Source organism: Saccostrea echinata, unplaced genomic scaffold (genome assembly GCF_033153115.1).
Source record: "Saccostrea echinata isolate AGI-Se365-2 ecotype Australia unplaced genomic scaffold, CSIRO_AGI_Sech_v1 ptg000016l, whole genome shotgun sequence".
Lineage (NCBI taxonomy): Eukaryota > Metazoa > Mollusca > Bivalvia > Ostreida > Ostreidae > Saccostrea > Saccostrea echinata.
Window position 1 is genome coordinate 19,561,274 of NW_026889765.1, and position 118,691 is coordinate 19,679,964.

Here is a 118,691-nt window from a genome sequence, read left to right on the forward strand (position 1 = left end):
GTTCCTTCGCCAAACGCTCTGCAATTTGGAGTGAAATTGTGGGTCTTTTGGATGAGACCTTAAAAACCGATGCCCCGTGTCACGGTAGGCATTGGCATGATAAAGAAACCTCACTGATCAATGACCTTGATTGCCGAGTAAAGGTTTATATTTGAAGGCCTTCACTGGTATATGGTGACGTCTCTAAATGAGTGAAAAATTCCCCATTGGAGGTTAAACAGCACTACATTGTTAAAAATCCTGTACTTATTCAGGCATACAAAAGCAAGAATTTTCAGGGTACAGTTCTATTTCATTTTCTGCAGATTTGTCTTATCGTCTTCGTAACTGTGTGGATTTTATGGTGGACCTGGATCACTTGGTGAATTGGTCACTATTGACTGCCCACCCTCTACCACTGGACGCTACGTCAAAATCTCTTTGGTCACCGCTGTATTGACTCTTTGTGATGTTGACGTATTTGTTGTTCCAGAGTAAAAGAAGACTGGATGAATGTTGTGAATTACACAATTTAAGAAAAATGTTTTCTTCTTTGATTTATTCTTAAAATCAGTAGATATGTGGTCTCATAAAAAAATCATTGTTGTCTATTTGTTCTTTGTTTCTGTCAAAACCAAGAAAATGAGAATATTTCAATTACCATTCCCCTTTTATATTTACTAAATTGCAATACATCTGCTTGTATTTACATTTGCAAATTTTTGTAGGTGATGAAACTATTGAAAAGCAAACATGTTCATTTCTGAGTATTTTTAGTGGCCAGTGGTCACCTCTAAAATGTCTCTGTGAAATTGATGTTCTTGTTGGCTCAATATGTATGGTAATGTAAGAGATATTTTAAATTACAAAATAAAAAAAGATACCTTTTTTTTCATTTGTTTGTGTCAATTACAGTAAAACACACAATATAGCAAGTACCAGGGACATTTTTCACTCGATGTTATTTCCTCAATCAACATCTTTAGTGTGACATTACGCTTTAGTAGAGTTCCTTGTGACATCATGACATAACATAAGTAGTGGGGTGTGTGAAAAATCTTACAATCAAAGCTGAAATATTTATTTTTGCGATTCCTTTTCCTTATAATTCTTCACAAATAGACAACAGTTCATTTTCTCATGAACAACTATGGGTAATAAATTTCTTTATTGTTACGCCATAATACCGTACTTGACAACTATAGTCCAAACTGTTTTTTTTTTTAAAAATGACAGTTTTATAGCATAAAAACATAATTTGCGGCAACTCATCATGTCAATGATGTACATATTAGATATGAATTTAATTTTTCACGCCGGCATATTTATTATAAAGCAATAACATCAGTGCTTCGTGAAACGTGCCGGCGTGAAGCGTCGTAGTTCTTGTTCTCATGAATTTTCAAAAATTTAATTCACTTCTTGTAAATTTGGAAATTCATTGTTTTAGAAAACGGACCGTCGAGCTGACAAATTTAATAAAGTGCATTATAAAGTACATTAAAAAAAATTGCCAGGAAATCGGTTCGAGTATGACACAATGAATGTCAAAATTTAACGATTCACTGCTTATTTTTACATCAAATAGTTTCACAGTAGATATTCAATATATCGCTCCCTAGAGTACAGTGGTCCCCAGTTTTATCGACAACATTTGTTCCTCGGCAATTTTGGCCAATAACAGGGATGTCATTATAAGAGGGAATTGTGGAAGTGCAATTAAGCACTTGAAAACAAGAAAACGCAGCTTGCTGTTATTAAATCTATGATGATTTATTTATACATTGATGTAATAAAATACTTATTTAATACAGCAAAAAACGCATATAGTGAACACCAGGGACGGGCAACTTTGCCTCGCTATAAACGTAATTGGATAAGTTTACAATACTATAATCGTAAATTTATTATGATAAGCGTGTTCGCTATAAGCGTGTTTTACTTTTCTGATTGTATTGTGATTTTTTTTAACCCCCGTAATCGAAGATTCGGGGGCATATAGTTTTTGATCTGTCTGTCTGTTTGCCTGCAAGACTTTTTCCTTGCCCATAACTTTTAATTCGTTGGAGCTATGGATTTCGTATTTCACATTTGTATTCCTTTTAATAAGACCTCTCTTGGGTACGGACATAATTGACGTCTTGACCTTGGAGTCTGACCCACTTTTGCAAAATTTTATCAAACTTTATCCTTGTCATAACTTTTAAGCGGTCGATGATAAGACTTCTATACTTCATGTGATACGACTTTCATCATAACATACAAATGGCTGCTGCTTGGGATTCGATCTTTTCCCTTGACTTGTAGTTTGACCTACTTTTGAAAAATTCAACTTTGGTTATACGTTCTGAATGGTTGGTGCTAGGGATTTCATATTTCAATGGTGTATTCCTTGTGACAAGACCTATCTTCCGGTACAAACATTTTTGATTTCTTGACCATGACCTTTGATTTTGACTTGCATTTGAGAAACTTTTGCCATGAGCTGCCCTATTGGGACATCATTGCTTCACAAAAGCATAATGTTTGGTTTTTGTTGTTAAACAATAACAAAAAGTTAGTGTTATTTTCTTGTGTATTGTCTTAGGACTCAGTTTTATAGCTGGCTTTTGTGTATTTAAAATCAGAGTTATAAATAACATTTATGTCTCTGATAAAATACATTATGAGCTTGGATCTATCTTGGACCCTCCACACTTGCTACAATAAACAAAAATGATGTATATAAACACATGTTATATTTGCACTCCTAGTAAATCTACCGGTAGACCCTAAGTAGAAACCCTAATTACTGCTTGCAAACACTGTGTGACTTCGATTATCTCGTAAATTTCACGCCCAGTAGTACACAACTGATTAGTTCAGCTCCATTTCATTGGTAAAAGTAGCAAAAATATTTAACATTTTTCCTTTACTTTATTGTCTGTGTGGTACATGCTTGAGAAAATTTGCATTGAAAATTGCGCGAGTTTTATTTAAGATAATTAAAAATGCTTTCTTTATGGGTGTTAAGTCAAAGATGTTTGGATGGCCCGAGTTGGTTTTCAGATGATTGATTAATAAACATAGGTATCCAAAGAAGAGATCTAGAACATTGTTTTTTTTTTTTCTTTTTTTTTAAATAATAGATGTTAAATGTTTACATAGACTACAATCTATCATATGGAGGTATATTCATGAGCTCCTTAGTTCTGAGATTGTTTAAGAGTGTGTCAAACATGGCATGTTAATATCGAATCTCGCTCAAAATATTGGGTAAAAAGACGTTGTATAAAAATCACAAAGATGACATTCACAGGAGAATAGTGGATGGTATTAAAGAATTTGCTGGCATTCCTAAGAAGGCTAAATCGTCGTATTTACTTAAAAAACAAAATAATTGTATATCTATTTATTATTTCAAAGTATAAGTTGAAGCAATAAAAAAAAATACATAACATGAATGGAATTTTTTTTTTTTTTTTTTTTTTTTTTTTTTTTTTTTTTTTTTTTGCTTTTGAATATTTTACAATTGGATCTCACAGAGTTATGTCATATGTACAGTCCCTGAAACGTTCTACTTTCCCATTTTTCCGTTCGCTCACCGTTCGTTCACCGTTCGTTCAGCGTGCGTTCACCGTTCGTTCACCGTGCGTTCACCGTTTACTCTCCGTTCACAGTTTTGCGTTCACCGTTCACCGTGCGCTCGCGTTCACCGTTCACAAAGCCTTCAGCGTTCGCTCTTCGTTCCGTTCACTTTGCGTTCACCTTGCATTCAGCGTTCACCTATCGTTCAGTTTTCATTGCCATTCGGAACTCCGAAGTGAAAGGACTTATCTTTTTTGTAGTTAAGGAGTTACAGGTTTTTTATAATTTATTAACTAACATATCGTGTTTGAAGAATCATTATTTCATGAGGAAAAATATCTACGATATATATTTTTATTATTTTAACTTAGCTGTTAGGTTATTTATTAAATTACTCTGGAAAATAAATGTTGTTAAAAGCACATTCTTTACCTATGTAGAACGATGCAGAAATATTAAATTTAACTAAGGGCAATGTGCAAATACTTCAAGCACTGCAACATTTTGTTGTTTTGTTAAAGACGACAAATCATTAATGGAGATATAATTATTTAAGTCAAATAATTACGCAGCAAAATTACGAAAATATTTATTTCTAATACGTTTTTTTTTCAATTACTACAGAAAATATAATAGAACTAGTGCTAGTTCTGAGAGTTATACATAGTACTGCGGATATCCTGTTAATTTATTATCTTTAGAACGAATTGATAGTGTGGTTAAAGGAAATATTTATTTAAAATGTAATGCACTACAGAATTTCTCTACTGTAATATGTAAAGTCTATAGTTATAGAGAAAAAAAAACTTTCTTCACCGTAACTTTATATGTTTGCTAATCGATATGATTAATACCCCCCCCCCCTTTCCCCCTAAATCGGTGACTTAGTCAGTACCGTATATCCAGAATGTTTTAATTAACATTTTAAAAAAAGCTACGGTCTTTTGTAGAACAAAATTTCAGTCTCAAAACAAACATGCATCTAAAAAAGTCACAAAACAATAGTAGATCAAAATGTACACGTGTCGGCGGTGGTATTTGAAATTGGCAGAGAGTATGTTTCACATTCAAGTGTTAATGCCTACTGTATTTTACTAATTTATTATTCAAATGTTGGAATCAAATCTAGAAATGATGAAAATAAATGTTATAACTTGTTGGAAATACTCGCACTTCGTCTTCGATGTGACGAAACTTTCACACCTGCACAGTGTCGAATGATTTTGATTGACAGGACAAGCACGTGGACTTTGTGTGAACTTGAAGCAGGACAATAAAAAAAACGAGTATGACTGTGAAACAAATGGATATGATTTGTTGATAAAAAAAAAAAAAGTTACTTTCACTGTCTGATATATTTAGAAAAAAAATTCAGAGTTTTTGTTTGATATAGGTATACAAACATTTGGTGAAGCCTGAAAAGGGGGGGGGGGCTAAAACTGAATATTACTCTCTCTCTCTCTCTCTCTCTCTCTCTCTCTCTCTCATTTGTCTGTTGTTTAATAAAAACTATAACACTATAACACCATATTAATTAAATATCAAGTTCTGAAAATTGAATTTATAACAAATAATATGAATATGTATCTTTGTTTCATCATGATCTTGTCCGAGTATAATCACGGCCATCTAGAGATGCATGTAGACGTCTGCTTAATAAATCATAATGAAAAAATAGAAATGACACATAATATATTATTGTTTTAAATATTTAAAATACGAACATATAAATGTAATTAATTTTTTTTTCATTACTTTACACGAAATCGCCTTGACACGGAGATATATATATACATATGAATATAAGTTACAACCGCTTTAATTCATTCTATAAATCATAAGATTTCTCTGATTTGTTATCAAATAAGGATAAACATTTTTATTTTCCAACTAAAACAATATCTTTTATACTTCAGCGTTTGGCAACAATTGCAATGTTTTAATGCGATAAAAATCGTGTGATTAAAAACTTAATGTACATGCATCGTCTTTCTGAGGACAATTTCGGAGAATTTATTTTATTGACTTAATTATTCATTCATTTATTTGTTTACTTATTTATTATTATTATTATTATTATATTTTTTTTTTTGGCACCTGACATTATAATACAATAAAATAGTTTCAATGCAAGGAAAAGATCAGAGGCATTCCGAACATATCGTTCATCTTGCGTACACCGTTCGTTCACCGTTCACTTTGCGTTCGCGTTTGCGCTCCGTTCGCGTTCTGCGTTCGCTCACCGTTCACCGTTCACACATCGTTCACCAAGTTGCGTTCAGCGTTCACACATCGTTCACTCACCGTTCGCTCTGCGTTCGTTCAGCGTTCGTTCAGCGTTCGCTCACCGTTCAAGTGGGAAAGTAGAACGTTTCAGGGACTGTAATCTTCCTAAAATCATTAATATCAACACGATGTCAGATGAATTAGTCATTGACGAAGATTTTATTTGCATGGATTGCAGTATCTCTCCCAGCATTTTGACTTTTTTATGAGAACAAATTGATTTAAATTATCTAGTCTCCTTTCATTTTTTAAAACTTTTTTTCTCCGGTTCGGATCTTTTCTACCAATTTTTACACGTTTGTATTTTCCTTAATAATGCGTTATTTTGATGTTTTATACCTTGTCGAAGCGTTAAAAATGTTTAAAAATAATGCATAGTAAATTAGACATCAAATTTTTGTTCAGTTAACATGATCAGAAATTCAATTTCCCTACTCTTTACATCTAGCCATAAGAACATTTCGAAAATAGTTTTCTCTTCACAAATTATCCATTTGAAATAGAAACAAAGCTAATGTTCATGATATACGTCTCGTACAAAACATAATACTATTTCTTTGAGCAAAAGTAAAAAAAAAAACTGACTAAACATCAAATTCACTTTACTAATCTCATAAAAGATTGCTTATAACTCTTCCAAGGACCAATTGTCTACTTTATCTTTTGCATATTACATTTATCATCTTTATCATGTTTGGGAACATAATTTGGAGCAGAGCAACCAAGGACCTCTAAAGCATCAAAGGTGGGATAAGGTGCCATGGAGGAGTATGCATTCCCTGTCGACCGGCTACACCGGTCACACCGATCGGACAAACTGAAAAAATCTGTAGAAAATTCAGTGAGAATAATGGCCTAACAATTTGTATGAAAGTCAACATTTGCCTAAATGATAGATACATTTGCTGACGAGGTCATTGACTTTTAACGAGACTAAAGACATTCTTGTTTCATCAATTTATTTGTACTTAGCTTGTATCGTTTTAGAAATTGTTAGCATGCTCTTGCGTATCGAATTATTAGAAGCTTATAAAATATCCAAATATATATGCAACATATGTGTCAGACTCTGTGAGATCTTTTCTGTCGAAGTAAAAGGAATAAATTGAATCAAGTGAACGTACATTGTAAGAATGAAAATGAATATTGTTAATTGATAAAACGTCGTCGATATATGTTATTATTATATAGCTAATAAATAGTCTACAAATATCAGCTTTTCAAAAAGCTTGCCTGACTAAATCAAGCAATATCTATGGAATGTATAAGCAAAAGAAATGCTAAACGTTCAGTCATCTAGGATGATACTTCATTACACAAAATGTACAATTGACGTCCTCAAATGTCATAACAAATATTACAGATTATCGAATATCTGAGGCATGCCACTGTATGGTCATTTATTAGTTAGCACACGAGCTGACTAGTTACGTTGGGATGAAACTGCAAGTGCGCTTACGTAGATTGAAATTCTTGGGAAAATAGTTAGATGAGTCATTCTAAAGTAAATTATATTACTCTGCCACCAGATGGCACACTTCTTCATGCTCACTCAGTAATAGATTGATGAGACGGCCTCTATTTATAAACCAATACAGATCATGAATTCTTCTTCATTTTGCGATTCTTTACTTAGGACCTTACGAAAGTGAATCCCATTCCTCTACGGGTACTGGCCCACACTCTTGCCGCTGTTTTAAGGTAGATCGCGGGTTTTACTGTCTGTCTGAAAACATACGCTAAAAACTTGTCAGCAAAAATCCATTCGAATTAAAACTTTCTTTCTAAATTTTTTTTAAATATTGTAATCGTATTTCAAATGCACTAAAGTTGATGAAAACAAGTGATCCTATTTCAATGAAATATATAGTAAAATACGCATTTCAAAACCATGTTCATAATATTAAATTGAAGCAAATGAATTTTATTTTACCTAACGCAATGAATATGAAGTAAATTTAGATCTATTAAAAAAAAATATATGTGTTCTAGCTCAATTTCGTGCAAAAAAAAAAAATTGAAATTATGCAATTTTCCAACAAACGTATTCTGTTTTCATCACGACGTTTTATTACTTTGGGGCGACGTCATTATTTTTGGTTTGCGTGTGCGACCAGAAAAAAAATATGAATTAACAACTCAATCAAAATAAAGCATGTAACCCGTACATTCAATTTTTATTGATTGGTGATAATGTTCATGTAAAAATTGCCAGAGATTGCCTTCAATAAACTCAAGCAATGCGGAAAAATTAGAACAAATCTACAAGTATATAACAAATAAACACCTATAATCGGATTTGATTGCATTTGCAAACTTATTTCAAATTATTGTTATCTATAACAAAATGTGCCAGATATTAAATCGTAAATGTTACAATTAATTTAAAGTATATGGGTACAGTCCACTAATTGTTTTCCCATAGGCGGCAATGTTAACGTTTCTTCACATAGCAATGCCCCTAATTTTCGTTCAGCAGTGAGTGACCCCTCAAATCAAAGCACATCAAGTTGTCTTTCCTTGGTTAAAATCTCTGCGCTACTTTCTTCCCCTACCGATTCTAAAAATAATTAAGGTATGTACCCAATATGAAAAAGTATTTTCTGGATTTTACAACATTTTACATCATAAGTCATGCTACAGTCTATGTAGTGACACTATGCCAAATTTCAGGAAAATTCAATCATTAATAAAGATTTTACAGCATGCACAGTTCTATATGCAAAATCCTTTTAAAATGCTTCCATCTAGCCACAACTGCACCCACATTTTAAGTCATCGGTTAGCCTATTAATGTACTTATACCACTTTTATTCTCTTTCATGACTTTAAATACATCAAGCAAAATTACAATCAAGCACTCATATGGGTCCATTTCTCTTATTTCAAAAAATCACTGCATTTTTGCACAAAATTTGATCATCCCTCACCCTTGAATTCATTGTCTCTTCATGATAGACAAAAGAATTAAGTTTACAAATACCCCAGAAGTAGTAACAATAGAAAGTACTGATTATTTCCTGTCCATTGATGTATCATTCAAGAAAATTGGTGTAGGAATAAAAAAGTTATAAGCCTATATATTCTTGTGTACATTCATCTGTTTCAAAGCAATTTTTACGCCAATGCAAGTTCACTCATCTATGACATCATAATGACATCATAATAATGGATTGCTTATTACATATGTAGTGTTACTTTTCCCGTACTTTTAATTAAAGATGAAATTAGAACTAATAAAATATTCATTATAACTATAAGATAATAAAAATACTAGCACGAGCAGATCAAATAAATAGTCTACAGAAAATGTTTTCTTTCCATGGTAACCATTTTGTAATTTGTAGAAAAATGAAAGAGAACTTTGAAAATTTTGAATTTCCTTACAAGTCGCTTTTTTTGACTGACAAATATTAAAGAAATTTTAACTCTTATATTTTTTAATCTTAATATTTTATCATACACAACACTATGAATGTTAAATATTGTTTTGAAATTCTTTTCAAATTATATTAGCTGTAAAATATATAGCATACATGTACAGATTAGTTTGATGGTCACTTTCATAGCTCAAATATTCATTTAAAATCTACATTTTCTAAGCTTTAACACCACCTCCCTCCCCTCCAACCCCCCCCCCCCCCCACCACCACACACACACACACACAAAGAAGCTTTAGAAAATTCAACTTACATATTGAAAGTACTGCCATCATTTTACATGTGAAGACTCAAGATGTGTTCAAATGAGTTTGTTTTTACTGACCATCTGCATGAACCTCGAAGTTGTCCTGTATCACCATGAACCTAAAGAAAAATCAATTTAAAAAATGGTGCAATAATTTATCAGCATCAAAAGCACCTAAAACATTCACAGACAGACACCAAACACACACAATCCTACCACATTCATTTTATGCCCATAATCTAATATCAGTTGAAAGTTATGAATTTGCACTGATTAGTCTCAACATTGTTAAATTACATGTAAATTAATAATACAGGTAAAAAGCATGTTTACTGACAATATTTATACATTAGACAAATACATGTAATGCAGTTAATACATGTAAAATATAAAAAAAAAATGTTAGTGTGCATGTTCACGCACACACTGCTTAACTTCCACAGTGCTGTAGCCTGACCAACTTCTTTGAAAGAATGCACATGTATACTATGTCCTCATTCATGTAATTCTATTCCATGAAAATAAAAGTTTTCATTTACAAATATTGTAATAAGACATGGAAACCTTTTTTTATCTTTACCTCTTTCATAAAATGACAAGTGCATATCACCTACATACTGCAAGACTCTGCACTAGGTAGCACTAAGCAGTTTCGATAACTCACTTTGACCTTGAACTTCACTGAATACTGATTCCGACCTCATTTGTGAATTTTTGTGTATTGAAAATAAAAAATAGTGGTGGATGTACTTCTAAAATAACTGTTCTCTTTCTAAATATCTATTAATGGCTCTGGATTAATAAATTGTATAAAATCGATACATTTAATTTACATGCTACATGTACATGTATACACAATGGAAGATATGAGCATAAGCTGTCTGTTCGTAAGGGGGGGGGGGGGGGGGGCTATTAACAAATCAATTTGTTTCAAAATATGTATAAACAAATTAAAATGTGCTTCCTTCATAAATCTAAACAATTGGAAATGATAGTAAACACCGAGTTCAAAACAAAATAAAGATCTATGAGAATTTTCTCTTACCAATAGGCTCCACATATTGGGTACAGTCCACTAATTGTTTTCGTATAGGCGGCAATGTTAACGTTTCTTCACATAGCAATGTCCCTAATTTTCGTTCAGCAGTGAGTGACCCCTCAAATCAAAGCACATCAAGTTGTCTTTCCTTGGTTAAAATCTCGAGGTGGCATGTCAGATTCGTTTTCCGGCAAAATGCGTCTGTCTGCGTTAACCTCTGAAAATGAAAGTGAAAGTAGGGGAATTCCAGACTTCTCACTGGTGTTATAATACATAAAATAATTCTGCTGATCTTATTGATAAATTACATCTGCCAAGCTTTTTTGCAAGGGAACATACTCCTTATCAACAAGTATGAGGCTCTGTTTAATACATTATCACAGTTTTTTTTATTCAGGTCTGCAAATTAAGGAACTTGTAATTTTTTCTGCACTACTTTCTACCCCTACCGATTCTAAAAATAATTAGAGGTATGTACCCATATATGAAGCTCCACTGATATGATTAAAGGTAGCATTATACACTTATACTCCATGGAATGAAAAGACTTCGTCTATCACTGAATTAACAGACTTCAACTTTCCCTTTGAAACGTTCCAAAAACAGTCTCTTCCACATCTCTGAAGCGCCAATGGTTTGCCTTTAACCATGTGCTGTTAAAGTAGGACTTTGTCCATATGTCAGCACTTTTGAAGTCCAGATCATTAAAACTTCCTATATTTTTGTTGTTATTTAATAGTTTTTTTGTTGTTCATGATGACATAAGTAGAGAAGACGTACTGACTCGCTAAGTGATTATTGACCCATCCTTTATTTTTAAGAGCCATTCTCTGTAACGACTTGAACTTTTATATAGGAGCTGTGGCACACATAGTCTCCGAATTTCTCCAAACTCTCTATGATAAAAGTCTTTGATACTGTAAACTCAAATCAGGCAGAAAATGGTTGCTACGTGTCATGGTTACCATGGCAACATGTCCTAAAGTTTGAAAAATGGCATTTTTCAACATGTTCAGAGTCCCACATTTAACGTTTGCAGCAACGCAAACAAGTGGCAATGATTGTTTCTGAAAGTTGAAGGCCTGGTGTCTTAAATGCGCGATAAACATGTTTGGTAAATCAACTATTACATTCGTTACTATGGAAACAAAGTATTCAAAAGTAATAATTTTGCCCGTTTAATTTTATAAAATCATACATTTAAGAATAAAAAAAATTATAGGTTGAAATGCAAGCAAATAATAGACAAAAGATCCTTGTAACATATACCAAGGAAGAAATATGATATTTCTTATAGGATGGCAATGGTTGCCATGGTTTTAATACCAAGAAGGGATTTTAAATTTACTCTCTTAGTGTTTAAATCTTATCCTATCTTTTTAAAAAGCATATTTTTATATAGGGTGAGTTAACCATGCATCGGACACATACCTTGCTTCGGACAACTTCAAGCAATAAACTTTCATTGAACCTGAGTCTCCCCGTGTTTTTACTTGTTTCTGTCTTAAAGATGAAGAATTAAACTTTTTAATGATGTCGATTTTTATTTTCATGTTGTGATAAAAATACCACAAGAATGGCCTTGAAATTACGTCATATTTTGCATCATCAAAGGGGAGTAACCAGAATTTTAAGATTTTGCAATTTTTAGAGTTGTCGTTCTTTTAAATAGACGTCAACGGAACGGGTGGGACCTTGGTCAAATTTGCCAGTGATTGATAATATTACAGAAATTTTTCAAAAAATTTTACTTCAATGTTTGTATAATATATTTTAGAGTTTTTTTTAACTAGTATGTTTATTTCACCGTACATCGGACACAAATTAACCATGCATCGGACACTTTTCGATGCAAGGGTAATCACTTCCATTTTCATGTTAAACCCAAATGACAGCTGTTTTTTACGGAAATAGAAAATAGAAACTCTAAATTTTCAGTGAAAATACAAATTATCGATATATGACGACTAGAAGTGGACTCAATTTATTTGTTTAAACTAGATAATTATAACCCACGAGACAAAGGCGCGAGTTGCCATATTACTAGCATTGTAAACCCTTTCTAAGGCGATGTGATGCAACTAAAATCTCTTCATATTTGAGGATCGAAATAGTCATTCAAATTTAATTAGACGGTTAATTTTTAAATAAAAGATAAAAATGTTTGGATATCACTGATTTCAAAGCACCAAGATCAAGGTATGATATTTTTCTGGTTTAAATATCGTATGTCCGATGCATGGTGAATGTTGTCCGATCCATGGTAAATTCTGACTTATTTCGAAAAAATCGGTTTTTAATGATATTATCTCAATAAATAGGGCGCGATTGTGTCAAAAATTTATATTTTAACCACATACTACATGTTAAGTTCCATTTTGATAATATTCGGTCGGTAGCGATATCACTAGAACTTGTTGAGGTGCAAGGGTGTCCGATGCATGGTGAATTCACCCTAACTGATGATCAATTTTTAAAGACATTCATGTGACCCTAATTTTCACATTTCAAAAAATTCAAATTCAATTCTTTAAATAGTGCGTTGCTATGGAAATAAGCCGAAAAAATATGCATAAAAATCTGAAAAATATTTTGTTCCCTTGGATACGTACCCTTATATGTAGATTCCCAAAACTTTTATGATTGATAATTATGAACAACTAACCTGACTTTCAATTTTGACTGCCACCCAATCTCTAACTGGATGCAAAAAGCTGGCACATAGGGTTTCATATTGATATAAAATTAACAAAATCGAACATTTTCCCTTCTCGGTTACCATAGCAACAGTGTTGTATTTTTCAACAAACGTTATCAATATATGATATTCAACTTTAGTTTTTCCAGATAAGTACTATTCAAGGTGAGTCAAATAATATGTTTCTTGAATAAAAAGTAAGTAAATTCCTAAGGCAGCAAAAAAATATCACTTTAAACAACTGGTACATTGTTTCCATGGTTACACTGCAGAGTAACAATTAATCCCAATTTTTCTTATGTTGCAGGTGTTGCAAGGTCCTAAGGATGTACATGTGCCAGTCATGAATTTTATTGTTTTTCCTGAAGATAGTAGCATTAACCCAATCTTAGCAACATATTTTGCATGGTTACACTGTGTTACCATGGCAACCATGAAAGTTATTTTTAGAATAATATTGCCAATACCTAATTACTTAAGGTCAAATATTTTTATTGTTTTTTCTTAGGTTGTTGATTGAGTTTGATCATTTAACACCTATTATTAGTGAATATTGAGCGTTTTTCTGCATTTTTCAGCATCTAAAATGTATTCCAAATGTACCCATGGTTACAACTTACCTAGAGATAAATTCTAAATAGTTTCTTTACAGCATAAGTGGCAACAAGGTGTCGGGTTTTTGTGAGAATGGTTTGTTTGTTTTTCTTAGTCTTTATTAAGGCTTAATAAAGATTCAAAGTAGCTGAAAATCTCAATTTTTCCAATTTTTCTGGCTGTTACCATGGCAACCAAGACGCATAGCAACAAAATTTTATTTGATATATGTTTCTGGTGTCAAGTTGTAATAATGGGCAAAGTTTCATCAAAATCGGTGACCATGCGTGGCATAGAAGTTTAAGTGGTTACAGAGAATCGCTATTAATTCATATATAAATGAATATTTTTACAGACCGCACAAACTTTAATGTAATATGTTTCATTCTATACTGTATACAGCTGAAGATATTTTTTGCTTGTTTGTAGTTTGTAGTACTGTTATCGCGGTTATCTTTCTACGTCGAATCCTATTGTGACGTCAGCAAACCTGTGATCTACCTTAAAAAATGAAACCCTTGTTCCTCACTAAGCATGCAATAATATAACACTGGCTGACTTTCTAAGCATTTTAAAAAGCTTACCTTGTGACGTGCACTATTTTGCAATATCGAAAGAAAAGGGAGAAAACCGACTGAATCAAGTAGGGATGTCCCATTTACCAGGTGAAGGGAGTTTGTGAGCTCTACCTATCAGAGACCAGAAGAGATTTTTCGGTAGTTAGGTGTCCGTTGTTCGTCCGTTTAGCTGTCTGTCTGTCTGTTTTTCTCTCCGTCTGTAAATAATTTTCAAAAACGCTACTCCTCCTACAGTTTTGGTCTGATTTTAATATAACTTGGCACACAGGCCTATAGGCTACACTAAGATACATATTTCTGTATATCAGTTTCTGATTTCAGTGAACGGTGTTGCCATGATCACTAAAATTAGAAATTTCTGTGAAATTCTTTCAAAACCCCACCCACGTACAGTTCTGATCTGATATAACTTGGCACACGAGTAGAATACTAAATTCTTTTCTAGTATATCAGTTTTTGATTTCGAGGAAGGGTGTTGCCATGGTTACTAGAAAATAGAACATTCCTTGAAATACTTTCAGACCTTTTCTACAGTTTTGGTTTTATTTCAATATAATTTGGCACACAAGTAAACTACACTGAGATACATAATTTAGGTCTTCCGTCTTCACGAAAGACCTTATAGTGATTCTACTCTTTCTTATTAAGGTCTTCTATCTTAACGGAAGACCTTATAGTGATTCTATTGTTTCTACTTCTTATTATTATTATTTTGACTTTCTAATTTTGTGCACGCAATTTCTCGAAGAAAATGAAACCCTTGTTCCTCACTAAGCATGCAATAATATAACACTGGCTGACTTTCTAAGCATTTTAAAAAGCTTACCTTGTGACGTGCACTATTTTGCAATATCGAAAGAAAAGGGAGAAAACCGACTGAATCAAGTAGGGATGTCCCATTTACCAGGTGAAGGGAGTTTGTGAGCTCTACCGATCAGAGACCAGAAGAGATTTTTCGGTAGTTAGGTGTCCGTTGTTCGTCCGTTTAGCTGTCTGTCTGTCTGTTTTTCTCTCCGTCTGTAAATAATTTTCAAAAACGCTACTCCTCCTACAGTTTTGGTCTGATTTTAATATAACTTGGCACACAGGCCTATAGGCTACACTAAGATACATATTTCTGTATATCAGTTTCTGATTTCAGTGAACGGTGTTGCCATGATCACTAAAATTAGAAATTTCTGTGAAATTCTTTCAAAACCCCACCCACGTACAGTTCTGATCTGATATAACTTGGCACACGAGTAGAATACTAAATTCTTTACTAGTATATCAGTTTTTGATTTCGAGGAAGGGTGTTGCCATGGTTACTAGAAAATAGAACATTCCTTGAAATACTTTCAGACCTTTTCTACAGTTTTGGTTTTATTTCAATATAATTTGGCACACAAGTAAACTACACTGAGATACATAATTTAGGTCTTCCGTCTTCACGAAAGACCTTATAGTGATTCTACTCTTTCTTATTAAGGTCTTCTATCTTAACGAAAGACCTTATAGTGATTCTATTGTTTCTACTTCTTATTATTATTATTTTGACTTTCTAATTTTGTGCACGCAATTTCTCGAAGACTATTGGACGGATTTACATGAAATTTTCAGGAAAGATGTGTCGTAACATGAATTTGATCTATCTGAGAGAAAAGTTGGAAATTCACTTCCGGTGCCAAGTTACGGACCATTTTCTGAATTTAAAATGACATTTTATCCGCAGATAATCTCAAGAACGATAAAAGATATCAATGTGAAACTTTCAGGGATTATAGATCGCGATAAATACTAGCCGGGAAGAGAACTTTCGTTCGTCGTCAGTACTTACGGTTGTTACCAGATGCAAATTTAAAAAGTTGAATTTTTAAACTTTTTTGATTTTCAAAATTTTTCTTTGATAGTAGTACTGTTAATAGAAGCAGTTCTGAAAATGCTTAATATATAATTTGTTTTCAAATAGATAAATTCGAACTCTAGATATTGGCATTTTAAAATTTGAAGCGGGTCCAAAATGGCAGCTGTCTCCGTACACTCCGACGAGCAGCTGGAGCTCCTCGGTAGGCTTACACCTTGCACACTAACCTCGGACGTCAACGGTGTTCTGCCATGTTGATGATACAAACATGTGATCTTATTTGAAATTCCTCCAAATGTTATACCTTTGAAATCTGAGTTACTTTGTGGTACGCCCAACACTATGTTTTTGCTTTCAAAGACTACTTACATGATGTTGTAATCAAAACAAATATAAAAGGAAGAATTAGACAAGAGAAAAAAACTTTTTGAAGAACTTTATGCAGAACGAAATATGAAATGAGTTATAAGGCAGTTTTTCAGCGGAGAAATGTAATCGATTTGATGCATATTCCTCCACCAAACACATCCGAGGTTTGTAATGGAGGTAGCGGAGTCAGCCGAAGATTGCCGACTAGCAGGTCGGAGTTTACGGAGACAGTCGAGCGTCTTATTGAAGGAAACTATCATAAGGATCAAAGAAATGTGAAGGAATTGTTGTCTTGCAGATTTTGGAAATGGATAATCTGTCTTTGAAAACATAAATACTCTGACTTCCAAGTACAATTAAATAAGTAATTTGTACGGTACATACAATGATATATATGAGAATTGAACCCATTCAATAGAACATACATTTCAAAGAAAAGGCCTAAATATTTACTCGTGACGTTTGATGCGAAATAATGTATCGTGAATCCCCTTTCAAAGTAGAAAAATGGTCTGATGCAGAAGTGCAGAAAAGGATTACGTGGACACGTCTGTATGAAATACATGTATATGGAATTGCATGGAATAAAAAGTTGAATACATAAAGAATAAAGGAAGTCAACAGTATCATCAGTTCATCAGTAATAGATTATTTCTTCTGCTAACAGTTATTGTTTAAACTCAAGTAACGAATTCCGGTGTGAATCTGCTTGCACAAAATTTGGCTAGCTAGGTCTCATTCTATGATTCCACACTATATATATAAAAAAAACTTTAACCTCCCTGACGCTCGTTACTTTATGCAATGATACAAAGTAAACATCGATGATGGCTGGTAAAATTGATTTGGTGAAGGTTTCCTTATTGAATTTTCACGCAGGCGATCTGGGTTCAATCCCGATTATGTGAATTTCCTTTCTCATTTTTTAGCTTAAATTTACGTTTTCATCTTTATAAATGATGTTTGGCGTTTTTTTTTTTTTCTGTGTGAATTCTGTGCTATTTTCATGTTTTTAAATAAATCTTTAAAATCCTTTCATTTTTGAAAGACCCACGATATATTTTTAGGCGTCTTTACTACGAGCATATATAATGTAATTTTACCTGCAAAGAACATCACATATAAGGATGGTTATTCGGACGGAAGACCTCTTGTTGCTCGCAACGAGTATCTAGTTATTATTCTTATTTTTCCTCCCGTATTTTGTGCTGGCGTTTTCTCAAAAATTATTCAGTGGTTTTCAGTGAAGTTTTTAGGGATAATGGAAAATTATATGAACTTTGTGCATCAGAGGTGAAAATTTAAAAATTACCTTTTGGTTCCATGTAATGGCCAATTTTCTGATTTTGAATTGGATTTTTGTCTTCGCATCTCCTCTAGAACGACTAAGGATATAAACTGGAGACATGTCAAAGATGATAGAGCATGACTTATAGTTGTTCTGGCCAATTTTTCGTGCGTCGTCAATGCTTTCGGTCACCAACGGAAGCGAATTTCAAAAATCAATTTTTTCAACTTTTTTGTTTTTCTATTTTTTCTTTGATATCAGTAGGGTTAATAGAGAAACTTCTGAAAATGCTTAATATATAATTTGTTTCGAAATTGATATATAAAAACTCTAGATATTCGCATTTTAAAATTTGAAGCGGGGTTCAAAATGGCGTCTGTCTCCGTAAACACCGACGAACTGGTCAGAGTTTACGGAGACAGCCGAGCGTCTTGTTGAACGAAGCCACTGTAAGGATCAATGAAATTTAGAGGAATTGATGGATCTGGCAGATTTTGGAAATAGATGATCTATCTTTGAAAACATAAATACTCTACCTCCAAATGCAATAAAATTAGTAATTTGTACTGTACATACAATTATATATATGATGATGAAAACCATTCAATAGAACATACATTTCATAGAAAAGGCGCGAAGATTTACATGTACTCGTGATGTTTGGCGCGAAATAATGTATCGTGATCCCCTTTTCATAGTAGACAAATGGTCTAATACAGAAGTGCAGAAAAGGATTACATGGACCGTCCGTATGAAATACATGTATATGGAATTGCATGGAATAAAAAGTTGAATACATAAAGAATAAAGGAAGTCAACAGTATCATCAGTTCATCAGTAATAGATTATTCTGCTAACAGTTATTGTTTAAACTTAATAACGAATTCCAATGTGAATCTGCTTGCACAAAATTTGGCTAGCTAGCTCTCATTCTATAATTCCGCACTATATAAGGAAACTTATAACCTCCCTGACGCTTGTTACTTCAGTCAATGATACAAAGTAAAAATCGATGATGGATGGTAAAATTGCGATGATGTAGTGGTTTCCATAATGAATTTTCACGCAGGCGATCTGGCCCCGAGTTCATGAAACATCTTAAGCTTAAGGTGAAATCTTTATGTTGTACTAAAATATTGTAGTATTAAAGTAGACCAAAACTGAAATATTTTTAATATTGCTTTACATGATCCTGAAGCCTGGGTTTAATCCCATTTATGTCTGAATTTTCTTTCTCATTTTCTAGCTTAAATTTACGTTTTCATCTTTATAAACGATATTTAACGATTTTTTTTCCCTTGTGAATTCTGCGCTATTTTCATTTTTTATACAAATCTTTAAAATCCTTGCATTTTTGAAAGACCCATTTTATATTTTAGGCGTCTTTACTACGAGCATGTATAAAATTATGTAATTTAACATGCAAAGAATATCACATGTAAGGATGATTATTCGGACGGAAGACCTCTCGTTGCTCGCAACAAGTATCTAGTTATCTTTATTATTATTATTATTATTATTTTTTGTTGAATGATGTTTTTATGGTTACTAAAATCAAAATTTCTGTAGAATTCTTATTGAAGGCTACTCCTTCTACAGTTTTAGTCTGATTGCAAAAAATCTTTCAACAAAAAGAGACTAAACGAAGGATTTTTATTTTATTTATTGCTGTTGCAATGTTTCAAGTTCAAGTGCTACTTTTATCTTCCTTAGTTATAAGTACAAACCAACAGAGCTACAGTCTCGTCTAAGACTTCTGGTTTTTTATTGGACTCGTCCACTTATGGGGTAACTGGGAAACAAAATAGTAAGAATAGTTAGCAAATCTATTGCTTTAGTGTTGTCTGCCCATAGAAATAGCGTTGCTTTATTCGATAATAATGTATATTCAGAATCTTTTGATGTATATTCAAAATCCTCTGATGTATATTCAAAATCCTCTGATGTATATTCAAAATCTTGTGATGTATGTTCAAAATCTTGTGATGTATATATTTAAAATCTTGTGATGGATATTCTATAATCTTGTAATGTATATTCAATAACCTTGTGATGTATGTTCAATATATTGTGATATATGTTCAAAATCTTCAGATGTATATTCTGTTATCTTGTGATATATATTAAATAATCTTGTGATGTATATTCAATATCTTGTGATGTATATTCAATATCTTGTGATGTAATATCAAATAATCTTGTGATGCATACTCTATAATCTTGTGATGCTAAAATTGCATTGTGGGTAATATTCGACACAATTTCGATAGGCTTTTAAGAGCTTTTTTTCATTGGTCTCCAAAGTGAAAGTTGGTACCTATTGTCAACAACCGCTTTGAACGTTGAGTCAGGATAAAGGAGATTCGAGGAACTGTTGTTTTTTTTTTTTACACTAATATAGCCGATATCAGAATATTTTGCGCAAATCTTAGAATCCTGTTACCAGTTAACGTCCTAAGTTTTTTTTTACAGGAAACAAATACCCTGCATATCGTCGTCCACGCGTCGATGAGAAGTAAGTCATACAGAGTCGCGGTAGGTAGGTAGGTGTGATTCATGATCAGTGCACTTCAACAAGGAATCATCATGTTGATAAACATTTTTTTTATGAGAAAATGATATGTAAACGTACATATTATCGCATTATAGATTTTTCCTTTTCAATTGCAAATTGACTTTTCCATGACTTTGTTTCTTCTTTACCTTCATTTGACCGGGTAGGGTTCAAGCAGATATTACGTTCAAATTTTAACTATGATTTAGAGTGTATACTTCTTATCTCAGACAACTCTAGAAAATTGTTATGCAGTGTGACTGCCCATCGGGTAACTTCATATTACAGCATTTTACTGTGCCTCTGTTGTATGGGTAATTATAAATGCATGAAGATTTACATGCACAGTACTAATAATTTAAATAAACATCCACTTCTATTGTAAAGTGACATTAATTTGAAAACTTTTTTCTCTCAGTTTAGAGATTAGAATAGAGAAATGTATACAATAACAGTATCAGTTTGTCCTTGCATATTCTTTACTAATTTGTTTTCATTAAATCAAATCGGTTTTTATTTTCATTTTCAGATAAATATGCATGCTGCGTTTTTAAAACAGATGAAAAGTGTGGGTGACTTAAAAATATGAAGACAGCAATAAAAAACGAACACAAATCCGTGGATGCATGAGTAAAATTGTAGATTTATGAACAAAACTTTCTATTTTCAATCAGTCGTCAACAAACCCACACATTATCCTTGCTGATTTTCTCACGTCTGCAAAGCAGAGCGACACTTAGGAATCACTTTACCCGGCGCCTGTCTGTCACACCTTGGATTTGATATATTACACATATATACAGGGCATTATGAATTTTGAAAATAAAAAATGGCTACGGACTTTGAAACCATTGAACGTGAACTTTGGCTAATTTATTTTTAAATCAATACATATAAATTAGTAAATTTTGCAAATAAACTTCGAGACGGGTGCAACAGAGTTCTTACTTACTCCTCTAAGAATACACTAGATACAAGATGATGTCCGTAAACTATATTTAGATTTCACTCGCATAGTAAGTATCGTACGTTAAATTAAAAGTCTACTTTCATTTGCTATAAACAGCCATGAAATCGCAAAAACTGAGTACGGTGGCGTTTCAGGTTGGCAGATCTAAGTTACTGACAATTTGTAATGAAACTGACAACAAGCAATCGTTTATCTATTTTATAAAACGTCATCACTGAATTATTCAATCAAAACTTGATTTAAATAGTATTAAAGAAAAAAATGGTTGTTACCTTCTTATTCAGCTTGGACCAGTATATTATTAATCGTGTAATCTATCTTATTCCTGTTTCGCTTCAGAATTATTAAAGACAGAAGCATAGACGGTTTTCATATTTCCCCTTGATTGCTTAATGTAGGATTTCAAAGTCCAACTGATATTTTTAATCTACGGTATTCTGATAAAGTTTCACTGTCTCTTTTATATTTCGCCCATCATTTTTTGTAATTAAAAGGTTTGGAAGCAATAGTGGATATACATCTGAAAGAAATACAAGGTGTGGATTTCAGCTTGAAAGATGGTGGAACACAAGATTGGACCCTTTTGCAATTAAGAATATTACTGATATTTTCTGTGTCACTTTTGTTGGCAAATTGAAGTTCAAGGAACAAACGGAGTGTTTGAGCAGTATTCGCTTCCGTAAAACGTGGCAGCTTAGAAAAACTACGATTTGCAATATCCATAATCACAGATCCAAGCCTGTATTCTGGTGTTGAAGAATCCAAATATAGACTTTCCTTGACCTTTTCAAATAGACTATTCAAAACTTTCAAAGGGGACAGAGTAAAGTTTGATACGAATTAGATAAAGACCTAACTGTTTATTTACATAAGGCAGTAGTGAATCAAAAGAGATGACTACGCTTCCATCTCTGTGTATTGTTAAAAAGCCTGATCACATTCACATTGCTACACTGTGGACTTGAATGATTCCCAACACTATCGATATTGTCATTCCTACCATATGGAAAGTGCCTATAGCTCCCTAATCCAGGATTCTTCTCATTTTCTACGGAACGGTGTTCTCGATGATGGACTATTTGTATGATGTATATATTTTCTAGAATTCTACATGTAACTTTCATTGACAAAATAGAATGATCAGGTAAATTAAAGTGCTTGTAGAGAAGCTGTTGGTCCTTGTTGTTAATTTGAAATTCATGCACCGATATTTTTTTTATTAAGTGAACCCTTCGTATCTCCAACATAAATAAGCCAACAAATTAAAAATTCTTTTCCCCATAGAAAAGCATAGAAGATTTTCAGATTTTCCCAAGTCTTGATATAGAAGCTTTGTCCATCAAGATTACTAAAAAAAGGAACAGCTTGTAATCAAAACATCACAGGTTTTATAGTTTTGGCAGAACATGGGAAAGTAGATGACATGGCATCGGAAAATGATTCTTCAAATACATCTCTAATAGAAATTTTATATTCCTTCACATTTTTGTAGAGGCTGTTGATCTTATGTCAAAATTGGGAATCTGAAGACTGCATATATGACATATTTTTGATATCCCGGTGGACTATCCGACTGACTCAAATTAAACTCCTTTGAGTCTGTTTCCTTTATAGTCTCAAAGGAATAATGCCATTTTATACTGGGTGACGTGTTTGCCAGTATCATTTTCGTTATACTTTGTACTTGATACATGTTCGTTTAAAATGAAATATGAAGATAACGAACAGTAATCCAAATTTCATTGAAACCATATAAATTTGGAGCAGAGCAAACATAGACCTCTAAAACATCAGAGGTGGGATCAGGTGCCATGGAGTAAGCATGTTGACCGGTCGCACCAGCCGTTTGCTCCGTGTCATGATCGGGAAAACAGAATAATCCGTAGACAATTCAGTAAAAATAATGGCCGAACAATTTGTATGAAAAACTTTAGTCAACATTAGCCTTGAGGTACATTGTATTTGCTGACAAGGTCATTGTATCTATCATAGAAACTGCAAATGTTGACTTTAAATGAGACTGTTGAAATTCTTATTTTACCAACTTTTTGAAAAAGCAGTTGTCTAGATTTTAAAAAGCCTTGATTTTCATTTATTGTTGGGAATGGTTGTATAGTGTTAAAAAGTCGTACGTTTTGATGCTATTGATTTTGGTAAAATTTTGTGATTTTAAATGTTCAGTTTCAGTGCTATTGGAGGCTCGTTATTAAATGTGATTCGTAACCCATAACTTAAAAAAATTTAAAAATAAAAGGAAAAAATGTACAAGTACATTTAAAACCAACTTTCTATTCGCATGCGGGAAAAGTGTTTCAACTTTTTTAACCTTCTGTCGCTAACCTTTATCTATTTTGTATTCATGAAAAGTTTCCTTAGTCGCGACAATCAATTTCCATTAAAAGACTACAACAAATGTCGATTTAGAAGAGTTAGTGCCTATTAAAATTGTATGTATTAGAAACATTGAGAATGAGATAAAGCTTCTTCTGGAAATTATTTAGTGGTAAAAATTGTCAATTTCCTTTAACTGAACTCTCTGAAGATGTGATTTGTGAGCATGTCTTAAATTGATTGTTATAAGCAGAAAGGTATTCATAATTAGTCGAAACATAAAGGCATTTGATAACACCAGAACAGAAGCGTAATATTTTTCTCATTGACTTGAATTATTAAGAGCCGTAACATAATTTATCTAGCTTTATTTGCAGTGATTGACCGGATTTTCAGGCTTACTTTGTCTTGAAAGAGGAATTCATTTCAAAACAGTGAATACTTAAAAGAAAGGCTTTAAAAATTCTATCACAGAAGTGTTTTTCCTTTCGAAAATGCTAGACATAACAAACAGAAATCTGTTTGTCTTTGCTGTGGTTATTGGCTATTGTAATGCTAATCTTATTCAAGAACATTTCATAAAATGGCCCAATTTGTATAAAGTTTTGAAAATGGTTTCTTTCATGGAAGACTATGCCAGTGGTAGAATATCATGTGCAACTAAATGTTCAGAAAAGCGGAAAAAGTGCCTTTCATTCGCTTGGAATAAGCAAACGCTTCAATGTTTGTTATATAACAGAACATTGAAAAACATCTCAACTTATGCACAAAACAACAAAGAGTGGGAATATTATAACGTCAGAGGTATGTAGAAAATTATCCTCATACATCCTTCTATGTATTTTTTTTTTTTTTCATTTTCTCTCATTTTTGCAAATCATTAGCGATCGAATTGACATTTTTCAGAATGTTCTGAAGAACTAGAAAATGGAACGATCAATGTGAATATAAATAAAGCGTTCACGCCTTGGGAATACTTAAGTGGAAGTTGCAATGAGGGATTTATTGCAGTATCTGGACAACTCAACATAACATGCAACGCTGCTTACCAAACTAGGGTATCCGATACATGCCGTAAAGGTAACTAAACGTTAAAGTTACTTATTTGCAATGGAAAAGATGATTTAACATATAACATGTACCTGACTGTTTTTTCGAATCTATCTTTTGTGAACTGTCACTTGCTTTTTAAGTATTAAGTTATTGTCATTGGAGGTACATTGTAAAAAATGAAAAACCCTGAATTATTTTATTTCTATATATTTAGTCCTAAAAGCTATCGCAGTCGGCAAGCCGACCGAACAATCATCAACCTATCTGTGGTATGATTCTGGTTTAGCCGTTGATGGAAATAGAAGTTCGAACATTAACGATAACTCCTGTAGCCATACAGATTTATCTGATAACAAACCGTGGTGGAGGGTTGATCTTCTGAAGGTTTATTACATCATATCTGTTAAGATGGTCAACCGCGGGATGGATCAGTACGGATATGGTACGCATTAGTTTGTTATAATTAATTTTATAATGCTCAAAAGTTATCAATGTATTTATACAACTTTCTATTCAAAGAACCAGATCAACTCTCAGAATATAGAATAAAAAGTGTTGATTTTCTGCATCCACAATATATTCTTGGAATTTGCTTGTGTATTTCTTTTGAAAATTGCTCATTAATTTAGTATTATTTCGTTGTTAAATTATGTACTTATTAAGACATTCAAATGCTAGAATTTTCAAGGTTTTCAAATCTTTTTCTGCAGATGTGTCTGATCGCCTTCGTAACGTTACCATAACAACCGGTGAAAACGTTTCAAATATCTCAACACTGTGTGGTCTCTATGATGGTCCAGGGTCCATTGGTGAGCTGGTCGCTATTGACTGCCCGCCCTCTACCACTGGACGCTACGTCAAAATCTCCTTGGTCACCGCTGCATTGACTCTTTGTGAAGTTGACGTATTTGCTGTTCCAGTATAAAAAAAAGATTGGCTGGATGAATGCTTTGAATTACACAATAAAAAAAGATCTTCTTGGATTTATTCTAAAAGTCAGTAGATATGTAGTCTCACCAATAAAATCATGTTGTCTATTTGATCTTTGTTTCAGTAATAGACTAAGAAAAGGAGAAAATATTTCTATTACCATTCATGTTTTGTATTTATCAATTTGCAATACATATACATGTATTTACATTTGCAAATTTTCGTAAGTGATGAAACTATTGAAAGCAAACATGTTCATTTCTGTGTGGCCAGCAGGCTTGGGGTAATGCTAAATGTAATGGTAATGCATTTCAATGCATTTCGCATGAAACCTTACCAATATTTTTACATTGTGTACATAAGAGCGAAAAATATTCATAAATTAATGTTTACCACACGATTCTAGCAGCATTTTCCAAGTACTGTAGACTACAAGCTTTTGATAGAAACAAAAACTATGTTTCAAAGAATGCGGCTTAGTGTTGAACTTTTGCATCTTTTACGTTACGACTGACAGATGAAAGGCTGATCGGGATTTCATAACATTGCCCCTTTTCATTATAGACCAAAAATATGAAGATAAAACAGTATACCTTGTCCTTTATCTTTAATAAATCATGAATCACACATGATATTTACGGTATATGCATTTAAACTCCCATTTCATATGTATTTGTTTACATGAATTCTCGTTGTTTTATTTTCACTGGGCAAATATTTCATCAATAGTCACGGGTTTGTACGGAAGCCCGTTGAGGCCAATTCAGAGAGATTGATTGATTGTATATTGTTTTACGTCCCATTTGAGAATTTTTCACTCATACAGAGACGTCACCATATACCGGTGAAGGGCTTCAAATTTTGACCTTTACTCGGCACTCAGGGCCATTGAGCAGTGAGGGATCTTTATCGTGCCATACCCGTGACACGGGGCCTCGGTTTTTAAGGTCTCATCCGAAGGACCCGCAACTTTCACTTCAAAGTGCCGAGCGCATGGCGAAGGAACAGTTGCTACCTATTTTTTATCGACTTAGGTCTGTCGCGGCCGAGATTCGAACTCACGACCTCCCGATCACGGAGCGAGCGCTCTACCGACTGAGCTACCGTGAACGGTCCAATTCAGAGAGAGAAATATTTTTTATTGCGTTTAAACGCAAAAACTATTGCGTTAATCGCAAAACATTGCGTTTAATCGCAATAATCATTGCGTTTAAACGCAAAAGATTGCGTTTAATCGCAATGTATATTGCGTTTAAACGCAAAACACTTTGCGTTTAATCGCAAAAGATTGCGATTAAACGCAATCTTTTGCGTTTAAACGCAATACTTTTGAGATTAAACGCAATAATTTTTGCGTTTAATCGCAATGATATTTTTGCGTTTAAACGCAATAATTTTTGCGTTTAAACGCAATACTTTCGCGATTAAACGCAATACTTTTGCGATTAAACGCAATAGTTTTAATTTGCGTTTAATCGCAATAATTTTTGCGTTTAAACGCAATACTTTTGCGTTTAAACGCAATACTTTTTGCGTTTAAACGCAATAATCTTTGAGTTCAATGGCAATAATCTTTGTGTTCAAAGGCAGTCATTTGTATCAAACCTTGCAGAGAACAATGGACCCACGCATACTTATATCTTTTATTTCTTTCTCTTTTTACTTATTAGGAAATTGTGTGTTGTCTTTATAGAATCAGATTTCTCCGAGCAAACACTCTCTGAAAGGTAAATCACTGATAAGAATTTATAGAGGAGAAAAAAAATGTCGGGTTGTAAAAACAAAGGAATCCTAAGAACGAGACATGTCTTAAGCTTATTCTCTACATTTTTAATGAAGTTTCGGTCAGTTGTTCTGCTAAAAAAAACTGTCCCATACGTTGCAATCACAAGTTTAAATCATGTATAAAGGGGTTTTTGGAAAGGACTGAGGAAATGTTGGAATTACGTACAACATGATGAAGTATTTAGACTTCAATGTACATTCATAACCCTTCCTATGGTTGCATACAGTAAACACAAGAACATATGTGATGGATTTATATGAGGTCAAAATCAAAATCAAATGAAAACAGATTGATCGATGTGTACTACATGTATCAAATTGACAAGTACTATTAATACCACTGAAACTTTCTCTATAAGTTGTGATACACGTAAGCAATTGATCAGTGACTTCATTAAAAGTTTTGGGTTCTAATACATTTAAGACATTCAGGTTGTTAGGATGCCATTGTTTTATTACAATTTTCAAAAACTGGAAAATTTTGCAAAAAGACACAGAACAAATCGGATCTTCTTAAAGTTGAAGTGTCGGGTCCTAGTACATGTAATTATAAGCTTTGACTAATTCATGTTTGATTTTGAAACTACAGTATCATTGTGTTTAAATGCAAAACAAATCCTTATAAGGAAGGATTATTGCGTTTAAACGCAAAGATTATTGCGTTTAATCGCAATACTATTGCGTTTAATCGCAAAAATTATTGCAATTAAACGCAAAAATTATTGCGTTTAAACGCAAAAAATATTGCGTTTAACATATAACATGTACCTGACTGTTTTGTTTCGAATCTATCTTTTGTGAACTGTCACTTGCTTTTTAAGTATTAAGTTATTGTCATTGGAGGTACATTGTACAAAATGAAAAACCCTGAATTATTTTATTTCTATATATTTAGTCCTAAAAGCTATCGCAGTCGGCAAGCCGACCGAACAATCATCAACCTATCTGTGGTATGATTCTGGTTTAGCCGTTGATGGAAATAGAAGTTCGAACATTAACGATAACTCCTGTAGCCATACAGATTTATCTGATAACAAACCGTGGTGGAGGGTTGATCTTCTGAAGGTTTATTACATCATATCTGTTAAGATGGTCAACCGCGGGATGGATCAGTACGGATATGGTACGCATTAGTTTGTTATAATTAATTATAATAATATTGCGTTTAAACGCAAAAATATTATTGCGTTTAAACGCAAAAAGTATTGCATTTAATCGCAAAAGTATTGCGTTTAAACGCAAAAGATTACGTTTAATCGCAATCTTTTGCGATTAAACGCAAAGTGTTTTGCGTTTAAACGCAATATACATTGCGATTAATCGCAATCTTTTGCGTTTAAACGCAATAATTATTGCGATTAAACGCAATGTTTTGCGTTTAAACGCAATAATTATTGCGTTTAAACGCAATAAAAAATATTTCTTTCTCTGAACTGGCCTCAACGGGCTTCCGTAGGTTTGGTATTTAACCATCGTTATAAATACATAGCTATTTATACCATCCAAAAACGACAAGATTTCATTTAGATTATATTTTTGTATCTGCTTTTTTATTCATTTCTAGGACCTGAAATATTTTTTAAATATCAATTGTTAAGAAATTGTGTTATCTCTAAAGGTCATATGATATAACTTACTATGACGTCATATTGTATAGGCAAGTAGAATACCTTCGTGTAACCTTAACATACCCGCGCACACAATTATAGATGTTCTATTTATCTAATACGATTTCTGTTTTTGAGATAATATCTGTGAAACTACGAATGATTTCAACCCAAATAGACGACGTGTAATATGATGACGTCACACGTTAACATGCCGAAACAAAGTTATTTCTAGATCATGAATGCATAAGAATATGAAATCTTGGAATCTTTCAAAACCATATATGACAATCTGTTGGAGATTTCGCGGGTATGTTAAGGCTGCACTCAGATATTCTATTTGTCTATACAGTATGACGTCATAGTAAGCTGTATGACGTGAACTTTAGAGATAATGATTTCTTAATATCTATATTTAAAGTTAGTTTCAGGTCCAAGAAGTGGATGCAATCATTCAAAAACATAATATAAACTAAATCTTGTCATTTTTGGGTGGTATAAATAGCTTAGTATTTATCACGGGGGTTAAATACCAAATCCATGACGTCATAACTATTGATCAAATATACGCCGAGTGAAAATTGAACGTGACTTGAATTCATGTAAACAAATATATGAAATGGGAGTTTTAAAGCATATACCGTGAATGTCATGTGTGATTCATAAGGAATTAAAGATTAAGAATCAGGTACGCTGATTTATACTTATCATGTTTTCTTATAATGAACACAGGCAAGTGTTTTGAAATCCCGATCAGCCTTTCCTCTGTCGTTATATAACAACAAAGATGTAAAAGTTCAACACTACGCCGCATACTTTCAAACATAATTCTTGTTTGTATCGAAAGCTTGTATTCTGTAGTACTTGGAAAGTGCTGCTAGAATCGTCTGGTTAGCATGAATTGATGACAATTCCTTGACCATATGTACAAAATGTGAAAATTTTGGTAAGGTTTCATGCGAAACTTTGGAATACTTTTTTTCGGTAGAGTAGGATTCTAGCAGCACTTTTCATGGCCCAGTGATGTTTTAACATAATTATTTTCACAAAAAAAAAAAAAATAAATAAATAAATAAATAAATTATCCCCGGAGTAGTGTTGAACCTTTCACTTTTTCGTTAAGGCAATTTTTCTATTTATAGACGTCACGTGATGACGTCGTAGTGGAGTGCTTCATTTAACCTAAGACTCAATGACGTCTATACAATGGATAATAATAGTAAATGTTCTATCTATGGCTTTTCCGATTTATATATGTTACATTTTACGAAAAAAGTCCAAATTCGCCGAAGAATGATCTGGGTACTGCCTTAATATACCTGCGTTATTTTATAAAACTTTTGACTGGAAATTGTACAGAGTTGTACATTAGGACCAATGAATCATGAATCGTCCTCTGAAATCATTCTGTGTACGGCAGTGCTAAACTACTTGTAGACTACTGATACGTTATATAGATAGTATATCTCAAGAAAGCATTGTTGAATGTAGCTAGACTTTCCTGCATGGTCAAATTAATATTTCATATTCCATCTCCAACTTATCTGCTGGGTGTAACGTGTGTGTGGAAGGGCCGGGGGGGATGATTTCCACTTATATGATTTTAGACAGAATTAGGGTCTTTCTAAAGGGAAACCTTATCATACGTGTAGGTAGGGGACCAGTATTGATCATGCAAACTCTAAAATCTCAAAGTGCAACATATTCACTTCTTAAATTATCAGCATGAATGGGATTTTTTGTCGGTAATCTTTGAAAAGATATGCTTCTGAGGAACATTATTTAATGAATCTCCTTAAATTTACTGGTATCTTTTTAGTAACCATGGGTACATTTGGAAAACATCTCTAAAAGCTGAAAAATTCCGGAAAACGCTCCACACTTACTAATGTTTTTGTTTGTATGTTGTTTAACGTCCCTCTCGAGAATTTTTCACTCATATATGAAGGATCTTTTTCGTGCCAGCACCTACTGAGACACGGGACCTCGGTTTATACCGTCTCATCCGAAGGACCGGTCTCCACGTCGTCCCACAGTGGGATTCGAACCCGCGACGTAAGGATCAACTCCTTACTCTGCGACTCTAGAGCAGACGCTCTTACCACTGCGCCACGAGGGCGACCACTTACTAATAATACATGTAGGTGTTATATGATCAAACTCAATGAACAACTCAAGAAAAACAGCTTATGGCGAAAGTTAAAGTTTCTCAAATGCAATTCAAACTCAAAGGTCAAGAGATCAAAAATGTTACCCAAAAGAAAGGTCCTGTGTCAATGGATACCTGGTAAATATGAAAGTTCAAATTCCAAAGTTATGGTTAAGGTTAATATTTTCTTAAAAGGGGGTCAAACTCCAAGGTCAAGGTAAAGGGATAAACATTAATGGTATGAAGGTGAAAGCCTTTTTCATAAGGAATACACATGCAAAATATAAGTGTCCTAGCACCAACTGTTGTGGCGAAAGTAAACATTTTTCAAAGGTAGGTTAAACTCCAAAGTCAAGGACAAAAGGTAAAAATTAATTACCATGGAAGGTCTTGTCACACGAGATACACCTGTGAAATTTGACAGTCCAAATGTTACATGTTCAAATATTATAACCAAATTTATTTTTTTTCAAAGTGGGTCAAACTCTAAGGTCAAGGTCATAATATTTATATCTGTGGAACGGACTTGTAACAATGAATACACAATGTTCATGTTTCGTAGTTTTTAATTCCTTCAATCATACCTCTTTGATAAAAACAAATTAGATTAAGAGAGGGAACTACTGAAAGATTTAAAGTAAAAGAAAATTTATTTTGATTTTTTAAAACATCTGTTTTAATCATAATCATTCATGTTATTTGTGATATGTAATTAATTATATTTCATGGGGAAAAAATCAATGTTCGTTCTAACCATGTGAATGGAATTTATTGCGGCATACATGTACATCAACTTCACAAAAGTAATTCTTTAGCTGGTTGCATTCTACGTTTTTTATTTCTGTTCTGGTCATAATGAAACATTCACCTTGGCCAAGTTTATAATTGAATCGAAACCCTAACTGCTTCAATGAACCTTCATTAATTGTTGTCTTGCTATGTTGCCATTCAAACATATGTTGACCTTTTATTTTTTTTCAAACCAATCCACGTAATGAAATTACCTGAAGATAAAAAACGTTAGAACATATCTTCTCAGATATTTTTGAAAAGAAGAAAAAAAAACTTACTGTGAAGAGAATCAATAAGAACACACCCTAAATTTATACCCGTACTTAGTACATAGAGGATTTTCAATGTCTTGAAGTCGGATGTGGAATTTATTTCTAAGACAGGATTTTTTAAAAATATTTTTTCACAAGTGCGAAGCAAAGTGAAAAGCATCAAAAATCTTGTCTTACGAGTGAAATAAATTCGGTATCCAACTACAAAATATTGAATTTTCTGTTTATTGCATTTTTTTTAAAATGTCATTTGCCTCTGTCTTTTTCTTTGTTACACAGTATCAGAAGTTGTGACGTCAAAGTTAAAGCGGTAAGGATGTCATAGATAGCATTCTAAGCATTGTTAGAGTTCTAAAGTTTTGCAGTTTTAGTCTCTTTCAGGATGGTTTTATTTACTCTTATGACAGTCAAGGAAGTTTTTTCTACAGCATGCTTTGTGAAGAGAAAGAAAATGGAGAGTTTTGCAGCTCATTTTATATTTTTTCATACTGTGACAGAATATCACCTTATTTGGTATCCTTTCCCACGGACAGAATATCATTTTTATTCAACAAATAAATTACGTATTTCACTGTTGAAAATGTTATGAATGATTTTACCCAGATGTGAATCTTGACATTTTCTTTTGAAAATATATTACAAATTAAATAAGATGTTGTTTTATTGGATTCCAATAGCATTATCATTTATTGAATTGGGTAACAAGGGTTTGGACAGCTTAATGGAAAATTTAGTACGAATTTTATAGACGAGGAAGTAACACCTTTAAGATTATTTAGTTTGATAATATTAGAATCTTTTGTGGGAAAAAAATGTTAAAACAGCATTCGAAAATATTGGGATCAATTGTAGTCTGAACATTATTTAAGCAGAGATTTCACAAAAAATTGTTTTAAAAAAATCACTATAATTTAATGAAAAGAATAACCTATTGGTATATGTACTCGGATATTTTTTGACCAAAAAAAAAAATGCCAACTCTCTCCGTTGTAAGGTTGAATTTTGACCTGGGTTGAAAATTGACCCGGGGGTCATTTTTCAACGTTGAATATTGAGACCTAGTCCGTTGAAAAGTGAGCCGGGTCGTGGAATTTTGATCATGAGATCTGTTCTAAATCCAACAGCATAAAAACACATATTTATGAATATATTCACAACTGTGAATTATTCAATTAAATATACACACTTAATTCAGTTTTATTCTTTAGAATAAAATAATTATATAAATATCTTCAATTTTAAATTTAGTGTAAAATCGCAATATTTCATGTAATATTTATTTAAAAAGAAATATTCCTAAATCTAGAATATTAATATATATAGTCACACAATATACAATTTAGTTCAGAAATATGTTTATTTATATTTGCTATAGGCTAACAATACTGCATTTATTTTGATACTTCTAAAATTCGTAATATGAGTATTTGGGATATTGTGGACGTTTACGCATGATGCACGTATATTTTTATGTATATTCAGTCATGACAATATTAATTACTACATGTACGTCCATCTTGAAAACCGGAATCCTTTAATAAAAGCTTAGTGATCTTTTTCGCCTAGTTACATGTAATCAAACAGTTCAATGAATCCCACAATACCTACTTATTTTGTTAAGTAGAGGATCGAAAGGGGGGATAAGTACCATCCAAGGTAACACAGATCCCTTGTAAATTTTTAAGATTATGCATATATATGAGGAATTTTTTTTTGCATTTGTGACTGTGCTGATTTGTTCATGTATTGTATTGTGTAGTTTTATTTCGTTTTGGAGTTTTTTTTTTGAGGGGGGGGGATGTCTGGCTTAGACACACAAAACCTGACTTTCAGCTTTATTTAATTTTTGTAACAAAGTAGCCAATGATATACCCCCCCCCAACCCACCACCGGGGAAGCACAGGATTATATGTGAGGAGTTTCTGAAGCGGCCCTTCCATCCTCAAGAAACATGGTTTGGTTTTCAACATTGGTTCGTTTCCCCTTTTTATTTGCTAGGTTGTTTGTTTGTTTCATTTATTTATTTTGTTTATGGTTTTTTGTCACAATATTTCAGAGGGTTTTCACACCACAGCTCCGCCTCCGAGAAAAACACCAGGATCCTCTCTCTCTCTCTCTCTCTCTCTCTCTCTCTCTCATCGGTTTCTTTGAAAAGAAATGCGCTTTTAGTTGTTTAGATCAAAGAAGTAGCGTTAACTGCGTTGTTTTAATTGTTGATATCAAAGATGGTGAGAAATGTAGCTTCTAGTCCATCCCAGACTCTAGCTCTAGTTCTGCAGTGAGATCAAAGAAGGACAGTTCTTGACTACTGCATAAAACCCAGTCTGTCACTTAGCTCGAAGCAACGATGGAGAGTAGACGCATCTTACAGATAAAAAAATTACTTAACCAAAGGAATTTATCCAAAGTAGTGAAAAAGTCGGAGACAAGAAAAAGAAATTCCAGAAGAGATTGCAAGAAGTTCCTAGTGAAAGACGGTAACCTTTTCCATATATAGATTTAAAGACAAAGACATCAGAGTTGTGTCCGAAAATGAAAAGACGAACATTCTCAAAAGAAGACATGCTCAAGTACATGGAGGTCACCTTGGAATCAACAGGACGTAAGCATTTAGCAAACCACAATCGCCCTTCAAGAATGCTCTAAACTAAAAGACATTTTCCTACACACACCACAGGTATCGGGGGGGATGGAAACCCCCCCCCCCCCGTTTCCATTTTTTTCTTTTAAAAACTTAGATCGACATACCTTTTTTCCCATTTTTTATATTCTAATGTGCACTACATGTCATTGATAATGTACCCTTTCATCTCTTTAAGCTGTTTTTAAATATATCGTTTTCGACTGAAACATATCAAGAGGCCCATGGGCCAGATCGCTCACCTGAGCACTTTGGCTAGGAAATACCGGAAATCAGTTCAGTATTGAAAAGTTTAAATATAAAAGTGGTTCAGATGGGGTGTTATGATTTGAAAAAAAAACTTGAATCTACACTACCTAAGGATGCATTGGAATTAATATGACACATAATGACTTTGCTGTTCTTAAGAAGATTTTTTTTATTGATATATCCTTTATATTCCTTTGTATAACTCTGACTCCCTGTTATGGCCCCTCTATACTACTATAGGGTTCATGAATTGAACAAATTTGAATCTATATTACCTGAGGATGCTTTTGTATTATTATGATTAATCATGACTTGAGAAGAATCTCAAAGATCTTTCTTATGTATTCCGATGTAAAACTTTGATCGCCCACTGTAGCCCCACCATACCCCGGGGGTCATGATTTGAACAATCTTGAATCTACACGATCTCATGATGATTCCATGTAAGTTTCATATTTTCTAGCACAGTGATTCTTGAGAAAAAGATTTTTAAATGATGTCATTAATATTTCACAAATTCGTAATTATCTCTCTTTGGAAGAAGGCGTGGCCCTTCATTTGAACAAACTTGAATCCTCTTTACCCAAGAAAACTTTGTGGCAAATTTGGTTGAAATTGGTCCAGTTGTTCTTGAGAAGAAGAACATGTGAAAAGTTTACAACGACGACGACGACAGACAACGAACAAATTCCGATCAGAAAAGCTCACGTAAGCCTTCGGCTCAGGTGATATAAAAATCAGTCGAAAACGATTTATTTAAAAACAGCTTAAAAAGACAAAATGGTCACATTATCGATAAATATAGTGCATATTACGATACAGAATTAGGAAAAGTGTGTGTCGATCCCAGATTTTAGGAGGAAAAAATGGCAAGGGGGATCCATTCCCCAATTGCCTGTGACACTCACAGTAAAACTTTTGCATTTAACTGAGTGGGGCCCCGAACGTAATGCATAATTTATGTATTGTTATGTTGGTGGGCCAGATTTTAAAAAAAATATTACAAAGGATTATGTTGAAAATAATGTAAAATAAAGTATTTTTTCGATCTTAGGTGGCAGAAGCTCCGTTCTCGATACTACTGGGTGGGGTCATTTAATGATGTGAAGAAATATGTCATGAAATGCGACACCTTCCAGCGAAAAGAGCATCTGAAGAAAGCAAAGAAACCCTTGCACCCCATAGCAGTATCCGACAAAGCTTTCTCACAGATTGGTCTGGATTTGATCGGGCCATTGAAGGAAACAAAGACAGGTAGTATGATTTTTTTTTCCAGATTTATTGTTCAGAATAATAGAGAAAAATACATCCTGTATCCCTGTATCAGCCCGAGACACCAATATCGGCCAGAGGGCCGAGGGCTGATATTGGTCAAGGGATGATATAGGATATGATATAAAAAAGGGTATGTTTTATTAAGTTTAATACATACTTAGTAACAAAATACAGCAATCATCTATTTGAGCAAATACAAATAAATAATCAAGCTGAGGTACACTATATTGTTATGCTAAATGGAACGGTGTAGTGATTAGTTCAGTTTGTATCATTGGAAGTTTTTAAGAACTCTAATACTAGTAATAAGTTCACGAGCAACTTATGATAAGAGCAAATTGAAAGTTAAAGATTTATCAAATGGCAATTTTCATATTGGAGAGCAGAAGATTTTTGCATGTTTATAAGTACTATCATATCAATCACCTTCCAGAACATAAAAAAAAATCAACAGGTTCAACAATTACATGTTATTGTGGAACAAAGGAAGAAACGTTATGTTCACATTTTCCTCCAGCAATAGTGTAATATTCACCATGTACCGTCAAGCACTAAATTTGATGAATGTTTTAATGTATTTTAATTTTTTTTCTTCAGGAAATCGTTACATAGTAGTTCTAACTGACTACCTGACAAAATGGGTTGAAGCAGAAGGTATTCCTGAAAAAAGTGCGGTATCAGTAATAAACGTTTTCATCAAATTTGTCTGCACCCATGGCGTACCAAATATACTTATTACCGACCAAGGCAGAGAGTTTTGTAACGAAATAAATGATTGCTTCTGCTTCTGTGAACGAATGGGAATAGAGCACAGAGTTGCAATAGCTTACTACCCACAAACTGGTGGTCAAACAGAAAGGTTCAACAGAACTCTTTGCACTATGCTATCCAACGTTGTTAACTCAAAAAGTAATGACTCGGATGAACACATTCCAATGTTACTTTTTGCATACAGACAGCTAAACATGCTACATGTAATTCACGTAAATGGATCCGTTTTCTTTAGTTTATGGACGACAGGCAAATTTGCCTGTAGAACTTGATCTTCCTGTCACTGATAGTTCTAGTAAGCAGGTAGAAGACGAAGACCTTGCATTAAAACGACGTGCTGAAGTGTTCTTCTTCTCAATACAAGAAAAATCAGCAGAAAAGGTGGAAAACTGGAAAAGAATTGGCTAGGACCATACCAGATAACTCATGTGAATGTACAGAAAAACGGCGCATGTGTTTACGCCTTAAAAGGCTTGAAAGGAGCAGTCAACGGAGGCAGATCAAAAAATTTAGATCCCCTGATTCAAATAGTAGGGAAGAGGAGTCTTCAAGTGACAATGATGACACCATCCTTTATTACAAAGACGAAGAAACTCAAGACCACTTTAAAGAAGATGAACAACCAAACCAAGATTTTTCTAATAATGTATCTGACAAGGAGAAAAACCAAGCAATGCAAGACAGCTTCAATGTTTGGACAGATGATGGAGAATTCTCAAGGAGCTTTAAAGATGAAATAGATGAGATAAATGGTGAAGAGGACACAGTGACATGCACAATAGAAGAACCTAATAATTCAAAAAAAAATATTTGTGCGTGTGGATAGCAAATGGCAGATGAAACATGCAAAACATTTCGGTGTTAATGTGAAGAACTTGCATGGAAAATCTAGAATACATGAAATGGCCTATGACGCAAAACCCTTGAAAGTGATTCCTATGAGAGGAGATGGTAATTTTTCATTTCGAGCTCTAACTTACAGTCTCTTTGGCTCACAAACATGTCATGTATAGTACGAGACTATTTTTTGGAATATATGAAACCTCGTAACGCAGAGTTTTCTTCGATCGCTGAGAGGAGAAGTATAAACCAGTATAATGAACAGTCAGAAATGGGAAAAGTTGGCACTTGGGGAACAGAAGTAGAAATATTTGCCTTCGCGACAATGATGGACACTTGTGTATATGTATATTGCCAACAGGGCACTAGCCAAAATTTGCCAAAAATGGGATGGTCTTGCTATTCTCCTGTTGAAAAAGCATCTAACTCGGAGTGTAATGTTTATCTACAGAACGTTTATGCTCATTTTGAACAGGTGTTTGGAGTGGAATGTAGAGAGGATCATGCAATTTTCTGTAAACAACCCTATTTCGCCATCAGAAACTACCTGCCCGAAAAATATCATAAATATTTCACCCAAGACCTGTTGGATGAATCCCTTGTAGATAATTATAGAGATGAAACAATTTTGCAAAACACAGGATCTTACAAAACCATATTCGTCAAACCTTATACAAGCAAAGCATATGACATCCCCAAAATGAGTGCTATTACTTCGGAGATTGATGCAAATATTTTCAACATCTTGTGTGACCATGGCAATTTTGAATTCAAAACCGTTTCTAGTTCAAAGTATAATTGAGAAGTAAATATTAGAAATGATGCCTCAGTATATCGATTTATTTCATGTGAAGTATTTTACCAATTTCAATTTTTTTTTTAATTTTAAAATGTTTGTTTGTATTTTTATTGTTTTATCTCAACAAAATTTTTAGACGTTCGACGACTACGAAAACAAAAAAGATTTTTTTTTTTGTACTTTAGATCTATGAAAAATGATCTTTTTCTAAAAAGTGAAATTACTAAGAAGAAATTATTAAGTATATTTCTTTTACCATAGTCTATTAGTTTAATACTGGATCCATATATTTACACAACAAAATTGTTGGGCCAAAAAAATGGCATTGAAATGTGTAGGTACATGTAAATCAATGCTTAGTATTTAATGCGGCTTCGGTAAGAAATCTGATGTATACAAGATTTATTATGCTAGTTGATTAGAATATTAGTACCAAACAGATATAGGAAAACAGCAAATCTACTGTAGTTATTTTGTTGTATAAATTTGCTGTCCTGTTGCCATATATATATATACAGTGCTTAATTGCAACTATGCCATAACGGTGGCAAAGTTTTGCAACCACTTATCTGTTAATAATAATGTCTAGTCAACTCTTTTTGCTGACTGGATGTCATTGTTGACGTTCTAAAAAATCTACATCTACATGGAAACCTGTCTAAACTACGTTTTTCCCATCAAGTTGACAAAATATCTTTACTACAAGTCTACAATAGGATTTGGCACATTATCTTCAGACAAATCGCCATCAATTTCTAACAAGTCATCATAATTACTGTAGTGGACATAATATTTGACACGTCGAGATCAGTAACTGTTAATTCGTCATTTGCTGGCAAGTCCACATAGCATCTAATTAAGTCGAAGAAATTAAATATTAACTGATGTCGACTAGTCAGAAGACAACTGGTCATTAATTATTTGGTCAGATAAATATGTTGAATTGTTAGAAAATTTTGTCGATTTGCCAGAAAATTATGTTGACCCGTATTTGTTGGACAGGTATATCGATTTGTCATATATTATGAAGACAAGTTTATACAAGTCAAGGGACAACCATTTTCTTCCAAGGTGGGGAAGAGAGGGGCGGGTGGGTTTTTTTTTTTTTTTTTAATATTCCGATCTAGTGCGCTACAGCATACTCTATAGGTGTTGTAAATCAGACGTGGATTCTAAACAATCTCTAAAGAAGTCAGTAAAATCAAAACGTTCGACTTTTGTACACTCTTTTCAAGCATTCCTTACGACAAAAAACTCTACATTTTATCATGGATAACTGCTTCCTCAATAAAAATAGAAGTCGGAAATTTTCGTATCTTGTAATAGGTCATCAACAAAATCACGTTGTTAAAAATCACCCTGATTTTACCTTAAAGTATCCTGAGGTTGATGTTAAAAAGAAGCTGGAGTTCCTAATTGGTACCGTTTTTGTAATCTTCGGAGACCGGGTTTTCCAACAAAATTTTAGAATTTCGATGGGCACTAATTGTGCTCCTTTTTTAGCCAGTCTGTTTTTAAATTTCTATGAAGAAGAATTTATCTAAAAAAAATTACATGAGAAGAAGAAAACACTTCCTTTGCCCTTCAACTCGTCATTTTGATACATCGATGACTTAAGATCAAGTAACAATAGTTAATTTAGTTCATATGTCGACTCGATATATCCCATTGAATTTGAAATTAAAGACACCACTGGATGTGCTACAACTGTTTCATATTTTGAAATTTTACTGACTGTGGACGATGATGAAGGCCAACTGACAACTATATTGTATAAGAAAAGAAATGATTTCATCTTTTCTAAAGTGAACTCTCCTTATTTGTAAAGTGATATTCCTCTATCAACTGTATATGGTATGGCGTGTAAAGCGTTGTATTGTTATAATTTTTTGTTATTCCTATTCAAAATTTTGGTTTTTTTTTTTATTCTAAAAGACTCCTATTCGACAAAATGTGATTCCTATTCGATAAGTTGTTATTCTTATGCGAAAAAAGTTTATTCTACTCGATAATTCATCATTCCTATTCGATAAGTTGTTATTCCAATTCCATAATTAAATGATTTATATTCGATAAACATGTTATTCCTATTGAAAAACATATCACTCCTATTCGAAAACATACAATTCCTATTCGATAATCTTGTCTTATTCGATAAATTGATTATTCCTATGCGACTTTTTTCTTATTCTTATTCAATATTTGCATTCTGGGTAATATGAATGTTCCATTGTAACCACTCTACTCACTGAATAATGAAAACGAAAGAAGGTTTGCTACATATGTCTATAACTGTCAAAGGATTCCCGCCAAGACTTACTTTCACTTTTTAAATCAATATGAATTGAGCATACAAACAGTTCTATTTTTTATCATATTTCTTTCCCATAATGCAGTTATTGAAAAGAATAAGAAAACATCGCATAGGAAAGATAAAATTATGGAATAAGAATTAGAAGATTATCAAATAAGAATCGTATCTTTTCGAATAGAAATGGATATCTTTTCGAATAGGAACAACAATGTTATAACATATAAATCACATAATTTTCGAATAAGAATGACAAAATTATCGAATAGGAATTACAAAATTATCGAATAGGAAACACGTGTTTTCGAATATGAAACACGTGTTTTCGAATATGAATGATATATTTTGGAATAGGAATCATATTATCATATTTTTTTCTAATAGGAATAGCAATTTATTGAATAGAAATGACAAATTATCGAAAAGGAATCACATATTTACGAATAGGAATAACAACTAATGGAATAGAAATCACATTTTATCGAATAGGAATGACATGTTTTAGAATAATAAATTCTTGGAATAAAAATAACAAAAAAGTATAATAATGCAACGTTTTACACGCCATAATATGGTGTTTATATATCCCAACTTATTACATTCTCAAGGTTATGCTCCGAGTACGATTAATTTTTAAGCGAGGCAGGCTACCGACAGATAAGTTTGTTACAGGGAGTACTTATTTGCTATGGTCGCTTTGTTGACCTTTTTTCACAAATATAATATCGCATATTTGAGCTCGTCTCACAATATGCGTCGTTATCAAAGCTCTACCCTGTTATTAATGTCATCATTCGCCTCTTATTTTACGAGAAACTGATGATTGAGTAGTAAAGTCGGAATTTTGTTATCCACCCATACAGTGTCGGTACTTAGTCACTATGTTTCCGGGTTATCTCCCCTTTTCTATGCATCAATCAAGGTGGGTGATGAAAGTATCTGATTTAATTTTTGCATTTTGAAATAGTCTATCAGAATTTGTTTTTTAAAGTTAATTTTCAGTCAAAATAAGTAGCATTAATTATTTTATTGACATTTATTTTGCTCGAAGGCGAATATTTAATTGGATGGAAACAGATCGATTTGCCACACCGTCCTTCCATATTGTACTGGCACATGTTACAAGGGATAACAATGGCAATAACCAATTTCATCAACAGATTTTGAATAAAGAAATGTCATTTAGTTGAATAATCGTAAAAAAAGAGCGTGAAAATGATGATTATTAAACTTCAAATTTATTCGTTACCCTTCTTCAAGGTCAAAAACGTATCTGGATATTTACATGATTTAGATACTTTAGATGTCCCTTTGCCACAATATTTACAGTAATATCCATATTATTCTCAAAGTGGCTTCTGTAACATAAATTTGTTATATATATTTATCAGTTTAATACTTGAAAACATTTAGTGACAAAAGAAAGGTTATTGTACAAGGATAGTGCTACCCTGTACCTTTAAAGCAGTAAATAAATACAGATTGAAAGTTAATTAAAATACAGTAAATCTATTGCAGTGCATCCAAATATTATATAGCTGAATTCACAAAGGGAAGTACTGTAACTATTTTAAAGTGTATATGTAGATAATAGTTTATTTCCAAACAAGCCCCCCCCCCCCCCTCCTCGAGAGGCATGAAAAAGATACATTTGTATACAAATGCAGTAATTAATTGTGATATAGAAACATGTAAAGTAAAATGCATGCAGAGCAAGTCGTTGTGCTTTACAATGTTGCATTACAATAATGCATTATAATATGTATATGAATAAAACATGAAGTAGATGTGTAATTGTACAATATATTTACTATTGTCACATGTAGTGGCAAAACTCTAAGGTAGGTAAAAATGAATGATGACTTAATATATTTGAGACATAGATATCAGTTGGATGGAAGCATTACAATGAGCAATTCAGGCTATTTAAAATGGGGGCATGAGCACCCTAAGTCGAATTGTACATTGTCCAAATCCACAATACAGTCAAATTTCAGCCAGCAGCATCCTCACCTATCAGGATTTCACTTCTCTTATAGGGCTTGGCAAGGAGGACAATTTCGACCTCCACCAGACTGATAATAGAAGGGCATTGCAATTTAAAAAACACAATTGTTCACCAGTTAGGGGAGATAGGATTCCCCATATTTTTAATAATTAACTAAAATTCTATCAAGGCTAGCTACTGTTTTGCTTGTCGCGATATCAAATGGGTTCAGATAAGATTAATTAAGATGGGGTCAAAAACACGTTTCAGATATATATTCTGTGTCTGCTCATTGGTTCAGTTTTAAGATTATAAAGGAAATCAAGGAGGTTCGGGCTATTGGGTCATTTTCAAAACTGTGCCCACCTTACATAATCATAGACTTCTCCAATAGAGCCTGTAATTTAATTGAGTGAAGGTTTACTGATAACATGTTTATTGTCCTCTCTCTCCTGCCCCCTAAGGCCCTTTGGGTATGATATATAAATTTAAAGAGTTGTACGTGTTTTAAAAATTAACAGTTTTGAACCTTCTCAAGTTAACCTCAAAAACTCAAATTAACTTACATTATTATCACATTATATAGAATATTTCTCGTATAGGTTTGGGAAAGAGTTTGATTCTACATTGGGGACTAATTTCATCTTTGGAGTTTTCTTTCAATGTAATAAAAGCTTCTGGTCTTGTTCGATATTTTTAGGCATACAAAGGCCTTTTAGGTTCAAATATAAATATAATTCTACAAATACAAGTCTAAGTTAATAGATAAAAATAAATTAATTAATTAAATAAATTGGTAAAATGAAATGCAGATAATTTTAGCATAGCTTTAGGATAAAAATGTCACAAAAGACATTTTAACATGACAAGATTATTAGGAATATGCGCATTTAATCCATTGAGTTATCTGTCTTATCAGAGGGTTAGTGAAGCTTAAAATATGATTATGCAACTTAAATTTCCTGACCTTTTACAATTTTACTCGAGTATCTTGGTTTTGACAAATGAATAAAATAAAAGGGTTCTTAAATTGTTACACCCATGCAGGCATATCGGGACAGGGCTGTGGATGTATTTTTGTATTTTGGTTGGGAAAGAGCATTGATCAATGGTCAAGCAGTTAGGGAAAAAAGGCTATAATAAAAGATTATGTTAAATTGGGGCCTAATTTTGGTCATTGATGGTTTCTGTTATGTCTCTAATAAGTGGGAAAATAAAATAAAAAGATTTGTAATTTAACTCAAGAAAAAATTGCTTTAGTTCAAATTTTAATTCACGGTTCTTAAACTCACAAAAGGTAATATGTTTGGGAAACTGGTTTTATTCATCATGAAATATAAAACATAAAAAACTAATCATAAGGCAAGATTTACTATTAATCTGCTATGCTAGCAGATGCAAATTCTTGGGGTTGAAGGGGGGAGGGGGGTAAACATATATTGTTCCACAGACATGAATTGAATAGAATCTGATCCATTTCCTGCAATGTTTTGTATGTTGTTCTCAGAAATGAGGCTATGGGTTTGTTAAAGACAGCAATTTTGCAAAAAAACTGCTGACACATATCATGCATATATCTAATGGGCATTTCTCCATTGAAATGTCAGTTCAAACCAAGTTGCTATGAATTACATATATGTCATTGGTGTACACCCCCTTAACTGAGCAGTTAGCATACATGTACTTTATGTTTATATATTAATGTCACAGGTGATTCAGATGCATCGTCAATGCATATATAGTTTACATCCATGTATCACCTACATGTAATGGGTACAAATGCAAATCTGAAGGTGTTAAAGATTCATTTTAGCAAACCTTCCCCAGCATTTTAGGGTATTAAATAAAGGACAGGTTGCCACTGCCTTAGCTCATACTTGGACAATCAATTTGTATGCTGGCCCATGTGGCGAAATCGTCACCTTCAATTCAACCATTGAACTATATTTATATTCTTGACTTGTTGTGGTTGATGTTGATATATGTGATGGTTGATGTTGATATATGTGATGTCGACTTTGAAAATTGTATCTCATATAGAGTAAATCTAAAGCAAAATTATGTAATATAATTGATATAATTAATTATAATTAATGTAATTAAAGATAATTTGTGTTGCAATGTGTCCGTAGCACGATTGAGGTCAACCCAGCGTGCTACTTTTCCCGTCAGGGAGGGCACAATTTAATTGTTGATGTTGGGGGGGAATCCAGTTTGCCGGCTGCCCCACTGTTGTGTAGACCACTGTGGACAATACCTGCCAACTCGAATAAAACATATAAAATAAATAAGGCATTTGTTTTAAATATATTTAGGTCTTTGATAATACCGCAAATTTGAGCTCGTCTCACAATATGCGTCGTTATCAAAGCTCTACCCTGTTATTAATGTCATCATTCGCTTCTTATTTTGCGAGAAACTGATGATTGAGTAAAGTCGGAATTTTGTCATCCACCCATACAGTGTCGGTACTTAGTCACTGTTTCCGGGTTATCTCCCCTTTTCTATGCATCAATCAAAGTGAAAGGTGGGTGATGAAAGTATCTGATATAATTTTTACATTTTGAAATACCCTCCCACCTCAACCCTTGAGCTAGGTGTTTAAGTATACCCTTTGTCCTTTCGTACATCTACATAGTTTTACATAATTGAGCTATACCTATATTTATTGACAGTTATGGAAATGTTATTGAGATTCTTTTCTGCTTTGGGTTTTTTGTTTTTGTCTTTTCAGAAATTAGCGGTGCCGTTGAAGGAGACCAACGATGTTGATCAGGATTTCCTGTTATTTCCGTTTAGGACCTTTTGAATGATTTCGGGCCAAATACAGTATCCTTTCGAGGAGTTCGGGGAAAAACTATACTTCACAGTGGTCAGATTGGCGAAATCGTCACCTTCAGTTTAATCATTGAACTATATTTATATTCTTGACTTGTTGTGGTTGATGTTGATTTATGTAATGGTTGATTTTGATATATGTGATGTTGTATAAAATGGGTTGCCTACGTCACAATGACTTGCGTAAAAAAGTATCGATCCGCCAGACGTTAAATTCAAATTCTGTACAAGTTGAAGTCATTTTTTAAGGACAATCATCTTTTTTTTTCTTACACCAACACGGTTTATAAAGCTTAAACTCCCCCAACCCAGTTTATACCGTATAAAATGAGTAGCTATTAAATTCATTCCTTAAATGTGTATATGTACTGAACATACATGCATTATCTACAAGCTTATCGTTATGAATCAATTAGAGCTATTATATATTAGAAGAGACAGACAGAGAGAGAGAGAGAGATATTACATGTAGGTCTCAAAAATTTAGCATGATTTATGAATTTTACAGTATTTGCTATTAGCGCTTATAAATATGGTATGTCAAGACGTCGCGCACAATATTGGGTGTCTTAATTGCGTAATTTGTAACACTTAAAGAAGAGCACTTATGGTTATTAGTCATTTTTCGCGTTTTGTCTGCACGTATTCTCCCGCCAATTAGCCCATAGCTTCTATGACGTCCTGTGATGATGTCATATAAAATTCATTTCAAAATAACCAAAAAAATGACAGATTCTGGGCGTCCGTAGAAGCGGTAAAATTTCGTAACATGTTGTGATTTAAAGACAAAACAAGACAAAATGGAATATTTGGTAAGGCATTTTGACTATCCATCATTTTTAAAAATAAAATTAAAGTGAAATATGGAATGTGCAAATGTTCAAGTAGACAAATGACTCTTTAAAAAGACATTTGTACATATTTTATGAGATTGGTCAAGTGATTTTGATGTCTAGTCAGTTTTGTTACTTTGCCACAAATTACGTTATTTTGATAGCTTACGAGAATGTACCCCAGAAAAAAGCATTATTTCTTTTTTTAAATAGATAACTTTTAATAGCTACAATCTAATTTTCAAAATGTGCAAGTTGAAAAAAATCTATGATTAAATATTCAAGATAAATAAAATCCGTGCGAAAAAAAAAAGGACCAAAATTTCGATGTCTAGTCTGATTTGTTACGCATTCATTTTTAAACGTTTTTGCGCCTAAAAGCGACGTATAATATAACGTTAAAAATAATATTTTGTGCATTTGCCTTTTCAAGGGAACGAATTCAACCCTGTCATCGGCAGAAAGAATAAAAATTAATAAAGATAAGAAATAACAGAAAAGGAGAGAACAGAAACTTAGGAGTTATAAAAACATCAATACAGAAAGAGCACAAAATCTACCAAAACATATAGTAAGACTTCAAGTGCTATTAAACAGAGAGCATACAATGAGAGAGAAAAACAAGAAATAGCACGAGAAAAAGAAATAAAACGAACGAGAAGAGAATACATGAAAATGTACAGGAAACGAACAAGACTAGACGATGCTCCTAATGACGAAGAACAGTTTTTTTCTAACAGAATGGAAAAGGCCAGGTACAAATACAATACTACATCTCTTAATTTACTCAATTGATATTGTTACCCAGAAGTTAATTTAACGCAAAATTTTAATTTAAAAAATTAAATGATTTAAAAAATTAAAAAAAAAAAACTGAGTATTTTGCAAAGATTTCAAAGATATATACTTGTGTAAACAGTATTATCAATACCTTGGGGGGGGGCAAGCTTCGGTCCCCGCTAGCCCCTTTCCCGCAAGTATCCGCGACTTCAGATATGTATATTTATTTATACGATAATAAAATATTTATTTTGAAAATTTAACCCTACTAAAAGAGATCATACCGAAAATAAAATTAATACATATTAATTATTTCCATTATTGTGGTTTTCTGTTTGCCAATCTGTACCTCATCTATTTTTAGAACAATAAAAAGACTTCGTGAAGCTCTTCCAAAAAATTCAAGCAAACGTGCGGCCGTACTTTCTGCTTATATAGATAAAAAAAAGAGCGACAAAGTCACCTGCTGTTGAGAAATTCCACTTTTCATTCAGTGACAGTCTAGAGAAATCTGCCTTAGAAAATGTGAAAGAAATCATCTCCACCGTAAAACAAAAAAGAAATAAAGATGCAACCGCAAGTTTAAAAATATTGACATCTGCTGTAAATGGGCAAAATTTGTGAAATAAAAAAGGAGCCGTTAAAAATCTAGCAGACAAGCTAGGCGTTAGAACCAAAACAATACTTAAAGGTCAAAGGACAAGAACACAAGTATTACACTCTGAACGTTCGTCGTTTCTTTATACCTCTCGAAAAACAAGGTCTGATTCCTTAACCGAGGAAACCAAAAAAATTGTCTTTAACTTCTGGCTACAGGAAAGTAATAGTAGGCCGACGAATAATAAGAGTTAGACTTGGTCCGAGACTATATTCGTCACACCCGTGCCATATATTAGAGAAGTCTCAGGCTGAAGTTTTCCAAGATTTCCAACACAAATATCCGGAAATTAAGATAGGACAAAGAGCAATTGAAAAATGCAAACCCTACTTCGTACGTACAGCACGTTACAAGTATAAATTAACTTGCTGTTGTCGCCAACATGTTGAAATGCGCTCTTTATTTAAAAACTGTATGCAGTTTCGCAAAAAAGTATTAGCCGGACAAGTTACATGTAATAATCAAGTTAAAGTATACGCATCATTGTCCGAATTAGTAGATGATACTTTATGTCCCAAATCGGCTAATACCCATCAGCATAAAATGTCGTGTTTAAATCGCGAATGCGATGGATGTGGTTTGAAAATTTTTTTTTTTTACCAGAGGAGTTAGGTCATAGTGATACTCAGGTATCGTGGGAAAGATAACTGATAACTGAAAGATAATTGGCCGATGACTGCATCTTTTATCGACCCATTCATAATCAAAATGACTGTGTAATCCTTCAAAAAGATCTCGACTCCTTAGCTAATTGGGAACATGTCTGGGGAATGCAATTTCATCCTCAAAAATGTAGTTCACTCAGTATCACCAGATCTCGCACACCAGTAAAATATAATTATAATTTAAAAGGACACACACTAGAATCTATAAAGACAGCAAAATATTTAGGCATAACATTATCCTACAACATGTCCTGGGAACCACATATCAATAATATAACTTCTAAGGTGAATAAGATATTGGGTTTCTTAAAAAGAAATTTGCAGATAAAAAATGAAGAAACAAAATCTTTGGCATATAAATCAATGGTCAGGTCTAACCTTGAATACTGTTCTTCAGTCTGGGCACCACACACAAAAAAACTCAAAGATAAACTAGAAAATGTACGAAGACGAGCTGCACGACATGTCACACATAAATACCATAATACAAGTAGTGTCTCCAACATGTTACACCATCTAAATTGGCCAGCATTAGATCATAGAGGGAAAATATGTAGACTGGTAATGTTATATAAGATTACACACAAATTAGTGGCTATAGATCAAAACCTGTATCTAGTACCTCAGACAACAACCATCACACGTAATACCAGTCCTCTTCATTTTCAGACCTACAGTACACGTACAGATTATTATAAATTTAGCTTCTTTCCCCATACTGTGACTTTGTGGAATTCTCTTCCACACTCAGTCGTGGCAGCAGCCTCTTTCGACCATTTCAGAACTCTGGTCCAAAGCTATGCTCCATAGCTCTTATATTTATAGAGCTAATTAGAGCACAATGTAAATATATATATAGATATACACCTTTTTCATGCACAATGTAAATTGTTTTCCATAACACTTAGTTTATTTATACTTTCTATGGCACTTAGTTTATTTATACTTTTTAAATTATAATTCAGAGGTCCGTTTGCGCAGGGCCAGCGTATAATCATCAGGTTTGATGGAACGCTGTATTATGTAGATGTAGATGTAGATATGAGTACAAAGATGTGAAAGTAAAAGGAGATAAGATTATTAAAAAACTAGTTCTCGTGAAAAAGTCAACATCACCGGACGAGATGTTTCAATACTTCAAACAAATAATGGAAACATTTCCTGTGCATCAGTACCGTGCATATTGGCAGTCAAAGCAAATGAAATCCTTGATAAATAACTTGCCAATTGGTCACTGTGTCGCTATTCACGACTTTTCAGAAAATTATAGATGCACAGAAAAGTGCGAGATTCAGTCATCCTATTTTCAAAAGCAAGAAGTTTCTATACATGTAACGATTGTTCATTGACATTCTGTTTTGGAATATGACGGAAAAACAGTTCCGAAAACGATCCAAATATTGTCACTGAACATTTTATTGTTATAAGTCCAGACCAAAAGCATGATCATCACTTTACAAATAATGTACAAAAGTTACTTTCGGAGTATTTGCGATCTATATCATGTGATGTGTCTGTGATGCATGAATTCACTGACGGGTGCAGTGCCCAATATAAAAGTCGTCATTGCATGGGAGACATAGCCTATTCATGCTCTGACTTTGGATATTCAAAAGTTATTAGAAATTTCTTCGAAACCTCTCATGCACGTGGGCCCCAAGATGCAGCTGGGGGTTACGTGAAAAAACAAGCAGATTTATCCGTTATTCGCGGATCTCAAGTTATACAAAGTGCGCGTTATTTCTTTGAGTTTGCCCAGAGTAATTTATCTCGCACAACCGATTCATCTAGATGTTCACGTCGCATTTTTAGGTACATCGACTCCGTAGGAAGGAACCGAGATCGGTATTTTCAACCAGTTAAAGACAACAGAAAAATTCACCAAATTTTTTCAATAGAAAACGGTATACTGCAAACTCGAAAATTATCCTGTTATTCTTGCGACCACTGTGTTATTAGTGATTACAATGAGTGCTTGAACAAGGGTCAACTTGGACAGTTTTCAACAATAATAATGAAAAAACAAACAGATCATGAAAATGATGAAAACGAAACCGATGAGATTGATGATTTAGATATTGTCGAATTGATTTCTACTGGTACAATTATTGCTGTGAAAGCAGATGATAAGGATTACCCATATTATGTGTTAAAGGCATCGAAAAAAAACAGTTGTTTTGCGAAAATGTGTAACCGACAAGTGTGGAATGTCGTTTCCGGAAGGAAGCAGAGTAGTACATGGGTACTATTTTGGTGTTAACAATGAAAATCTTTTAGAACAGAAACTTATAAAAAGAATACCAGCTATAGTGCCTGCACAGTCTGTCATATACATATGTTCTGAACTTGAAATTGACAATGATGGCGTTATAAATATTGAAGAATCGCTTAACGAGCGCATTTTAAGGAGTTTGGAAGAACCAATGTGAAGGGAAATTACTTTGCGTCTGCTTCTGTATTTTATACTGATTAATAACAATACGTGTATAAAAGTTATAAAATATATAGCTGAAAAATTTAAACAAAATAAACTGATTTTATTTATTTGTTTTTTGTATATATTAAATTCATAAAACACTAGAGACCTTTACGTCAATGTTTAGCGTTTTTAAATGACGTTATTTTGACGTTACAAAAAAGGCCCCAATATTGTGCGCGACGTCCAAACTTAACATTTCTAACACAACCACAAATAGATCAGCCGCTGCTGCGGCCCATACTTATTTCGTTTCTCAACAAATTTTAATAAAAACTTACAATTTGAAAGCAAATCAAAATATTTAATTGTACTGTGCTTCAAGCTTCTATAAACGATTAAATTTCATGACGATGGTCCATACAGATACCCCTTAACCATTATTCCATAGTTTAGGAAAGCAGATCAAAAGTCTTCAAGTATTACATCTTGTGGTTGTTTTCGACAATCAAAATTAACACAGTGATTATACATGATTATTAAATAAATAATACAAGAGATGTTTTTATAAACACTGATGCCCCAATGGCGATACGGCAGCTTATGGCGAAGGATAAAGTTTCTCAAATGCAAGTCAAGCTCAAAGGTCAAATGGTCAAAATTAATGGTGCTCAAGGAAAGGACTTTTCACATGAAATACATATGTGAAATATGAAAGCCTTAGCAACCACCGTTGAAAAGTTATTGCAAAGGTTTAAGTTTTTTCAAAAGTAAGTCAAACTCTAAGGTCAAAGATAAAACGTCAAAACTGTTGGTACCAAAAGGAAGGCCTTGTCATATGAAATGCACATGTGAAATATGAAAGCTCTAGCACCAACTGTTCAAAAGTTAAGCCCAAGGTTAAAGTTAATTAAAAGTAAGCTAAACTCCAAGGTCAAGGTCAAATGGTCAAAATTGTTCACCAACAGAAAGGTCTTATCACAAGAAATATACCTGTGAAATATGAAAAGCTCTAGTTCTTACCGTTCAAAAGTCATGACAAAGATTAAAGATTTTTAAAAGTTGGTCAAATTTCAAGGTTAAGGTCAAAAGGTAAAAAATATATACCCAAGGAAAGGTCTTTTCACAAGAAATACACATGTGAAGCATGAAAGCCCTAGCACCAACTGTTCTAAAGTTACTGCCAAGGTTAAAGTGTGGTAAAATTTTGCAAAAGTGGGTCAAACTCAAAGGTCAAGGAAAATAGGTCAGATATGTTGGTATCCAAAGAAATTTCTTGTCCAAGAGATACACATGTATATATGAAAGCCAAAGCTCCAACCAATCAAAAGTCATTGACAAGTTTAATGTTTTGCGGATAAACAGCTAGAAAGAAAGACGGAAGGACAGGACAAAAACTACATGCCCCCGAATCCTCGATTACGGAAGCATAAAACATTTGGATTATATTTCTCAAAATCCACAAATATAAATGCCTTAATGCCGTGTATTAATGGTGTATAATGACAACGATTTAATACCATACACTAAAGGTAAATGCAATTGAGTAATATATTGTCATATCTATAAATTTAAAAAAAAAAAAAGAATGATTTGTAAGATAGGTTTTACAACAGCTAGCTGCTGGTATATCACGAACGCGTATTCATTGCAGCTGTTTTCTGTCCTATTTAACTGAAGCCATAAAATAAATAACTTCACATTTCATGACGAAGTCTGTTGTAGGTTTTAATGTTTTTTACTTAAAATATTCTACTACGAAAGCCTAAAAAGCAAAACTAAACAAAAATCTAAATTAAATTCTACAAACTTTTATATGAATCAAGATTTTGTTCTTGATAGATGAATCTTGGTAGATAAGTGACAAGGTTCTCTGTCATCTATCTAGGGGTTTATTGTTAACTTTATTTCATTCTATTTTCTGAGGGTGTAAATCATTTCATGTGTCAATGCTCGCTCGGTGGTAAAACTGTGTCTATGAAAATTGAAATGGTAGTTCAAAATCAATGTACATGATGTACAGTCAAGAGAGTGTATGTAAGTTTTATAATTGTTCAACTTAATCTCATTTTGTTTTAGAGGAGTATTGTATACTTCTTGGAGCTTTATGTTAACTTTCCAAATTCATGAAACCGATGACATGCACCTATTGTCCACACACTATTTGTTGACCAGGTGTGGCCAGATAAAGCTGTGATTGATAAGTAACAATTCCAAAAATACTGGAGTAGCTGCATATATGTATAAAATAAAATTTGCAACGAGAATACAACTCATATATAATAACAAATAAATCACACGATATATTCATTGGACATTCTATATTTATCCCACTTAAAAAGAATTCCTTTAGAATTCAAGTCTACCCTTAGCTCTTTTCTCCTGCATGTAATTTATGACTCGCCCAAAGAACACACATTCAGAGAGTATTCATAAGCAATACTAGTCTCCTTCCTGCAAGTGTAATCTGGTTCATATTGAAAATTTATACCATAAATCCATCTAAAATCATTGAAGCGGAACAATATGCAAACCTGATCATTAAAATAGATTCATATACCAAAATTTAGGTCAAGATCGACAAGTGTGTAGGAAAAAAGTGTGGAAAACCAAGTTGAAAATCTGGTCTCCCTTAAAAGCGGGTTGAAATGCAAATTTGACCTTAACTTATCAAGATACACTCACACACCAAAAAATCAGCTCAATATTTCCGAGCGTTGAGAAAAAAAATGCAGAAAACTAAGTTGGACAGACTGACAGACAGACAGACGGACAAACGAGGAGGAGACCTATAGTCCCCTCTTGTTTTACCGGTACGGGATTAACAAGGACACTCTTGCTATGCACTTGCACTAGTAACATAATTCCTCCTTGTTTTCAAGGTTATATATCAGAGTTTGTCAATGTAGCATGATTCAAAATAATATGAAGAACTTGATGCCTCACGCCTAGCTGGTGATTCCAATGACACAGGACATATCTCAAAGAAAAGCAAGGGTCTTCAAATGAGGTTGTTTACAAACATTTTGTTCGGCCTGATCTTATATGTGTGAAGCCATTTGAATTACTTTACTTTTGCAGTGACTGCAATACATGTAGTCAATGAAGGATATTTCTCAAAATTTAATATAAATCAAAATTTGGCATAATCACTTAAGTAAGAATGCTGATTTGCATTTTAAAAATTAGAGATTGTGCATGCGTAGAGGGAAAACATCGTTTTTTGTCCCTGAAGAGAAAATCATTGAAAAGTGTACATTCAACAGTCGAGGCCTCTGCTCGTGGACTGTTAGTCTCCAGGGGTCTCTACAGCCCAGTAACTTAGTACTTCGGTACTAGTTTGAAAATACGGATATATATTTAATCGCTGTGGTAAAATTTAGAAATTTATTTCAAAATTAAGGGTTATCTCCCTCATGCATTGCTCTGATCCTTCGACGTATTTGGCTCCAGTCTTTGGCACATTTTTTCAGTTCATTCAAATCTTCTTTATTTAAATATTTCGGATTTTTGATCTATAATTACACCTGCACAAATGCCTATAATATAGGAGTGGTTAATTCTCCAGAAGTTCCGAGTACAGGAAGTAATCAAACAATCGTTCCTATTTGGTTACAAACTTCAACAAAATATACCAAAGTGTGTTTATTTACCCCTGTATTGTAGAATATTTGATTTTGCCAACATGCTTTATGTATCATTAAGAGTCAGCACAAAGTAACTGCCTATACCGCGGTGAAATCTTGAGACCAATACTTGCAGATGAATGTCCGAATAACTCTGATTATTTTGTGTATACCATCGAACCGTTTAAGCGATTTATAAACGACTAAAACTATAAAGACCACTTTTGAAAAATTGTCATAATTATCACCTAATGTACCTTAGCTCCTTTAGCAGATTGTGTTCTAACTCCAGGTCCTAAAAAGCCGAATATTAAACATTCTTGTTTTATATGTACTAACTCTAACAAAATATTACTATAGTAGACTATAGTTTACTAAAGATAAAACTATAGTAAAATTTTTGATACTGTAATATGCAGGTCCGTGGTCATTTGTATTTTGTCTACTTTCGTTTTCCAGAGTTGCGTTCTTGTGTAAATTACAAGAATTAAGTAAGTAATATTAGAACGAGTGCAGATTATTGATGATACAATGAACATGAATTATAAAAAGATTGATGACACCTTTGTATGCTGACTAGTATCTACTACGAAGATGACAGTTTATGGATACGTGTTGGTGACATGGGGCAAGGAAAATAAACAATAAAATATCGCATCACTCGTTTTGTGACAAAATATATACCTGCAATTGACCCTTGGTGTTTTCTACTTTGTTCTGATTTATTTATTCTCGCTGGCACTCAGTAGATTAACGTATAACGTATTTTTACATAATCAGTTTTGTTTACTGGATCGCCATTTGGTAAAGCCACACTTCCGGTGCAGAACTCACCAAAGGTATGGCCACAAGTTGGGTACTACGTCATGATTTATATTGGTAACATTGGGGTTCCGGTGAAAATAGTATATTTATACCAAGATTTACCAGTTGGGGTCGGGGGACGAGTGGTAATAACACACGTTGAGAATTGAGAGAAACAAGTAAGAAAATGTAAGTTTGGGCAACAGTTTCTATTAGACACCAAACATAACAACTAGATAACAGTAATAAACAGTCTGTTGGGTGCCAGTCATTTTTTTATCCCCCCCTCCCTTTTTCCTTCCGTTTAATGTCGTCCTGCATAATCATATGGAAATATAACAAACCAACTAAGATTTATTGGTATTAAAATATATTTCATATTGTACCAATCTCTATAATATTCTCTCAAATATTTGAAACTTGCAAAAGTTATTATTTTATTGACAACAGTACTACATTGAAAGTCTCGGGTACGTTACAATACTTTGATTAACTATCTACTGAAACTTAACTCTGAATTTTTTTTAAGATTTCAAAGCTTGGAATCTCTTAAATAAGATAACAGTATGTAAAAGTTGGAAATACTATGTGAATATACAAGTAATTATTCCCATTTGATATAAAATTGTGCATGTATGGAAATATAATAAAAATTTAAAGTTAGGGCAGAGCCGATGAAAATACTGACAATTAATTTTCAAACATTAGGACTAAAAGTGAGGCCTTCTGGTACGTTCTAGAGTCATGTAAACCAGATATCATACTGGGATATGAAACTGGATGAAACCAACTATCACAAACCAGGAAGTCATACCACCTGGGTATGAGGTTTATCGCAAGGACAGGGTAGATAGATATGGTGGGGTACTAGTTGCTGTCAAGTCAACTTACAGTAAGTAGTAAGCAGTCTATTCCAGCTAGAGATCTATGAAAAAATAACATAACGTATATATTTATCAAGGTCTTTGATATTCAAATATGATGCAAACCACGTGCACATGTAATATATCATCACTTCATCTAGAAATTTAAAATAAGGGAAAGAAGTGAATGATCACATCAGAAATATCCAATATTTACATCATTTACCATACTATTTACAAGGTGGTCAACATAAAAGCCCCCCCCCCCCCGTAAATCTGCCTCTCCGAATTAGGGACATAATAACCCAGTTAAGTTGAACTTTTAGATGAACAAGACCCTCTAGGGTTTTAAAAACTCTGCTAATGTATCATGTCAAAACCCAAAGCTTTATCATCGTTTTATGATGATAAATGTATTTATTTACTCAGTTCATTTATTGATATATATTATCATATTCTATTGATGTGGCCATTTTAACTGAAATATGTATAAAATAATTTTGTGGAATTTGTAATGAAAGGTTTTTGGTAATTATAAAATATGTGGGACAAATGAGAAAGTGAAAAATTGAATTTCAAATATACCAGAACACATTTTTTTCATATGTGTCGGTCTTTGCTCTATTTTATTTTGTTTTATTTATTTATTTATTTATTTCTTGACAGTTTATTCTAAAAGTTTACGTAAAAATGTACATTTTTTGACAAAAAACATGGAGCAAGGAAACACTATATCTTAAAAACACACTTTTATATCATAACATTCGTATATTTCCGAGAAATATTGTAAGTCCATTTAGTCAAGGGTCCTATCACAAATATGTTTTAAATGTTAATATTTGTCATGAGTTGTGTAGCGTGGTGGTAAACGTGTTAGTCTCTGAGAAAAAATGATTCTCAGGATTTTTATTACTATGGATCGAACCATAAGAATAACATTTTTTTTAAAATATGAATTAGTTTTTGCTGAAAGAATATTCTGAAGAAAAGTTTTGTTTGTCATAATTTCATAAATTTCAATAATAAGAATTTTACTTTTAGTACTATAATTCAAATTTGAATATCAATTTTTACACATTTGAAGCTATAGGCATTTTTTGCCAAACCCCTTTGAAATAAATAAAATTGATCCGATTATTTTATTGACCTGAAGAGAAAGGCGACTATGACAGAACATAAATCCAGGTTCTTACTTCAAAAGGTCAATTCCAGATGTTATAAGGGTTTGTATGAGGGAGAAAGAATGTAGCCCTTTTCTAAAGAAATAGTTACCAGTAAATAAAGATACTGTAGCAACAAAGAAACAATGAAAAGCATTTTATATTTTACAATAGTCCTGCATGTAGTTGAAAATAATACAGAAACAATGGATTTTGAATTCTTAAGACAAACAGATTAATTTAATCATGCTGAAGCCATAACTTATTCATTATTAAGAAGTACAAGACCTTTGTATTAATTTTTTTTTTTTTTTTTTTTTTTTTTTTTTTTGTTTTTTTTGTTTTCGGGCATTAATTATTTCGATCACAGCTTAAGCTGTCAACAGCATTCTTCAGGTTTAAGGTTATACATAGGTCAAAATTTACTAAATTTACTAACTGATAGATAAAAAAAATGGAATTAAAAAAATAAAATTAAACAACAAAACAAAGAGAAAACAGACGCAAACAACAAAACATGAACAAAAATAAAACAATGGTGAATCACAAAAAAGAGCAAAAAATGGACTTCCAGATATCAAAGTTAAATTTGTGTGATTAATTCGCGTTCAGTTGATTACATTTAACGTAAATAATCAGATTGATGGATTATATGTTGTTTTACGTCCCATTCGAGAATTTATTTTTCACTCATATAGAGACGTCACCATATACCGCTGAAGGGCTTTAAATTTAGACCTTTATTCGGCACTCAGGGCCATTGAACAGTGAGGGTTCTTTATCGTCCCAACGCCTACTGTGACACGGGGCCTTGGTTTTTAAGGTCTCATCCGAAGGATCCGCAATTTTCACTTCAAAGTGCCGAGCGCCTGGCGAAGGAACAGATAACTAACACCATAATCCCCGATTATGATAGTTTCTGAAAAAAGAAACTACATTACTAGTAAATTCAGAAACTTTAGTCTGCAGAGAAAAAAATATCAGTCTATATTGACAAATTAATTCATGTAGCTACATAGCTCATTTAATTATTTCATTCAATTAAATGAAGAAAAAAAATTCAACCCAAAAATTCACGTTGTTTCAAAATTGACCTACAGACTGTGTTGATATTTAGTCGAGATTTTTTGGTATACATTTACTTGACTATTTTTGCTTAACACCATAACTCGAATAAAATTCATTTCCAACAGTACTGAATGTATGTACCATTAAAGCAAACTTGTTTTTATATCTAGGTTTTGTATCAAGATCTACTAGTATTAAGAGAAGTTTAACTAGTAAGTTATTGACAGTTGAAACCAACTAAGGTACATATAAGAAGCTTCGAAACTTGTGTTTAAACCGTTTGTATCATACTTATACAATAAAACTTATACAATATAATAAAATACATGTATGTTCAAATCAAATAAAACCAAAGCAGAATAAATCAACAATAAGCTTCAAAACACGAAATCGACAGTTTGCAAATAGACACCATTTTTAGCTCTACTGGTCAGAGACCAGAAGAGCTTATGCGATAGTAATGTGTCCGTCGTCCGTCCGTCTGTCTGTCTGTTTGTCCGTCCGTCTGTAAACAATTTTTCAAAATGCTACTCCTCCTACAGTTTTGGTCTGATTTCAATATAACTTGGCACACAAGTAGACTAAACTAAGATACATAATTCTGTGTATCGGTTTTTGATTTCGATGAACGGTGTTGCCATCATGGTTACTAAAAATAGAAATCTCTGTGAAAAACATTCAAAATGCTACTCCTCCTACAGTTTTGATCTGATTTCAATATAACTTGGCACACAAGTAGACTATACTAAGATGCATAATTCTGTGTATCGGTTTTTGATTTCGATGAACGGTGTTGCCATGGTTACTAAAAATAGAAATTTCTGTGAAATACTTTCAAAATGCTACTCCTCCTACAATTTTTATCTGATTTCAATATAACTTGGCACACAAGTAGACTACACTAAGATACATAATTCTGTGTATCGGTTTTTGATTTCGATGAACGGTGTTGCCATGGTTACTACATATGTAAAAATAGAAATTTCTGTGAAATACTTTCAAAATGCTACTCCTCCTACAATTTTTATCTGATTTCAATATAACTTGGCACACAAGTAGACTATAATAAGATACATAATTCTGTTTATCGGTTTTTGATTTCAATGAACGATGTTGCCATGGTAACTAAAAATAGAAATTTCTGTGAAATACTTTCAAAATGCTACTCCTCTTACAGTTTTGGTCTGATTTCAGTATAACTTGGCAAACAAGCAGACTACAATAAGATAATAATTCTGTGTATCGGTTTTTGATTTCGATGAACATTGTTGCCATGGTTACTAAAAATAGAAATTTCCTTGAAATACCTTCAAAATGCTACCCCTACAGTTTTGGTCTGATTTTAGTATTACTTAGCATACAAGTAAACTACACTAAGATACATAATTCTCTGTACCAGTTTCGGATTTCGATGAATGGTGTTGCCATGGTTACTAAAAATAGAAATTTTCTTGAAATACTTTCAAAACGCTACTCCTCCTACACTTTTTGTCTGATTTCAGAATAATGTGGCATACAAGTAGACTACAGAAATACATAATTGGTGTTATTGTTTTTTGATTTTGTTGAATGATGTTGCCATGGTTACTTAAATCAAAATTTCAGTAAAATTGTTTTAAAAGGCTACTCCTCCTACAGTTTTAGTCTGATATAATAATAAATCTTGCCAAAAAGAGACTAAACCAAGGATCATTATTCTATTTATTGCTGTTGCAAAGTTTCAAGTCCAAGTGCTATTTTTATCTTCCTTTATAAATACAACCAGTAGAGCTACAGTCTCATCAGAGACTTCTGGTCAAGTACTTGTATCAGTATATAAAGAAACGTTTGTTTGGTTTTGTTAAAAAAAAAAGGTACTTTTTTCATTTTGTAGAGGTATTCCACACCAAAATTTTATTTTAATGGATATTTAAAGTATTTCTTTTGACAAATGGTTTCATCATGAAAGAACAATATAAGCTCTTAATTATTTTATATATTTTTTCAGAGAAAAAGAAAAAAAAATTCGGTTGCAAACATGGTATTTTAGGGTTCAAAGTTGCTGTTAATTAATATGGATACAAATATCTAATAAGACACGTCGAGAAGAGACAGGTAGGCATTTAAAGTTTTTTAAATTAATATTATTCATGAATATGAAAAAATTACTCAAATCTATGGATAAAATCAAGAAAATTTTTACATGTATATATATTTTAAAAAATAATAGGCAATCATATTATAAAATGAAATTGAAATGACATTGTAAGGGAAAAGTTTCAATTATAAAAATCATGTATCAAAAGAGATAAATTAAACATTAATTAAATAACATTCTGGCGTTGCATACCTCCGTAATATCAAGGAAGCGATGTTGACCGATTGTTTTGTTTGTATCATTAGGTAGGTTATATTTTGCTTTCACATTAAATTTGTGTATCTTAAAAGGTGCCTACGTAAGAGAGTCTGTAAATTATAAATCATTAGAAACGTAGAAAGCAATTAATGAAAATATGAACTGAGAAAGGTAAGGTTTTGTTAATTAGACCGTAAAGGTAAACAATAACATCACTATGATTAATTAATACCAGCCTTGCATTTATTTCAATTTCCACGCGTATTGTAGGTTAAATAATGTAGGTTTATTTACCTTCAGAATGGAGTGGATTAATAATAATTTGTTAGTCCGCTGTCATGTTGTTTGTTTATTAAGATAGGTGTACAATTTTAAGTGTCCTTATTTATTTGATACTTTTTGCGTAAAAAAAAAAAATCGTAATTTTGATGTTATAAAAAATTGCAATTGTTTGTTTTTAACAAAAACATAATAAATAGAATAAATTAAAAAAATAATAAAATAGCTGCATCCAAATGGCAAAAGTTACAGACTGTATATGCACACAATAATATGTTATGAACGTCAAGTAGTTTGGTTAAGAATTAGATCATTTTAATTATGTTTATCTTTGTTTTCCTTGTTGTTATGTTCAGAGTACGTATGTAACATGTAACTGTAAAATAGATATATAATGCGTGTATTTTAAATACACGTTCTTTTCAAAAAGGGACGTATTACATGTTTTTTTTATTATGTGTAGCAAAAAATTGCATGTAAGAGCTCCTTTCTTAAAAAGTAAATCACGTACGAACTATGTTACTGTATACTGTTTTTTTTCCCGTCCCGTGTTATTTTCGCCCTTTCACACATCTAATTTTGCCTGTTTTTAATTCGCCCAGACAGACTTGTAATAAATAGATAATGCTGTTTTATTGGATTCGCTCCGTTTTGAATTTGCCTACTTACAACGCGGACGAAAGGAGCGAAAAATTAATGTAAAACGGGGGCGAAAATTTCCCTGAATACAGTATTAAAATGTATTAATAACAATCTATCACAGAACATTTTTTTGTTTTTCGAGATAGCTTCTTATTATCTTTTTTCCGAGTTATTTAAATATATTGGTATCATAAAGACTTTAAAAGAGAGACGACTTAGATATATTGTAATCAGTGCCTGCTGTCCATTCTTATTATGATTATGCATAATAAAATACAATGTATCGTTTAAATTAAATTAAGACTTTGAAAAATGAATAAAAAATTAAATTTCTAGGTACACAAAAAATGAACTTATTCTACACGTAGTGGTACAAAATATATTATAATTTCGTTTTTTTCCTCATCGTTATAAATAAACGTAATTATCTTGACTATATCATCAATATATATACAACACATTTTTGAATGTTTGTTTGTTTTGTTTGCTTTTTGTTTTTGTTTTTTGTTTTTGTTTGTTTGTTTTTATATTTTCTTCCTTTTTAATTTCTAACTCAGAAAAAAATTTAATATTGAGGTGAATCACAGAAAGATACAAACCATTTTAGAGCAAAAAAATTATTTACTGTGAATATAAGGGCCTGTGTGTTGTATATATATTGATAATATATTCAAGACAATTACGTATATTTATAATGATGAAAAATTATGAGTGCATCAAAGAATTTCGTTTTGGTAGATAAATAATGTTTTTACTCTACTTTCTTTCAAAACACTGTGACCTAATATTATGCCTTTGTCAAAGTCATAAAATTATGTCAACGTTCTCCAAGGATTGGCTGTTGAACTTACAAAGATGACTGACATGAAATTTTATGACGCATTTTCTATTTACAATGTATTGTTGTTTTTATGACAGAAGTATTTCTCAAAACACCAATTCCCCTACATTTTTTTAACCTGGTCTATTTTTTTTTTTTTTTTTTTTTTTTTTATTTTTTTTTTTTTTAGCGAAAAGCATTATCATCTTTTTAATCATACATGTATCATGTTGTAATTACGCCTTTCTAGCCGTAAGATGTATCATGATCGAACAATATTACATATACTACTATAATATTCTATGTTGTCTGTTTACATTTGCTTTCTATACAATATATGAACAAAATAGCAATGCTTCGAAATCAAATAACAACAAATGAATTGGTAAATATAGTAATGAAAAAAAGAAAAGAAATACTCAGTAAGCAATCATATATCGAGCCATCTTTAAAAATCATTTGTTTGCCCTCTCATTACCAAGTGGCTAAAAATGACCCGACTCAAAACTTATTTTAACCTTCAAGGCCACGACATTTTTTTTATTTTATTTCCTGATTTTTTTTTTCATCCCGTCAACAAACATTTTAAAACTTTCTGGAAAAAAACATTTTCTAATCTACCTACCGACCAATATTTTTACCCTGAGTCGGGAGAGGGCAAACAAACATTATTTTAAAGATGGTCTCGACTAAAATGCAATCGTGGATATCTATAATGGTAAAACATTTTGTTATTTTGAATTTGTTAGTAAAAATCGAACACGTACGAGGGGTTGTCAAAAAGTCTGTGAATTGTCACAAAATTTAAACTGGTTCGTCAATGATTTTTACACATTTATTCAATATTTTCTTTTCTGCACAATAAATAATCTATAAGACAAACGGTTATATTTTGATAAATGGTGAATGTTCCATAAGCAATAGTATGACCGCAAAGCGCAGTCTTAAAATCAATATATTTCTACAGTGCGTTTAATGTAGAAAATGCATTGATGTGAATCTTATACGGTACCAATTTTGATGCACCAGAAGCGCATTTCCACACATTATGTCTCTTTACTGATGCTCATGCCGAAACGTTGGAAACCCGAAATATTTAATTTAAAAAAACTTTGAAGAGCTGAAAAAGGGGATGCCAAAGACTGGAGCCAAATACATCGAAGGATCAGAGCTACGCATGAGGGAGATGATCCTTTATTTTGAAATAAATTTCTAAAATTTACCACAGCAATTAAATATATATCCATATTTTCAAGCTAGTACCGAAGTACTTAGCTACTGGGCTGTAGAGACCCTCGGGAACTAACAGTCCACCAGCAGAGGTCTCGATTTGATATAAACATTTGTGGTTTAATCTTCATGTACATTCACTTGTGTAATGTGACACAATTTTTCTGATAATTTACAATTTTTTTAATGTCATTTTGTAAGTTCGATGAGATTCTATTCTAAATGTAATAGAAAAAGCTCAAAAAGCTACCAAAATGGGATTGTGTGTCTTTGTTTTTGCCACAGTGTACCCTTTTATATGGAAAAACTTACATAGACTTACATAAACCTTGGAAATGCTTGAATCTGTTTAAAATGGCACAAAAGATTTAGAGATAAGAGAAATACATTTAATGAGGATTCGCGCAGGGTTTTCAAAGTCAGTCACGTCAAAATCTTACATTGTTCGCACGCAGTGAGCATTTTCAGCTTATGTTTTCTGAAATTTCGATAGTTAAAAATTAAAAAAAAATAAATGTTTTGATGCATTAAGTATATCAAACAAATCTAAGAACAAATTTTGCAGAGTGTTTTTTTTTTTTTTTTTTTTTTTTTTTTTTTTTTTTTTTTTTGTACAATGCAGGTCTTTATCTTGGAGTCTTCAAATTTCATATGTATCTTAATTTACTACAGTCTTTTGAAGCGTAAATAATTTTCATCTCTGCATATCCCCGCCCCACGTAACTAAAATATATTTTCCCAAAAATATGTGATTTCCCCCCATCAATTTCATCTGTATCTGTGAGTTCAGTGTTTGTTGTTTTCCAGATTTACAATTTGGCCATACACGGTATAACTGAAAAATCATTTTACCGTATATGGCGAAAATGTACAACTGAAAAACTACACATACTGATTGCACAGGATGATATGAAGATTGAATAGATAGGAAATTCACACATTTTCAAGAAAATGTGGACTCATTAATTATATTTTGGTAATTGGGGTTGGGGTTGATGCAGAGATGTACGTTATCCGCGCTTAAGGTACCTTTTCTTCTTAAGGTAATTTTCTAAAAGAAAGCATCAGAAGAAAAACAACAAAAAAAAGTAATTAAACAAACAGATTTTACATGAAAAAGGTGAAGACAACAGTGATCGATCTTTCAAAACAACATATACAATACAAACTGTGAATAAGGTATAAAACATGGAACCCTGAAAATTCCAGAGGTGGGATCAGGTGCCTAAGAGGAGTAATCATTCCCCGGTGACCAGCCACAACCGCCGTGAGCACTATGTCTGCCTGTAAACTCTGATTCTATTGTAGGGTTTAAATTTTGTTTGAAACAAAATTACTCCACTCTGACATGCAATTTTTTTATGAATGCAACTAATTCTATGCGTCTCATACAAAGCTAAATATACATTGGCCTAGTCAAAATAAAAGAGAAAACTTACTGAAAATATTTATACGAAAACCAAGAGAAAAAACTGAAACATGTAAGATTATATAAATAGTGCACGTTTTTTAGGGTAACAGTTGAAATTGACACCCCAAGGAAAACCATTGTCAACCGACGCGTCAGCGGAGGTTGACAATGGTTTTCCGAGGGGTGTCAATTTCAACTGTTACCCTAAAAAACGTGCACTATTTATTTTATTATACTGAATGTCTTATTGATTTCGGATATCATACAAAAAATTCGGAGATCGTCGTTAAGTTCACGCTTAGAAAGCTTTCACACTCCCCACTTCTATTTTTTCAATAAGAAAGCTTCGGAAAAGATTTACCAACCTCTTTTTTGTTTGTTTGCTACTCAAAAAGTCCTTTATCATCTAAAGTTTGCACTCGCAAGGATGTTTCGTCTGTCGTTTGTTGTTTTCAAGTAAGCTACATCGGACGCAAGCTTTTATTGACGTTGTTTATTCGACTTCTTTCAAACGCACAACCGACGTTTTGAGAATTCTACGGTGAACCGTACGCGCATCATTTGAACGCATGTGATATTTTCGTAATGTTACCCGTTGTCAAGTGTGTTGCTAATGCTGAGGGTAACATTACGGATTGTTAAATGCCTCTAAACCAATCAGATTTTAGTATTTAACATGAAAGTATAATAAATGAAAATAATACATTCAGTAAAAGTAAATAGTCTATGAAATTTCGATTCAGTAAATAAATTAATGTACTAAGATATAGAATACTTCACACATACTTGAAGAGAAATCTGCACTTTTCTTCGACTTCTTTTAACATTCTATGAGATTTCAATGTTTATTATCTGAAAGGGCTTTGACATTCATGATCAATATAAAAGATTTTCTTTTCTTAATGTTCAATTAAAAAAATGTTTAAAAAATAAAACTAAGAAAAAATGCTAAATTATCTTTTACATACCGGTATATCTTTTTACAACACGACGAGGTAAATATTCTGTTTCGTGTTTAGATATTTTTTTTTGGTATCATACTAATATAAAACTTGAAAAAAAAGAGTTTTCACAGCAAGAGAAAAGAATGAGGACTTTCTTTTTTCGGTCAAGTAAAATTTCAGTCATTACCACCTATGTCGTTCTAATTAATATTCAAAATAAAGAGAATAAGAAACATGCTGATTGACAATTTTCGTGATGTCTTATTCGGTCGGATAAATTTCACCTCAGACTCTTGCGATCGGTCTGATTACCTTCTATTTTGAACTAAAAAAATATTTGTCATAGGTAAATAAGTAACTTAACCTCCTCATAAAACTTAATAATGCAAGCAAAAACAAAACAAAAATATGTTACTCGTCATTGCCTATAGGTTCCCCCGACTGTTGATGCTAAAGAATTGACCTGTCAGGTTAAATCACGACTTTTTAGCCGTAAGATGTATCAGTTGTTTTGAATTTTACAATCCCATCTATTTAAATCAACCAAGGCTAATTACTCAATTAGTCAAAATTAGGTACCATTTGTGTATATATATTTTCGCAGTTATATTGTCTCCTCACAATTTTTGAATTTTATAACTGAAAAGGTAAGGACGAGTTTGAATCTTTCAGATATTCAGAATTTTACATTTCTTCTTAAAACAAATTACTCTAACTAAAAAGATTTTAACTTATAAGTAAGTTTTGGTTGGATATTTTAATTCATGACAGATTTTCTGTTTATTCAATAGCTGAACTTTAGGATCTCATTATTCGAGATGATGTTTTTGATAATTGCAATCGTCTGCGGATTCTGCACAGCTGAACTGATAGAAAAAGAAAAAACCGAACGTAAATATGATAGTTTTTACTTCATTTTTTTCTCAGAACATGAAATACTAGTATATTTTATTTGACCAATTCCGAATTTTTAAAATCTTTTTACCTATCATGACTTGTGAATTAAAGATTCAATTGATATTTCAAATATATTTTGATTTTGAATTCTAATTTTCAGAGGTTGACCTCAAGGCTAGAAATGATCTTGCTCTTTTGGTAAATAGTGAATATGAAAATACCAGTGCAAAAGCTCTACAAATGCTAACAACATGCAATAATTCCGTCAATGCTGCGATAGCGTACTGTTCCAGTAACTGGTAGGCTATCATATATTATGTTCATTAATTTCTGATAAGAAAGCTTAAAGACTATTACTCTTATAATAAATTGTCAAGTTAAATGACAAAGTCCATGCATATACAGTAATTGTACCGTAAAGCAAAATTACTATAGGCTAAGATAATGGACAGGGAGTTTGTGCATTTACATGTATATTTTTGGAGAAAAAGATTTAAAATAGATGAATTAAATTCAACAACTTTGTATTTTGTTTTATAAGAACTATTTATTTTTGTTATTAAACAGCCAAAGTAGTGGTGGAGGTGGTGGGGATAAGTTCCAACAGCTGCGTAAGTTTTTGTTTTTTTTTTTTTTTTTTTTTGTTTTGTTTTGTTTTTCTTTTTGTTTTTGTTTTGTTTTGTTTTGTTTTTGTTTTTGTTTGTTTGTTTGTTTGTTTTTTTTTTTGTAAAGGAAAATGAAGCAGACATTCTGTTGTTATATCAATTAAGTAAGAGATACTGCTTTTCATCTGAGGTGTCTAAAATGTGAATAATTTTAAAAAATACGAGAATCAAGAAAGACGAATTGGAGAAATTTATTAATTGTTTTGATTAGAGCTTTATTATTCATACTTCCATTCCTGATCACAATATGTTGTTGAATTATTTTTGTTTCCTTTCTAACCTGTTTGTGTCAATTATCTTTTCATTCATCTAGTTCAAGATGTTGATAACACATTCAAGAAAATTGGAGGTAAATATTTTTTCGACAACTTTTCCATTAACATCTTCATGTAAAAGATAACTTAAGGATTCATTATTTCAGTGTTATAAGTGATTAGTTTAGAAATGCAAAAACATTAATGATATTTGTCTGTTTATGAAGATGACATCAAGAAAGTGGGTCCGGCGATCGAAACAGAGTTTAACAAATTCAAAGGTAAGGTGACTTTTTATTTCATTGAACTTTGAACTTTACGAGATCTACATGAACGTATTTACTGTTAACAATCTTGTCCTTATAATAACCTCTCTCTCTCTCTCTCTCTCTCTCTCTCTCTCTCTCTCTCTCTCTCTCTGTGGTATATAAACCAGGTCTAATAATATGAATTTTTAATTACTTTAGCAACCGTCGATGCTCAGGCAAAGAAACTCGGCACTTGTAAGTTACAAAAAAGTCATCATTTCATTTCTTTTAAGCATTTAAATGTATAACTAAAGTTAAAGAATGAATTCATGTTAGTGAAGAGTGTAAATGTAATGCGTTTTATATATTGCCTGAATTTTGTTTTTTATCATCCTGCGTGACTGATTAACATTGAAATTTTAAATTTCAGCAATTAAAAATTGGGCAGATAAACAGCAGTGGGCAAAGGACGCCGCAAGTGAGTATCATATTTTATGATAGGGATAAATTTATTTTGCCACCGTTCACTTCTTTTTTAATATTCCTTTCCGTTTTTGTCATTAAAAAATGAATTATCAAAAAACTGTCTCAAATTATATTTTATACTAAAATCAGAGATCGATAATAGTCTTTTATTATACAATTATGAAGTTGTGTTTTGTTTTGTTTTTAATTTTTTTACAGAATTCACAGAAAATCTCGCCAAAAATATTGGGGGTAAGGAGATATACTGCTTAATTTTAAATGACTTATAACTGTGAATATTTTGTTGAAAAGTATATATTCTTTGATAAAACTATTATTTATTCAAATTTTATTATATGGATATCAGTACTCCTCTCTCTCTCTCTCTCTCTCTCTCTCTCTTCATTCTATATATACTAAATAATGATTTATGGTACATACATGCTTAAATGTACTTATATTATATATACCCTGATCCGTTGGGAGAACGGTAATACATGTAGCTAGGTATTCATGTCTGCTTTGCGCATTAATGATATAATGAATTGTTTCAGCTACAATTGCCTCAAAAGCAAAGGAATGGTTCAATTCCGTCAAAAGTAAGTTCGTCCACCCTCTACTTGGTTATTGGTATTTATAAGTACTTGTAAATTATGATATATATCATAATCTTTGTGAAGTTAGTATTTCATCTTAACAAAGCTTAAGAAATTTACTTAATGTGATTTACATAATTGTCTTTAATTTAAATTAAAAAAAAAACTTCAAGCAGAAATGTAATTTTTCGCATACTTAATATTTGCTTCTTTCTATCTGTGCTACAATGCTGATAATTTGACACTCAGTTATAGAGCTGTTTAAGTTAATTATTTTAATTATGCTGCAAGACTGGGGTAAGAACACACTTAACAAAATACCCGGTGTTAACCTGAGAAGAAAGAGGGCTGTGACATGCGATACCTGTACTCAAATAGCTAATGCAGCAGAAGACAAAATGTTGGAAACTGGTAAATACAAGAAATTATCGTACACATTTCATAATGCTTTTATTGCTATTTAAAAACACTATATTTTTGGACGTTACACATACATGTATTGTTGAATAGTATTTATACGTACAGTTATGCTGTGCAAATCTTTACTTCATTTGTACAAAGTTTTGTAAAAATTATGTTCTTTATGACATTTAAAGTACTATATTTAGTTCATTTTTGTAATTTGTAATTTTTATTTATTTATTTATTCATTCATTCATTTATTTATTTATTGGGAAAAACATGTGCATGAAGGAATATTCCTTAGGTCCAAACCTTTATTGCATGATACTTAAGCTTCTCTGTGTGTTTACATTGAAATTACACATTTTTCTTAACTATAGTTTGTGGTGCAGACACTATGGCAGAGATATTTGTCCTGACAACACTTTTAGACAGAATGTCCACAATGATGGCCTCTATGGAAGCGACACTTGTCAATGAGGTATGTTTTAAGTCCTGTCTTCAGAAAGTTTGAATAATGACTTCATATGCATATAGATAATCGTAAATCTGAAACTTGAGAATTTTGTAAACGTAGTCTTTTGGTAATGAGAAGCTGAGCTGCAAAATTCAATTTTTTTTTCAGAACATATATAAATATCAACCTGTTACACAATATTTCCCCATCCCCCAATACAATTCAGAATACCCAAAGACATCATTTCTAACTAACTGTACATTTTTAAAAAAGTTGTAATATGCAATTTTTTTTTTTAAATATGAAGTTTCTGACTTCAGAATACCAAATTACAAATTATTAATTCCTAAGCTTAACTATATATTATTATTGATGATTAAGTTCTACATGATGACGCTGCAATGTTGAATTTTGTTTTGTAGCTGGATGCCGACACCGCGAAAACCACAGTCAAGTCTTACGTTCCTCTTGTATTGACGGCACCACTGACCAGCGTTAAATATACAGTGAACGGAACAGCCAGTGTTGTCAGCGGAGGCGGGAAAGAAATCAACCTTGGAAACACCGACGACATTGCGGATGTCGTTGCTGGCATTATTTACGCTGATTATTTCAAAATTTAAAGCATTTTATGGACTTCCGGTCTTTGTATTTACATAATATCCGGAAGTTCTGTCTTTAATAAATCGCTTTTCCTGTTTTATTTATGTATTTATTATAAATTTTAAATCTTAATTGGAATAATTGTGTTGACCAATGTGACAATGAACAATAAAATGGCAATTTCCTATGCTTAAATTGTGTCTACTTTGTACACTAGCACCACAATTTTAGGGCATATATTAACCCTTGGTGTTCTATGTTAAAAGCTACATGTGGTAAATTTTTAAGTTGGTAATTCCAATTTCAATGTTGATAATTCCAAATTCAAAGTTTATTTAAAGTTTATTTCAATTTAAAGTTTAAAAAGCCATCTTTAGAGTTGGAATTACCAATTTTAAAGTTGGGAAAGCCGATATTACAGTTGAAATCACCAACTTCAAAGATAGCAAATCAAGATATATGTAGGAAAAGCTAAATTAATTAACCAGCTCTAAAATTGGAATTAACAACAAAGGATATCACGTGACACTAATACGCTTCCCTACAAGGTTGCACCGACCATAAATATTTTTAGATCCAATATTATAAGCTGGAAATATTTCTAAACTGTCCTTTATTGAGCTATTATTGTATTTTTTAATTAATTTTCCTCGTTGAATAGTTTCCACAATAACGTATTAATAGATTTATCTAGTGTTGACTCTTCATTACAAATAAGAAATAATTTTGGTTAACAGTATTACATTAAAAAAAAAAACTAATAACAAACGGGAAATGTAGTTATATACATATTTCAAAAAAAACATACTGTGCAGTTGTTAATGGATAATGGAGTTGTGTAGGTCAAACAACTTAATAATTTATTAAATCAAGGTATCTGATTAAGTTTTTATAAATTAAATTTGGCATCGTTGTTACACTCGGCACCGTGACCATCCCCTGAAATTGACAGGCGATTCTGTGATTCTTCAAGCAGCGGTTTGGCAGATTTCCTTACCAGGTAGCTCACTTGGGACAGCACTTGTCCAGATTCCATGGAGCACGGGTTAGTTTTGTCTGTCGGATTTTCTCCCTTTCTGTTCCGCTAGAAAACCCCCAAATGCTCTGACTGTAGTGAATATATATTGCTCGTGAGGGTTTATACACTAAATTATCGCTTTCCTTTGGAATGCTGTAATTTATGCTTAAACAAAGTATAAAACGAAAACAAAAAAAAAAAAAAAAAAAAAAAAAAAAAGGATTTCTGTCAACGAGCTGACCGGAAACATTAGTGCTAAGGTGTCCACTGGTTGCAATTTGAAATCAAAATTCAGAAAACCCTATTTTTAGTATTTTCTCATTACCAATTAAGAGTAAACTTTTTATTCTATTTTTATTAATTATAGCTAGATCTAAACCTAAATATTCTTTCAAAATACATTTATCGAGCTGCTTACCAAGATGCTTTATATAAATTTAAATCAATCTTACCAGATCGGGCACAACCTCCCAAAATTTGAGCAAAGAGGAACTTTTTTCTTAAAAACACTCTTCGTGGAGGGAAGGAAAGTCGTAGGTTTTAAGGCACTTCTGATATTCTCACACTGTAGGAATACCATTTTGATATCTTTTCACACTGTGTCAGAATATCACTTTTATTCAGTAAATAAAGCAGGCCCGTAGGAAGCAATTTCAGTTTGGGGGGCACAGCTATACATTTTCAGTTGAGGGGGCACTATCACTACCAAAAATTCCTTGACAAGCAAACAAAAAAAGTCATCAGACGTTTTTATTGTTTTATTGAGGGGGCACAAGCATATGATAGCTATGTTCCCCCCCCCCCCCCGTGCCTCCTCCCGGTTCCTACGGCCATGTAAAGAACAGTATTTCACTGTTGAAAATGTTATAAACCTGTGAAATATGTACGCCCTAACACCAACCGTTGTTATGGCAAAGGTTAAAGTTTTTTAAAAGTAAGTAAAACGTCAAGGTGTAGGTCAAATGGTGACCAAGGGAAGGTCTTGTCACAAGTGATACACATGTTTGTGAAATGTGAAAGCCCTAGAATCAAACGTTCAAATATTATGGCCAAGGTTAAAGTTTTTTAAAAGTAGGTCAAACTCCAAGGTCAAGGTCAATGCCAAAATTGTTGATATCCCAAAGAAAGATCTTGTCACAAGGATTATACATGTGAAGTATTAAAGCCCTAGCACAAACTGTGCAAAAGTTATGGCCAAGGTTAAAATTTTTCAAAATGAAAGTAAGTCAAACTGTAAGGTTGATGGTATCTAAAGGAAGGTTCGTCACAAGTAATTCACGTGTGAAGTATGAAAGCCCTAGCACTAACTATATAAAAGTTATGGCCAAAGTTAAAGTTTTTTTCAAAAGTAGGTCAAACTTTAAGGTCAAGGTCAAAGTTGTTGGTATTCGAAGAAAGGTCTTGTCACAAGGAATACACGTTACGCTTGAAAGCCCTAGCATCAATTGTTCAAAAGTTATGGCAAAGGTTAAAGTCTCATAAAAGTTTGCAAAAGTGGGTCAAACTCCAAGGTCAAATATGAAGGTACCTAAAGAAAGGTCTTTTCATAAGTAATAAACATGTGAAATATGAAAGCCATAGCCCCAACCAATCAAAAGTTATGGGCAAGGTTAAAGTTTTTGCGGACAGACAGACAGACGGACGGACAGGGCAAAAACTCTTCGATTACGGGGGAATAAAATTACTAGAAGAAGCAATATTCAATTAGACTCACAGAATAATTTTAGATTCTCAATTCGATACCCAAGTATAGACACATCTTCCACTAACTTGTACTACTGGTATTTGTTCAGAAAAATTTATCGGTCGATACAATGACCTTGTCAGCACATACAACCTATCATTGAGTCAAATGCTGACTGACGTTTTTCATACTTATTGTTAGGCCATTATTTATACACTGAACTGTCTACAGATTTTTCCGTTTTTGTTAGCCGATCATGACAAGGAGCACACGGCGGGTGTGACCGGTCGGCAGGGGATGCTCACTCCTCCATGGCACCTGATCCCACCTCTAAATTTTGAGGTCCGTGTTTGCTCTGCTCCAAATTTGTATCGTTTCACTGGAATTTCGAGACTGAATACTGTTCGTTAGCTTCATATTTCATTAGATGTAGATGAAAACAGAATGTTATTCATTTTTTATGACAAAAAATAAATTATCAACTGAGATAAATGCTTTTCAAAAAAATAAAGATATAAATACAATTCCTGATGACTTATGTCATTTATTAAAAAAAAATCTCAAATCTGTTACGCAAGGCTTGAACAGCGGAATCGCCAGAGTAATCAAGGGTTCTTTTTTTTTTTTTTTTTACAATGAACACTAGTGTGGGATAAAATAAGCACAAGTATGCATTATCTAAAACATTAAATCACGTCCAACGACAAAAGCACCAAGGTCATAAATTTAAAAACAACATCATGAAATGAGTATTCTGTTATAAATACATTGCAATAGTTCACAACCTCTCTCTCTCTCTCATTTTTTTCACAAGTTTGACGTCAATAAATTACATGTATCAACTGTCTTTTTGCTGCGCACGACCAAACCCATTTTTTGGAATACTGTCACTGGAAATGTTTCCGTATTAAGTTATCTATAAAACAAATCATTACACTTCTGTCGTGGTTTTCTTTTGTAAACCTGGTACGGGCATATCAATACTAAACTGATCACTGACTGTCACGTGATCAATATCAAGTTCATCTAACATTTCAAGGTCGCTGAAGGGGTCAGATATAAAATAATCCTCATCACTTGTCATACCTGGGCGATAATTGTCGTATTCAGATTCATACGCCGCCGATCCCGAATCCATGTTTAAGGCAGGGTCGCTCTTTGACATTTCGCTACTGCTAGCTATGGACGACAAACTTAAACTGTCAAGTCCAAGAGGATTTCTTCCTGCAAGATACTCCTCAATTCTAGCTTGATAGTACGGATCAATATAATCACGCGTCATTTTAGGACTTCCACACGTTGATGACGCAGCTGATGACGCATTGTCCTCTCTATCACTTGGTATATAGTCAAGGCTTTTGCAGGGCCTAACCGGCATTGTAAAGTTTCCGCGTCGTTTAACTTGAAATGAGTTTTGAACCAGATTTGGTTTCGCCGATGATTCTTTAACAGGGGAATTCTGTTTTGCTTTCACAGGAACTGGAAGTCGTGTCGGCTTTCTTTTAGAATTATGTCCAGATTGTCCACTTGAGGGGGGTTTACCAAATCCATGAGACGACCTCTTTTGACCTTCTGTGTCCTCTGTGTTTAAAGGTTGAGAATGTTCTTGCTTAAAGAAAATATCCTGATTTTTGCTGGATTGCTCCCCTGCAAGTTCCTGCAGTAACTGGGTCAAAGATGATGATGCTGCAGAACTCAGAACAGGAAATTTTGGCGTTGGTGGACCGTGAGAAAAACTTGAATAAATTGTGTCGCTTGACCTAGAAAAATTGCGGTCAAGATTCGATATCATATAGTCAGTGTTTGCAAGAAAGGCACGGGTGTACTGCGTGTAACAGTCGTCAGCAGGACAAGAAAGCTGCTTTACGTAGGCTGGTCTTGCAAGTTTTAATTCAATCGGTTGTAAAAGCACTACAGAAGAATGTTCGCTGAAAGGCTTAGAACTGGTGGACTCTCTGTCATCATCGGAATGCATAACCGGCGTAAGAATTTCTCTTCTGTGATGTATTTGTGAAGATCTTGGCTTAACTCTAGGACTTGAGTTACTGCGTTGAACAACTGCATTGGGTTTCACCTCTGCAGTTCTTTGTAACTCTTTTTCTGTTTGCATTCTTCTGACAGGTAACGGCGGGGGCTGAGAATTAGATTGTTGAAAAGCTTCGTCCTCGGGACTCGACATAATGGACATAGTTCTTCCATCAATGTTTGCCACCAAAGCAGGAGAAGGCGTTAAAGTGGACTGAGAAGAAGTGCTACTGGCTCGGGATCCCCTTGACACTCTACGCCCTCCTTCCAGATTTGGTTTTGGAGGTATAGGGGGAGGGGGAGGTGAAATCGAGCACCTCGAATCCTCCTCCTCAGTTTTTTCAAAGATATTTCTTTTAACTGGGGAAGATTTTGGACTTTGTCGTGGAGGAGAGATTAAGCCTTTCTGGTGTCCATGAAGAGGAGATGGAGGTTTTCTGTGAGGATTGACGGGTAGGCCTTGCTGGGGTACCTGATGGGGAGTGTGTACAGCTTGATGAGGGCTTAGTGGCTCACGATAAGTAGCAGTGACAAAAATGTCGTCTGATGAATTTCTGTTCTGCATTTTTTCATTGCCTTCCATCTTGTTCATCTTTCTACGATTTGGGTGTGAAGGACTTACGACCTGGTTCAATTCTTTCAACATATTTGAAATCATCATTCGGCTTTCTTCGGGAATATCACTGGGGTCTGGTCTGTCGTATTCGCCTTGGTTGAAAAATGATGGATTTCCAAAAGGCATAATAGGTGGCGCATTATGAATTTTTCGTGCTTGCAGACCTGGCGCTGCTTTGACGGCGTGTCGTAACTCTGGTACCGCCCCTGCAATGACGAAAGGGGTGGGCCTGATGATTGGCACCGTGGGACTAACAACTTGGCATGGCTTTGTGACTGGTGGGCCTTTAGGCTGACTCACCGGAATATGACTAGGTTTTCTGATTGGTTGCACCGAAGCATAATAAGGTGCGGTGTATTTTTCTTTGTGGTTATTTCTATCAATCGTATCCATAGAACCCCGTGGAGCACCAGTGCTATACCTTTTGGAAGCACCTGGTGCACTTATGCTCTGTGAAATTTGCGAAGGCGACTGATGGGCATGAAGATTGCTATCGCTGACGTTTCGTTGAATTTGTTTATAGTGGCCTCCGTCACGATTCTGTGGTGAAGGTGATTGCTGTAGTAATGGAGTATTTACATTAATGGCCTCGTCTTCGAAAATGGGAGTTGCGTACAAATCGTTCATTGGCATTCGTGATACATTGCTTCCTGGGTAAGAATTAAGACTCGGTAAAAAGTGCTCACTGCTGTGTTCTGATGTATTTGGACTTGTTTTTAGATTCTCAAACATGGAGTTTTGTAAGGGATGGACATTCTGCGTCTTCATATTCATAAAATGAATGGCTGGGAGTTCTGGAGAATCCATTCGTGCATACGTCACTTCCGATTCCGTTTCGGATATGTGACCGGAAATGCAATGTGATAAAGCATTCGATGTCGGTTTTCTTGATGGATATTTTGGACTTTCAGTACTGTTGCGTCTTTTTCGGTTCAGACTTCCCGGTGGAGTTGGCATTCCTTTTGCTGGGTCAAAGTTCAAAGGCAAACGGTTTTGTGAACGAAAAGACTCATTTCTGGATATACTTTCGTGAGAAGACAGACTTGCAGCACTGGGATTTCTTACTACTAAGGCTCCACTTCCAGATTGTCCTGATACATGACTGTTTGATATATTATTCATACTGTTGATGCTGGGTGATGCCTCCACCCCTGAAACTCTTGATCCAGGGGTGAGCAAGCTCGGGGAACTGGGGTGCTGACTTAGAGGAGGAGACCTTGGCATACTGGCGGCTGACAGACGTGGCGATGACGCTGTATGTATGACGCTTCCTGGTTGGCGCCTTCCTACTAATAAATATGTCACCATGTCACCTTTGCCCTTGACCTTTATCACTCCTCGACATTGGAATTCGTACTTTTCATGCAACACGTTGTAAACATCTTCTGTTACCTAGCAAATGTAAGAAACATAATTTGGTGGTATTATACGGTCGCTTAGATGTAATATAACAATGGATTTTTTTTATTGATGATGAAGAATCTTAGTATACATATTAAGTAAATACCTGAATGGCATTGGGCTTCCCAGTACTTTCCATTCTACTTGCAACATTCACGGTATTACCCCAGATATCATACTGGGGTTTCTTGGCTCCAATAACGCCAGCTACGACGGGTCCAATATTTACCCCTAGAAAAAAGGCATCACAGTCCATTTACTGTTTTTTGTCATTACAAAAAGGAACGATTTTTTTCAGTAACGTTTCAGTGTAATTTAGGTTCTAAATTTATAATGAGTCTGTACATATGTATTTTAACCAACCCACTACCCCATCCCCAGTGACAAGCGATTAGCTGTGCATTTTAGTAATTCTGAACAAAAAATGTAAACACTTTTTACATAGTACTTTATACTCCCTAATGAATGTTGCCTTACCAACTTTCAGCTGGAAATCGTTGTACGAGTTTTCGTTAATGACTTGCAGCTTATCCTTCATTGCTAGGACAAATTCAATTAGTAGCTCCATATAGCTTGACATGGAACCTTGGGTTTCCTGCAAGTATACAGCCAGTTTTTCTTAATTATTATTTTTCAGGTTCTTGCTGTTAAGTATATTTCCTTCTTTTTCTTTAATTAAAATAATCAGAATATGATTTTAATGATTTATAATCTTTAAATGTAACAAACCAGCATATTTACGCATGGCTCATCTTAATCATTAAAGAAAATTAAAAAAAAATCAATTTCGAAAGATAGAATGAAATCCATGCTTAATAGTGCATGTAGTTACTTTCAGTTGCTTATACAAAAAAAAAATAAAACGTCTTGTATATATTCTGTTACCTGTATCCTGTAATCGGGTATTAGTCCTACGGCGGCCATATACGTGCTACCAATGGTTTTAATTTTGTCAATTGCACGAAACCTTGGCTCATTCAAAAGCTGGAAAATTAACAAAAACGGCATAATATATATGTAACACAAAATATTTTCCTGATCAAAACGTTCGCAAATCGACAGGAAATTATCGACTGACCTCATCAAAATCAACAAGAATTTCATTCAGGACACGCAAGCATTCCATGCCTTGGTTGTTTGCGTCTAGCTCTATGTAGAAGTCAGAAAAGTTTGGAATGGATGCAAAGAAAACGCCCACTTTTGGATAATACTGACTGTAAAGTTCCTATAAAAAAGTATTTTGATTAAAAAAATTATGATTTATTTTTTAATAATATCATATAATATCTGTCTATATATATATATATATATATATATATATATATATATATATATATATATATATATATATATATATATATATATATATATATATATATATTTATATATTTATATCGATGTTGGTTTTCTTGTGCTTTGTTCTCGTATTACATGTACAAGTAAAATTCAAAATAAGCTAGTATGTACAGCGGTTTTGCAATTCTTCGTGCTTCATACAACACGACTGTACACTTTGTACAGAGTATAAACATTGATTCCAAAAATTACTTCATGTTTTTAGTTTTAGGTTTCGACAGATTAAAACAAGTGGGTCATCAGAAAAAAAAGAGATAACGTTTGACCAAAACCAAAATGTAAGGAAATATATCTATGAAGTATATTCCTTCAAATTGACATATATTTTTTTTTATCAAGGGAGAATAACTTCTCTCGGTCACAAAATTTTCTTTGTTCGAATTATATATGTGAGTAAAAACAATATTTAATTAAATTGATTACAATATGGCAATAACAACCACGTAGTCATAATCTAATATTTTTTTATATATAGATTCACCATTGTGATGTCAAAAAAATTTTAAACAGCTGCAACAAATCAAGGTTAAAATTTATTTGAAATTAGTTCAATTTATTGCAGAACACGAACATTTTTCTCAAATCCTCAAAAACAACCGGAAAAATTACCGTTTTTTTGCTGGATGTGTCTAAGAAATGGGCCGCCACGTGAGCCGGAAGTAAATTACACAATATCCGTTTGTTGTTGTTCTGAACTTCCGTCATCCCAATTTTCTCTTCTGTAGCCTGTCAGAAGACAATCATTAGATGGATAAAATATAAAACTAAAACATCAGGCACATGGAATTCGTTTTCCGGAGGAATTTGATTAATTTATTGTGCAGCACTTCTACAGAAACGATCCTTAAAACGTGCAGAGAAATCATGACGTTTTTGAGATGGCTTTATTCTTACAAGGTCACCAAAACAATTTTTCCTTTGATATTTTCATGTTTGATGAATTAACTGAGGCTCACTGAAATATTTTCTATTTGTCACCATCTTGATATTTGTTTTTGCTTTAAATAGGATTTTCAATAAAAAGAAATTGAACTCTTTTGGGTATAATTACTCATTTAAAAGTTACCTGTAACTTCCATAGGAAGTCAATTCTCGACGTCCATTCTTGCTGTCGACCTTGAAGATACAAGGTCAACATAAACACAATGAGGACCACCAATCCGGTCACCCAAGTTGGCACATGTCGTCTACAAAGCCAAAAAACTTTAAAAATGTACAAGTTTATTAAAAGAATAACAGGTGCTAAGTCTGCAATGCTTCTTTGTGAGAAAATATATAACGTTACATACTGTTACTTTTTCATTTCCGATGAACACTGCTACTTTCGTAGTATGGAGGAGCTTTACAGTAAGTTTGTAATTTCATAAGGTTATTCAATATTCAAATTTAAGATGGGTGAACAAGGCGGGCAGAGTGCCTATAGTGCGACAAACATGAAGTGAAAAATAAAATCGCAATTATATCAAAATTTTCTTTGATATTTATTCATCTTGCATTAAAGTATACTTTTTGTAAAATCTCTGCAATTTACAAAATCTCACAAAAAGTGAAATTATTTGCCTATGAAATAGCATACACACACAAAAGAGGACAATAAGGATCATTTTCTCATACTTTAACAAAAAAATTTCAATATGAGTGGGTCCTCGCTCCATTTTTTGTTTGCATAAAAATATACATTTTTTGGTTTACAAAAATATGGAACAAAGACCCACTATACCTAAAAAGTACACTATTATGACAAAACATTCGGATCTTTCCGAGAAATACTTAAAGTCCATTAGTCAAGCATGATTTAAATGCCACAATTCAACAGGAGCTGTTTAGCGTAGTGGTTAGCGTGTTAGTCTCAAAGCAATATGATATTCCATGTTTTTATTGCTAGGGTTCGAATCCCACGAATACCGTTTTATTTTTTAATAAAAGAATACTTTTCTCCCGAAATCTTTTTTTTTCTCAGAAAAGTTTTCCTGGTCACAATTTCACAAATTTTAATAATGAGAACTTTATTTAAAATACTTCATTCACAAATTGAATATGATTTTTTTTTTTTATATCAGAAGCTATAGGCATTCTGCACGCCTTGTTCACCCATCTTCTTTTTTACGAGCAAATTTTTACTCGTTAAGTAAGTCATACTCTCAATATATTTTTTTCATTTTATTCTAATTCAAGTACATGTACATGCAGCTGAATTGCACGTGACAAAACTTCAGTAATTTTATTGCAGTACATCCAGACACTCACTCATGCGTTCCATCAAAAGAATCGAATATTTTGTGATGGGTGACCTTCATGACAACAGTGTATACGGCTAACATGAGAACCATTAACAGCAGCTTAATTCCCGCCGCCAGCTTCAAAAACACAGAAACGGAAATAAAACTCAGCACCCCAGCTAGAAAAATGTATTGTGGGTAATCACATGATAAGTGTGTGTCACCACTTCCGGTCAAACTCGTCATTGTCAAGGCTTCAAATAGTGTTGAAGATTGGCAACAGAACTGAAATCAGATAATGGTTTTGTATGTAAAATATACAGATAATGTATTATTTTGAAATATGAAATAAAACACAAAGAATATAAAAAGTATCAAAAAAAGTAAATATGCTTATTCAGCATGAAGTTTCACCATTGTTTTGCATCTTTGTTCAGTTGCTTAAGAAACAATATATTTAATATGTGATTACACTTGTTATCAATTTTATTGTTGGCTTCAAACGGTTACACATATCATAAACGAAATATCTTTGTTTATAACTCAAATTAACAATAAAAGAAGTCTTCAATCTTATTACGAGCAAAATGTTGGAATTAACTGAATCAAGTTATCCACGTATGTCAAACTATATATTTGTCAATGCCCAACAACAAAATGCACATCTGTTATCCTAAATACATGTACTATCATATTATAATATGTTTATATGATAAAGGCAGTGATTTTTGAATGTTTATTGTACATTTCATTAACTGTAACTTTTTAATGAATGATTTCGATAAATGCAGATTGGCATATAAACCAAGGTCCAGTCAGCTTTCAATAAACTTTTTTTTTCCATTCATGCTAGAAATATCAGTTAACCCTTAAAACAAATATAATTTAAGGTAAGGCATTATTAAGCAGAAAACAATTGTGCAGAAAATTTCGCCTTTAAAGCAACATTCAATAAGACTGCTTAATACTCTTGTCTACAGGAAATGAAGTATATTTTTTGAGAATCTGGGTGCAGTATTTATATAAGGATGCCCTTGTACTTACAATATTAACTTGAGACATGGAATAAATCAGAATTATCGTTGTCAGCATTATAAACAGTCTGAGCCCCGAGGACTTCCGAATATCAAAGACGGTGCACTGTAAAAAAAGCGAGAATACAAATTAAATGCCGACGTGGTGTATATTTTAGAGAGAAAACTATCGATTTTACAGCATCGATCTGAAAGTATATACAAGTTTGTTTTTTTTTAATTTGTAAAGCATGCATGTAAAATGAACTAGAAATGAGATGGATAGATAATATACAGAAAATATTTAAACTATGATATTACAAATGGCAATAATGAAATATTCATGCAGTAAATTGAAAAAAAAAAGACTCTGTAATCAAAAAAATAATACAAAGTACTGGGAAAGAGACTAGTTTTCTAACTTTTTTTTAGGAATTTATACAATGAACAACGGAACATCAAAATTATATGTTAAACAATATTTAGTGTCTTGTAATATATATAACTGAAAAAAAACCTGTATTCCATTTTGAAAGACCTGTAAAAACACTTTCCAATGGTACATTGTGTTTCGTAAATAAATATTTAGGTATACACTATGCAATACAAAATTAAACAAATTAAAGTCTAACAACTCATGTTGAATCAATATAACATGACGTTAGATACAGAATTTGGCTTGGATAATTTATTTTGCAGAACTTTCTTTCTATAAACCTTACATTTTCTTGAACAGGAAAGGGGTAATGTTTGTCTACTTGTTTGGCTTTTTTAAAAAAAAATCCTTCCTAAGTCTGCATGTTATTTTGTTTTTCTATCAAAATATATTTTTCTCCACTTACTTTGAGTTTGACGCTTAAAATTAACATCAATACAAGAGCGATCCAACAAAACGTAGTCAGGAACAAAATCAAAAGCAGCATGGTTCTGAAAGATATAAAAATACAGAACTACAGTACAACTTGTCTAATCTGGTTGTTGTGTATTCCGAAATTTTGACTATTTAGTATGATGAAAACTTTTATCTCCCTTTCAATACAGTCAACTACATGTTTGAAATGTTGTCTTATCCGGCAAATTTCTATGAACCATTTGTGTCTGGTGTAGTCTAATAGTTTTACAGTAATTCATGGCCTGTTATCCAGCAATTCAGATAACTTTACTTTCTTTTAAATATTCAGATAATTTTACCTTGGTAAAATGGCTGTTTGAACGCCCGCCATACACATCAGCATAACTAGGGAACATATCATACTGCTACTGAAGGCAAAGTCGTTTGTAGATTGGTACTGTGAATATACATGTGTGGTCAGTCAAAATCAATATAAATAATTACATGTATATCTAGCTTAATCTTACATACCTAATTATATTTCATTTTTAATTTCGGTAAAACGTGTACTTTGTTCTGCAAAGCAGCTGCAAAACATTAGGTTTTACTTAAAAACCGTTTCTTCTTCAATCGTGTACATATTTTGTCTTTCCAAACAGATTGCAAATGTACTTCAAAATAAAAAAGTGATTGACTTTAGTCTCAAAGTGAAAATAAAAAAAACTAAAGCAGAGTTTTATATGAAAATGATTTATCTCTCACACCGTTTCAATAACAATGCCCTTATTCTAACAATTCTATTTCAAAGTGAAAGTAGTTCAAAGTGAAAGTAGATGATCTCTAATACTGTTCTTAAGGAACTATTCGGATCATACCCTTTTCTCTTGGAATGAACTTTTAAATCTGAGGGTAAAGCTGTTGACTTGATCTCGTTTCTCTTTCTCCAGGTTTCGTGCTTTCAGTGCCTGGGATATGTACAAGTTGGCCGACTCGGTGGAGGTCTGCTGCTTAGAGGGACCTCGACTGAAAAATCAGAACAAGACTCTAACAAAGAATATAAAAATCATTGGGTACTTTGTTGGAATCCGGATAGGGCTACATACTTCACTATCGAGCATCGATTATTGTTTCGATGGCACATTATCGATGAACATTTTTTCGTCGAGTTATCGCGCTATCTCTCCAACGTGTTATCGCATCATGGTCATCGTATTTATCGCGTCATCGCATCATCGTCATCGCACTATCACATGATGGTCTTCGCATTATCTAGCGTCATCGAATCAAGCCTTGACGATGTGATGGTGCGATATCGATAGTGAAGTACTTAGTCCTATCCGGATTCCATAACTTTGTGATGCGAGACCACAATTTCTCACTCGAGAAATCAAAATTAATTATATCAAATATATATGGAAAAATTGAATTTCCCAACTGGAAAATATATATGTATATCTACATCTTATAGCTATAAAATTTCGAGAAAATTTCCATAAATGGAATCATTTTAATTCAATGGGGGGGGGGGGGGGGTTCAATGTTCATGGGCTACCAAAATTTTGCTGGTTCGTAGGGACGTGATATCCTGGGTAACTCGATCAATAAACTAATTCGCTGACAAAGTTATCGTTCGAAGGGATGTAAATTCGTGGGCAAGGGTGCTCTCCTAGAGAAAGGTTCCTCCTAGAAAAATACGAACATTGTTTTCCCACGAACAATGATATTTAACAATTCTTTTTTGAAACCGAGTAAATATAATGTTAGTCAAAAAACTTTATTTTTCTGATTTTAATTTATTTTTACCTTGACTGTCCCTGGAAGGCTTTTCTTATTTTGTCCCTCACGGAGTATTTAAAGTTTGACTGGAAAAAAGGAAAACACACTTAAAAAATTAACCCCCCTGAAAAATTAAGGTGGCATGTACAAAAGAAAATGCAACATTTAGAATTACGTTTTAAAAGTAAAAATATATATGTACTTTTAACAGATGAACAAATAAAGAACGGAAGAAGAAAAAAGCACGCCGGGAAAAAGTACAACTGGTAATAAAGTCAATCTTTTTAGAGAAAAGTAAGAAAATTTCTGTTGGGAAATAAAATAAAGCGACCATTAAGTGACAACTGGAAGGAAAATCGATATAAATGCTCAGTTTGAGAAAAATAAAATGTTCAGATTAGGTGAAATTGGTAGGAAACTGAGCAATAGATTATAGTAGTTGTTGTATAACAGCTTGTATTTCAGATACAGTAATTATGATTAGGAACAATCGCTGTGACTGCTAGATTTCATCCTTCTAAGATAAAACGTATCATTAAGATCATTTTAATATGAACAAATATAGTGTTTATGTCGTTTTTTCTGTCAGTACGGTAATGTGGTAAAGATGTCACTATATAGAATTACAGCTGCACTATTATGTCTTTGAATTTTACACCAAAAAGAGGAAAAACGCAGAAATTTTTGCTTCGTGGGGTGGGATGTTATTGTTAAATATAATATTGAACCTTTCTAAAATAAATCTTAAGAAATCTGAGTTCCCAATTTACATACTGAAAGCTCTATAGTTGATCACGTGGACATGAAACTTAACCTTTGACTCCGATTGTGGTGGACCTATTTCATCTTCGACCTTGAATTATAACCTTGACCTCCTCTATACATCAAATATGATAGAAAGCTTCTATTTTGCATAATTTAAGAGATTGATCGACTGATCAGAGTTAACAAATATACAGAACTTAAACACAAATAACCCGAAATTCGATCTTAGAGGCATGAAGAGAAAGAAAAATACCATTCCCAGACATGTATTCGAAAGTATGATCTACATGTATCTACACACTGAGAGTATAGTATGATTATACAACATCTCTCTTTCGTACTGTCTGGGGTTTAAAAGACTAAGACACGAACCAATCCTGACCATATATATCTAGAAAGACATGGAAGTCGATCATTCTAAAATAAATTTTAAGGTGAATGTATCATTATTAATAGAAGATAAATTTTGCCTGCACACTGTGACTTCTGACAAACAGACAGATGATCTTATCCAAAAGAGAGACGTTATATGAAAAACAGTGCTGTCTATTCTGGATGAAGAAGATTGTTTTGCCGGAGGTGTACCCCCTGAACTGCAGTTGGAGCTTTTCATGTTGAGCAGACGATCGTATATCAAGCAAGCAAGTGTAACTTTCTGATTTATTTTAAAACTTCATTGTTCTGCAAATGTTAGCAGGACATGGTTTTTTCTTCTAAATTTGCCTCCAACATGCAACAGTGTTTCAGAAACGGATGTCAAACAGGCGTTTTTGCTCTTTTATTTTTATTTTCGTGAAATAAAACAGGTCTTCCTGCAGATGGTTCGTCAAACGAAATAGAAAAAGGCAATTTTCTGCGGAAGTCATCAGTTTCGTAAAGATTTCACTAATTGACAAGTGGTCCTCTTTAGTTTTCCTTAGATAATAAATCCCGACTATATCGATTCCATTCTTATAACCTTGAATTAAAAACTTTTTTCCCCAATCGATATAGCAAATCATCTGAATTCGATTTCAACGAATGCGTTTATTGTGTACAAAAAGAGAGAAACATTCTATTTTAAGAAACATGTTCATTAAATGTTTGAACGGATATAAAGGAATTTCCCCGATTTTCTGTGTGCGGACACCATCTTCCTAGAAAAAATAAACACATCCTCTTGGCAATTCAGGCCATGTCTTGTAATTTCAAGAATAAAAATGAAAAATTGCAACCTTTAATCATTTGTTTTCATTTCGGATTGCCTAAATACAGACCAACGACAGAATTCGAATATCTATGGACAGAAAACGTACAGAACATTTTTTTTTTTTTTTAGTAAATAGTCATTTGCTATATCATATCAATTATATGTGAAGATTATTATTAAATATATTAATTTTTTTGTTGTTTATTGATGAAATTTAAATACTATTGAATGTTTGTGTTTTTTATTGGCATGCTTTATTGTTGTGGCTAGTGAAAAATTTCATTGGTGTGTATGAGCGTAGAAGGATTATTTGTGTTTGTTGCCTTTATGGTTTATGTTGTTGTGAATGCCATTCCATGCTTTCTATACACCACAATTGAATTGATATAATGTTCATTTTCACTCACCAATTTTGATCCTGGCTCTTGGCGTGGCGGATCTGACTGGAGGTTAAGGACGTCAGAGAATGGAATTTCTGCATTTAGTCGAATCTGCATTAGCCGCAAGACAATTCTAGAGGTGTTCCGGAAAGACGGCTTCTTGGCTCGGATCAAGTTACTGCGTCCCATACAGATTCCCGGAGTCTAAAGAAATATTTTACGTCAGTCTCGCCGATTTATCTACTTTGATCGGAAATGATACAAATTCGATACATTCAACTAATGCACCGTGAATTACATAACCAGAAACTAACAAGATTTCGAGAACATGAAACATAGAGGTTATCTCATAAAGATAATTTTGGAGATTGCACAGAAATGTTTGATGAAAGAGGCTTTTAGGATGTAGACAAAACGTTATCTATTTGATCTATTTTTAAACCTTTGCTATTTCACGCATTTTGGTTTACCATGTATCCAAATGTTCTTTAATTCGGATTCATTGCACCCTACAGCGTACAATTTATACCTAAAAATTATGCCACTTTTCAATTAAGACACGACTGTCTCTTAAGAGACTGTTAATCTACTGGTTTCAATTAATATATTCTTTAAGTTGCTCTTGGACTCATTTATATTGAGTTTTACATTTACATGTATATCCAAAATTATATCTATAAATAATTTCTAAGATCATAGAAAGTTCTATTAAATCAGACCAAGCCTTAAAGAGGATTAGCATTTTAAAAGAATTAAACAAAGTATTCTATTCTTAACAGTAAACTCAAGCGCAAACAAAACTCAATACACATGTTTGTATAAAATAGGAATTTTGATTTTGAGACTCTACACCCACATTTCTAGGGGGACTTTCAGTAATAAGAAACGTCTCAATCCCTCTTTCTTTCAAATAAGAGTTCCTGTCTCCGCCATTTCCGGGCTCCACTTTATACTCTTCGGGAAGATGACGTAATGTTGCTTTCGTCAAATGCACTCTCCTGTGATGATATTAATGCACATTGTTAATACTTTTCAGAAAATCATCTTTTTTCGGGGAATACTTTAACGCTAGATACAAATCTTTTTCACTAGCTCTGTTGTTGGGTTTTGTTTTTTTTAAATATTTTTTTACCCTGGGATTCCAGCGGACTCCATTTGGTTTGCCAGTGTGACGTCATCACTCCAAACATCAAACTGCCATTTTTTCAATCCCAGAACCCCACTTAGCACTCTTCCGGTATGCAATCCAACGCGCATGTTCAAATTCACATCAGTCTTATCACAAACCATACTGTAATTCAAGGTACAATGTAAATTACTTAAACAATTATTATCTCTCCGTCGTGGATTATATTTACATGTTTTCAAAACTAGTATCTATTATTAAACAATTCTTTCAATAAGAAGTACTAAAAGCACTGTGCTTACAATAACAAATACACATTAGATTTTCTTTTATTCAACAGAGTCTGTGCAATCAGCAAGTATTACCAATATGTGCAAAAAAATCCTATATATATAACAAAAACATTATTGTACTTTTAGGCTTCATCTACGTCATAATGGACAATAGTATTACTTAACTACCATTATTTGACTTATAAACTGCCGATTAATGTAGATATACGATTCAAAAAGGCACGTCAACAGTCAACACTCAGTAAACTGTTAAGAGTTAATCATATAATACTTTAAGCAAGGTTACATCAGAATATATTTACCGAATGACGTCAATCATATCCAGTCCCATATCTACGACAATTTTGGCGTGGTCATCATTTTTCTGGGGTACACCGCAGACGCAGTAGTAACAGTCCCCTAGAATCTTGATTCTGAGACAGTCGTAGTACTGAAACAAAAGTCAAGTATTACATTAGACTGTTTGAAAACATTCATATTACGCAGGTATGTTAAGGAAGCATACAAATCATTTCTCGGGAAATTTAGACTTTTTAAAGAAAATTAAGATTGATAATTTATCAAAGCCGCCGATAAAACGTAAACTACTATTAACTATTACATAAAGACACGGAGTGTCTGAGGCCAAGTAGTGCACCACCTCGACGTCATCACGTGACTGCTATTAATAGCAAAATATTCCTTAATAAAAAAAATTCACAGAACAACACTACCCCGGGGTTTAATAATTTCTTTGAGTAAATAATATAGCTGAAAAACATCTCTTATGCCTAAAAAGTGCTGCTAGAATCCCACTGTCCAATCGGAAAAATAATTATTCCACATATTTGCACGAAACCTTACCCGATGTTTTGCAATATGTACATATAACCCAGGATATTTCTTCAAACCATGTTTACCTCACGATTCTAGCAGCACTTTCCAAGTATTTTAGAACACAAGCTTTCGATGTGTACAAATATTTTGTTTTGAAGTGTCCAGCTTAGTGTTGTTCTTTTGCATTATTTTTGTCACGAATGACAGAGGAAAGGCCAACCGGGATACGTAAATAGCTGACTGTCTTCAATAGAAGATATAATCGATGAAAATAAATCAACATACATGTTTAACAAACTTAAAATTTACATAAATAACACACAATATTCACGGTATTTACTTCTAACCCTCCTTTTACGTATCTTTTTACTTGCCGTCTTAGCCAAATTCTCGTTACACAACATGATCGATTATCAAGTTACTAGTTGAATAGTTATGACGTCATCGGTCAGAGATTTTAATTCAAGTGACAGATACAACATAACAAAATAAAAACATTTGATTTTTGTTAATATTTGCAAGGTTCTATTCATTTTCAGGAGTTACATTATATTTCTAAATAACAATATTAAGAAAACTTGTGTTCTAAACTTGACGTCATCTCGCCTACTGTGACGTCATATTGTATCACTGACTTAGTCAACTCAGATTATCTTAGTGCTTCCTTAACACACCTGCGTACTGAATTAGAGTCACGTGATATTTGAGAGTGTTTAAAATGGAATACTTGCACCTATGTTTATTTTTTTTAAATGATTAACAGAAACAATAATCTAAGTACAAAAAGCACACCCTTGAGTGCAGTTATTTAGTATCCGGCCACAAGTAAGAGTTTTAAATTAACTTGCTAAAATGTTAGACAGCAGACATATGATGAATACAACGATGATAATATATGATTTACTTACTAATGCAACAATGGGCCATAAAGGGATAAAATAGTAATACACACTAATGGGAGACAGCAGGATTGAATTGACCTACATATTATCTAATTTGGAAATTAATCAGTCAGGAATTTTTTTTATTCCCATAATTCATTGCGAGAGATCGATTATATTCTTCTGAGACACGACAGAAATGAACCCATAAACAGATAATCTAACATCTACAACAAATCAAGAAACACCAAGGGATGCAACTTAAATCTTTAATCACGAAGATCTTTTTTTTTTTTGTTTTACCTTTGCCAGGCGATCGAAGCTTCCGAAGAGGTCGTTTAGTATCCTTACCAGCTCCTGTGCCGTGCATTGGGATGACATTTTAGTAAAGCCCACGATGTCAGCAAACAAGATGCTGAAAAGAATTGTTTTATGTTTTATGCAAGTTTCTTTGAAAACGCCCGCCTTACTAATTCAATGTTTTTAGCAAGAATCTTTCTTTTTTAATGTTTAAAAGCTTACATTTAAGAATCAATTTTAAAACTAGAAACTAGTATATCATAGGACATGACTGCCACATCCAAGGTGTATTTGCATTGCAAAATGAAAAGAAATGTACCTTGTTTCTTCAGCATGGGCTAATGGTAAAATATAATGAAAGGAAAAAATAATCTTGAGAAGATTTTTTAAAGATATCACCAAATTTTCAGTATTTCTGAATTATCCACCCTAGGAAGAGGGAGTGGTCCTTCATTTAAACAAGCTTGAATCCCCTTTACCCAAGGATACTTTGTGCCAAGTTTGGTTGAAACTGGCTCAGTGGTTCTGGAGAAGAAGATGAAAATGTGAAAAGTTTACGACGACAACGACAACAACGGACAAATTTCGATCAGAAAAGCTCACTTGAGCCTTCGGCTCAGGTGAGCTAAAAAACAAGTTCTTCAGATCAAATTCAGCGACTTTATGTACTTTCAAATTAGACAAACATTTGCCTCATACATGTACATATAATTAGTTTCAACATTTCCATTAGCCGTGTTTTGTAATCTCTATATACCTGACAGGTTCGTAATGCTTGATGTAAATCTTGTGAAACTGCTGTTCATCTTCAGATATCGTGATGTCATCTTTAACTTCTGAGGCAATATGGCGAGGTAAAACACTCAACAACAGCCGCTCCTGTTATATGTTGTGGCAAAAAAGAAATAAAACTTGTGAAATATCAAAGACAAGTACCTCTCTATAATTTATGACAGATATTTCATTATCGTAATTTTTTGGAAAATATTTCAGGAATGGTTTATCGACTGTGGAGGTCATAGCCCTCGGTACTTTATATACAAGGTTGTATATAATTCGTTCTTTCTTTCTGAAAACAGGTATATGATATTTACTTATAACCAAAGGTTCCATAATCAAACAGATGTATTTAATTTACATACTTCTAAATTTACTGAGTATATCTTTGGCTGACAAAAAGTTTTTTTAATGCTCAATTAAGCAGAAAATAAATTTTTTCCACAAAATACTAAAATTATCTTCACTACATAAAAAAAATCACTTTTACTTTCTTCGTTGATGTAAATAACGTACCAGTTTTTCGTTCTCCTCTTGTATTTCCTTTTTTGCGGCTATGCAGTTCCGAGTGTCTACGAAGGTCTTTCGTTGCGCCCTCTGGTTGACATTGTTGATGAAAATCCCCGCCACATTGACCGATATGAAGAGTATAATATTTGCCAGCAGCTAAAATATAAACAATACCTGCATTAATTACGTGATTATCATCCATAAATACCCAGAAAACAAAGTCTGAGAATAAAGAAATTGCAATGTTCGTCTGCCCTTATGTCTGTGAGTCTCGTTTTTTCCCAGCTAATACATTTGTAATATACCAGAGCATTACAAGTTTATACAAGGTGAAGATACCCATGATATATGTCACCATCTTGGGCCACGTTATTTTGACATCATCAAGGTCATAGATTTCAGAATTGTAAATTCATATTTCATTTATATTTTTCCAACACTGAAACATCAGAGGTACATATCCTTGGTATGCTGATGATCAGAAGATGTGTCTTAGGCCTGTATCAAGCTTCAGGTCATTTCAATTTTGCTCCTAAAAGGTAAACTGTCCAAGGCGAGATTTATAATACATGTACTAGAAAAGTAAACGCTCAAACTTAACAAAATTCTGAACCAGGCCCCAAGACCATAAACTGAAAATTGACTTCAGTCAAAATTTTGATTTTGAATATCTTGAGATTTGTTTCTCATAGGTGTTTAAAAAAATCCATGTTAGTATAATATTTAACTACAAACTCAAGATGAAAACTTTGTTTGATTAGCAAAATTATTCCAGAAGTTATATTCATTTCAAATTTTCATTTAGGTCTGTTCTCAGTTTATGATCTTGAGTCCAGATGTGTCATAACCCTATAGCAAAACTTTTTGGGAAAGGCCATATAGGATTCAGTTGGGTTCATAGCAATGTAATGCAATTGTTGATTCAAACGTTTGCTCCTGATCATCAGGTTTCACATGATCGAAAACTAAATAGTATCTATTAAATCAATTATCTATTTTTTCACTCTACTTGTATATTGATAAAAAATCCAGGCCAATTTGTCTTTTCTTTTTTGAATTCGACTTTCTATAAACCAAAATTATCTCCTTGATATGTTTTCTTTCATGTATACTTTTTTTGTTTCAAAGGATCCAAGTTTTTTTTATGTTTCCGCCAACTAATTTTTTCCATTCAGTTCATAAATCGATGTACAGTTAGGTATTTTACGGGCAACTTCGCTAGTTAACGTTCACATAAATATTTCATAATCAACACTCACACGTCACCGCTGAAGAGTTTGAAGTAGATATATTTGTGAACGAGATGTTACAAGTAATGAAAACTGGCATTTGCATTCGTAAGAAAAGGTCGATAAACTGAAAAAAGGGTGACTAAAGTTTGTTTTTTAAATACACGTAGTAACCCTTTTTTCTTTGTTATTTTTCCATTTCATTTTAGAGGATATCCAATTGTCTTTTCTTTGAAATGGGACAAACTTATATTATAAAGGGTTTCCTTAACTTCCGTCTACTGTGAAAAAATAAGAGTCATGACACTTTGTGTCCCTGGTCGTCAATACTACATACAAAGATCCATCATGAATGCGCACAGATATATTACGATATTTATGGCAGAGAACTGTACCCAATATTTGGCAAAGAGTATGCATTGTTATGAAAATCTGCAATGCAGAGAGCAATTTGTATGTAGAAGTGCAACAATGAAAGGTGCAATAATATATATAAAGTAGCGATCGAGCTTTGAAATAATTGTCGGCAGAGTAAAGAGAGGTCAGAAAAGGTTATTTCTTTCAGCACCCCCTCCCTTCTCCTTGTTTCTTTTTTCGCTTTCTTTCTCTTTCTTCTTCCTCTCCAACCTTCCTTTCTTTGAATCTACTCCCCTTTTCCCTAACTCCCTATAACTTATTTCCCTACTTCCACATTTGAAAAACCTTGAAATGTACAATTCTGACCAAATCCTGAAAAAAAAAATACATTGATACCTTGGACATCTTCTCTGGCAAAATAAGAATCGAGAAGATTAGAAGCACTTAGCTAAGCTATAGCGAAGATAGGATCTTAACACAAGTACATGTGTATATCCGTTCGGCAAAACGACATAATCTAAGATTTAATACTGTAAAACCAATTTACTACCCAATAGGACAATTCTCGAAGATAAAATCGATATTTAATCATTTTGAAGGTTTCAGTAAAGCATTTCCTTAAATCCCCTCTCCTAATATTCATTTACAGAACAATAAAACACAATCGCCTGGAGGTGTTTTGAATGAATTGTATTGTAATTCGTAATTTGAGCGTATATTCTAGGAATCTTCAAACAACGCGAGAATATTGATTCCCCTTGCTATTACTTATAATTACCACGCTAATAAAATACATATAATGGAACCACGGGAATCATATTACGCCACCTTTGACCATTATCAAGACGCTCTATATAGGGTCCATTCAATCCTTTTTCTTCCACGTAATAGAATTACGACTTCCTTTGGAACTTTGACATAAACACTGGCTACTAGTTTTTGCTCTTAAAAGTCGCCAAAGTGCAAGCACCTGGCAAGTAGCAAGACTGCCTTTGTTACAAATATGTTGAGTTTGACAGACCCGGTTACTGTTACCATGCATTCATCACTAGAAGGTTAATGAGAGAGTATTTCTTTTAATTTGTTGATGAAATTCTGAAGTGAAAAAAACCAACAGTCTGTTTGAAAGTTGGCCTCTGCAGCCTCGTTAATCCGGCCACCTTCGAATTCCGGACAAAATTTATATTTAGATATACAATGTTTCATTAATCCGGACGTTTCATTAATCCGGATAATTAGCGTCCGGATTTACGAGACTCGACTGTACTTATGAATTTTACTTTGTGATTATTCATGATATTCTTTATGGAATGTAGCTCATATAAATACTACATGTACATATACATGTGTTTTATGTGAATGAGAATGCAAGAACATTAATGAATATAATGACCATAGTTGGTTTAATTCTAACTGTATTTTTTGAATCCAAAATTAATTGATATCTGGCACATTAATGTAAATGAAAGCGCTGTAAAACAATATTCAGATACATTTATTGGTTCTGTCGGATAATTCAGATAAAGTTTATAATATATCATACAGCAATCTCTTCCCATACTCTCGCCCTAACTCTTTTATCTTTTAAACTGAACCTTTGTTAATTTACGTATTGCACTTAAGTGTATGATAATTTACACACGTCTTATTTCATTGAATCATTATGACGTATCTTTAAAAGCTGTAAAAACAGACAAAAGCAATTTCCAAACACTTTGTCGAGACGAAAGGATTAAAGTATTAACGCGTGTAACCCCGTTCGTCAGCATGTGCATACTGCCGTACGCGCCTGCTTCCACTTTGAAAGGTCTGCTATACAGAAATAGCTTTTGTATAACTCCTTGTTTGTTTGTAGATGTTTATAATTAAGAGCCATTCTCTGTAATGACTTAAACTTTTATATAGGAGCTGTGGCACGCTTAGTCTCAGAATTTCTCCAAACTCTCTATGATAAAAGTCTTTGATACCGTAAACTCAAATCAGGCACAAATTGGTTGCTACGTGTCATGGTTACCATAGCAACATGTCCTAAAGTTTGAAAAATGGCATTTTTCAACATCTTCAGAGTCCCACAGTTAACGTTTGCAGCAAAGCAAACAAGTGGCAATGACTGTTTCTGAAAGTTGAAGGCCTGGTGTCTTAAATGCATGATAAACATGTTTGGTAAATCATCTATAACATACGTCACTATGGAAACAAAGTATTCAAAAGTAATAATTTTGTTCATTTAATTTTATGAAGTCACACACTTAAAAATAAAAACAATTATAGGTTGAAATGCAAGCAAATAATAGAGAAGAGATCCTTGTAACATATACCAAGGACAAAATATGATATTTCTTATAGGTTAGCAATGGTTGCCATGGTTTTAATACCACGAAGGGATTTTAAATTTACTCTCTTAGTGTTTTAATCTTATCCTATCTTTTTAAAAAGCATATTTCTATATAACTGATGATCAATTTTTAAAGGCCTTGGTGTGACCCTAATTTTCACATTTCAAAAAATTCAATTTCAATTCTTTAAATAGTGCGTTGCTATGGAAATAAGGCGAAAACACGTGCATAAAAATCTGAAAAATACACCGTTTCCTTGGATACGTACCGTTGTATGTAGATTCCCAAAACTTTAATGATTGATATATGTGAACAACTAACCTGACTTTCAATTTTGACTATCACCCAATCTTAACTGGATGCAAAAAGCTGGCACATAGGGTCTAATATTGACAAAAAATTAACAAAATCGAATATTTTCTCTTCTTGGTAACCATAGCAACAGTGTTGTATTTTTCAACAACCTTTATCAATATATGATATTCAACTTTAGTTCTATGAGATAAGTACTATTCAAGGTGATTCAAATAATATTTTTCTTGATTAAAAGGTTAGTAAATTCCTAAAGCAGCAAAAAAATATCACTTTAAACAACTAGTACGTTGTTTCCATGGTTACACTGCAAAGTAACAATTAATCTCAATTTTTTCTTATGTTGTCGGTGTTGCAAGGTCCTAAGGATGCAAGCTGACATATGTTCCTTGCATGTCAGTAAGCATGTAAATATTGTTTTCCAAGCATATAAAATTAAATGCGCAAACATATAAAGCAATGATCAAATTGTGAACTTGGAAGCAGTATTTTCTGTTATTTGAAATTATCGCCCTTATAATTTTAAATTACATTGATTTTTTTTGCAAACATAAACAATTCTGCCAAATTCATTTTAAAGTAAAAAGATCAAGAAAAAACATTTTATAATTAACTCTATAATAACCGTAAGAAATTTGTCTCTATTCTCGAGTAAGTATTTTTTTTCCATTATCTTCATTGTAAATAACTTTGAAACATCCATATATTACGCATATATATTAGGTTTTTTTCACAGTGCCAAAGAATAATTGAGTCAGACGGTCAAAAAATAAAAAGAGAGAGAGGGAGATAGTGGAGAGAGAGGGGGGCAGTGGCGAGAGAGAGAAAGGGAGGAAAGGGAGTGAGAGAGAGAGGTAAGGGAGTGGGAGAGAGAGGAAAGGGAGTGAGAGAGAGTGGGGAGGGAGAGAGGGAGTGGTCAGAGAGAGGGAGTGGGGAGAGAGGAAAGGGATCGAGTGAGAGTGGGGAGAGAGTGGGGAGAGAGAGGGAGTGGGGAAAAAGGGAGAGAGAGAGAGAGAGAGAGAGAGAAGGAGAGGGAGTGGGGAAAAAGGGGGAGAGAGAGAGTGGGGAAAAAGGGGGGGAGAAAGGGGGTGAGGAGAGAGAGTGGGAGAGAGGAAGTTGAGAGAGAGAGAGAGTGGGGTGAGAGAGAGTGGGGAGAAAGGGTTGGGAGTGGGAGAGAGGAGGGCGAGCGAGAGTTGGGAATGGAGAGAGGGAGGGGGACTGGGGAGAGGGTGGGAAGAGAGAGTGGGAGTGGGGGAAAAGAGGGAGAGAGAGTGGGAGTTTAGAGAGGGAGGGGAGATGGGAGTGGGGAAAGGAAGCGAGTGGAGGAGGGAAGGAGTGGGTAGAGGAAGACGACGATACTACCGTGTATAGACTTGTGTTAAATACCTCTAATCATTTTTTTATGTAAAAAGCCTGATTTTGTGAACACTGTGTTGACACTAGCAAAGGACAAAGGACACTGGTAAAGATTTTGAGCTAATTACGTTTTGTGCCCCTGATATCGAAGGTCAGAGGCATATTGATTCAGTCCAGTGTGATATTTTTTTCACATATTTAATCTTCCTTATATTTTTATGAGAAGAAGTTTGAGACTTCATTCATAGAAACATAAGATCAAATTTTCTTAACAATCGCCCTTTTTAAAGCAAATTTAATTGGAAAGAGTTGAAAAACGTTAACCTTTCTTATTCCTTATGAAGAAGAAAGAAGACTTTATTCTGATTTTTGCACATTTAGATAATTACATGTAAAACTGTGAAAACTGACAATTTATATTATAAGGGTATTCCATCCCAAAGCAACAGATACAATGAAACTGAATACATATCAGATGTGTAGGTGTTGAATACTCAGTATATTTAGACATAATTCCCATTTACTACTATAAGCATGTACATGTAAGGGTGGGATGTGTCCTAATTTATGATCTTGAATTTTGGTAAGAGTTATCTCCTTTTTTTATTAATAAAAAAATCAATCTTAAAAAACTTATCTGATAGAAAAATCGTGTTCAATTGTCATTCTATTTCTAATGTTTAATGCATCTTTCCACCACAATATTTATTGATATTATTATTTGAATTTTATTTTTAAAAAATTGCTTGTCCCCATAGACTTCAAAGCAATCTTTGTTAATTAATTACTAATTAGTAAATTACATTCTTGAAACTTTCTCTTGGTAAATCCTTTTGTACTACAAAATACTTTAAATTAATATCAGAGTATTACGTACATGATGGACATTTAAGGATAGAGAATTTGGTCCTATTAGGGATGGAAAACCTTAAATGTGAAAAAACAAATCAAAGAAAGCGCGTATTTTTGTTCTAATAGTCAAAGAACATCATTATAGCCTTGTTATGTTTTCCTTTAATCCTTAATAGGGATAAACCACCTTGTATTATTTATGTAAAGTATAGTAATACATTTTAATTTTGTTATTTAAAATTCAAAACTTTTAGAAATGAACACTTCATATCATAAGACTGTGTAATTTTAATTACCTCTATGTATTTGCCTAACAAAAATTTCCTAAGAAAACCATGTTTTATCATGACATAGGGTCATTTTTCTACAATCCACACGGAGAAAAATGACCCAAAGGCCATAATTTCTACGAAAACGTGGGTCATTTTTCTACGTAGAATAATAACCAGGGGGTCAAATTTCTACATAGAAAAATGACCCCTGGTCAATATTCTACGGGGATCAATTTTCGTCGTTACACCGGCGCGCCGGGTGTGCACCCCCCCCCCCCCGTTTGAGTTTTATGTCTGTAGAACTTATATGTCCATTATCCTAAAATCAAGGGAAAAACACATCTCTTATTTGTAAGAATTTGTCAGCTTCCGGGGGCTTCGCGACTGGACCCCCACCAGGATCTTGCCCTAGACCCACTTTGGGCTTCAATGCAGCCCCCAGAACCCCTGCCTTTTACTGCGCCCCCCCCCCCCCCGTTACGAAATTCCTGGATCCGCCACTGTCAGTGTTTAAAGTCCTCTGCATGTAACAAAGAAAATACAGGACTTAGACCACAAGGTTATTAATCTTTAAAAATAAGTTTATCTTCATAATCAGTGAATTCAGCACTCAGCTTCGGAAAAAAGCTCATGTAAACATCCATTAATCCATTATTTTGAAATCTTGATCGTTACACATCTAATAGACCGTATAATTAGAAGGTAGTACTTTTAAAGCAATCGATCAACATCGATATATGGTGAACATGCTGCATTGACGAAAGAGAAATCTGTAACAATAGCAAGAGGCAAACAAGAGAAAAAAAAACGACATTTGCAAAGCAAGAGAAAGTCAAGAATAGTTTGCAATTAACAAAACCGGAAACCGGAAGAAGTGGTAGTTAAATATCCGGGTATTTCAAATTGCACAATCTAGAAGAGAACGAATTATTATGTGCCAGCGTGATAATTATAACATGTACACCTTCTAACTAAAGTTTGCTTGCAGATCCATCTATTTTTGCTTTATAGTCTAATCGACAAGTCTTGTTGAAAATGGAGGAAGCAGAAACAAGGAACTGACCGGGAAATATAATATTCAGATATCAAACTTGTGGCCTGCGTAATAACACAAAATGTACCCGTAGAACAGTCAATTACCTAATAAACAAATTACTTAATATACTAGTTAAACACTCTTTCTTAATTCTAATGATTGTTTTATTAAAGTGCAAACAGAAATGCAGCAAACATATTTTATACATTCACTTGTCGGAAAGGCCCGAGAAGTTGCGATTGCTCTATATACGTATGTACTTCCTTTTCGGAAAATTCTTGCGCATATAGAAAAAAAAAAAACGTAAGTTTATTCGTGTAACTTTATAAATGTTTGTGTCTCAAAGTAAATGCATTAAAAGCTTTTTCGTAATTAACACAATTGATAGAGTTACGTGACGCTTCAAGTGCATAGTAAACCAAGTACTCCGTCGCGTCATGTGTGAGAAAATAGTTACATTCTAGAGAGAAGCAACAAAGAAAAGCCGAAGCCGATCACAAAAAAATCTTTTAGTAACTATTTCAAAGTACCATAAGATCGCTCCATTTTATGGATGAAGTACATGTGTATAGTCTCTACATACTATAGATTTTTGGGGGAAATAAAAACATGGAGTGACAAGTCACACTGAATTAAAATATTCCAAAAATACCTTAACCTATATTTCTTGGAAAATAAAATCATTGTACTTGAAATTTTTAACATAAACAAGATAATTTGCTTGACGTCAGTTTCACTAACTTGAGCTTTAATGCGGGGATTCTTGCGCACGAATTTCCTTTCTTTTGGCTAACCGCAGAGAGATTTTCAATTTAAAGGCAATATTTTCTGCAAAAAGTGTTGTTCTGGCATAAAATTATTATAATGTCCAACTGAAACATTGAATCGAAATCAGAGAAATTGAATAGGACAGTTTTCATATAGCTATATCGAAGCCATCGTAGGAACTTCCGCCAACTTTTTCTCCCAGGTTCTTCACCAAATATTTTGCTTATTGTTGTATACCAACGGTTCTGATGTCGTTCTAGTTGACCAACAGAGACTTTTTAAAGTTTTCCGAACAGGATAATACTCACTTTATACTCTACGAGTATATATTAAGATATGTTATTGGTGTTAAAATTCCTTTAGTATGCTGTTCTTGAAGATTTATAAAGATTTTTTAATGTATTCCTATTTTAAAAAATTGAACATTGGAGAAAATCTAATTCACTGGTTTAAATCTTTGAATCTCACCTTCTCAAAATCGGTCAACCCCCACCCAACCCCATCATCACCTACACTTCCATTCCCCAGCATACTTACAAGTACTAGCTAAAGAATGAAACCATTCTTACAAAGTGACACCATAATCTCGCTCAAAAATGACTCAGACTGACTGACATGACAAGTTTTCGAATATAGCAAGATTAACACTACAAAGAACTACAATGGACATAGCAAGACAAAGAACGAAGATACGATAAAGCCCTGAAAATGACAGATTGAATTCTGTCTACGATGTACTCCTCTGCATGTATTGTGTATTTGCAGCCTTAGCAGCGCTGTGGTATAGCTGATAAATTGCTAAATATATCAGAATCTTGAAGGGAAAAAATTCCCTGCAATCTTTTCCCTACATCAGCGAATGCAGTGCCCTGTTGACATGATGATCAATCATTGTATATCGACATCAAACTGCCAACACCTACTGCTGTGTTAAACGAACGCATCAAATTATAATTAACTCGTCAAAAAAATAATTTATCTGTTTTTGATGCAGTCCCCATTCCAGCCTCCATATTTGAGCCTCGTTATCACAATCCACGTGCTACAAGACATTAACTTTCTTTACTTTCGACCTTGGCTCGAATTTTTGCTATGCAGTATATATAGCGATGTTTTACGATGCTTCCATCCACAAATGCATTAACTTCTGAACCTTACAGATTGTTTTCATAACAATTAACAACGTTTTCAGATACCACATCAATAACAGGCTCTGTATTCTTTACATAAAATGCCAGATTGATGGATGAGATCTTACGTTTTATCTTTTTGAGTGCATTAAAAAATATCAATTGGATCTCTCAACTTGTTTGTCAAAATCAAGACATTTCTTCGAGAAAAAATTTTGATATATTACATAATAACATGTATTTCATGCATGTAATGTTACCCTGCTTTTGTTTAGTTTTTGTAATTTCGTTGTAATTGATATTTCAAATGTTGTTAATTGGGACAGAGAACAGGTACTTGGGTCTTGGTTTAGTAATATGTATACCTAATTCCTTTTACGTATCAATGGATATGCATAATTATTTAAACCAAAACCAAAATACATGTACCTATTGGGCAGGGGGGATCCGTATTAAATGGAACCGATGTACAGTTGACGGCGGAAGCGAGGAAGATTCTTGTAAGTTTACGTTTTGCCTGTGTTTGTGTTGGGGGGAAATGTCTTTCAAAATCAACACCGACACTTGTAGGATGGTATTCCGACAGTTGCAATACCCCCTCATATATACGTATAATGGTACAACGTTCTTGGGACACTAGTAAAAATATCGTAAGAAATTCTTACAATTATATAGAGCCCTTAAATGATCACAATATCGTGAAATTCTTAAGCATACTGTAAAAACAATCGTATGCGCAGTGGAAAATCACGTAGACAGAGCTATAATATATCAGGATATTGTCTCCGGCAAAATAGTTTAAAGACTAGGGGAATCTAGGCTATAAGGCGGAATTTTCAAATCCCCTAAAGTCTTTACAGTCAGTAAATGATATGGATATAAATAATCTTGATTAGTAGGGAAACATTTTGAAGTTTCCATATGACTTCTTTATCATGTTTATAACCACGTTTTACTTATATTATAATGTCAAGACTTTTGAACGATTTCCCCTTTAGGATTGTTGCAAGAAAATAAATCATCATACGACTCTTCCGTGGTCCTCAGTTGCCGTAAAACTATTGTTCAATCATACTCTTAACTTCCATGTGATATCTATTCAAAATGCAGAGCCACGCAGGGGATTAATAATATAAAGATTTTACAATATCCACGGGACATTAGAAAGAAAGAACGGCAGTCATAGGATAACCCAAAACAACAATTGAAAACAGGGGATAATAATGGTGGAATTTTCTTAGAAATATCAGAGGTCAGAAGTTCCGTTAAAGTAGGCGATCTTGAAAAAACAGTACATTTCTTCAATTCTGAGGATCGACGTGAGACACTTTAAGATTGTACATGTACTACGAATTGCTTTTATGTCATGTAACATGTGAGAGATATATAAAATGCGACTTGCAAAGCCATAGAAAAACAATATATCAGCAAAATGAGGTCACCTAGAGTACGGGCATGATGATGAGGATGCAGAGATGATGTACAATTTTCATTTGTATATGATTTATTAATTCCATCACTTATGCACAAACATGAAGGGTAACACATCTTTTAGTCTCTCCCTGTGTGCTATGAAACACCTCATGCAATCAAATATCATTTAAACATGTTAAAATCAGACTGATTAACGTATGACTGCAATACAAGTAAATGTCATCTGAGCAATTACACAACTATTTGTCAAAATCCGATATCTTTTTTTGCCTGAAGTTTTACTAGATTGTGCGGGAAAATACATACAATACTAAATTCAAAGAGACGCATAGTTACCCTTCAATAAGTACAGATTGTGTTCACGAAGAAAATGAAACCAGGATTTTTTTTCTCTGTCGTTGTTATAGGGCATAATATGAGAATTTTTAAAAAAAAATAAATCAAGGTCACGAAATAATATAAAATTCATGGCCACGCGAAATTAAACTCGTGGTCACGAAATAAAAATTCGCTGCCATGAAATAAAATTTGTGGTCACAAAATAAAATGTGTGGTCACAAATTAAAAAAAAATCATTCCTACGAAATAAAAATTCGTGGCTACATTGTACGATTTTTTTAGTACATACATCTATTATGTATGTAACGTATAGAATAGGTTTCAAAATTTGGTCTGTTCCTGCTTAGACACATGTAGATTTATTTACATATTATGTTAAACATTCATTAAACACTGATATACGCAGTATTATATTTAATAAAGTTGTTTAATGAATCATAATTGCAATAAAGTTTTAGCTTTACAGAGAGAAGTTAATATATTCCTTTCCCTATTTTGACTACACTAAGGGCTTAAGTAGTAACTATGGTCCTTCATTTCTTCATCAGCAGATTGTTTTCCATAAACATGTATTTTCTTACGTAAAACTTTGATCGCCCATTGTGGCCCCACCCAGCCCCCGGGGGTCATGATTTGATAAAATTAAATCTATACTTTGTAATGAAGCTTTCACATAAGTTTTATCATTTTAGACCAGATGGTTCTAGCGAAGAAGGTTTTAAAATTAAAGATGTCATCTATTTTTCACTAAATAATTTTTTAATTATCTCTCCTTGAAAGAGGACGTGTTCCTTCACTTGGAAAAAAACCTTAATCGATTTCGTCTAACGATGGTTTTTGTCAAGTTTGGTTGAATTTGGCTCAGTGATTCTTGAAAATGATTGACCTCTAATCAAGCTTACTTCATCTCGCAGAAAAAATCTTTTTTTTTTTCCTCTCATCTCCCAACATCTCTCGCAAAGCAATAGAGAACGTATGACATACGAGGCTTGATCCAAAAGTAATAATGTTACTGAGTGTTATCAACAAAATATTACATGCTACATGTAATTTCCCCATCTGAATAAACTTTTGCCTTAAAATTTCATTCAGTTCAGTTATATAAAATACTTTTTTTAAAATATTAAGATAGACACAACGTTAGGTTTTGTCTATCGCCGCACGTCAAGAATGTTGCCAATGACGGAACATGAATTTTTCGACACTTATTTTTAGATCATCCGCATGTGTTAATAAACTTCCCACGTACTTCTTTTTTAATAATCTTAATTGCCATTTTGCTATAAAGCATCTTGTTTTGAGTTATAATAAAAATTATTTGAACTTTGTCCAGATCTTATATCTAAATTCATTCCAATTTGCGTAGATCTTGATTGCGGTAGAACAGAAAATGAGTGCCGAAGAGAAACGTCATTACAACGTCAGTATACATTCTCGCCGTGTGGCGATAGACGAGACCCAAAGTTATGTTTGTTTTGGTATTTCGCATAAATCTGCATGAAATTTTAAGGCAAGGTTAAAAATATATTGATATTATTAAAGATTTAAAAGGAGCTGTGAAATTAATTTTGGATCAACCCTTGTATAAATCATAATGTTCAAAGAAAAACATACAATTTACTTATTGCAGCCTTAAGGATCGATATAACCGTATTTTTCCCCTTAGACCTTAGTTAATACATTTATATCAACGAAAAACACCTTTTGCACGAGTATAAATCAAGAGTTCATAAAGGTTGAATAGAAATAGAAAACTAATTTTTTAACGGTTTAATGATAGATCAGTTAAAAATGAAGACCGCCTCATATCTAATATACATACTCCATATACACTAATTAAAATAATTAGTGGCCAGAATTTTACTTCGATGCCATGCATTTTCATTTCGTGGTCACGATTATTTTTTCGTGTCATTGAAATAACAGAAAGAGTTTCTCATACCACGTCCTATACCAGCCATCGTAATCATGTAATTTTATTTTCAGAGAAGAGGTCATTCCGGAAATGATAATTGGTCTTAGAACTCTCTAGCTTTTACTCGACATCTTCTAAGGAGGTGCAGACTGCTAGCTGATTTTGTTAAGGTGAATTAATCTGCGCGAACGTTAGAGAGCAGCATTTAACGTTTCCATGCATACTAGGTTTTACATTTTCAGTGGTATTTTTAGTATCGAGTACCTACTTATCTTTCTAACCAAATACTCGACTGTTTACGCTGTATAAATATCAAATTGATTTTCAATTCTCTTAAAGAACAAGCGGCGCTTAATGATGTACTTGTAATTGAAAGAATTTAGTAACTGGCTTTCATCTTAAAATGTTTATTTACAAAAGATCTTCATGACTTGGAGTTATCAAATTACTGAGAGGTAAAGAAGTCAAAATATCGTTCAGTTTGGAATACAAATGATACTTTCCTTTTCTAGAAAGGTTTGCTTTAAAAAAAAGTTTGTTTGTTGTTTAACGCCCTCTCGAGAATTTTTCACTCATATGGAGACGCTCTCATCACTCGGCACTTAGGGCCATTAAGCAGTAAGGGATCTTTTTCGTGTCAGCACCTACTGCGACACGGGACCTCGGTTTATACGGTCTCATCCTAAAGACCGATCTCCACGTCCCACAGTGGGATTCGAACCCGCAACGTAAGGATCAACTCCTTACTCCGCGGCGCTAGAGCAAAGTGCTCTAACCACTGCGCCACACGGGCGACTAAAAAACCGTAATTATATGTATTTATTATACCTCTACTGATTTTTCCCTATATAACATTAGATAGTTAGATGTGACTTATTCCCTACAAATCGTTATGAATGGACTAATCCCCGTGCGTTAGTCAAGTGAGCTAATCCCTGCTTCAAAAGCTAACTCCCGGTTATCCGTAATCCTCTAGACTTTACTTTTACATTTGTATGATACGTTAATGGACTAATCCCCGTGTGTCAGTTCAGTTCAAGCTAATCCCTGCTTTGAAATCACGCTATATGAATCCTCTAAATTTTACGTTTGTATCGGTATAATAAAACAGTTAAAAGTATATCATTGCGGGAGTTAGCAAGATTCCAGTTCCCCTCGACCAGGACTATTTCCCTCGGCTTCGCCTCGGGAAATAGTCCTGGCCTTGGGGAACTGGAATCTTGCTAACTCCCTCAATGATATACTTTACTGTATAAATTACGGATTATACAAAAATTATGTTGTTTTTTTTCATTTATTGAGTTTGCCTCTTTTTTATCCATTGATCCTAGTTATATTACCAATCCAATGACAAACTTGTACATGTATTTGTCATGTAAATAATTAATTTTTACAATTAAGTTGACCTCACCATTTGTGTGTATATTTTTTTGGAAGGGGTGGGGTGGGGGTGGGGGGTTATTTCTTCCACGTGTAAAGCTACATCATAAAGATTCCTAATTTTTTAATTTTCCTCTGCAGATCAAACATGTGGGTTTAATGAAGTCTCTCAACTCATAATGTGTATAATTGTGTTCATTATATCTACATGTCTCTCCTGTAGGATGTTTCAAATGTACACTCAAAAAACGCACAATAATTCGAACAGTGGATTTAATCAATATATTATAAAGCTAGGGCATGAACTTTGCATTTGTAAATCATTTGCGGTTTCTAGTCATACATCTAATCTATTAAGTCTTTACACATACTCAACGCAATACTTTTTATTTACTCTTGTCGAAGCAGAGCCTGCAAAGGATTATGTAACTAATTATGTAATTATAGTTAATAAGAGGATTATGTAACTAAGTGCCATTGTCTCTTATCATATATTCTTATCATATACTAGTATATGGTTATTTTTTTTAAATTTATATATCCCGTTTTATCGTAACATTTATTTAGGGAAAATTCAATTAACACGCAGTAATGAAAAAATGGAAAATCTCGAAAAAGGATTCAATATTCTTGATTCATTTTGTATCAACTTGGTATCTACCCTTAGCATGGTTAGACATTTAAGAACGTTCAGAAAATTATTTTCAAATCTGCTAACATAACAAAACCAAAAAAAATCATTGGTATTTCGGGGTAAAGATTATAAACTTTTATAAACACAATACAACAGGCTAGGGCTTTCTTGTTATTTTCTTTACACGATACAGAACCCATCTGGCATGTTCAAGACACCAAACAGACAACTTCTAATTTTTTGTACGAGACCTGGTTTTAATTTCAGAGCAGTCTGCATTAAGTTCCAATTACAATAAAAGTATGTTTTTCTTTGTCTTGATTAAAAGTAAAGAGAGAGAGAGAGAGAGAGAGAGAGAGAAATCTGTCTCATGTTTCCTAAAAGTGAAATTTTTTTCTTAAGAGTTTTCGGTTACGCTACTCTTATATCATAATGGATACAGTCACGGAAATTTTCTTGATAAATCTGCCTTTGGCAGACATGTTGACCTCTGAATGGTTTCTCTAACAACCCAGTGCAATTAAAGGTTTGCTTTACAGTCAGTGCAATGTATCGTGAACATTTAAACAAAGCGGTGTCAAAGCTAAACCGCGTTTTCGAAGAAAATTGAAAATAAGACTAATATCGGTCAAATTGGTAGCGCTGTATAATTATTTCCTTGCTAAAGCAACGACCAATGCATGCAACAGATGAACAGGCCTATGGCCCCTAAATGTCACCTGTGTTACAATTAAATAGCTTCTATATTTAGTCCCAGGATGAAACTGGAACTCAGCATGTCAGAGACATAAATTTTACAATTTGTAATTGATTTCGATCATTATTACACTGCATTAAGCTTATCAGAAGTAAATACTGTATACATGTATTTTATTATACTACGATTTCTTTTATAAATGAGCAACTTGACGTCATCAAAGAGTAAGAAGAAAACGTTTACGCAGCACAACACATAAAGGGGGACGGGAACATAGGATATTTTTGTGATAGTCTGCAAAATGAAATTTAATAATTTCATGTCAAACTGTATACAAAAGCTTTGTTTAAATTGTACTATTTCTTACCTGTCTCCACCAATCAGAATCACTTCCTGTCTTCGTGACGATGCAAACAATCACGTGACTCACTGGAATCATGACGCCACAGATTACGGCCAGAAATGTCCTCAGAGGCACCAGCGAGTAAATAATGAACACCACAAAGACAATCTGCCACACTCCGTCCGCGTGAGTGTACATGGGCCGGGGCGCCAAGGGGTGATCAAGGTCAAACGGAAATGAAAGCACAGCAAAGCAGATCATGAAAAACAAAATCACATGAACCACAACCCTAAAATGGACCTCTCGCATGCATTCGTAATTAAAAAGAAAAGTTAGCAATAGAATAAACATTGAGACGAAAATAAGACACATCACTCCATGACAAATTCCATATATAGTAACATCTTGAATATAAGCAAACTCCAGTGCTGATAATGTTGCTGTGAGGACTATGAAGACGCCCAAGGTATACCGAAGAGCGGATTGTTGGAGGTTGTAGATGTACTTCTGATACAATTTCTCAAGTTCCTCGCTTTTGAATTTGTACGGACTTAGCCGACGCTTCATAAGTTTCCGTTTTGTCAAAGGCCTGTTATCCGCTCCCCCATCCACTTCTGTGTCCGTTTCATCCGCACTGTTGTTTTGCATCTTTCCGAAACTGTTCCTCTACTCTTCCGGTCGCTTTACCTTTTTTTATCCCTTCAGTGCTTATTATCTCCCCCTTCACATTCACACTTCAGTAAATTTCTTCGCATACTGTAATATCAGTCCCCTCTGATGTTAAACAACATCCAACCGAATTCAAAACTAAAAATTTCAATAAATCCATTTCCAAAAAAGTGTCAGACTTTTAAATTCCTTTTAGGCTGTTCGAGGTAGACTTTTGATCAAGATCACTCGGTGTATTAAAACCTTGACTTCGATTTTTTCTGCTTCTCTCAGCGTTGCTTCACTTTTGTCGTGTCTGGATCGCAGTATTTGCTAGCTGAGTTACCTGCTAAAATAATATAATATAAGGTTTCAATAATCAATCTATATAAACAGGTATATTTATATATACATAATTACATTCAACACGTCGCTAATATTGTTACACTGTTTTGCAGAGTTGTGTTGTACAGTTGTGAAGATTTGACCACAACTCTAATGAATACTTACAAACACTATTTATTAATATCTGAACAAATACTCCACCCCAAATCCCACCAGAATGTAATTTTCATAAACGTTCTTCGCTCTAATGTTTTTTATCGAAACACCTCTGGCTTTTTATTTCCTTCTGAACACTTCTTGTTTTATCTTAGTCTGTAAATCTATTTTCAGGTAACGAAGCATAAATCTAATTACTGTAGCGAGTTCACTTACAGGCCAGATAAGGGTAAATGGATGCTTAGCGAAGCTGAATGCTAATTTCTGACCTGTTACACTTGTACCCGTGTCAATTTAAGATTCAGCATACTTAACTTTAAAATCAGAATACATGTATAAGGGTAATGCCGACTGTGATATAACAAAACTGGATCAATATTTCTCACTACGATAAACAGACAGATCTTGTCTGAAATTCAGCTCAAAGCCATGGCGAAATTGTCTTTACAATTAAAAAATAATCACAATTCAATAGTTACGAAAAAAAAAAATACTCTTACTAGATATAATACATTATGTTATCATATGAACTATTTTATTGTACGCTTGAAATACATTTAATTGTTAATATTTTTTTAAACGGTGTTTAAGTTATATCTACATGCCATATTATGCTCGTAACATGCAACTCACAAAGGTTAGCTCTGAGGCCTGTTCAACAGCGCTCGCGCTCGCGAACGTTTCTGCTGGAAGTATAAGGAATTTTGGCAAACGCTCGCAAACGTTCGCTCTGTTGAACAGGCCTCTGAATTTACAGTTATGAATGTACGTAATTGGTCATATATATAGTCAATAAGCAATGGTCGCGACTTCTATTTTCCTTTATAACCTTTTGCTTCAGATGTCAGGAGTAGTGCGAGCACACTTTTAGCAAGGGCAATGGTTAACGTACATTTGTAATATGACGGATATAGTACAAGGTGTATTGTAAAGTATTGGGATGTTTGGTGCCCGAACAAGGACTGCGCATGTCTATCAGAAAAGTAAGAACACATTATTGGAACAGGAGACTTCTGGTGGCCGTATAATACCGGTATATCACACTAATTTATCTAAATTAATCTGGAGCAAAATTTGGGAAAAATCCACGTGTTAATGGTGTTTTATTCAGATCAAGCTTTCTGTCTTGTTTATGATCGTTTGAAACCATCTGACTTGCCAGACAGAATAGAGCATGTCTTTATATTCCATCTGACTTCATATCTGGCTTATGATTCAGTCCTGATTTGTAAGATGCGGCGAGTCCCACCTTAAAAATCATACAGTGTAAATCGGCCTTTAGATGTAAATTTTCATTATTTTGGACAATTTTACATTAGAGACAAGCAGGACATTTCAGCATATAAAAATCAGTTAATCTTCCAACAGGGAAAATGCCTCATACATGCACGACCAACCGCGGACTTCCACATAACTAATGGGTATTTTCACGGACAAGTTGACGGACAACTGCCCCCTAGGGCGGTCACTTCACGCCAATGACAGTCTCCATCTGATAAACAGTGTACGATAACAAAAATTTAACGGCAAATGTTCACCAAAACAAGAAGAAAATCATATCACGCTTTTATAAGAAAGTTGAACACGAATGTCCGAAACTTTAGGTAACCTCATGCTATTTTTGGAAATTACTAATTTCTGACGTACTGGAGCATTTATACTGTCTGCAAATTGATCTATAGTTTCTGAGACTATACGTTTTCCTGGTATCAACCGGTATCATTATTCCTCTTTTTAAATTTGTTAATGCGTGAATTAGATAACATAATGAAAGTCCATTATCATCTTTTGCAAAGCATTATCAAATAATTCTTTGAGACCTAACAAGTATTATCTGCGAAAATCTAAGAATTTCCGATAAATCCAAGACAAGATTTACAAGAATTTGAGATTGTTCCAAAATAGCACAAAAGAAGAATATCGTATATCATTTGTAATTGAGAATCTGATTTTCTTTCTTTTGATCTTTTAAACAAAGCAATCTTGATAGTTTATAAGAGACCTTGGATAGCAGAATCAACTTTCCTTTCGGCAAACCTCGGCAGATTTCGGTACCCTACATCTATAAAATCGACCGAGGTGATCCGAGTGAATCGACTTTGGCTTAATTCGCAACCTACCACTAAGCTTAACATCGAAGTATGGAATCTTATTATAACAGCTAATAGAAATACGAAAAATAGTTCATAATTATGCCATCTACAAGGTTGCAAAAAAACTCAGAAACCCATTTTTATATTAATTTTTAGCTCTTCTTTGTTAGGTCACGCAACATAAATGTCATTTCCGTTGTAATGTCGTAAATTGCGGAATGGGGAACGTTGTGAGAGATTCTAAAGTACGTTTCTGACATTCCATTGCGTAGGCCTACAGTAAAATCCTGAAAGCTTTCCAACTGACCATCAGAGTACGGTGCCATTGTTTTTATATTATTGATGGAAACCAATTTTATCCCATCTTAACGCTCGCTTGATTTGCAGGAAACATTTAAGGAGGTCCGTTAGCACGTCAGAGCAAAGAGAACGGGCAAACGGAGAGTAATTTATCTTTGTTCACAAAGACAGTCTAAACGATGACGTCATATGGAAACAATCAAGGGGTCGCTTTTCTTAGTAGAAATGAGCTTCAATCGAAAAAAAAAATTTTAAAAAATCAAAAGCTACCTCACTTCTTAATTTTATCATTTTACTTAGAAAAGTAATCTAAGCTGACTTTAATGAGTTGAAATTCATGTCTGCAGTACAAGCAACACGGTTTAGTCATTTAACCGAGTCCCCTCCGCGGTGTTTTAATCCTTTCCGCGTTACACCGGTTTTTCATCGCGGTGCCGATAAAGGGTCGCTTCTCCGCGGCGGTGTGACCTACCGTTGTTCAATAGCTCACGTGTTTTACTTGTATCACTGAGATCGCCGATCTCTGTGGAGTTTTTTTTTTTTTGGGGGGGGGGGGGAGGAGGAGGAGGAGGTTTCCTCCAAGTATAAAAGATAATTAATTTCGAGTTAAAAAATGTTTCTGAATTATATTTATTGTGACTATATATATATATATATATATATATATATATATATATATATATATATATATATATATATATATATATATATATATATATATATATATATATATTAAAAAAATATATATATATATAATATTAAGTATTAAGTATCAGTAATTTTTTTTCGTAATTGTATCAAGAAACACAGTTGTTTAATTTATAAATTTATACATGTAGTACAAATTTGTTACGAGTTTTGAAGACATTGGGTTTAAAAAATTCTATCATCCGAATCATCACTTACGTTAATTTAATAAAATTTAATAATGTGAAAGCTGTTGAAATCCCCTGCCTAACTAATGTATACTTTTCCTACTTGAAATTTAATGTACATCGCGTAATTTTGAACCTTTTTGTGATAAATCACATTGCTGATAAATTACATGTATAACATACACTTTAAAAAAGATATCAGAATTAATATTTCCCCATCTCATTTATTTGATCAACAGCTGTGCATTATTCACATATACAGCAGTAATCAAGGAATCCATGTACTCATTTTCGAGGATAGGGCTGCCCGTTTCCTTATGGTCTCGCGTAATTCACATATTGAGCGCTTTTCAATGATACATGTTTTATCAAATTGTTTTGTGAAAATTGTTGATTCAGAATAGTACATGTAAGTATTAAGAAAAAACATTGAATAAAATGTATACATCTTTTAATGTAGATATATACGTACGTCTATGAAGGAACCTTAAAAAAAATATTTCGGATTCTCGTTTACGTGATTAATAGTTTTAAAAATTTAAAAACATTGACTTTGATCAAAATGCTTTCATTACGTCAGATATAACACGTCAGTGCTAAAGTGTGTGCGGAATCTATGTGATCATTTACTATTCATTAAATTTTATTTTAGATATTGTTTTGATGAGTTTGACTATTTCGAATGCCTGAAGTGCATACGCAAGCGGGCACCTGCTGAAACGCTATGTTTAAGGGCACGTGCCAATGATTTTTGCAGCGGGAAAGTTTTCATTACAAGGTCGGAGATCAAAGCAATTCTCTGTATCGTCTGTAGATTTGATGAAGAGATGGACGATTGCTAAATGACAGGCTTGGTTTGGAAATACAGTTTCTTCCTCTTCTCGTTTTGTTCTACCCTCAACGATAACCTTTTGTGAACTCAATCTTATTCAAGTATCTTATCTCTAGGTGGTGAAAATCTGCTGAATGGATTTTCAGTTTAATTTTCTGCGAAACAGTTTCAAATCTCCTTATCCTTTAGGAGCAGAAAAGAATCATCTAGGGGCCATTCTAAGCCTTATGTCAGAAACCTAACACCCCCCCTCCCCTTCAATTTCCCATAGGGCAAACCCTGAAAATTTTCATAGGTAACCATGTCTACGACTGACTTACAAGAATTAGTGTGCTTCCACTAGGTCATGTGTGCATCAGTAAAAGACATGAAACCCGTACTGCAAATTATCTTCAAAGTGAACAGATGATGACAACAGTTGGCGGAGAAATATCTCCTCGATACACAAAAACCAGATGCGATGTAGTATCAGTCCTTACGTTAAATATATATATTTTTTCTTTCTCTTCTTTTTTTTTCGCACAATGGGAACGCTTAATGACTTGGAGAAAAATCTGGCAACCTTTTGTATAAATATATTACTTGGCGCGCGCGTGAGGTGCCTTCTAGCAGACGTGCAACAATTAAAAACAGTCGAGAAAGCAGAATTCAAACTCAAGTTTCACTAGAGTGTTTAAAATGGTAACCTGATCAACAGTTAATATACATTATAAACACGAACGAAGTGCCCTCTCTCTCTCTCTCTCTCTCTCTCTCTCTCTCTCTCTCTCTCGTACGTTCAGCATTTTTACAGAGCATCCCTAAAAGTGACTTACTCCCTAAATTCATTTTTTTTTTACCATCAATAGATTTAAATATGCTGTTTTGGCAAAAATTTCAATTCATTGAGCTTCGAACAACAACAACTTTTTGTCGTTTAACAATAGCTTTTTTTTTTTTTTTTTTTTTTTTTTTTTTTTTTGCAATAGCCCCTTTTCCGGAATGCGGACGGCGATGAATCAGTGATATCGGTATCTGATAACTTTTTCTTCTCGCGGTGTCTGCGTTTTGGGTTACGTTGTACTTACATTGTACCTGCAGGGTCTTATCTGTTAATCTGTCTAAATCCTTCTATTTATGATATAAATACTGAACTTCTGTGAAAATTAATACAAGTCGGCAAATCAAATTATCTCCTAATGTTAGGTCATTGCTGAAATGATTATGCTGCATGTATATTTTCTTTTCAGCAGGGGGTCATGGTGAAAGGTTTATAGATGAGGGAAGGGTATGGTCCAAGATACATTGAAGCTTTAGCACTAGACATTTACAATTTTATTTGCGGGGGGGGGGGGGGGGGGAGGGGGTCGTATTGTAAGGTTTTGGGTTAATTAACTGCTAGTTGTCATACAGTATTGTAAATTTTGAATTTATTGGCAGTTGTCATATTGAAAAAAAATCTGTATTTCCTGTCACCCGATAAAGTCAAAATTTACTGTTACATTATGACACAGCTAAAGAATGTAGAATACTATACGAAATATACTCATAAAAGTTTATAAACAAGTGGCTATAATTATGTATGTTTGATCATACATTAACTTTATTTGTTTGATTATTGATTTTTTTATTTGGATAACATGTAGAGTAAAACTTTCATATGATCCTAATTTCACATCACGGAATAATAACAGTTAGAAAGACGTAAATCGGTATTAAATTTTTTTTCGACAAATCTCTCGAAAACACAATCTGACAAGGGTTTAAAAAAACATTAAAACGTCAAAATATCTATCAAACTTTGCACTGAAAAGGCTAAAAATCAACATTAACACTCTAAACCGATCAACACAATCCAATAAAAAGAATTACACCTCTTACCTTTCAGTATTTAAAATACACGTTTATTTCCCAGATTTCCTCAGTCAAAATAAAGAGGTTTTCCTTTGTTAAACGCGATGTTTAAGGGGCACCGTGGTAAATTCCTGTTAAACACAGTAACTTTGGTTTTTCTTATTCCCGTGTAAATCCAAGCGTTAATTCTACCTACATCATGTTGGTTGTACCTACTCAAGCGCTTTGGTCGTGTTATTGCCATGCACTAGAACGCAAGGAGGAAAAAGATGGGAAAATTGCTGCCTCCATTTGCTCTCTTTCTCTCCCCAGTAACGTTTCCTCACGTGTGTGCCTAATCACAGATGTCGTCTGCAATGGGGGGAAACTTTGAACACACGCGAGGAGAAATAAAAAAAAATTCTCCCTCACCGAAGTTTTAGTCACGGCCCAAAAATTGTGTAAACAGGATCACATTTGGATAATAGAAGAATATTAGCTTTGTTAATCAAACTTATGAATGGAAAACTTGCTTTAACTTACCTGTGCTCCATATGTACCTGCCCTTGTTTGTTTACATTTTTCTCCCCGGACTGTAGGTCAAAGGTCAAAATAACATTCATTTTAGCGAGAAACGTGTTGATTAATCACTTTCAACCACTGTATTTGGAAGGTTTATGGAATTATCATTAGATTTTGACTGGGATAGCTGGAAGCGCGTTTTAAATCGCCATACCGCAGGTAAACAATGGCTGAACTGTTTGATAAAGGGTGACGATATGCGAAGAGAATTGGGTGGCGAGAAGACGCGATGTAGCGCGTTAATCTTAAACCGACCCCCGATGGCGTTAATCAATATTACATAAGGAAGCGGGCTCTTAACCCGTCATTCACGGGGGCGGGTCCAAGATTTTCACCTACGTAGAATTTTCTTTCCCTTGTTTTGAAGGGTTATGGTTCAAAATACATCACTTTATTTCTCTTTACGTAAAACAGAACTTTACCATAAACTCGCCACAGGGTGAATTGTACAGACCTTTCACCAGTTCACCCCTGGACTGAGTTACATGCTACCCGTAACGGTGTTTAACTTCGCATAAGGTGTACTGTATTAATTTCAAGAAACAATGAAATTAGATATTTAAGCAACATTATCATGGACAGAAGTATAGAAATATTCGAGAATTTTGAAAGTCAGTTTTGGTTCCTATGCCATTATATACTTCATACCGATATTTGTAACATAAATTACGCATTATCATACAAAACGGATGTTAATCTTTTTAGGGGTAGACCCCCTGATGCTTTTATTTACATTATTCATATTATCAGCATATTACTTCCATATGAGCCGAGCAACTACATGTTTATGCATGTACATACTAAATACCAAATACAATAAATATTATATGTAATACAATTTATAATATGCATTGTACAATGGATATGGAAAATTAGACAGAGCGATGTGGTCTTTATAAAATCTGTAATTTGCTGACGAATATTTCGGATTACTGGATTTCAATTTTCTTTCACAGCTCTAGAATTGCTTAAATTAATTAATAATCTTTTAAAAGGCTAGGGTTTTTATTACCAATTTTAGAGATTATGTGGAGTTTATTGACAATCAAGAAAGAAATATAGTTCAACATATAACATATACTACAAACCTTAAACATCCAAGTCTCTTGGTAATATTTCTGTTTCTATCACTTTCAAACTCAAAAGAATGGCCATTTACTCTGAAATTTAAAATCACTGTCTGGTTTTTCATTTTCCCCCTAATGAAAGGTATTCGCCCATCTTCATCTTAGTTTTAGATCACCAGAGCTGACAGCTCAAGTGAGCTTTTCTGCTCACCCATTGTTCGGCTTCCGTCCGTCCGTCTATTTTCGACTTCTTCTTGAGAACCAGTGGACCAATTTTAACCAAAGATGGCACAAATCATAATTGGGTAAAGGGGAGTCTAAAGTACTCAAATGAAGGGCCAAGCTCTCTTCCAAGGGGAGGCAGTCAAGAAAGTTTTAAAAAAAATTAATAATAACTAAATAATGACGAGGTGTTTTCAAGAACCACTGAGCCAGAAAAAGTGAAACTTGTGCGAAAACTTCTTGGGGTAGTTTAGATTCTAAATATTTTTTTAAATCATGACCCATGGGGGTAGGGTGAGACCACAAAAGGAGATCAAAGCTGACATCGGAATATATATCATATGGAAAAAATCGTTAAACATCATCTCAAGAACCACTGGACAAGAAAAGATGACATTATTATGTAAGCTTACTGACATACAATATAGAGTAGATTCTTAATTGTTTAAACATGACCGTGCATTGTGGATAGAGTAGGACCACAAAGGGGATCAAACTTTAATTCAGTATTGGAATAAACAGGATTTTTTAAATTATCATTTTCTTCTCAAAAAACCACTGGACCAGAAAAGATGAAGCTTACATGTATAAGCTTATTGACATAAAGTAGATTCTAAATTGTTCAAATCAAGGCCCACAGAGGTATGGTTGAGGCCAAAAGGGGGATTAAATTTTAGGTTGGGGCTACAATATGGGATCAAATATTTACATTAGAATATATAGGAACAAATCTTTAAAAATCTTACCAGAAAAAGATGAAACATGTGAAAGCTTCTTGACATAATATAAATTTTAAATTGTATAAATCATGGGCCCCGAGGGTAGGGCTGGGTCACAATAGGGAATCAAAGTTTTACAGTGGACTATTTAAGAAAAATATTCAAAATCTCCTCAAGATCTGCATTAGCTGCATTAATTTGCAAATATTTCAAAGTTTTGTGGATTGATTCCCCCCTACTTATAGACCCTGGATTTGAGTTACCTTAAGTCAGGGTCAAATATTGCATATATACACGAGGGTTGTCGCAGAAAAACGCAAACATTTTCTTAAAAATTTTTTTTTGAATAACGCATACAAATTTCAATAAAATATCTCTATAAATAACATTTTTCTCTCAGGTAAACGAATCTCACAAAATAATTGTCGGCGCAACACTTTTGAAAACGTATCTCTTGCTGTTTGTGAAT

The 118,691-nt window shown here is 33.4% G+C and overlaps 5 protein-coding genes and 1 long non-coding RNA gene across 6 annotated transcripts in view; 5 read left to right on the forward strand and 1 right to left on the reverse strand.

Annotated features, from left to right (window-relative positions):
* LOC133188691 (fucolectin-1-like) overlaps positions 1 to 477 on the forward strand; it is a 3,976-nt gene extending 3,499 nt beyond the window's left edge. The window contains 1 exon segment of the mRNA XM_061324194.1: positions 329 to 477. Coding sequence (XP_061180178.1) covers positions 329 to 477 — 149 coding nt within the window.
* A 15,951-nt stretch (positions 478 to 16,428) lies between these two features.
* On the forward strand, positions 16,429 to 25,762 carry LOC133188693 (fucolectin-1-like). The gene is made up of 4 exons (XM_061324195.1): positions 16,429 to 16,474; positions 24,691 to 24,864; positions 25,052 to 25,279; positions 25,548 to 25,762. The coding sequence occupies exons 1-4, from the start codon at positions 16,429 to 16,431 to the stop codon at positions 25,760 to 25,762; spliced, it is 663 nt and encodes a 220-aa protein (XP_061180179.1).
* A 21,049-nt stretch (positions 25,763 to 46,811) lies between these two features.
* On the forward strand, positions 46,812 to 48,236 carry LOC133188989 (uncharacterized). Its single transcript, XR_009721371.1, has 3 exons — positions 46,812 to 46,895; positions 47,350 to 47,671; positions 48,061 to 48,236. It is a non-coding gene; the product is annotated as an uncharacterized LOC133188989 (long non-coding RNA).
* An 877-nt stretch (positions 48,237 to 49,113) lies between these two features.
* Positions 49,114 to 51,433, forward strand: LOC133188694 (uncharacterized). The gene is given in 3 exon segments (XM_061324196.1): positions 49,114 to 49,181; positions 50,047 to 50,390; positions 50,393 to 51,433. Coding segments are annotated over 3 exon segments (1,299 nt in total). The 3' UTR covers positions 51,280 to 51,433.
* Positions 51,434 to 67,406: 15,973 nt separating this feature from the next.
* On the forward strand, positions 67,407 to 71,399 carry LOC133188990 (uncharacterized). Its single transcript, XM_061324444.1, has 12 exons — positions 67,407 to 67,508; positions 67,675 to 67,813; positions 68,082 to 68,125; positions 68,493 to 68,528; positions 68,661 to 68,714; positions 68,901 to 68,936; positions 69,112 to 69,159; positions 69,366 to 69,398; positions 69,701 to 69,745; positions 70,034 to 70,153; positions 70,525 to 70,625; positions 71,024 to 71,399. Exons 1-12 carry the CDS (start codon positions 67,436 to 67,438, stop codon positions 71,222 to 71,224), a joined length of 930 nt encoding a protein of 309 aa, XP_061180428.1. The 5' UTR covers positions 67,407 to 67,435; the 3' UTR covers positions 71,225 to 71,399.
* A 3,031-nt stretch (positions 71,400 to 74,430) lies between these two features.
* LOC133188540 (adenylate cyclase type 1-like) lies at positions 74,431 to 115,935 on the reverse strand. The gene is made up of 22 exons (XM_061324012.1): positions 115,681 to 115,935; positions 108,596 to 109,568; positions 92,188 to 92,337; positions 91,652 to 91,773; positions 90,898 to 91,009; positions 89,200 to 89,327; positions 88,611 to 88,769; positions 88,335 to 88,476; positions 87,506 to 87,682; positions 85,172 to 85,230; positions 84,244 to 84,391; positions 83,728 to 83,825; positions 83,379 to 83,463; positions 82,568 to 82,663; positions 81,552 to 81,808; positions 80,371 to 80,491; positions 79,914 to 80,030; positions 79,027 to 79,173; positions 78,834 to 78,932; positions 78,426 to 78,543; positions 78,055 to 78,179; positions 74,431 to 77,939 (listed from the first exon to the last, which is right to left on the reverse strand). Exons 2-22 carry the CDS (start codon positions 109,217 to 109,219, stop codon positions 74,838 to 74,840), a joined length of 6,186 nt encoding a protein of 2,061 aa, XP_061179996.1. The 5' UTR covers positions 109,220 to 109,568; positions 115,681 to 115,935; the 3' UTR covers positions 74,431 to 74,837.
* Between the last annotated feature and the right edge of the window lie 2,756 nt (positions 115,936 to 118,691).

Bases quoted from the DNA above. Each gene is read 5' to 3' on its own strand.
- LOC133188990 (XM_061324444.1), top strand. From the start codon at position 67,436: ATGATGTTTTTGATAATTGCAATCGTCTGCGGATTCTGCACAGCTGAA. The intron at 68,126-68,492 runs GTAAGTTTTTGT...TCATTCATCTAG, and splicing joins GGATAAGTTCCAACAGCTGC to TTCAAGATGTTGATAACACA. The intron at 70,626-71,023 runs GTATGTTTTAAG...TTTGTTTTGTAG, and splicing joins AAGCGACACTTGTCAATGAG to CTGGATGCCGACACCGCGAA.
- LOC133188540 (XM_061324012.1), bottom strand. From the start codon at position 109,219: ATGCAAAACAACAGTGCGGATGAAACGGACACAGAAGTGGATGGGGGA. The intron at 80,492-81,551 runs GTGAGTGTCTGG...TTGGCTTTGTAG, and splicing joins TCTTTTGATGGAACGCATGA to ACGACATGTGCCAACTTGGG. The intron at 78,933-79,026 runs GTCAGTCGATAA...TTAATTTTCCAG, and splicing joins TTCTTGTTGATTTTGATGAG to CTTTTGAATGAGCCAAGGTT.
- LOC133188693 (XM_061324195.1), top strand. From the start codon at position 16,429: ATGGCAGCTGTCTCCGTACACTCCGACGAGCAGCTGGAGCTCCTCG. The intron at 16,475-24,690 runs GTAGGCTTACAC...GACATTTTTCAG, and splicing joins CGAGCAGCTGGAGCTCCTCG to AATGTTCTGAAGAACTAGAA. The intron at 24,865-25,051 runs GTAACTAAACGT...CTATATATTTAG, and splicing joins ATCCGATACATGCCGTAAAG to TCCTAAAAGCTATCGCAGTC.